This window comes from Pyrgilauda ruficollis, unplaced genomic scaffold, assembly GCF_017590135.1.
Source record: "Pyrgilauda ruficollis isolate IOZ18807 unplaced genomic scaffold, ASM1759013v1 scaffold3, whole genome shotgun sequence".
NCBI lineage: Eukaryota > Metazoa > Chordata > Aves > Passeriformes > Passeridae > Pyrgilauda > Pyrgilauda ruficollis.
The window spans coordinates 12,466,018-12,609,546 of record NW_024524377.1 but is presented as its reverse complement, the minus strand read 5'-3'; the positions used below and the strand labels follow the sequence as shown (position 1 = coordinate 12,609,546).

General features: G+C 47.0%; 2 protein-coding genes across 3 annotated transcripts; one reads left to right on the top strand and one right to left on the bottom strand.

Annotated features, from left to right (window-relative positions):
* Nucleotides 1–48,481: 48,481 nt before the first annotated feature.
* IGFBP5 (insulin like growth factor binding protein 5) lies at nt 48,482–71,630 on the top strand. The gene is made up of 4 exons (XM_041473280.1): nt 48,482–49,513; nt 66,415–66,641; nt 66,805–66,924; nt 67,313–71,630. Exons 1-4 carry the CDS (start codon nt 49,183–49,185, stop codon nt 67,442–67,444), a joined length of 810 nt encoding a protein of 269 aa, XP_041329214.1. The 5' UTR covers nt 48,482–49,182; the 3' UTR covers nt 67,445–71,630.
* Nucleotides 71,631–74,475: 2,845 nt separating this feature from the next.
* IGFBP2 (insulin like growth factor binding protein 2) lies at nt 74,476–110,259 on the bottom strand. Of its 2 annotated transcripts, none has more exons than XM_041473410.1 (4): nt 110,212–110,259; nt 79,314–79,537; nt 77,791–77,931; nt 74,476–75,977 (listed from the first exon to the last, which is right to left on the bottom strand). In XM_041473410.1, the coding sequence occupies exons 2-4, from the start codon at nt 79,443–79,445 to the stop codon at nt 75,810–75,812; spliced, it is 441 nt and encodes a 146-aa protein (XP_041329344.1). In that variant the 5' UTR covers nt 79,446–79,537; nt 110,212–110,259; the 3' UTR covers nt 74,476–75,809. The 2 variants fall into 2 exon arrangements, with proteins under 2 accessions (XP_041329344.1, XP_041329343.1); XM_041473409.1 differs by lacking the exon at nt 110,212–110,259 and adding an exon at nt 110,125–110,205.
* Between the last annotated feature and the right edge of the window lie 33,270 nt (nt 110,260–143,529).

Sequence of the window (143,529 nt, the reverse complement as noted above, 5' to 3'; positions counted from 1 at the left end):
TAGCTGCAAGGCAGTTGTATCCTCGGAGAGGAAGGGTTTTGGTGCCTTTCATGACAACTGTGCTGGATAAGGTGGTCCCTCTGAGTTCAATGGCTGAAGCAAAGAAGAGAAACATGTTGAACAGTTGTAAGGACATAGATGTAGTAGTCAATGAAAAGTAGTCAAGAAAATTTGGTTTGTGGTGACAATGGCTCCATGAAGGAGTGTCCCAAAAACATAGGGAAATGTCTTTTTTTTTTTCTTTTTTTTTCTTTTTCTTTTTTTTTAGTGTTAATATCACAGTGGCTGGTTAGCATTTTCTAAAGCAACTGTGGTTGTCACATAGGGCAGTTTGCTTCAAACAACACACCTTTTTTGTATCACAAGAGGACATGAACGGACAACCCATGTCAGACTAGATCCTTCTATTCCATAGCATCACTGCTGACAGTGGCTAATAATAGATGCCAAGGGAAAAGATTATGAATAGGGTAAACAGAGAGTGTTTTGTTCTCCCACCAGTCTCAAACTCCAGGACTTCCACAGATGGACATAATGGTTTTCTATTTAAATAGCTATCAGTACTTTTTTTCTGGCTGCCCCTTAAAGTTCCTGACTTAGCACAGTTTGAAAATTCTGCAGTGATGAACTGTCTTATGAATATTACCTCATATTTTAAAAAATTTTAAAAATATTTCAAGGCATCTGGTTGAACCACACAAGGAAAAAACTGACTACACAAATCCCTCCCTTTCACTTATATCTAGAATGTCCATCACTGATGAATTTTGTAATCACCAGCCAGAAAACAATAAAAGACCAAAAACTTAGAGGATACTAAAGGCATAATTGTATATTTATGCTTCCTTATGATTTGGCTGCATTCCCACCCTTTTCCTTAATTTATGCTATCAAGGTCATGTTTTGCTTTCTTCTGACATGCTGGGTGGAAAGTCTTTCAGAATGCCTAACATTTTCCTTCCACCTTCTCTTTTGTCAGTCACGAGACTAAGTCCCTTGAGAACAACCCTTCAGGAAACACTTAGAACATTTATTTTAGGGGGAAGAGTTAAAGAACACTTTATCGCTTGTATCAGTCTCAGAATAACTCCTAAGTCTTAGAATCAGGCCTGAGCACATCACAACTTTTGACAAAGTTTTGTTTCAGGTGATGGGCTGTTGTAGGGACCCTTTCGTCTTGACACTAAAACTCAACACAATCTGACCTACTTTGATTTCTTTTCTCAATATAGAAATACAGAAAGAGAGAAAGAAGTGTTTTCATTCAGCATCACAAGTAATGACCCAAAGGAAGGTGACTACTCACCAGTGCTGAGGGAAAATGCACCCCAATACGGACCCAGCCCAAAGAGACTGAAATTATACAGTGCATGTGTAATTGCAAAGGGCTATAGAACACATAATCTCTTGTGAAGATTTCCCAGGGCACTGCCTTAATTTGTCAGTTCCCAAGTTTACCTGGAAAACAAGTAAAAAATCCAAGGAAGCATCCCTTACTAGTAAAGGCTTCCTGAACATTTCCCCTCCCTCCCTCCCATGGCCAGCTCATTTTCATTTAACGTTTTCTGACTTAGTCAATTTGTCTCTATTGTCTGTCTGTTGTTTGGCTAATTCACCTATGGAAAATGGAAGGTATCAGATGCTGTTCAACAGAAACTTGAAACTGAGCATAAGTGAAAGGTGAGTATTGTATCTCTGCAATTTGCAGACACAAATCCCTCTCCCTTCCTTTCTCTCTTGATCACTCCTGTCTTGTTGAGGACTTGCAATGTTAACTGTTGGTGCTCAAGACCTCCTCACCTCTTGAAATAGGTAATTTACCAAGTTTTTTCTGGGGCAAGAGAAGGGAGAAAGTCAGAGACAACAGGAGCAAAGAGAAACAAACTCATTATGAGTTGTTCTAATATTGAAGACTGTCACTATCTCATTCTTCTTGCTGGCTTTTGCCAGTCCCCTGATTGGTCCCAAACAATGTGTGGTTCCCACTCTTAATTTTTTAAGGTCCCTGAAAAAATTCTCTTAATCGAAACTCAGTCCTTGAGATTTCTCAAACCCTGACTGGATAAATCTGGGCTGAAAAATTGTTCTTTTTTGTTATTATTAATATTATTGTGTTTTTGTTTTCTTTTCCCATGGAAAATATTGAGATTTCACCAAACAATGAACATCTTTGGCCAAGAGCCCTCCATTTCAGTGCAGAAATGCTCCCCCGTGGGATTTGTAGCTGGTATGCTTTGTGTCCCTGTTGTTCCCTGTGAGCTGACATTCCTGGCTGGCCCACATCTCTCGTGGTGCAGCATGGTCCCCTCTCTTGCTGAGACAATGCCATGCACCACGGAAGTCGTGTCACCATGGTGAGAAATGCACTTCACACGGCAAGCCCAGCACTGGAGCAGAATGGGCTCACAAAGCTCAGCGGTGACAGCCTCTAGGAGACACTGTCCAAAGATTTTGCAGCTGAATCTCCAGGCCTCCTGCCACACTCTGAAGCCTTGTTGAGAGATTGGTCATAACTTAACATAAAACAACTTTGCTGTATTTTGAAAGGCAATTTTCCACTGAAAAATATTCTGATGGAAAATTTCAAGCAGCCCCAGAGGATGTTCTTTCCAAAACCCTTTGCATTGTAATTTACCAACTTAATCTCACTTTTGCTGGATTTCTTTCCTGTTGTCTCTGCTTAATCTCTGATAACAGAGGGAGAGCTCCCTTTCACACAAGTGGGAGATGAGAGGAAGCTGAAGACATACATTACTAATGACATATGGAAGAGTTTGTACCTTTCTGAATGGACAGATTTACAAGGTGAGCTCTCATAAGTCCCTAAAGAGAGGAAGATATTTCTCTGTCTTTTCTATGTATTAAAAAGGAAACAAAAATCCTTTCAGATCTAAATCCAGCAAATAAAGGACCTCTCTTTTTTAAATCTTTTTTTCCAAAGAGTTTTGAACCTCAGTATCCCATTCAACTTGTTTTTCTGTTTCTCTCTTTTTAACTCATTTCAGGCTGGTGAAAGGTGCCAAACTGTCTGAGCTACAGATCTCCCTAGATATATTTTTGGGGTTTTTTTTTGGTTGGGTTTTTTTTTCTTTTTTTCTTTTCTTTTTTTTTTTTTTTAAGGTAGAAACAAAAGAAAAGTCCCATGCTGTAGCTAAAGACTCCCAACTGACTGGACTTCTCACATGCTTTCAAAAAGTCTACTTTTGCAACTACCTTACTATCTCAGTGAGGTAGTTTGCTTGTTCATCTACGCTAATAAGACATTCCTCTTTCCTAGACTATAAAGGAGCAGCTTACATTCACTCTCCAATGTTTCTAAGCAGAGTGGGGCTGAAAAGGATGACCCAGAGGTTAAAAACGGGGCTTTTAGCAGGGCACTGAGCTACATGGCATCCCACAGGTTTTTTTTTTCCTTTCTGTTCTTTTTTTCTCTTGTTCTTCCCCAAGTCCCCAGCTTGCATATATTGTATATTCTTTTGTCTGAAGTGACACTGCAGCAACTGCTAATTGCCCAGTGGCTTCTTTTTTTCTTTTTTTTTTTTTTTTTTTTTTGTGGATATGCTCTAGATCAGCTGCATTTCAGCCTGGAAAGGGGGGTAGGGGGCATGTTTATATACTTGCGGGTGGGAAAATGCAGTAGACAGCATATTCTGTTCCAGGATAGCTGTATAGCTCATCTCCAGATCCCAGGTTCCCCCATTAAAATCTACCCCCTGCCCCAGGGAACAGCCTGGCAAGCTCTTCTGACCCGACAGCACTGGCAGCTGTTTGGCAGCTTCTGAAGTGGATCCAATCTGGTATGAGTTTGCTACACTTTCATTTTGTCTACATCTTCCAAACAAATAACCGAGTCCAGAATCCCAAGCTGTGTTTTGCAATGGAAATGCTTCAACGTCTGGGAATTGCTTCTGCTGCAGGGAAGATATAGAGTGCTGTTAACTGTTTAAAGGTTCAGTGAAGAAGGGAAGACAGTCACACATTTATGGGCCAAACACTTGCTTTTGGGGCTTCCTAATGAATGCCATGTGGTAAGGGGACCTGGTGAACCCAAGGGAGCCTGCAGTTAACTGTCTCCCTGAGTCAGTGCCCTCAAAATTCTTGGGCCAGCATTTTTCTGTTAATCTACCATCTTTTCCATAAATCTTCTTTTACTATCAGACCTCTTAATTGGAAACACTATGCCTTTACTGTTCAGTTCAGAGCCATTGAATAACTGTGAGTCCCATTCTCCAGCACCGTGGATGATCAACACAAGTTGAGAATTATCTTGGCTTTCAGACAGACATAACTTCTCGCATTTAACACCACTGGACTTGATGTAAGGAGCAGCAGAAAGGAGAACTCAGCAGCGCTCAAGACCACATTGCTTAGTGATGTACACAGATGTCTTTCTGTTCTTGAAATTCCTGTTTAATCCAAGGAAAGAGAGTGAATTAAAAAACAGCTGATGTAAACCTTCACCTGAAGCTAGAAAACAGTGGGAGAAATTTAGTTGTCGGAAGGCCAGGTTTTCATTTTTGTTTGTGCAATGCTTGAGAGAAGAAAAGTTAGAAGAGAGGAAATTCTTATCCTTCATTCAGAGATCTCTAGAGCTTTTGATTCCCTTTGCAATAACCTGAGAGCATCCATATGATTTGACTTCATGGATTAGTTGGATTATAGTGCAACGTATATGTGAATGGACAGTCTCAAAACTTTTCCACGCAAATATGGTTGCCTTATTTTACAGCTGGAGCATGGGAAGGAGAAGAGACTGGGCATCTTGCCCCAGTCTATGTAAGAAATCAGCAATAGCACCAGGCATGGAATCCCTACACTTGATTTATCTCCACTACTGCTTCTGCAGACCCATCCTTTCTCAACAGAACACTTCTTTCTAAAATTCAATTAAAAGAAAGAAAATAAAATTATTTTTTGCAACTTCTCTTTAGAATTTCTTCCACCTCCCCATGAGAAATCCCAACTGGATCGTTAAACAGCAAGTCCATCAAGATTTGTGATTTACTGAATTCCATATATCTTGATAACAGAGCCAATCACAGTTCATTTAATCTCACATTCCTTCCTCATATTACTTCAGAGTAGCAACACAACTGCTTGTATTACAACAGAGCAGCAGAGGGGATCATCCAAAGTCATATAAATCCCTGAGGAAGGCATGGCAGTTCAGGCTATTTCTATCTTTGAATAAAAATTTGCCCAAATACAGAAGGCTGACAGCTCAGCTCAATCCAGCATCTTTACTTTTCCTTTCAGACTAAGTTTTATTCAACTTTCCAGCTGCTCTGACTCAGGTCAATGATTTGCCAAAGGTCAAAAGCTGAGTCAGGATCTTGGAAAACCCACAATACTGCTGGCTCCCAGCTCAGCTTAGACCATACAAGCCCTCTAGGTCAAACCCCTCCTCAATCTCTCCTGTCCCAGAAAAAAAAAAAAAAACAAACCTGCTTTCTTCTTGGAAGAGGCAATAACTCTTCCAAGCCCCTAAATGAACAGGATAGACACAGCTGCACTGGAACACACCTGTACTTTTTCTAGCCAAGTACCTTGCAAGTATCTTGAGAGTGGCTGATGTCAGGTAAATTCAGAAGAAAAAATTATCTTAACCAGCTCATTTGCAAGGCACCTAATCCCTAAGGCATTAGCAGCTTGATTCCCCTTTCATTCACAGCTCACTCCAGAGCACTGCCCTACCCCAAGCTACATGCAACCCCCAGAAATTCCTTCTGATTTAGAATTGCAGCTCTTCTCTGACAAAAGCCCTGGCAGGCAGGGACCTGAGTCACATTTACCTCCTTTTTTGGGCACCCCTCTCCCTCCATCCTTGCTGCAGCTCTGCCCTGGTCACAGTGCAGAGCATCCTGCAGCTCCATCACAGTTCTGGCCCAAATTCATCCCAGCTGGTGGTAGGATGGCACTGGCTCACAGCCCAAGGACTGACAGAATTTGGATGCAACACATCTGACATGGTACTGACAACCCCATTTCAATTAATCATGTTAAGTGTTCTCTGCAGCCCATTGTAGAGGTTGTACATTACACTGCAGATGTAATCAGTGGAGTCAGCAGAGACCTGGGTATGAATCACCACATCCAAAAGTAACTGTCTACATTCATGCAGATGAATTGTGTCAGAAAGTGTGCATTTCTCCTCCCTAAATATGGCATTCTCCGTATCACAGACAGGCAGCATAAAGTAGAGAAAGTCCTCTATTGCATCCACCAAACTAAGGAATTGACAAATTCTTTTTCCCATGCAAAACTGTCTTTTTCCTCTACTTTCATTGCACTAATGTCATCATGCACCAGAGCAAGATTTTCTCTATCTCACGCTGTCTGGGAGACCTCAGTCAAGACTTACCCATTTCTAACTCTCACCTCACAGCTACTGCCCTACTTGTTAACAGAACAATGACCATGTTATCTTAAGTTTATGTTATCTTTTTGTGATCTTCACCTAGAAGACAATTCCAGAACCTGTGTAAGCCATCCCAAATGCAGAGGTGGGACCATCCCTCTCAGCAGCAGACTTCCCATCAGACTGCACTTTCCTAGACACAAACCCTACCTAAGTAACCCAGAGCTCACTCACAGTTTCTTTGAAACCCTTGGTAGAAGAAGAAGAAGAATTTAAAGGATCCCCAGCCAAGCTGAAGGGGTATGTTATGCTCATGCTTCAGCAAGAGACACCAGGAGTCCCTGCTATCATTTGAGCTTGAAACATTTTGATAGTAAACCATGACATAAAACAGAGGAAAAAAGGGGGAAGTGAGTAACTCACTCCATATAATTTGTTGGTTGCTTTTGTGTCAAGTCATTTGAGAATGATTTAGCTTGGACTTGACTTGAGGAGATTTTGCATTTTTACACAAATTCATGCAGCCATCACTCCTTTCTGGGCACACTTGTACCCCTGACTGACTGTCTGGGAGCTTCGTGTAGTCTTTGGGATGATCATAACAGAGGGTGCTTCCCTTCACACACGGAATTTCATAAAGAAGACCAGAACACTAGTTAACTATTTTAGTGTGTTCAAAATTATATCCTTCCTACTTTTACATTTACTTTCCCTGCAGAGATCCCAGAATGTGTGACAAAGTTATCAGGATCTTATTGTCAGGGGAGAATCTGGGTGGGGAAACTGAGGCATGGGCTTAGCAGGGTATGCTCTAATTCACAGGCTGGTGTCAGAGCTGGGAAGACTCCAGCTCCTCACACCCTTGTGGGTAGCAATAGTCAATATTTCCTGAGAGTTTTCTCCATGGCATGTCTCCAAATGGAATCCTCACAGCAAAACTTGGACTCATACCCCAAAATAAGTGCCGATACCCTCAACGGAGTCTGTAATTATTCTCTTTGCTGCCTGGCTGCCCTCTCTCCTGCCTTCCCTCCGGGCCTGGACACCTGTGTTGAACTGTGATTGCCTCCTCATTTATGGCAAACAAGTCTGGATTATCCCACTGTATATTTTTAAGGCATTTTGAAAAAATCTGTTTTCTTTTTTCTCTCATTTTTGCCTTGCCGTGTGTTTTTAATTGGATCCACTGCCCTTCCTCCCCTGCTTGTTAATGCTTTTCTTTGGGGAAGCACAAGTTTTTAACAGCCCTGCAAATACTCACTCCTCTTGGCTAAGCCAAGTCCATTTCTTGGGGATAACCTGTCTCTGACCTACTTTTAAGTTATACAACAAATGTTCTGCTTTCAGCTCAGCCTACTACTGTTCAAATCCATACCATTCAGCCACCATTTGTACACTTGCAGGAGAGCAGAGCAAAGTCACACCTGGCAGCTGGTTTCTTCAGGAAGGCAAGGTGCTTTCCTGGAGGGAGATCACCCACCCATGCACCCCTACAGTACCTCTCGTGGGGCTCAGCTCTCCTTTCTTGCCTCCATGCAAAAAGCCTTTTCTGCAGCACCTCCAGCCAGGAGACAGGCACTGGTGTCAAGGCTTTCATCCTTTTCAGTTTCTCTGGTACCCTGTTTGCTTCGAGGAACATTCCTGCAGTTCCTGCCAGGCTCCTTTCCAGGGGGAAAAGATTCAGGTGGCTTTGTTCCCTTTGTCTTTGCCAAAGGCTTACATCCCTGCTGACACCAGGGTGTCACAGCACGGAGCACTGGCAGGAGGCCATGGCCTCTGCACCCTGGCTATAGTTACAGGGCACTGGGCACAGAGCAGCCAAGGAAGGGCAAATTCTCATGGCTTCCACTGGGAGACCCAGCAAACACATTTTCTACTGATGACTGTGTGCTAATTAGCAACACTGCCCAGCCCAAAGGTAGAGGATGCTTTGACTCATTAACAATGATAGTGATTAAATAAATTTCCCATTTATCTTCCATCTGGAGCTTCAGGATCTTCCCTTCACCACCATTCCAGTGGTGGAGGATATATTTAGTGGCTCTGTCCATGCTGCTCCAGGACAGGGTTGCTGCAGAAACACATGCAACACCTTCCACCTCACACCCCTCCTCAGGATAAAGGACAGACATGCTCAGCAAGTCCCCCTTAGGCAGCTTCATGTTCTTACAATGGGAACAGGAGGGCAAATTCCTGACCCATTCACCCTGGTACCACCATGGTCCTGGTTTGTGGACTTATCATGTCTTTGCCTTTTGCAGCTGGGCAACAGAGGTCCAAGCTGGACATCTTTGAAGTTTCAAGAATAGGTTTCATGGTCTCATTCAAACTTCTGAACTAACCCACCGTCACAAGTACAGTGATTTAAGGCACAGTGGGAGATAGCAAACAAGGGAAGGAAAAAACCACCACAGGTTATACATGTGATCAGTAACCTCAGGAGCTTTCTATCCATTGCAACCACATCTGCAAGGAGCATTTCCAGGCCTCCATAACGTTGCCTTGCCTGTCAGATCAAGAAAAAGTGGTTGCTATGACACCACAAACCATATTTCTCAGGCTGAGATGTGCCAGAATTTCAAACAGATGTGGCAGTGCAAACAAGAAGCCCCCTTGGGAGCCTGCCAGGAGGCTCAGACAATGCAACAGCATCCGCACATGGCTAGAAGGCACGCCGAGCCAGCCCAGCAATAATGGCCTGTGCATGTACTTTCTGGCCTGCCTTGCAGCTGAGCCCAGAGCAACTCAGCAAACAGTGGGACTGGAAAGCTTTGAAAGAAAACTGCTGAGCAGGGAACTCTGCTGAAATAGCACCTGCCTTTTTTTTTTTTTTTTTTTCTTTCTCTTTTCTTTTTTTCTTTCAGGGCCACGTTTATAGCCTTTTTTTTTTGCTGCTTGGAAAGGCTAACCCCAGGCCTGTTTGGCATTTGCTCTTGGCCTGAGCCTTCACATGAAGATCCTCTGTAAATAGGCTAATGTTGGTTTCATTTCCACTCTGAAAGCAAGAAGGGATCCTTCTGTTTCACTAATGCTTTCTTCTCTGGCTGTAACAGAGAGGGCTGGAGTGGGGCAGGAGGGGGATTTGGCTGGAAACACCACTGGCCAGATTGGAGAGGTTCTGCAGGAACAGGTTGACTTTGTCAAATGCTTTGCCTGAAAGCAAGGTTTCCCAGGGAAATGTGCCAGCTCATCTTTCACGTCAAAAGGTCAGAAACCCACTTCCAGTGAATTTGGACATTTTGAGGTTTCACTCAGAAGTGGAATGAATTATTTTTATTAGAAGTGGGTTTTTCAAAGAGAGGGAATATCTCTCCTTAGACTAGCTAGGAGACTAAGAAAAACAAATCCACTTTGGGGCTCAGCGGCCTTTCTTAGGGTCTGAAATGAGAGTGCACCATTTTCAACTGCACACAGGTGGGAAACACTTGTTCTCCACTTACTGTCTCCTTGTCAGCTGTTTAGGCAATTTGAGGAAAGAGAAATCAGCCTCTGGGGGACAAGGGAAAGAGAGATTAGTGAAGAGAGAGGGGCCAAAGAAATAGTGTGAGACAAAGAGAGGTACAGGTAGATGAAGATGTGTGTCTCTGTCAAACCCATAGTTTTTCTCTCCAGTTTTAGTATACATTTTTTTTTTTTTTGTATTTTTAATTATTCTTTTGATCTGCTACAGTTCTAGAACATTACTGGGTGTGGAAATCCTGGTCTGCAACTCCTAATCTACACTGGGATTAGAAAGCAACAAGTCTGCTGCTCTGGGAGAAGGCAGGAAAATGTTGGCATAAGAACAGACAGTAGAGAATATTTTTTCTTCTTTTTCTAACAGCTAGGGAAGCCAGTATGGACCCCACAAGAGGTGCTAAAGCAACTAGAACTACCCTCCTAGCTGTAGTTTGCTATTGGTCATTGTGTTAAACTGAATTAGATGGTACATGGAAATATCTTGACCCCAAATCTTCTCCCAGCCCTTTTATTACCTTCTGTGGGAGTTTGGTGTCAGGGCAAAGATGAATTTAGCTCTGTTGTGACGTCACTTCAACAAATTCTGTGGTAAAGTGAAAAACAACTGTTCACTTGGATGTTTAGCTCTGCTGCTGATGGTGCACAGAGGAAAAGGGCATTTGTATTTCAACAGAGTGGGAGCTGAATATCTGGCAAGAGCAGGAAGAGAAAAACTCTCTTTTCTGTCATGTGTTTTGGTCCCTAGGCAATTGTGGACACTGAGTTCACTCCTGAATTCCAAGGAGTAGATGGGCCAATGTAGTCACTGGATCTCTGATTATTTTATTGAGAGAACTCATGAGAACAATCCATGGATCACAGACCTGTTCTTGGCATTGTTGCAGGTGTGTGGGCAGCTGAGGATAAGACAAAGGAGAAAGGAATAGTGCATGGTTGTGGAAGACCAGATCTCAAATAGGAGGGTCAATCTGGGGAAGCTCAAAGGAGCTGCTTGAAATTTTTTACATTATATACAATTCCCATGAGATGTTCTTTTGACACCAAATGCTGAGGATGCCAGAAGCAGGGAAGAGGATGATTCACTGAGGCTGGTGCCTATTAAACACCAAGGTCTACAGGGCAGCCTTCTCAGCTAGTACTTTAAGGAACTCATTAATAGGAACTGGGAGCTCCCAACTACAGGATGGTCAGCACCGTAACTTTCTTATATTATTTCCCCAGGCAATTTTCCAGTGACCACGGAAGAAGAGCCTGCTCAGCTGGGTGGACATTTGACAAAATGCTTGGGAATTCACTGGCTTGCCACTGACACAGGCAAATGGGGAAGGAAAATGACTGTCAGGGGGTTATACTCAGCCAAGGGGACATTTTCTGCAGTGTTCTTTCAGAAACAAATCCATCAAAATGAGAACTAAAACACTAGGGAAATTCAAGCTGGACTCCTCCACTGCAGTCTGACCCTGATGAGCTCACAGTAGAGAGATTTCACTACTGAGAACAGGAGACAGTGAGTGACAGGTCTCACAAAGAGCAGTTTGAAATTCTCTCTGAGGGAGTAAATATCATGTTTACCAGAGCTGTCAGCACCCACTGCCCAGCTTTGCACACCTGCAGATGACTTCCTCCTGAATTTGATTCCCATCCCTCTCTCTTTCTCTAGATGAGCAAGGTAGGAAGGGTGTAATTTATTGTATCTATTTATGTATTTATCTATTTATTTGGCATACTGCACGTAAATCAATTCCTCCTTTGCCGTCCTGGCAGGGTTTCAGGGAGGGAGCAGGAGGATGCGTGGGAGCGGAGGCTCCTGAATGGTTGCACACAACTCCCTGACTCTTTCCTGGCACAGAAAAACGGTTTCCCAGCACTGGGTTTCCATATTGCTCTGCTGGAAGAAACAGAGCCGGGCATGCTCTCTCTAGGCCTGATCTTATCTAAAATCGCTCCCATCGCTGCATTGCGTAGATACGGGATGGCTGCGGAGAGCCCGGCTTTGGCAGCCTTCAGCAAGACGCATGGGAGCCCTGATTTTCACATACCCTGCAGCACCTTTTGTCTCCTTCACATCTTTTTTCCTCCCTTTGATCCAAGAGAGACAGAGCTTCTTCATTTATTCCCTTGCTAGGTTTCAGGCCCTGAAGGATTTATGATCATTGAGTCATGATCATACAGAATTTGATTCAAAGTCAGAGACCTCTTCTTCTGTCTGCCCTCTTCAAGAAATAAGTTTCCAACCTGAACCTGACCCAGGAGAGGAAAAATGATACAACCAGTATCAGAGCAGAATCTGAAATTGCCTGGCAGGGAAAAAGATAATTCGTGTGAGAATAACATATTGGCATCTAAGCCCAACAGGCAATTACCCACCAGTGGTACTCATGGTGGACCAGAGCCAGAGTGTGGACTCAGAGCTGGATCAGAACTCACCTCTTCCTTCACTAAAGTGAAATCACTGATTATTCTAAATCTGGGCCCCCACTAGCAGCAGGCCTGTGTCAGTTTTGCAGTAGTGTTCAACCTGGGAAACCTTTATCTAGAGCCATAAACTTTTTTTTTTTTTTTTTTTTTTTTGAGATCAAGTAATTAGGATGTGTCAGTTAAGAATGGATTTACCTTGCTGTCTTTTGTCTCTGCATGTCAAGAGGCAGGTGCCAGCAGCACTACTCAGGAAAGCCACTGGTCTGGGAGAGACAGAAGAGTGGAGAAAAGCTGCCTGGGATACATGTTCTTTGTATGTGTGCTCCTTTTGTGGTTCCCTTAATCCAGATTTTTTCAGTTCCTTCAGCAGCTTTCCTGCTGCCTCTGCCTGCCATCCTCACACTCAAGCTCCATCACTGAGCCATTGGCTTGGAGGCCCAGAGAAGAATCCACAGGGCACACATCAGCAGGGCTTTCTGATCTTTTCTGCAGGGAGCAGGGCAGGGTTTTCCTCACATCCTTTCACACAGTGCTTTAGAGCAGCCAAGCAGCAGAGCAGAGCTGCAGCATCCAGCAAGGCAGTGCTGGCTCAGCCAGGCAATCTCTGGTCTTTTCTGAATAAGGGTCTTGTGGCTTAGCTGAGGCAATGACAGGTTTCAGCCACGATCCTGCCCCTTCCTAGCAAACCTACCTTCTGAACAGCAAATTGGCAGATCTGCCAGGTTGGCTGGACCCCAGGCCTTCCTGGATCCCTTCCCTGACTTCTCATCATGCGTGTTTTAAATTACTGTTTAAATCAAAGATGTCAGTGATTCAGGCCAAAGGGCTTTGCTGAGAGGTAATCTCATACTTTTTTTCTGGCATCCTTCCTTGTGCTGATCCCAGCACTGAAGGCTTGGGGATCATGAAGGGGCTGGAGGGGCTGCCTTTCCATACTGCACAGAGCACACAGCCCACTTCTTTGGAGGACCAAAACATTTTTCTAACATTTCTTGCTATAGGAAGGACATGAGACAAACATTACATGCCAGATATTTCCTGGATTTTGACACGTTGCAAGTTGTAGTTTTTAGGCTTATTTGGGTTTTTGTTTGTTCTTTTCCAAAAGAGTTCCAGGGACTTGGGTTCAGGGTGGGTGTATGCAAATGTGTGGATGCTGCAATGGACTATGAAAGCAAATTTAGTTTTGCAGTATCTGGCTTCAGTGACCCAGCTGCTCTGTTGTTCCTCTCCCTGGGAATGAGGTCACCTCCTGGTGCCGTGGCTGCACTCATGCCCCACCAGGAGTCTCAGGGTGAGCTGAACAACACTTTCAAACTCACTGCAGACTAGAAGGAGCCTTTTAGAGCACTGCCCAGCTCCTCTAAACTTGGACTGTAGGACCTCAAAATGAGGGAGAAGGAATCTAATATGTGCTGCCAAACTCTGCAGGAGAGGGAAACTCCCTTCTAAGCATAGTGGATATTAATGTTTACTCCTTCCCCTATGACAGCATATCCCTCTTAGGGACACTACCTATACCACTGGTTATATCTGAATGGCCTCTCCTGTTATAGCCTCTCCTGCTCTGGAAGGTATTTCAGTAATTATCTGCAGTACTGAATTCCCTAGGCTGGACAGAAAGGGAAACGTATTTCCTTCTCTGTCACCTTTAATTGCCTTGCACCTCCCCTTCATTTCTCATCCCCAGCAATGCTAACGGGATGCCTCTGGTGGGATGCTTGGCATAGTGGATTGGTATTGCATTCTGCTCCAGGTTCAAGCAGGGGCTAGCTGAGTATCATTTGGGGGAGGGGAGTGCAGAGTGTTAATCAAGCTCTACATTTGTCTTTAGTTTATGGATTAATTTAAAGTGTATAAATCAATACTTGCTCTGGCACAGCTCTGCCCCGTCTTCAGCTTTACCCAAGAAGTTTTCTATCAGGGCTTATTTCTGCCTTATCCTCCTCTCAAGTTCCTCCTCTTGTCTCCGTCTTATTGCATATCTCTCTATCTCAGCCTCTTCATTTCTGCTGGAATTTTGTTAGACTTAAGAGTCTTTTTTACAAAAGCCCAATAAAATATGATCATGGCTTTATAAAGTGCACAGACGTGAAAAAGTCAAAGCTGTAAATGCCATGTCCATCTGAAAAAACTCAGCCCACAGACCAGTATTCTCAGGCATGTGTGAAGATCCTGGACTTAGTCTGAGGGGCACAAACAACTTTTATTTCCACTCCTGGCAAAATCTTCAATCTCAGCATCTCAGTAGCAATCTCTGTATCCCTTCTGCAGGGAATGTTTCTCCCAACCCCCAGCTTGGCTATAACACAGCACTCTTACTCTCCAGATTTCTATCCTCACCAGTCCCTGCCAGGGATTTGTGTCCAGATCAATCTTTTCTTGCACTTTTTTTTTTTTTTTTTTTTTTTTTTTTTTTTCTGTCCTAAGGCCTGAACAGCTGCATCTCATTCTGAGAAGCAGAAAAGTCCCCAGTGGGTGGGAAGGATGTCTCTTCATTGTGATCTAACCTACTGTTGTCTTTTGACACCTGATTGCTTCTCTTCCACTTTCTAAATGCTGAATCCCAGTGGATCTAGCCCTGTACTGTCAGTCATGTCCTGTTCTTGCACTGTTTCACAGACTGTACAACACTGACTTAAAATTTATAATCCAGCATTTAAAAAAAAAAAAATTAAATATAGATATGTCAGTATGGGTCTCAGTTGGTTCCTTAATACTTTTTCTACTAAAAAAAATAATATAAATGTTGTCAAGCACTTGTCTCATATCTGTTTTCAGTGGTCAGCCTATGCTCTTTCTGTGGCCTCCTAGGAACTTCCATGGTAATATTCTGGTTAATATCAACACCTCACTGGTTCTATAAGATGTCTGTGGATAGATACTGTCCAAGGTTTCTTGCAAGTCTGATTTTTAATGACATCTACTCAGACATACATCTGGGACATCAGCAATATTAAAAAACAATCTAGGATTCTCTCTTTCAGCTAGAAGTGCAATGGGAGGGGATGTTTATGTCACAGGGATATCTGTGTTTCCTGAACTTCTAAATCAGTTACTCCCAACAAAAATTAAATCACAGCCACCCCCAGTCTCCAACAAAGATTTAGTAACAAAGAACTGTTAGACAGATGTAGTAATAGGACAAATCCTATTACTAAGGATTTATCTGTGTACCAAAACAGGCATTACCCATTATTCTCTGGAATCTATTAAAATTAAACATTAGATCCAACTTGACATAACTTGTGCAGATTTCAAGTTTGGAGCCAGAGAGCTAAGAAAAACTAGAGCACAAAGCCCAAACACCTTCCAACTTGAGAGAAGGCTGAAAAGAGGTAGGAACCCACAGTCACACATGATTTTTAATCAGTTTTTCCCAGGTAAGGACATATTCTCGTTTGTGAAGTAGACTCTGAGTGACTTGGGAGACCAGTTCAAGTTTATCCACCATATTTCTTATTTACTCTATAATGTTTCTGAGATTAGGTTGTTGGGACTTTCTTCTTTCAAGAGCTAGGTATCCACACACACACACCTAACTCTTACATGTAGAAGTGAAGAGCCTGGTTTCAGTTTTATGCTCAGAAGAAAGGCAGAGTACCAAACAAATTCAAAGATGGTGAGAAAATGTTGCTTTTTACATCTGACACCTGACTGAAGCACACCAGGGAGATTTTATTCTTTTACCTGGTCTTTTGTCCTATCAGTGTTTCTCCGTTTCTTGGAATGGGCAATTCCAGTATTTGAGAGCAGTACATGCTCCCCATTTAATTCTTTTCATCTCTACTGGGTTGGCCATTTAGCACCAATGGGCAAAGGGATATGCTCCATTTCTGTTCCCCTGGGATATCCATTCACCAAGAGAAGTGACCTGGCCAAGAGAAAACCGTGGACACTCTGAGCAGGCTAGAGCTTTATTTCTGGGGTTCACAGCAATTCAGTCAGCTGCACTGTGAACTCTGTCTGGGAGGAGATCCCTGGAGAAATGTCTTTGTACATAAGAGAGTGTCTACAGTGTCTACAGTTTCTGCCTGACACCTGTTTTCCTGGCTGACCAGGCACCTCCAGCTCCTCATGCCATCAGTCTTTGGACCCTTTTCATATCTCTTCCCTTAGTGAAAGAAGTGAACCAATGATATTATAATTAAAGAAACCAGAAGTGATAATTAATGAAAGAGCAGAGATTGAATCTCTGTGAGGCAGGGCCAACTTCATTTAATGCGGGTCTAAGGGATGATCAGCTCCACAGTCCAGAGGTGACCCCAGAGCTTCTGCAACAACTTTTTTCCAAAACAAAAGACTTGAAAACTACACTATATTAGCAGGGGTTAGTCCTTATTTTAAGGTGCTTCCTCTCCCTTCGAAAACACAAACAACCCACACCTTCATAACTTGAAGAGTTGAGTTTGTGGAGGAGAAGTTCAGGTTTTATTTTGTCCCACCTCTATTTGAAGGGTTCAGCCATGGGTTAACCTCCATGCCCTGTAACATTTCAGAGCAATCAGGGAAGACAGACAGATGGAAACACCGGGGGATGGAGGGAAGCTGATTTATATGCAGCTGAAACACAGCCATGGGGCTGCTGCCAAGCCATATAGATGTGGTGGCAACACAAACAGAGACACGCAGAACAGCCTGTGCAAATATAAACACTGCCACACGTGATGAGGGTTCACCAAGTTCATGCAAACACCAGGGAAGGAAAAGAAAAAAGATACTTAACTGGGGAGGCAAGTGTAAAGATTATGTCAGGCACAGGAGCTCTGTTAAACAAGAAAACAAAAAGAAAGTGCCTCTTTTCTTGTTCTAAAGAAAATCACGCTTAGTTAATAGGAATTTGCAACAGATTTAAAGGACACAGGCTGTCTCCTTGTGTCATCAGGAGATATTCTTAACACTCCTGTCAATAACAGTTGTTATCAGTGATCAGTTTTCCCCTCCTGTCTAGATCTGGTGGCCTGGTAGTTCTTTAAATCATGTGTCTCAGATCGATCATTATGTTTGTTACTCTGTCACTTCAGGGTTGTTTCCAAATGTTGGAGGCTCATTACCCAAAGCTGGCCTGTCACTTTCAGTGTCACTCCTGTGAACTGGCATTTCTTCTCCAGCTTTCCCACGTGAATCTACACCAAGCTCAGCAGAGAGTAGAAGTCGTCATCCTGCTACAAGGGGCCTGCATGGAAGAAATTTGTGGAGCTGAGTATAGTGCCTAGAGGTTATGAATTGCAGGGTAGAAACCACTAAAGTAATTATTGCTGACTGCTATCCTAGGACAGAAGGGACATGGAAACTAAATACTCAGCCATAGCTGAGGACATCTCCTCCACCACCACGAAGTCCTCCTGGCCACACATGTAATAACAAACCATATTCTTGCTTTGGGCTATCGTGTTGCAGAATGCCAGTGCAGCATTTTTTATCAGCACCAAACTGCAGAAAATATTGTATTCCAGATAATTTGTTTTCCAAGATAGTATGCCTTTCTTTCACAGAAAAAGCAAATCCAGCATTTCTTCTTCTGCACATACCCCCTCTTTTCATATCCCAATGTCCCTCTAACGCCTGCCTCTTTGCTGCCATCCTTTGGCAGCCTCCAGGTAGAAAAAGGGCAGAGAATCACAGACTGCCATCTGCGAAACCTTCAAATATCCCCATCAAAAGCTAAGCACTCAACAAACAAAGCTGTGGTGTCTTACCAAGGGCCCAAAGGGACACCGCAATTTCCTCTGGGCTGAGAGATTAGATGGTTAGAGTGCAGGACTGCAAGCCAGAAGGCTTCCATCCAAGCCCAGCCACTGACTCAAAGTCCATAACCACCTACAGGCCTTTGCCAAATACAGCTGTAAGCAGAAAGTTATATCCATGAGACTGATGAGACACAGTGTCCCCTTGTTTATTGCTGTCCATAATATTGACCTGAACAGACCACACTGGTTAGATGAAACTGGTTGAGATACCCTTGAACAAGGGGCCCTCCCATCAAACCCAGAGATACAGAGACAGTCTTGACTGTTGGCACCCTCTGTTCACCCACAGTCGTCAGCTCCAAATATGCTGAGAATATTCCAGCCTTTTAGTGTGTGAGCCTTGCCCTTTCCATGGAGTGAATCTCTCCTGAAAAAAAAAAAAAAAAAAGGGTGATGAGATTATGATGCTGAAATTCCACCTATTTTGTATCCTATAGTTTCGTGTTTCAATTGAATGTTTATATCCATATGGGGTTAGTTGGATACTCACCATTTGCATTCCCTTTTCCAGATGGATGAGGCTGTGCTGGAATCTCTCATGTGCTAATCAACCCACCTGCAATAATATATAAACACACATTATTTCAATATCTTGATCTATCATGATGCTTTCCTTCAGACTCTTACTTTCTTGATAGTTCTTTCCCTTTTCTTTGGTGTCTTAACCTCTCCAAGACTTTCCCAACAGTTGTTAGACACTGTTGTTAACTCATCTACAAGATGACTGTGCCTTTTGCTCTCCAGACAGATTGAGAAATGGAAATGAAGTGACTATTGCTTTTTGCATCATATTTTTGATAAGGAGATGGAGTGAACTCTAAAATATAGCAGCATGAAAGTAATTTGTCTTTTCAAAAATGCATCAAAATGTCTCCACATCTGTTTACATTCTCCAGTTCTACATCTCATCTCCATAGGGACTGAACAACTCTGTTTGGTCTCACATTGAAGTCTGGATATTTGTTCTGACTCCTTGTGAAGGCTGTACAACCCAAAGCACAGTCCTTTTGGATGCCTCCCCATTCCAGCAAGATCACATTTCACTTTTTTTTTTTTTTTTGCATTTATTAAGTGCTCTTCATAGTGTGAAGAAGGTTCAGTTGACAGCCCTGGAAATGGAGGTTCTCTGCTTAGACGTAGTAGATGCAATATATGTATCACCACTCCACCCACTGGAAATGAGACTTCATCTTGAAAACTCAGCAAAAAAAAGCAAATTAAGTTCACTCTCCATGACCAAAAGTTAGCTCTTCTGCTGTTGTAATACATAAAAGTGGCAGTTTTGAAGAAAAGGCAGATCTGGGCAAGTCTTGTTTACCCTCTTTGGATTAGATCACAGAATCATAGAATTATTTCAGTGAGAAAAGACTTTTAGATCCCTACTAACTCCTGTGCAAAGATCCTTCTACTCCTTTGAGACAGGTGTTGCCAGCAGGCCTGATGTCATGTAAACTGACCCATTATCAAAAGAAACCAAAATTCTGCTGGTGATACCCGGCTCAGAGACATGTATTGATCTGCTGGAGTCTTCCAGTTTCTGTCCTCATCATTCCCTCCAACTGGAAGGATAAAGAACACTAGTTGTGCTCCTGATCTCTTAACCAGTCATCCCAACATCCTGAAGTATCTCTTAAAATCATCTATTCTACCTCTTCCATTAACAATCAGCCAAAAAACTCACATTTCACCAACCTTCCTTGGTTACAGACAGAAACCCTGCCAGCAGTGAATCAGATTTGCTTCCAAACTAATCACCAGCATCAACCTCAGCCCATGCAGTACTTTGAAGACCTGGAAGACCAATAAGAATCCACGTTTCTCCTGGTTGCCTTATGCATACTGTTCAGTTCTTGCAATTCTCCAGCTCAGCTGGAATTCACAGCCAAGCCAAGACTGCAAGGATGCACTGGGCACATGGGAGGGCCAGCAGTGAGCCTGGCAGCAATGATGGCCTCAAATAATTAAACTTCTTTTACAAAATTAAAATTAATTTTGAAAGAGGATCAACTGCTGTATAAAGCTGTAAGCTGCTGTAAGCTTATTCACATTTTCAGCCATCTCCTTTCATATTTTGCTCCACATGCATTTGAGGAGTATACTATGAATATACAAATTGGTGATGTTATCCTCCTTGAAATCTATCTGTAAAGCTTCCCTTCTTTATAACATGGAAGGCAGTCTCAGCACTTGTTAGAGCTCTGAAATCCTGAGGCACCTGATAGTTAGATTTTACAGTTCTCACTGCTCAGTATCTTTATGCATTTTTTCTGTCCCTTCTCTTTACAAGGGTTATCATTTTGCTTATGAAATTTATTGAATAATCTAATTTTGACTTAAAACAACTTCATGAACACCAATTAGTACATATACCCATTCATTTTAAACGTGATGCACTTGTTCTCTGTCTCACTTTCAAAGACAGAAGATCCATCCTGTGAAAAAGGTAAGGCTGGGAAATGTCTTTTGAGGAATAAGATGGGCAGATCAGGCTGGGAAACAGCTGCAAGTGATTCCCTCTTTCCTGGAAATGGCCTCTAAAGGGTACTAGTGATAGCCCTGATGCTACAGCTCAATAAAATGAGGTCTTTGATTGCCCACATCACTTCTCTTTTTTTTAAGAATTGTGTCTCACACATAAACTATAGAAGAAAATAAAAGCTGAAGGAGGACTCTGAGCTGTCCTCCTCCTGCTGTATAACTTCTGAAATCCATTGGATCTACTTCTCTCTCCCTCCCAGAATCATTGTTTCAGTAACCAGAAAAGAGTGAGGATGGTTGTGTGGTATTTACAGCTGTCAGTAATTTCACGAGCTGTTGTAAACATCCCTGCCACTTAAAGCATGTTGAGAAGCGTGTTGAGAATATATACATTATATATGTGTATATATATATACACACACACACACACACACATTATATATTATCTCTGTATATATATATATATATATATATATATGTATAACAACAAATACTAATCCCCCTTATCCCACTCGTGTGACCCCAATTATTTGAACAAATACATATGACTTCCATGTTATCATATGACTTCTTCAGTATTGGATGGAAAGATTTTTTGGAATATAGTTTATAGCTCAGATGGTATTTGTTTTACTCCTCCCTGAGGAATTATAAGTCTGTGAAAACAGAAGTTGTACTAAACAGTTCTGAAGGAAACCAAGCAGAAAACATCACTCAAAATGAAAAGAACGGTGAAATTTGTGCAAATTGAAAAGAAAAGGGAGGGGGGGAACAGATATACAAAATAGTTTTTAAAACAGCAATAAGTCAATAATTTCCTTTATTATTATCAAAGTGGCAAGTGTGTTGAGAATATATTGACCATATACTGTCACGGTCAGTGCCATTTTAGTAGAAATTAAATTGTATTTAAGACCCCACGGCTGACTGTGAGAGATTGGTTTCCATCATAAAAACTGAAATGCTTTATTGATAACATGTTTTATGAGCCTAGCTGTTAGCCTTGGGGGTGTCATCACACTGTAACCTTCCAGATCTTTCCCTCTGGAATGAATTGAAGGTGGCTGGAGCACTAATTTATTACACAGACAGGTGCTGGAGGAACAGGAAAGAAGGCAAGACAGCAAGAAAGCAAGGAAGAAAGGAAGGAAGAAAGCACAAGCAAGATGCAGAGACTGACAAACTTAACTACAAGACAGCATTTTCCTGGGCTGTAATTTGTTTGCATGCCAGATGTCCATACGGTTCAGGCTGACAGCATTGCAGAGGGTGGGAAGTCCAACACTGCCCAAAGCCAAAAAGAAGAAAGTTTCAAAACATAAAAACAAAAATTACTTTGCTGTTTATTTCCTTCACCAGTGAAAACTGTGTCCCTCCAGATCATAGCTGACCATCCCATGCACTAACACTTTCCCCTGCAAACATGTCATTGGAGTCCTCCTCTTCAGCCAGACCAGCTGAAAAAATGGATTTTAATGTAGTAGGGTGAGGGAATTGTAAAATACACGTCTCTAATTAGTTTATGAGTTTGAGAGTGAAGGACTTGGGTGAAGAAATGTTATGATGTCACTTCTATGATATTTGAACAGGCTTATTTATATTCCTCACCTTAGATCTTTTCCTCTTGCACCCATCTTCCTTTCCTCACCTCTCACTCCCCCCCCACCACCACTGTTTCTTTCTTACTTCTTGCCAAGTCCATCACATACCCGGGGTCAAACAGACAGTTCTGCAGATGGGTTGATGATACTGAAAAACACTGAGGATGAGATGTTTCTGTCTGGCCTACAGATGGGAGACTCATAAACACTTGATACACCCAGTCCCCCATTACTGGTTTAACAGCTTTTCTACTGGAAAGCCAAGAGCTTCCCCAGGCAATGCAGGGAGTTGCCATATGTTCAGAACACTAATAATTCCTCTAAAAGCTCATGTGTTTTCAGGCTAACAGAAGAACTGAAATTCTTTTCTTCTTAGTATGTTTGCAGTTGTTGCAAAAGGATCCATCTGGATGGGCTCTTGTGTGGGTATTGGCAGGCCCTGTCAATTGGATGTGTGTGAGTGTGAATAATGCTTTTTGTCTTAAGTCATTGAGATTGATTGCATTTAAAATATTCTTCATCAGGATCTTCTGTCCCTGATGATACCATGCCACAGCTCACCAGAGACACCACCACTTCATCTGCCTGATTCTGAACACAGTGTTCCTGAGAGGTGCATATATCCCTGCAAACACCAAGTGGGGGAAAGAGGCTGTTCCATACCTCCAGAGTGCTACTCCATCCTGCACAGAGCAATGGACCTCTTTGAAATCAGAATGTCCTGGAGCACGACATAATTAGGAGCTTCCTTTTTTACTGTGAGATTTCTAGTTTGATCTTAAGACATCCACATCTGTTGGAAAGTCACAGGAGATTCTTCCTGTGTGAGGCCTAAAAGTGTCTGAGTATCCTACTGGAAGAATCAAGAATCAGTCTTCTTGAATTCCTTTGGCTACCCTGAAAATGAGACAGTCAAACAGTGATCAGGTGCCATGCGGAGCAGTGAACATGACAAAATACTTCTTTATCTACCCTACTTTTTCATGAAGTGCTAGGAAGAGAACACCCTGCCTCTGTCTGATGGCACCCCAAGGACTAAGGGCTTAAGTGAAGACCACATCAGTCTGCGACAGTGAAGGATTCCAGTCTGCATTTAGTAGGAAAAACCTCATTAGCCTTGTTTGTCTGGCTGAGTTACTGAGAAGAGAAATTTCGTTCTTCTTCCTGAATCCCTTTTGTGGTTTGAGATTGACAGAGCATCCTTCTTTCCACACCAGAAATACTTAAATAGTGCTGTTCTGTACCACCTTCTGTCCTAGCTATAGTAATTTTTTTTGTATATTATATATGTAAATCCCTAAGGAAACTGTAAAAAGTTCAGCAGACCTCGGTGAAAGCAAACTGGCTTCTCAATGAGACAGAAATGAGGTGTGCTGAGAAAAGAACACCTCAAAGGGGAAATTCAGAGAGTTGTTCCCTGAGTCTTGTGCCAAATTCCTTTGTAGCCTCAAGGTCTTGGTGTCCAACAGAGACTACATCACTGTTAGGAAGAGGCTAGAAAACATAACTGAAAGTGCTAAAATGCCATTGTGTAGACAGCCTCCCTCTCTGACCTCAAACTTAGTTTGAATCACCAGCTCTCAAAGACGTATAACACAAACAAGAAAGATCTAGAGCAGAAACATGGATTTCCTAATAGAAAAGGCTTAGAAAGAAACCCTCTGATTTAGATCACTGTCAAATAAAATACAAGAAAGGAATATAAAACTATGACTGAAATGTACCTAATACCCTCATCACACTCCTAGAATGAGGGATTTTCACCTCTTTGTGAAGCACATGTCTAGCTTGAAATATGCAAGCTGCTCTTGTCACATCTTCATGCGAACACCTTGGATTACTCATAAGGTTTAAATTTTGGCACCCTGCCTCAGTATGTTCCTGAGTCAATTCCCCGGTGTGAAGAGCTGCAAGAGGACAGGACTGCCCCGTTCAAGGCAGCGAGGCTCTGTGGAGAGCAAAGCAGCTGTTGTGAAACCCAGTCTCATCAACCCACTCATCCTACCTTCATTCTTAGAGCCATAGTTAGTTCAGACCAGAGACTGTTATTCCTTCAGATTAATTCAATCCTCATGACACTGGATCCAGCCCATGTATCCTGGGGATGCCTCTCTGTCCTTCCCTCAAGAGCATTTTAGACAAAGAATAAAGTTCTCTCTAGCTGTGCTACATTAAGCAAACTAACAGCCCTCCCAGACCCCACAGTGGTCCCCATCACTGACATGAACATTTCCAGAGAAAATTAGGGTTTTATTCAGAAGAAGCTGATATTTGCTGTAGAACTTACACAAAAGCCATTTGTGGTGAGATATTTGTATATTGAAGCTGCCTTTAAAAATCTTAGTTTCATAAAAGGCTTTGTCATCTCCAAAAAAAATACTGACACATTTACATTAAAACCAGAATTCTTGGAAAACTGTTTCGTCTTCTGTTAGCTGCAAATGAAAGAAGAAAAAGTCCACATTGGTAATTCTTTTGTCAACAATACAGCACAAAGGCCTTGGTGTCTTCTGAAGTCTTGTCAAGTACTTACTGTTATTCACATGGTGGAAAACAGTTTTTTTATCTTCTTTAATGGAGTACAGAGGAATATTTATGTAATGAATCAGATGGAGAAGGCTGGAAGGGCTCGTTCTTATCTACATTGATGTTCATCCCACCAACTTTAGCCATTTCTAAATTAGATGCTTAAATTAAATAGCTGTCTAGATTATTGTGTTCATGAAGGAAGGTAGACATTTTCAAGCAGGAATAGCCTCCATCTTTGGGACAGGCTGGGATATTCCTTAGAGACACTCATCTATCCCCACTGCCTAAACTGGGATCTATACAGAGTGCTATAGCAAATACCTAAACACTAGACTAGAGAGGTAAACCACATCTTGAGACTGCCCTCCAATATAACATTAACCAGACCAGTCACTGGATGACCTCCTTCATTCTGTCCTGTTTTTTAACCTTCTGGGTCCTTCTCTCTCTGGTAGAGCTGTACCAGACACTTATGGGACAGCAGAGGAATTTCACCAGCCTATCACTGTGTTGACAGATCTTGTTGTTTCATGTCACCACAGCAGCAGTCTTCTCCCCTTTCTACATCTGTCCCTTTTGCACTCTGGTTGAGTTCTGGGGACTTTCCCGTCCTGTGTCATTTCATCTGGTCACAAAGCCACAACCCTGCCACAGCCTTGTTTGCCAAATATGTTGCATAAGGTTCAAGCTTGTGGGTTTCCTCCAGAACAAGAATACAAAGATCTTCTGTGGCAGCAGAAACAATTTTGTCTCTCAGGGTGCACTAGACATGGGCTTTGGCCTCTTTATTTCCAAGTGAAAACAGAGTTTAAACTTGAGCAGGATTCTGGAACAGGAGAAAGGTGCTCAGAAATACCTGAAAGTACTAAAAGGATATTATTTTAGTACTAAGTTCTGAGCTAAAAGCCAGGGTATGCCTGGAGATACTGCCAGCAGTCTCTTCTAGCTGCCACTCCAATAATATCCCAGATGAAGTGCTCCTGACCCTTTCTTGGTGCAGGTCACATTTCCCATCACCCAACACCTAAAATCCCTGCTGTGTCCCCCGACTGTTCTCCCTGTACCTTTGGCCATCCCAGCAGTGCCTCTGCATGGCAGTGACAGGTCCAATAAATGAGCCAGGGTAAGCTTATTCATTTGTGTCTTGCTCCACACCTTCTGTGAAGTAGGAGGCTCTGGATTAGACACAGCTGACTGGACAAAGGGCACGTCTAGTCTGATGGGAGCGAACTACCAAAAAGGTACTGAGGCTGTGCAGTCACAGAGTGCCATGAAGTCTGCAGCTGTACACACTTTGCACATGAAGAACCAAGGGAGAGCATTTAGCTCTCATGGTTACTTGTGTTTCCCCAGTGTGTTTAAGAAACAATGTATTGTGGACAACATCTTGGCTTATCACTGAGCAACATTTCTGTCCCTCATTTTGTTAATGGCTACCAAGAGAGAAATATTTGGTATTCTCCATGAGTACTCATAGCAGTTCCAAGAAGGGCATACTAAAGGTCTGTGGCCTACCCCAGGCACTGTTCAGCTTAAGGCAGCTGCCAATGAGCTAGAAGATTGTATGAGAACATTTGGCAGCTGGGCTGGGCCTGAACACATCTGGCCCTGCAACCTGGTGAAAGTAAGAACAGGATAAGCAAATATGCTGTTTCCCCAGTGTTATCTAAACGTCTTACCCTCTGCAAATAATTATTAATCCCTAGGGAATTTCTTCTTCATTTCTTCTTCATTAACTCATCCAGAGTTCCCTAGATGCTCATCTCTATCCATGTCCATCTGACAGATCAACTACATGCAACAGGAGGAACTGCTTACTTTGTCTGATTCTGACATGGCCCTCCCAGATCCATTTGGTGTGCACCTCACAAGTGTCTTCCTCTGTTCTCCTGCATCCTCATGGATGGCTCTGCATCCCCCTGAACCTCACATACGGTAGCTGTGACCAGTGAGCAGGGACCTGTGCAGTGAAAGAGTTAAAGTTCAGCTCCTTGTCCATCCTGCTCCAGTGCTCCAGCCCCTCTTTTGCAGAGTTAATACTCCACACATGGTCTGTACCAGACAGGTATTTGAGACAAGATAGCGATCAGCTGACGCATTTGGAAGTCGCAAGCTGGCTGGGAGTGCTGTTCCCTGAGCTCCCCTCGAGTGCTCCAGGAGAAAAGGCACCGAGCGTGAAGGAAGGAGACGGCTCAGCATGTCGGAGCATGACGTCTGGTCCTGCTTCTGCTCGGCACCAGTCAGGAGGAAGTAAGAAAGCTTTCTTCAGGCTTTCCTAAATCAAAAGTGTGTGAAGAGCTGAGGCTGGGGAAGAACTTGTCCCCTGCCAACAAATATTTACACACACGATCGTTTCTTCCATCCATATCTCCTCAGGGCAACTGAGTTTCTGGTTGAGCCCAGTGCTGAGTCACTGAGGTATAAATTCAATGAATATAAAAACCTTCCTCTGTGACAGCAATCCAAGAAAGCACAAATGAGCAGAAGAGATGGAAAGAAATAAGAAAACTAAGAATGTATCAGGGCTGACAGCCCCAGAGAAAGTCCTACAGAAGGTATCTCAGCACCCTCTCTCTGCAAAAGCTTGCCCCAGCAGCTCAGAGCCATCCCTTTCCTGAAATCCCCACACAAACAAATCCAAATGGTGCCAAGGACCCCTCCTACTTATATCAGGAGACTGCAGAGAGCTTTGCACCTGGCAGGATGAGGTCTTTCGGGTCTTGGAGGGGAGATCCCACTTTATGGCTGGAGGTGAAGCACAGCCATCTGAGCCCTCATCCCATGCTGTGAAGGGTGGCAGGGCTGCTGTCTGAGCTGCTCTGGCCAATTTTTACAATGGTACCATTATCCATCAGCCATCTGGCAGGCGTAGCCTTTATTTTTTCTGCATCCAGCCCTGTGTTGGCAGATGTTAGGTGGAAAGGAAGGTTGGCAGGGGGAAATTTGACATCTTGTCCCTTCTCCCCTTTGCTAACATTCCTTTGGCTTGTAAGTCTGATAAACCAGTGATGGGAGAAGATTGTTATCAGATAAGTTCTTTGCAAGGACACAGTTTTTCTTTTATTTTAAGACTTCAATGGCAACATACAAGCAAAATTCCCAAGAATCAGCAAGGAAAAGCCTGACTGGAAAAGCAACTAGGGAAAACCCTGGGTTCAGGGTTTTTGTTCATTAGTAGGTAGGAATTTCACATCCTCCAAAATATCCTTGAGGGTCACTGATGTTCTTGGTTATTAAAAAACCTCTCACATGAGTCAAGGGCAATGCAGGGGGTGCAGTGCAGAGGGAGGATGAAGGTGTTCAACAAATTACTGTCACACAGGTTTCATGACCAGTGTGCTGCCAGGGGCTAACCTGCTCCACAGACTCATTTCCTGGAAGAAAAGAGTGCATCCTTCCCAAATATGGCTTGACTGCCTCAGCTGAAGATGCTGTTATTCATTACTTCAAGACCCAAAGCAGGGACTGAGGTCCCATTGTTCTCGGCGCTGTATTAACAGAACGAGGACGAGACGGGCTCTGGTAACCAAACCCAGCAGGAGAGGGGCTCCATCACACCCAGCCCCACCACTGGGTGGTCTCAGCAGAGCTTGTGCTCTTCTGGGGAGACTGGACTTGAGTGGCCAACATTTCTCGAAGTGGCTCAGTACTAAAAGTGAAGACAGAAGTAAAACCAGCAGGCAGAGCTGCCCAAGGCACTTGCCTGCACCACAGAGCAGTGCTCCTCTCCAAACAGGCTCAGTGGCTTCTGCCAAGGGCAGACTCATCGAGAAACTTGTCCAAAGACAGCGTGTCTCACTCTCTGAGTTTAACGTGATGCCTTTTGGTCTCTGCAATTCCCCTAGCACCTCTCAAAGGCGAATGGATTTGATTTTGGCAGCTGTTCAGTGGGCCACATGTTCAGCTGATCTGGATGATGTGATTGTTTTTGGGAGGACTTTCCAGGAACATTAAAATTGCCTGGAGGATGTGTGTAGCTGGCCGGAGCAGGCTGGTCTGAAAGCAGGAACCCATCCAAGTGTGACGAGTTAGGTCCCAGGTGCAGTTGGTTGGTCCTATCGTGTCTTCAGCAGGGTGTGCCTCCACATCCAGCCAGGACAGACACCCTGGACACACACAGCCCCTGGAAATGGCAGCTGAAAGGAGACACTATGGCCCTGCATGAGCTGTGTGGGTCCTGAATTTGCTCCATATTAATGAGTGAAAGAGAAGGAGCAGGGCTCGGCTTTCAGATTTGGGAAGGAAAGGCAGGCTGTGTCCCTGCTGGAGCAGTTTCAGAGAGGTGGCACAGAGCTGCACACCCTGCACTCAAAAGAGCCCAGAGGAACAAAACACGAGGATTTTTTTTGAGTTAGCTGATGGTGAGGAAAATAAAGTGTTGCTCTTTGGAGTCATATGCAGGGCACTTTTCCAGCAGAAGGATTTTGAGCCTGAACCTCAGCCCAAGGATCTGTCATGAGTAATGGTTGGGTGTCACACTGGCTACCAGCAACCAGAAGCACTGAGACCCCTGGTCTGGCAGGAGCACGTTCAGATCAGACTCTGCTCCTTACAGCAGAGACTAAAGTAGATAATGCAACATAGAGATTTCCACTGTCATATTTATCTGATAACACACCAAAAAATAGGTCTCCCTACCTTTTTGTCCACAGAAAAAATAAAAAGCAGACAGTACTACACCAGGTTCCCTAGACAGTATGGAAAAACTAATTTTAAAACCTTCACATTTGACTTGTGAGATTTAAAATGACCAGCAAGTGGAGAATTTCTAAGTAAGGACATCTGAGTAAAATGAGCACAGTCCCAACTGCCTGATCCTTCTTCTCACAGTCAAGTCCTTCCTTCAGGAGTCATTTTCTCAGAAACCACCCTCCTGTCCATCTCTCAGCACCCACCTACAGAACTGTTCAAGTGGCCACCTCACAGGAGAGGCACAGACAGACCTTTCAGGGAGGGACACTGAGCTCACATGAGGATACCTTTTACGGGAGTCTTTAGTAATGCAAACCTTCTCGCACAAACACTCAACACTTCACTGGAGCCTCATCACATTTCTTCCTTATTTGTAATGGGCTTCAGTAAAACTCATTGTCCATCAAATCCATGTGTCCAAGATCATGTAGTAGGAATCCTGGAGCGTGTGTGTGTGTGAAAGCAATTGCATTTTGCTGCTGGATGTCTTAGCTAAAATGCAAATTAGCTGTCACTCTTCAGTAAATTATGTGGTACTAGGCTTTACTCTGCTTCCCTCTTTTCCCTTGTGTTACAAATAAACATGAGGGAAGGATGGCCTCTCCTACACATCCAGAGATGCTGATAGCTCTGTCAGGCAGCAAGATTTGGCTGGGCCTTTCTGTTTATAATAGCTTACAAATCTTGCAGCTTAAAAACTACAAACTACATGAACATGCAGCTTAATCACTCAGTTCCACATGACTGAGGGAACCCACCAAAGCTGAGCACAGCAGAGGAACCCAACAGGAAATGGATGTCAGGTGGGTTACAAAAAGAGGACTGACAGTCTGGGAGGAGCTGACCCCTCTACAGCTAGAAATCTATTCAAAACTGCCTCAGGTAGGAGCCAAAGCCCATGTCCTTAAAAGTCTTTGCTAGAGAGATGTCAACTGTCATCTTCCTTTGTTATCATGTGCTGGTTTTAGCACCCTCAAATCCAGGGGCACTTGAATCTCAAACACTATGTTCTTCTCTGATGGGTTGCCACAACTGCTACAAAGACTGCTTGCGTCTTGCCCTGTGACCTGCTGATGAGTGGAAATAATGTTTTACTACCAGCAATTACAGCAAGAGAAAACGAATTACTCGTCACAAGTTTGAGCTACAATAAAGCAGTTGATGCTGGGTCTCTCGAGACAATTAACACAGCTCAGCTTGGAGAACAACACGACTGTGAGAGCTCAAAGCCAGCTGGAAGACTGCAAACAGACTAGCAAAATGGCAAAGTCAGCACTTACTACCTTTTCCTGGCTAGTTGTGTATCTCATGCCAAAGAGAGGTGACAACCTGCGGTCACTTTACGGGCTTTAATCACAAACAGTGCTCTCAGCAAGAGAACCCAACATCCCACAGCTTCCCTGCTGCAGTCCCATAAAGCACCAACCCAACACGGACAGCCTGCCAGCACCCCGGCTGCACTAAGTGGGTGTATCAAAAATCAGCTCAACACTGTTTCTGTGCACAACAGGACATTTGTTCCTAGGTTCAGTCACCTCTATAGTTTGATCCAGCCTTTGAAAAACATGTGAATGTGGTATTATCACTTGGGCTTGAGCATGACCTCAGGCATGAGAGAATCTGACTGCTGGAAGGAAGACCTAGAGCCAGCACCAAAATCAGTGAATGCAAATGGCTGCAACAGGCCAGAACTCCAGAGAGACACTGGAAACAAAAAGCATCAAAATCTCAGGCTGTTTCATGCAATCAGCCAGCAACTGGTGGGCAAAGCACCATTTTCCAAGGCTGCTGCTCCCTCTCTTTGTCCCTCAGTCTTATGTGTGACTAAGTGCTTGCTGAGGAGCTCTGCTCCTGGGGTCAAAACCTGAGATATAATGCAATGCAGAAACATAACACACTGCACAACTGTCTACCAGGCACATCTGGATGCAGTGTAAACCTCACCTCTTTGTCATTTATTGCTCCCTCTGGGAAGTTCAGATCTGTGCAACAACAACAAAAACCAAAACAAAATTGTGATTAGTGATGTGGAAGTGTTGCTGCAGGTTGAGACTCTGCAAAATATGGACTGGTTTAGATAATGCAGGTGAAATGCCCAACTCTCTCCAAAACAAAAAGCCCCTTCAAGCATGTTTTCCTTCCTCCAGGGGAAGGAAAAGAGACGCAATGAACTGTGAGACTTTTCTCAATGGAGATTACCCCACCTGCTCCCTCCTGGATAAAACCCTGGAAGTTACTGTCTTCTATGGTTTCAATGGACTTCCCATTCTCCTCTCTCCCATCCTTGTCACCTATGATGTCACAGCTGTGACAGCTTCTCCAGGTCTCAGCTTAGCAAATATTCCATATTCCCACCACTACATCTTCTAAATTTCCCCACTGTGTCCTTTCCCAGCTGTTTTCCTGGATATGATGTCACTCATGACACTGTCCACTCTCATCCTGCCATAAGCATCCCAAAAGTTTATCCTGCTGTCCTGCCATCACAGCAGGTTTCACAAGAAGCTGACACCAGGCTCTCCTCTCCTCACGTGGCCCATATCTAGCAGATTATGTATAAGCACAGATGGCTCTGCACCAGCTGCTAATTAGGGATTGTTCCTTTTCATCTGGTCACTGGGGCTTGTCATGGGCTGGGGCTGCCTGACTCCTTCCTCTTTGATTTCAGAGGGTTTTGTAAGAAGTTACCAGGCAGCAGTGGATGAGGTTTTCCTGAATGCCTCAATTCACATGGCCTGCCTAGAGGGTGATCTGTAGCTGTGCAAGCACACACATCTCTCTTCAAGGATCTTGTTCTATTTACACCAGGCAGCAGGGCTAAGCAGCATGTACAGAAATGTGACCCAAGTCTCCAACCCCCAGGACAAGGATGGAAGTGGATTTAGAATAGGGATGGCTATGATTCTCCTACCAGCTCACTGGCTTTGTCAAGTCCCTGAGTACCGCAGGTGAATCAGCTCAGCATGTGACACCAGCCAGTGCATAATGAGGCATTTTTATCACCCCCTTCTCAGAGGTACATAATATCCAGGCACCACTCTGCCCTGCTGGGGATGGTGCACAGGAAAAGTTCAGCACAGGGCAGTTTATGCCTCCATATAAGCACTTTCTCCATCACTGCCTGCCTGTGGCTATAGAGCATGAGCCAGAATGGTGCTCACAAATCCCTTCTGGGTGCCTTTGAACAGCCTTTCCAAGCCACTACAACTTCTGTCTCACTGCTCTGCTGCCCTCCCTCCTACACTTAGCCTCTGTGGTTGAGGTAGCCTAGGCCACAGAGATGGGGCAAACAGTGGGCAGCAGGAAATATCTATAGGACACCATCTAGATGGACAGAAAGACAAGAGTGGACATTGCACTAGAAAAGCTGTTTTGGAAGTGTGGGGAGGGCAAAGAGAGTGCCCCAAAAGCCATCAATGTCACAGTGATGGAGCAGTGCCTCCCACAGCAACGGAGACGGGAGGAGGAGATGATTTCAAAGAAACGTCAAGCTCCAGCTCCACAGGAGGACCAGCTACAGGATGAGCAGTCTCCTCATGCACGTTAACCCCGTAGCAAAGAACAGGCTTCACTAACTCCTCAGCACATCTGGTCACACTCTGTAATCTAGCAAGGCTCATCCCACTGCCTCCACTCCCCTTGGGAACATGGTCTGCCGGCAGTTCATGGGAGGGCTGAGCTGATGGTGTGATTCTTTCCTACGTTAGCTTTTAAGAGGGAAAATAACCCTCAACTAGGACATCCAACACCTAATAAAAATTACCTTAAAGAGACTTCTGACAATATTCTTTAGACCTTACATTTTAGTTACAAGTTTATTTATTTCTGGTGGCAGGGGCAATTCCTGTGCAAGTGAGGCATTTTCCAGTGTGGAAACACCTCTGTGGGCAGAGGAATGAACTGTCTGGTTGCAATATCTCACGCACATATTCCTTAGATGGCCATGACCAAACCCCTGCCAACTTGGAATAAATGAGACAAGCAAACAGACCTTCAACTCTGCTGTGGAGTAGCATCTCAGCAGGCGAATGCTCCTTCACCCTTCCCATGAGCATCCTGGCATCATCAGCATCCCTGGTGTGCAGAAATTCTTCCTCATCAAGAACATGACCTCATTGTTTCAGTGGCTGCACAAATGCAGCAAGGAGATGGCCTCTGCCCCCAGAGAGTCTATTATCACGTGTAAAATGCTGGACAGGGAACACAGTTTGATTGAAAGAGAGTGTGAAGGAATAACAAGATAATACTGTAATATGTCCTTGGCCTGACTCCCTTTCCTCAGTGTGTTACTCTCTCAACCCTGATTATGTGGTGTCTCATTTACAATTCTGGAAATGCAGGCCATACATATCCTTGTAACTAAAAGATCAAGGACCATATTCTGGAGTCTGCCTGGCACAAGTCAGTCCAACTTGGCTTATAACTAAATTCCCTTCCCTCCTCCATGCTGTGGTTGTCACCTCCAGATTCCTTACTGGGAATGAGACATGCTATTCCCCAGGCCAAGCTTCAGAAACAGAGGTATGAGCTGGCCAAGTAAAAGGACATGTTTATCATGCCTAGTGTCTAAGACTAAGAAGTAGAAGCTAACACTTGCCTATGACTCTGAGGAAACTCAGTGTCAGAGACTAGGCTTTCCTATCCAGGGACCATGCCAGGAGATAAAAAGAAGTGGTTTTTTTCAGGTTAGGATTAGTCCTTATTGTATACCTGTTACATTTTTTAACACATCATTCAGAATTAGTTGTCACCTAAGGCTCAGCTTTGTGAGAGTGTGCAGGCACATACATAATAATGTCCTGTGCTGTGTGCACTTGTGAGTCTTGACGAGGTGTGAGGCGTGTTGGCTGCACATGCAAACAGCCACCGTCACGCACAGGGGAAGCCTTTCCAACAAACATAAATGTTCTTTTTCAACCAGTGCACGGCTGGTGCTGCACACAGTGCCCTGGCAAAAATGACCAGTAGAAAATCACTGCAGTGTTCAGCAGAGGGCTTCTGGCACTGTGTGCTTGAGGAGGATCAAGCTGGCTCCCACTGAGCTGCAGACATTCAGCCACAGCTTCTGATCCTACACTCACCATCAAGCTGGAGAGAAGTCAATACCAAATCTTCACCAGTGGTGTCTTTGACCACTTTTGAGTTACAGCTTGAAGTTAATCCACTGGAGGCCTTTATCTTTAGTGCCATGGCTTGTAGTCTGAGGAACTTGGATCTGGGAGGCCCGGATAGCCCAGGGTTCCTGTGAGTCACTTCTCCTCTGAATTAGGAGGTAGCAATTATAATTAGCAACTTCCAGTTACATGATCACATTGCCCAGACATGTCTTTACTGTGTGTGGCTGCAATGGCAGAAATGTCACGTTTGTTTGCTTGCTTCTGTCCTTCCCCTCTGCTGCCGTGGGGTAACTGCAGTGAGAGACGGGAAGGGGGTTTATTTTTTTTGGGTGATATAAAGTGAGTGGGGAACAATGAGACCAGAACTGCAGATTTGACCTTCAGTGCTGGGAGAAAACATAACACACAGTCTGTATAAAGTTTCCTCTTGAAGAAAAATAATAATAATAATAAAAATCTTTTTGTTCCTCCACCAGAGAAGACTGTAAAAATTTGCTCCTGCAAAGCTGAAGTGGATTTCACAGCCAGAGCAAGGTCATTCAGAAACTGTTGCCAGGTCAAGTTTTCACTTTGAACATTTTCACAGTTAAAGGAGGATCCAGAACGTGTGAGAAAACATAGCCCCAGATTTTCAACTTTAAACTGCTTGTTGCTTTAACTATAAGATGCAAAGAAGAGAGGGGACTGGGGACACTGGAGTGGCAGGGCTTGGGTGATTTGTTTATCTAGAAAATTTGTGCATCTGCTCTTTTGAGTGAAGTTCTCATTGGCTTTTTTTTTTTCTTTACTCAATTTTCCAGCTGTGTAGCACAAAGCACGAGCAGGTCAACAGCTTTGCCGAAGATCACAGAGTGAGTCAGTGGCTCTGGAGAGATCAGAGCCAGGACCCCACTGTGTGCCAGCTCTTTGTGCTTCCCTCTGCTTTTAAAATTCATTTCATCTCCAGGTGCTAAAACAAGGTGAAACAGGACAAATTCCAGACTCTGACTTTGGCAGAAGCTTATGAAGGACACAGTGAAAATGCCACCACAATGCTGTGACACCAGACAATACAGACTGAATGGAGCACAGTTATATTTATACTTAAGAGTACGGGCATTTCCATGTCCCCATGACTTTACAGTAGCTTTTCAATCCACTGGCCCATTTCAACTCAATCTGACAGCACTGCAGGGTGCTCCAAGGTACAACATTTCTACAGTTTTCCTGAAAACTGGCAACCAGATAAAGAAGAGAGCTGGATATTAACTACCACTATAGGAAAAAGTGACTCATTCACAGCACTGGCCACCAGCAAACCATCCCAGAAAGAGCAGGGAGGATGCAGGGGGCACAGATCAGAGGTTTGTTGCAATTGGAAGTGAAAGAGGGCTGGGACTTAAGCATGGGATGCAACTGTGCTATGGAACTGCGAGCACACTCCCCAGCACAGCTGTCACAGCATCTCCTAAGCCTTTGGATAGGGGCCTCAGGCAAGAGACAGGCCCAGGTACAAGACGGGCTACATCCTCCTCTTCTGGGGTGGGGACACACACTCTGCAGTTCCATAGATGTGATCTGTGACTTGGATCCTCCAGACTGACATTGAGTGTTCCTTCTTTTTCCTGACTGGACAATTAACCTATTAAAAGTGATCTCTGCCTTTTCCTCCAAATTACTATTTCTTTGTGCTCCAGTTAAACCTTTTAATTTCTGAAATGGATAGGGGAAAAATTATTTAGAGAGCTGTTTTGAGGTATTTGGGGGGGGAAAAAAAAAGCCAACCTTGACTATTTTGCCAGCAGTGGATCTCGATTTGTTATTGTAGGGTCACTCGAAAGTAATGGCTGGCAAGGGTGAAAGTAATTTGCAAGCCCAGAGCTACGCTGATTAATTGTGGCCAAGCTGCGCAGCAATAGTAGGGTCTTTTATTGGGAGGTCACCAAAGGGTACAGGGCTGAACAGAACGGATCATTACTGGAGGGCTGCTGGTTAATAGGAACTATAGAGCTGTTTATGAACAGGGGGCTCGGCTGGTCTGAACAGGATATTCATGAAGACTGTGCTACAAAATGGCTCGTTGTTGTGGTCATGCGCTCTGGGCTGCTCATATTCGTGGGTGCACTTGTGTGGGCATGTTCGGTTTATTTAGAAAATAAGGGCATTGAAGCACTTGTTTTCTGAGGAGAAAAAAAAAGTACAGAGTAAGAATTACTCCAACTGTGCAAATATTGAAGAGAAAGAAAGGAGAATGCCTCATTGTCCTTTTTACAAATCTTTAAATGACAAAGCAAAGATGTGAAACACTGGGCAGAGCTGTGCTTGCCATCGCCTGGGGTCCCCAGAACAGCAGAAGGCTGCTAAACCAATAATCTTGCTTTCCTGACCTTGCAGCCTTCTAACAAATCTTTTCTACTTTAGAAGAATTGGTTTCAGAGAACTAGGCTGGGTCATCTGGTACTCTGGTAATGTCCCCATTTACCAGATGCAAGGCCAAATCCCGCTCATGCCTTCACTGGCAGAGTCCCATCACTTTTGGTGAGATTGCTCTGGCTGAGAACAGACCATGACACCTTTCCCATTAATTTCATTCCCCCTTCCTACTGTGTTTGATTTTACAGTGCCCTGGAAACTGAGAAACCTGTATGTCCTCAGCCATTTGATGTACAGGAAATGTAGTCTCTTAACTAACCTTTTCCCTCAACACAGAGGTGGTTTTTTGGGTGGTTTGTTTTGTTGAGGTTTTTTGTAGATCATAAGCCTTTCAGTGCTTATGGAAACTGGTAATGGCAGAGAGGAAAAAGACTAGTGATTGTAATGCAGCAGCTACACATCATGCTTGTTTAAAACTGTAGCCAGGCATCTTCAGGAACACAATTCCCAAGTCCAAACTTTATTTAAGGCCACTCTCCAGCAACCTCTTCAGCCAGAAGTGGTTCTTCTGGCTCATCCACCAGCTGGAACAGACACAGGCATGACTGAGCCTAAGACATCCTGTGCAGGCTGCAGCTGCACCAGGGTGACTGCAGCCTGGGCCCTGGAAGCTGAGCAGCCATCAGCCAAAGCTGATGGAAAAGCTGTGGACTTCAAGGCACAAAAGCCAGGTTGTTTTAGAGGAACACTGTGAACACTGAAGCAGTCACCACTTGGTTAACTGGCCCTGGAAAGGACAGGATTTCTCAATATCCACCAAAACTCTCTCAGATCTGGAAACATCTCAGATCTTCCACACCTGACTTTAACCATGAAATAGCTCCACAACTACTTTCAACCAGACAACCAACTTTTAAAGATATAAGGACAGACGAGATGGAGTCTCCAAGGATAGGCTATTGCATTCAGAAGAGCTGTTTTCATTTCTTCACAAGGAGGTGGTAAGGCACTGGAACAGGTTGCCCAGAAAAGTGGTGGCTACCTCACCTCTGGAAGTGTTCAAGGCCAGGACAGGGTTTGAACAACCTGGTCTAGTGGAAGATATCCCTGCCCATGGAAGGAGTTTGGAATGAGATAACCTTTAATGCCTCTTTCAACCCCAACAATTTTTCTGTGCTATGACTCTATGAGCATCAGTAAAGTTGAGGATGAGGTGAACGACTCTAACTGTGATCTCCTCCAAAATCTTCCACCATTAGACTTGGAATACGTTTGGATTTTGGAAGGTTTCAACAGAGAGTGTGACATACAAGATCTGAAAACTCTGGCCATGCTTTGGAAAGATGAGATTTTAAGAGGCAGACAAGACGGACATCAAGGAAGACATGGGAAATCAGGCAATGTGCTATTCACAGACTTGGAGACCTCAGAAAAGCATCAAGGATCTGGCAACAAGCAGTGACTTCAGGCAGAGCTAGAGCACAGAGAATAGCTACAGGAGCCAGTCACCTGGGAAAGCTGCTACAGTAAAGTTTATGTTGGATCAGACTGTCCTCAGGGATTTCTGCAGGAAGATTGAAGAGGCTGCTGAAAACTCCGGAAAAAGAGTGTAAATGGGCCATAAAAATGAAGGCACGTGGGAGGAATTATTTTTTTCCTTTGGCCGAAACTTACGCAGAGACTTTTGTTCACAGATGAAGTTCTTGTCCTGAGGAACAATCCATCACTCTGGTATATGAATGCTGGCAGAGATGGCATCATTGCTAGAATGCTTGTTAATTGTGGTCCTTCCAAATGTGACCAAGAAAGGGTTCTCCAGCTTCCTTATGTGACAGGAGAGGGAGATCCCTGCTCCTCTTCCTAACTGCTGTAAATTGCCTGCTCTTCATGGCACTGCCCACTGAGTCTATCCTGTCAAGCTGGTCTACATTTGACTTGAGCCCTCAACCACCTGTTGCCCATTTTGCACTCACTTGTTCAACCTCACGTTCCCATCTGAAATGTAAAAATTAACTGCTCTAGAGGAAGCCAAATATTTTAAGGCATTATTTATACCAGACTTGTTTCAGACAGAGGGATGGTGACCAAAGGTCCATGGATCCCAGTGGAATGTGCAGCCCACAGCTACGGAGCAGCTCTCCTGGAATTTTCTTTTGTAGGAGGGCTGTGCTTTCTTGTCCTGTTGCCATTACTGTCCTCTTGCCAAACAGCACAGAGCTGGCCGGCATTTTCCTGGGACCATTGCAAGACGTGCCCTCAAAGATGCGATGTCACGTGTGCCGGAGCATGCCTTCGGTCTGAGCGAGTTCCTGTCAGCCTGATATGCAGGGGGAATTCTGAATCAATTCCTGATACCGACACATGCATCCCAACACAAAGATGTCACCCACTGGCACAAGTGTGTTGAGTCATTGCATTTCCCCAGGCTGCAAAAGCACAAGACATGCTCATATGCTGTTTCCCAGCAAAGATCCATGAGGGTGCTGGCTCCTGCTGTGAGACCCATGTGCTTCACTCAACCTCCCAGTGACTCTTCTGAGGAGTTAGGACCAATTCAAGGCATTAGTGGCTCTGACTTTCCCTCTCCCTCTCTCTTAGCCTACCACAGCACAGCTGTGAAAGGAAAATAGGAAGACTGCAGAGAAAGACACATGCCCCAGGTTGTGAAACTTGGTTCACAGGAGGCTGTGGAGATTCCCTCCTCAAGAAAAGAAAAAGGGAGGAGTGCAGGGGGGAAAGAATAGAAATGATGGCTTGGACCAAGTTCAGGCCTTTGATGTGTGCTCAGAGTCTGGGAGCCCAAGAGACACTTGTATGTTGAAGGCCTCACTATTTCTGTGCTGGGCACAGACTCTGCTTTCCCTCAACTCCTTCCTGGATTGTTGCGTCTACTCTAATTTCAACTGCCTTTTTTAGGCATGTGCTCTAATACCACTTTTTATGCATCTAGTTTAATACCACTTATTATTTCCTTTAATATTGAGTGAAACAATCCTTAGGGCCAGTCTCAACCCTATGGACCAGTGTGTCCCATGGCTGTACATCAGATGGTGGCAAGGATTCTTGCTGGGGTATGCACGAGCAATGCCAGGCAGCAAGCAGGGCAGAAAAGGGAGTCAGGATGCTGTCTAGGTAAAGCAAGGGGAAAGGATGTGTTGTTCAAAATGCCTCCCCTCACCAAGGAGGTAAGGTGAGGCAGTGAGGCCCTTCAGCGCTTGCTCTGTGTACTTTTGCAGTTACTGCACAAGTGAGAGAACAAGGGGACCACCGCTGCAAGCCATCTGTCAGGAGTGCCAGGGAGATCTGTGCCTGGCTCACAAACACCACCTGTGTGTCTTTGCTGTGATGGCCATGCCTGTCTATCTTAAGGGAGCCAGCAACTGGAAAGCAGAGGAGGAAGAGGGAAAAGGGAAGGTAAAAAAGCTGTTGGTCCTGGATGGCCAGACGGACAGAAAATTATTGCCTTTAGAATCCTGTGGGATAGGTAAATTGCAGGGAAAGCTATAATATGCCATAAAATTAATATCTCTAGTTGAGGCTGTGATTTGACACAAGCAGGAGAGTTATGAATTTTAGTTCAAGAGTCAGTATTATTTTAGTTGACCCTTGAGGATCAGGATTCACAGGCAGGAGGCTAAGTGAATGTTGTATAAAAATGTTTCCCTGCTAGTAAGAGGGTGTTTCTGTTCTCCACCGAGGGGTCTGTGTAATACACAGTTTTAGGAAGGGCATTTGGTAGAAGACATAAAATGTATCACATTACAGGTGAGAATATGTGGGATCCAAAGTTTTGATGTGTCTGAAGTAAAACAGCTCTGAAAATGGAGATAACTGGGTCAATGACAAAATGTGTTTAATGCCTTTGAGGTTTTGCTTCTGATGAGTATTTGGGTCCTCACCCCTCTGACTTTGGATAGGAGAGGGTGTGCCAAGCAGGAAATGTCAAGCAAAGGCAATGAGAGCAGAGAATAACCTCGGCTGCAGTGCAAGGGAGACACTTGTCAGGGATTTCAGCGCTGCAGGAGACTGGGGAGGACAGTGGCCTCAGAAAGCGGCACCAGAAGGAGCTGGTTGGAGAAAAGCCAAGTGCCTTTTGACATCTCTGTTCTCTTCCCTGATTGCTACACCCCTTTAAATAAATAAATAAATATCCTCTGACACGTGAGGAACAGTCTGACTTGTGAGAGCTACTCCCAATTGCTCTGTTTATCCACTAGATCCACCCGTGCAAGAGCATGCTCCCAGGAGATCAGAAGGAGGCACAGCTCAGTCCAGAGCCATGAGAGGGCACCCCTTAATACTTCTTTGCCTTGAGCAACAGCTTTAGACAATTACCCCCAGTCCTGTGTCCTGCACCCCACCTCTGCTGTGCTCCAGACCATCAGGATTAACAAAACAAGGCACTGAATTTCAGCCTCAGAGGGGTGGCAAATTGGCAAGCCAAGCTGCGACCTGTTTGTTGTGGGAGCAAGCTCTGTCATCGAGGGAGTGAAGCCATCCACCCTCCCTGCACATGCATGTTGTCCTCTGCATCACTCTGGGGACAAAGGTGTCCCAGCAGCAGCTGCAAGTCACAAAGGATTTGTTGCAGAGGAAAAGCAAAGGCCAAAATACACACACAGGTTGCCCTGCAAGAGCTGATCCTCCTACTTTGTCAGTAGTGTAACTGTCTGGAAAAGTATAATTATTATAAATGTAATTAATAGTGATCTGGGAAGATTATAACTTTCTCTCCCTATTCTTCTTTCTCCCTCCTCCCACCCCTTCCAAACTTTCTGGTTGTGCTTATTTTGGCAACCCTAAAATAGTAATTTGATGCAAACTCTGGCCACAAATCCAATGGAGCTTGATAGGCTTTAAACGAGGGGAGGGGGGATAAGCAGGGGTGATGGCTTTAATAACTGTTCTTGGAGAAAGGCCATTGATGTGTTTTCATTACTCGGAAGAAAAAGAAAGCCAGAAAGAAAACAAGTGGTAGGACAGGCATTAGAAAATAGCTATGAATAATTATAGAGTGGGGGTAAGGAGAAGTCCAGGGAATTACTTCAGGGATATAATCATGAGCCCACATCCAGGCCAGTTACTGGTGGCTGAGAAGAGGATATATCCAAGCACACCCAGAGGTTTGAGGGCCTCTCTGGTTTGGGACCATCTCCATCCAGTCTTGCATGAGCCCGCACACCCATCACAGAACCTGCTGTCCCCAGAGTCTCAGCAGGACCCTGAAACGCTTCATGCATTTCTGATCTTACAGCACTCTGCAGACCTTCAGGGATGGGCTCCATGCATGTGTCTGGGATGGGACAGAGACAGGATATTTTCCTTTCCCATTAGGGAAGATGAGGCTCTAAGCTGCAGCCTGGATTAATTTGGTAAGGACCTTAATTGTCCTTTGAACAATAAAACTGCTCACTGTGGGTATTTAATGAAGGCAGCTGCACACAGGTATCCCACCAGCAGAAAGCTCTGCAAGAAATCAAGGTGTGACAGTCACAGGCAGGAGAGTTCTCCCTATTTCAAAGGACTATAAATGGTAACAGCCAGCACTTGTTATCCACAGATCCCAGAGTAGTTTGGATGTCCCTGGAAACTTCTGCAGCACCTCAGCAGAAGAGACAGGATGGTTTCTGAGAACTCTTCAGAATCAGGCTACAGGGATTATGTTTCCTCATCCCTAGAAAGCCTCCTAACCATCCATACCCACTCCTGTCAATGGTGCAGCCAGCCACCCATCCATGGGACTCTCCATGACAATTACACCTCCCTGCCCTTTGGACAGGGGTTTTGGTGTGTTCCTGGTGGTAACACTGATTCAGGTAAGAACATTTTCAAGCACATGGCATCACAAAAAGAGATGAAAAGCCTATATCCATCTTGGCTCATGCACAGAGCAGAAGGGAATCCAGAGTGGTTGAAAGATGAAAAAAGAAAAAATGAAATCAGCAGGGCTCCAAGAGGGTATTTTCATGCCAGCTCCTCAGGCACTATGCAAAGGTTCAGGAATGAACGTGCACAGAGCAGGCTTGGAGGGAGGTCACAGTCAGGAGTCATCTCCTTGAGGTAAAGTACTCCTCACTGCTGTTCATGGGGCCAGCAGCAGCTACATGACCACCGAGGCAAAGCACAGCCCACCTCCACCCAACACACCCCGTAAGGGACTTCAGGATTCTCAGTCAACTCCCAACACATTTTCTACCTTGAATCATTATCCAAGTACTCAGAACATGTAAAACCTTACACAGGCAGAAAGGAGTATCCTTCTTAGGTTAACTCCTTCTTCTAGAAGATGCCCCTCCCCTGCCACAGCAACAATCTATTGTATTTCTGTGTCACCCATCACCATGGCACCCACATGCACAGCAAGGTTTCTAGAGCACCTGAATCCATGCTACAGAGACAAGGCAAGCCCCTGTATTTTATTTCACTACAAGGTAAATAATTAGCCAATACCTACAGAAGACAGCAGGCTAGGGCATCTGTTCAAGTTTCCCAGAGACCATCTGAATTTATACTCTTTCTTTATTTACACTACTTTTTCTCCTAGTTATTGATGATGTTTCTCATTTGTTTTTATTAGATGCAGGTGTTTTCTGCACTTCAGCTGGGAGCACTTTCCCTTTTCAGCCAATTTCAGATCTACTTTGTGTCTCAGTCACCTTTTGACTGTGATACTGGAGAGGCAGAAAAAGAGAGAAGGAGATACCGAGTTTTGCTGCCTCAGCAGATGTGTGTTAAAGTGTTTTAGTGATTCAGCCAGTGTGTCTGCCTGAGGCCAAAGGAGAGGCATTGTCTGAATCTAAAACAATTAATAACAAAAAAACAATGTGGGCAGCATGAAGCGGGGGAAGGTGGAGGTGGAAAGCAAGTGAATCACATGGATATTTCCAGCTTGCAGAGCACCTTGACAAGATCTCCAGCCACTTACAAAGACAGCCCTTTAAGTTCATCCTGTCGCCTCTGAGACACAAAAGCCTCAGCAGCCCTGTTGCAGAGATAAGGGAAATAGAAGCTTCTTTTGCAACTCATCCCCAGTCATCGAGCACCTCTCCCCAGAGCCAGACTGCACTTTTCCAATGCCCCAGGGAAGCAGGTACATTTGTGGTGCCATGGCCATGGCATGCATGGCCAGTGGGGCAGGAGACTCACAGCCCTACTGGTGCTGGGCCATGCACGGTGCTGCGAGGGGCACTGAACTGCTCACCCCACACTCAGGTCCTTGAGAGCCACCAGCAACACAATGACCTCTGCGCCGGCCAGGAAGGTGCAAAGGGGAACCTCTGTTGTCTGCTCATGATGAAACATCTGTCTTTTCCCTGTTAGCAGAAGAAATTAATTTTGTCTGTGCTCAGGCAAGAGGAATTTGTCCCCTGAGCTATTTCTGCCTCTATCATTTAAACACCCAGCATAGCCTTTTTGCTTCACTCCTCGTGAAAGTCTCTGAGGAAGGACCTCCCGATGCCCAGGATCTGGTGTCCCTCGCTTACTGAATCCCCCCACTTTGCACCCCAAGCTGACCCGTGTGGGCCACTGGGAGGTGGAGGCACCCCAGTCACCCGTCACCACTGGAAATCTTGGCAGCTGAGCCCTGGTAATGTGAAACAGAGCCAACACGGCCCCGCAGAACACCCAAGCGCTGATCTGGTGGGGGGAGACTCCATTTCTACATGCGGTTTAAAATTGATACCCCCATGAGGCATGTTAGAAAGCAAAACATTGATGCTGTCTTCACTGGAAGCATCGGTTGCTTTGTTTTTTTAATGACACAGAAAGCTGCTTGCAAAGAGATAATTTCATTCAGCCTAGCCTTTGCTGGATGTGGAAGGAAGTCCTTAGAGGTGACTCTCCAACGTATCCAGTATGCCACCTAGCCCTCGCTAGCTCTACTACATCCACTGCTGCGGGATGGGCTGCGGGATCCTGCTGGAAAGGGGCTCCCAGCACAAAGCTGTGAACACTTGTTGGGGTTATCATCACAAGCAATAAGGCACTGTCCAAGGGAAGAACAAATATCTTGGGAAGAAATCACATTTTACTTTTGACACTCAACGCAGTCTCCATGCAAAGTGAAATACTGTGTCAATATCTGCACCTCCTGCTGGTGTTCATCTCTCCTTTCCACACTTCTGTCTCAGACTTGTCCCATCAGTTCTACTTCTGTTGCTTGTTGTTTTTCCCTCCAAGCTTTATAGAAGTACTGGCTTTTTCTTTTTTTCAGAACGATGCTTCAGGCACCTGATTTCACAACTATTCAGTCCTTTTTAACGCTTGTTCATGAAAAAAAAATATATACATTCTCCTGTATAAGCATTATTTTGCTAATGAGTTTCAGATCTACAAAAATCGGACAGTGGTTTTGGAGGGAGAAGAAAAGAGTATCTTACTTTTGTATCTGTCACTCAGCTCCTAATCTTTCTAGATTGCCTGAACATTTTTTTATATTCTAAGTGCTTCCAAAACTCACAGATTAGACCAAACTGATTAAAGTATGTGTTCCATCCTCTTTATCATACCCAGGAAAGTCAGTGCTTTTGCATATTACTGAGATTATCATAATGAAGTGTAACATATCTGATATGTTAAGAACACTAACTGCTTTCCAAATAATTATTTCTCTTTTTGCAGCAGAGCTATATGTAACACATAGAGCCTATAGCAATGAAATACACTAGAAGACACTAACAGAAACGTTGGTTTCCTCTGAATGCTCTCTGTTCAATCCCTCGAAATAAGAGAGCATGTCTTATAAACATAAAACATGATTGTGATCTCCCCTGGAAGAGCACAAGCCAGGAGAAATGTGATCTTTGTTAGCTGCAGGCTCTCCTACAGCTCGTGGCCAGCCATACACTGCACACTGTCCTGTGGCTGCCTTATGTTGCCAGGGTGGTGGGCGTTTTTTGGTGTCAGCAGAAGATGCCATAAAGACAGACCTTGAGAAGAGCATGGAGAGAGCACAGACCAGGGGTCATCTGCAACTCCATCCCAACTGCTGGCCTCAGTGATCCAGTACAGGTGGCAGCCCTAAGATTCCCATAGCTGAGACTACTTTCATAAAATGGGGGAAAACCTGCCAAGAGGGTACCTCTCATGTCTAAAATATTGTCCTTTTCTGGCTGAGGCTTCAACTCAGTTTCCAGGCAAGCTTTTGTGGATGAGTGTCCTCGCAGCACAGGAGTGAAATGAGGGTGGCTGCAAGACAACTTCACGTGACCCGGGTTTTGGCCCTAGAGAAATTTCCCGGACAGCCCCAAGTTAGAGCAGCTTCCCCTGGGATCCCTCACAGGATCTCTGCCCCGTGGCAATCCAGCCGTGCCCAAGCCTCCCATGCCAGGGCTTGCAGCTGGGCTTGATGGAGGCAGTTCTCTACATGCCTCACCATTTTGTGTCTCGCAGGTAGGAGTGGGAGTGAAACCTCTCCTCCACCCCTCAGATACTCTCACTGTCTCTGTACCAGCTATTAATACGGGGCACTCTGTTTCTTACAGGGCAGATGAGAGAACGAGGAAAGCCATTTTTCTCCTGCCCTAAGCCCTCTCACAAAGTGTTTCCAGATCTCCAGGTGAACAGTGCTCACTCTCTGCCTGGTGGTATTTTCTGCAAAGCACCCATTCAGACCAGTGGCAGATTCTCATAAAAAACAGGGGCAGGATGCAATTAATATGCTGTAAAAGCCTTAAGTGTCAACTGGAGAAACCATTTTAAAGCACTTCAAGATAAAACCCCTGGGGAGTGCTTTTCTTACCTTAAAGGTGCCTTTCTTTTTCTTCTTTTTTTTTTTTTTCATTTAACTGTGATCTAAGCAGAGATTCAGGTAGTAATAAATAAAACCTCTGGAAAAAAACTCTTGGTAGAAAGAAAAGCAAAAAACCACCCAACCAAGCTTAGAAATGTTTTCTTTTTTGAAGGGCAAGAGGTAAGAACAGGAGGAATTTGATCTTTACTACTGAGTCCACATGGAGTAGAAAGGCAGTAAAACAAGGAACACCTGAGAGGTGCAAAGAAAGCCTTAAGCTGGAAATTTTGGAGAAGAAGGAGTTAATGTTTTTAAGCAACCATCCGTCCTCTTACCATAGATAAGGGTGCATTCTAGTGGCAAAATCCATGCAATGCAGCTGCACAGATGACTGATCTAAAAAGAAACCTGGGGAATATGAAGCTTTGGAGGAGTGTGTGCTTGTGTGGAAGGGGGGTTGACTTGAATCGCACATAAACCTCACCCAGAATTAGCTGATCCCTTTGAATTTCCCACTGCCCCGGTAGATGCCCCCGTGCTTGAGCTTCTGAGCAGACTCCCACCCCAGGTTCTGCTCACCCCCCTGCTCCAGGTGTAACCCCTGAGCACAGCTGCGGGGGCTGCACACCCCGCTTTTGGAGATTCCCTCCCCTACGCTTCCAGCTTCCTCGCTCCAAGAGATGAATGAGAACTGAGGGAGGCAAGTGAGAAGGACCAGGGCCGGGAGAACTGTAACCCTGAGGAATGCAGCGGTGGAACAAAAGACAACAAACCCCAAGCTGCCCAGGACAGGGGATGAGCACTGCAAAGCGCTTTTTTTTTTTTTTTTTTTTTCCCCTTTCTTCTCCCTCCCCATTTTGTGCAGGGCAAGAGGCAGAAGAATGAGCTAAAACGTGCAAATTGGACTTCATATGGCAAAATTCCCCTTCTTTTTTGGCATGCCCTAAGCAACAGCGAACTTTTCCAAAGAGGAATCTAACACAGTGCTTACAAGCAGCCCAGCCCTCCCTCTGCTCACTGTCCGGCCGTGTTAACCCTTGATGTTTAGAGGTGTCAGGGGCGCACCCCGACACAGGGCAAAGCCTCACTGCGGTTTTAAACCTCGCCCAGGGGCAGAGGGAAGAGGAGAGGAGGGCTGGGCACCCTGCACACACAAAGGCTCCTTCCTGGGCCCGGGCGGGCGACAGTAGCTCGCTGGCAGGCACCCAGCCATCTCCTCCTGCGCTCACCTTCGGAGCGCACGGGCGCTGCGCGGGTCCCAGCGCGCCGCTCCCCGGCACCACGCGGGGGTCCGCACCCCACAGCACACAGCACCTAACATCAGGCCCTGCTAACTCCATCTCCCACTTCCTCCCTAAACTCAGAGCCCTGACCTCTCCCATCCAGACTCCAGGCTGCCCTGCAACCCAACGGCAACCACTTTGCTTTTTTTTTAGTCCTCGGCTTCCCCTTCCCCCTCCTCCTCCTCCCCTTGTCTCTCCTCATAATATTATCCTTGATCACTGCCCGGGGTTTGAAGCCCAGAAGTCAGGAGCTGCGCACCCCACCCCCACGGCCCGAGCGCGCACTGATAGGGCCCTCGCTGCTGGCACCTAGTCAAGCTGAGGTGTCACTGGGATCTCAAATTGCAGCGAGGGGCTGGCAGGCAGCCAGAGGCAGTCTATTTAAAAGACAGCCTGTTCTGCAGTATTCAGTCTCTTTAGAAACTTCTCCAGGGGAAAAGTGTTGGGAGATCTACAAAGTGGATTTTTTTTCCTCTTTTTTTTCCTTTCCCCCTGATTTTTTACCGCTCCTCTGCCGACTTTGCAACAAAACACTCCAACTTTGCAGAAAACTTTTTTTTTTCTTTTTTTTTTGTTTTTACTCTTTTGGTCTTTTTTTTTTTTTCTTTGCAAATCTTGGAAGAGGAAAGCGGGAGAGTTGAACAGAGGCGATCGAAACACAACTTTGCTTCATACCAAGCTTCCCAGCAGCTCGCTGCGTCGGGAGAGGCTTTTCCTCCTGCAGAAGAAGAGGGAGGGGAGGGGAGCTTTGCATCCCCTCTTCCTTCTCCTGCGTTTTCTTTTCTTTTCTTTTTTTTTTTTCTTCTCCTCTTGACTGCTTTGATGCATTATTAGCAGGACACTGGTTTTCAAGGAACTTTGCTCCCTTCCCAACCTGCCTCCTCCCAGCCCTTTGGGAAGAGAGTGTGTGTGTGTGCGCGTGAGTGAGCGAGTGTGTGAAATCGCCGTCCCACCTCCCCAAACACCCCTGCTCCCCCACGCCTCCCCCTGCAACCTGTAGGCTGTGCAACCCCTGCAGGCTTCGCTCCCTTTCCCCCCTCCTTCCCTCCCTCTTTTTTGCGCTCCCGCGGATCGCGGTGCGAATTCCCCCTTTCGAGGCGAGAAAAAGCTGAAAGGAGAAACGGGGAGGGGGGAAAAAAGGACAAAAAAAGGAAATCTAGACGTCCCCCCTCTCCCAACGCCAAAAGAAAAGCAGGAGGGTCTCGCACCCCGAAAATAACCCCCAGAGTGGGGCGCCTGCAAGCAGGGGCTGCTGTTTCCTTTTTTGAATCTTATTTTTTTAAATTCTTTCATTTTTTCTTTTAATTTTTTTCCTCTTTTTTTTTTTTTGGCCCCCGAAGGGGCAAACGGAAAGCCAGCGCCGCCCGCTCCCGGCAGCCCCCCGCGCCCCGTCCCGCAGCATCCCCGCCGCGATGCTGCTGCGGCTCCTGGTGCTGCTGGGCGCCTGCCCGGGGCTGTCGCGGTGCCTGGGCTCCTTCGTGCAGTGCGAGCCCTGCGATGCCAAGGCGCTGTCGCTCTGCCCGCCGTCGCCGCTGGGCTGCGAGCTGGTGAAGGAGCCGGGCTGCGGCTGCTGCCTCACCTGCGCCCTGCCCGCCGGGCAGCCCTGCGGCGTCTACACCGAGCGCTGCGCCCGCGGGCTGCGCTGCCTGCCGCGCCAGGGCGAGGAGAAGCCGCTGCACGCCCTGCTCCACGGCACCGCCGTCTGCCTCAGCGAGAAGAGCTACCGCGAGCAAGCCAAGGCCGGTGAGTGATCCCCGATCCTCCATCCGCAGCTCTCCCGGATGCTCATCCGCCTTGCCGTCTCCTTTTCCATCTTTCCGCCTGCTTTTTCCACCCCACCGCCAGCTCCCGGCTGCGTTTTCCCTCGTTCCGGGTGCTCTTCCATGACCCTCCGCTTGCTTTTCCGTCTTTCCGGCTCCCTTTCCATCTTTCCGCTTGCTTTTCTGCTCCCTCCCACTGGCTGCTCTTCCCTGCCCCCGCCGCTGCCTTCCCATCCCGCCGGCTGCTTTTCCATCTTCCCAGGTGCTGTTCCATGCCCCCACTTACTTTGCCGCCTTCCCGGCTACTTTTCCATCTTTCCGCCCGGTTTTCCATCCCCCCCTCCCCCCCTCCCCCGCCGTGTGCTTTTTCGCCTTCCCGGCTCCTCCATTCCCCTGCACCACCACCAGCTGCTTTTCCATCTTTGTGGCTACTTTTCTGCCTTTCTGTCTGACTTTTCTCTTTCTCACACACAATTACACCCTGCCTGCTGTTCCATCTTTCTAGCTGTTTCCCCACTCTCTCTCATCCCCACCCCCTCCACGAGCAACTTTTCCAAGCACCCGGTTGCTTTTCCATCTTTTCTGTCTGCTTCTTCACCACCAGCACTTCTCCCGCTGCTCTTTCACCCCCCCTATTGCTTTTCCACTTTTCCAGCTACTTTCACGTCTTTCTAGATGTTCTTCCACCCACACCCACAGTTGCTTTTCCATCTTTGTGGGTACTTTTCCATCCCCCTAGCTGTTCTTCCATGCCCCCTGCCACTTTTCCCATCCTTCTTTCCATCTGTGCTCTGATCAAACCTCCTGTTGCATCATCTCACAGCCCCCACCCTGCCTTCCATCGTCTCCTCTTGATTGTCCCATCTCCAGTGGAAGGGTTTTCTTTCCTCACTTTCCAGATGCACCCTTTTAGTCACAGCTACATCCCAGTTGCATCCTTTACATCTTTCCTGCATCCCTGTCTTCAGCCCTCTCCCTGACAACTTTCTATCTCCATATCCTCCACCTTGCTCTGGGGCCCGAGCTGATCTCTGCAGATTGAAGTACAGAGGAGAGCAGGGCATCTCCTTTCAACCAGCAGCCTGTTCCCTAGGTCCTCAGCCACCCCCAGGTTTGTTGCTCTGGCTCACACTTCCTCCTTGGAATCACTACAGCCCGCTCTTTCTGTCTGCCAGCTGCTGGACATCTTTGTTGGGCGATGGGCTTTAGCTCAGGGAGATGAAGAGAGCAGGTGCATTAGGGACAGGACATGCATTTGCACAAAATAATGGTGGTGTGGCTATTAACAGGCAAGAACAGGTTAAAAGCAAGCATGAAGGCGAGCATGGCAGCACCAGTGCAAGGCCAGGCTTCTGAAATGTTTGTGCCTTGCACGTGATGAAAGCATGAAAGAAAGCTCTCCTTCATTTTGACACTCATTTGACTCCCATTTCTGGATCCTGTAACTCATGTGAGGACAGATTCCCTGTATTCCTCCAAATACATCCGTGTTTCTGCCACGGTGTGAAGGGGAGGTAGGGAGGGTTGTCTGTATGTCTGGGGAACCACTTGGCAAAAAAAAAAAAAAAAAAAAAAAAAACCAAAAAAAAAAAAAAAAAAACCAGAAACTCTCACTTTTTTTGGTCCATGAAACAGTCACTTCTACTTGTTAGCAAGCGTCTGCTTATACCCATGCAACGGGAATCAGTTTCTCCTTTCTAGCACCTAATAAATTGTGATGCTTTTATTATTTTTCCCCTTTGCTGCTTGCAGGCAGTGGTTGTGTTGCTATGCACCATCCTTCAGAGCAAAACCAAATTCTGTGTGTAATAACTTCCCCCCTCCCTCGAATGACATCAGATGTCCAAACTCCCTTTAATCAGCTAGAAACAGCAAAGCTGAGCTTGGTTTTTGGAAGGGCAGCTGTAAGATATGAGGGTTGGGAGCCGACCTGCACAGGGAGCAGAGGGTGAGGCCAGGAGCCACGTTCCTGCTGAGGAGCCCAGGATGCTGGGCAGTAACCGCTGTCAGCAGAGATAGGCCAAGTATCCCGGAGTGCGTCATCCTGGTGTTTATTTACTCTGCACGTGTGTGTGCGTGGCCAGGGGCAGGCAGTGTGGTCGGGAAGGCAAAGCCATGCAGCTGAATCCCAGCAGGAGAGCGGGGCCCATCCCTGTGCCTGTGCTGAGGGTGCCTCATACAGGCACCTGAAAAAGCTTTGGCGCTTGGCTCCCAGCATGAATATCGTTCCGTTTCACCTGCCTCTCGCACTTCCCAAGGAAACTGGTCCTTTAGCAGGTGCTTTGTGTGAAAACTTTAGCCAGGGCCCTTGTAATTCCACTGCTTTTGATTTTCTTGGGATTCAACACCCATTGAATGAACAAGGAGAGGGACAGGAGAGCGGTGGCAGGTGTGTCGTGCAAACCAACACCATGGCACTACCTGTGCTTCCAGTTTGGACTCCCCAAGTGCCGCAGGGGCCTCTTTTCGACAGGTTTTGTTTGCAGACAGCAGATGAGCCTGGATTGGAAAGGCTGCTGCAAGAAGCCACAGGAGACCAGCAGGCTTCTCTTGAGATTTATGCAATTGCAAATAGAAATAAAAAATAAATCAGGAATTCCTGAGGATGGGATAGGGGAAAAAAAAGTCACTTGGCATTCGACTGGTAGTGTGTGAGAACAAAGTATATTTTCATAGGCATGTTTCTAAGCAACAGGGCAAGAAAAGAAATTAAGTTTGACTTGAACTTTCTGGCCTCTGCCAGTTTGGCGAGCAGCACAGGGACCGTGCACTGGGGAAGCTGGCCTGGCCCTCCCATCTATCAATGACCAAAATTGGCCCTGAGCTGCGAACCGCTGAGAAAAAATCAGCACTCTGCAAAATAAACTATGTGACAGTGGTGAGGACTAGATCAAACTGCATTTCTATCTATTTCTGCTCTCGTGCTGGCCAAGTTTAAAATTGCAGATGCTTTCCTCCTTATGGACAAGGTAGAAATGCATTGAGCAGCACTGCAAGAGCCAGAGCCTGGGAGGCCAGGCTTAGCTCTCCTGTAGAGCAGATGTCTTGCCTGGAGACAAGATGCTTGCAGGTAGCATGCCTCGGTTTCTTCACATGTATGCTGGGCAGCGGTACTGAGGAATGCTAGAGGTAATGAGCAGAATGTCCTCCTGGTTTGTTCAGAGGTCTGAAATGAAAGCAAGTGTGGGATTAAAGAGCCTTAGTAGGACTTGTTTTAAGTAGATGGGTATGTAGGTACTGACAGGATGGTCCCTGTAGTCCTTCCTCCCACAACAGTCAGACACTGTCCTTTACTGAAAGCCAAACATCACATCTGCAATTGACTGTTCCTGGTTAAAAAAACATGAATGAGCTTCATTTATGGCACAGGCTGCAGGATTCTGGGTTTTCTCTGTTTTGTTTAGGTTTCCTTTGAAATATACCATGTCTTTCCATTTTTCTCCCCTGTGCTCCTGCCAGACTTCCTCCTGCTGAGACAGCAAGGTCAGGCTGAGCATCAGGGAGCGGAGGGCACAGATTGGAGCCTGCTGCCCTAAAAACGTTCATGGAAAAACAAAGGTTGTCAAATATTTCCTTCTCTCTCATTCCTGCTCTCTTTCTAGAAAGCGAGCAAGACTTGGCAAGTTTCCTTATGAAACCGTGAGCCAACGATAACCAGGAGGGGAAAGGGGAGGGTTTACAGAATTAGCCCTAAGAAAATCATCTTTGCAGCGTCAGCTGAAAGGTGGAGGAGGAGGAGTGCTGCCCAGCCGAGGCCAGACTTCCTGCAGCTTGTATTTGGTGCTGTCCTTTGTTGCTCCCCAACATATTTTCCCCCACCCCATTCCCCCTTCCCGTAGTCGCCTGCTCTGCATTTGCGGATGCTGGTTTCAGGGGTGAGCAGAGGGGATGTGGCAAGGCAGGTGGGCAGCTCCATGCCGAGCTCTGGGATGAGGGTGAGGGGCAGGGGACAAGGGAGCAGGGTGCTTGGGATGTGCTGGCTTCTTGTGCACATGTCACTCTGGGAGGGACCCGGCTGGTGCGAGCGGCAGGTCCATTGTGCGAAGCAGCTCCGAGCTGTCAAGGTGAAAGCTAGTATCAACAGGCCTGCAAAACCTCAGACACAAAACAGGAAAATCTCCATTTTTCTTTTGATCTGGAGTTTCAATAACAATATATTAAAAAAAAAAAAATAGAGAGAGAGTGAAATCCATCAGGTGCCAGCAAGAGAGCTGGGTTTCTGCGGTGTGTGTGTACGGGGGAGGAAGGGATGGGGTGGTTCAAACAGGAAAGGAGGGGCCTTGGCTGGAAGGATTTTTCAGCAGCCTGGTTTCTAAGGAAGGAGAGAGAATATTAAGTAGTTGATCCAAATGAAATTCCTGCCGAGTGCCAGCAGAGTTCACCGGAGAAAAGACGTGGCTCTGTGCGTGCGTGTGTGCATGAGTGATAGAGCTGGCCCCGAGCTTCCACACAGCCCTGGACCCACTCCAGGTCAGTGCAGGGAGAGCTTGCACCACCACAGCGGAGAGCAGGGGCTGGTCTCAAACGGGAGCCTCTGCAAACTTGAGGGATGCTGGAGGAAGCCATTGTGCCTCCTTGTGTCATACTTAAGCAGCAGCAGCAGCGTCCTGAGCCCAGATGATCGTCGCGGCTTTGGCACGTCAGTGACTTGAGCACAGTCATGTGCGACTGGAAGCGTTCGCTTCACTGCGGGGTGTCCCCTCAGGCTTGACAAAAGGGAGCAGGAAAGAGTGGGTACCTTCTGTGCCAGCTTCAAGGCATCCCCCAGTGTCTCCTGTCGCTTAGTTCGTCACACGTGTCAGGGCAGAGGAGGAGGAAGAGGAGGAGAGGCGGCGCCCGGCGCTGCCGCACGCGCTGCGCGGTGCTCTGCTTCCTCCTAACGACGGCTGGAAGCGCTGCTCGCCCCGGGCCCGGGGAGCCGCAGATGCAGGAGCAGTTTCGGGAGCTGCTACAGCAGCAGCGTTTCCCTAAACTCTTCATGCATGAAAATCCTGGGAGCAGCCTGGGAAGGGTGGCGGGAACCTCATCCTCTCCGGGCTTGCCGTCCTCCTCTCAGCTGGGTGAGCCGCTAAGAACAGTTGTAGCTCGTTTCCCTGTGCGAACTCACAGGGCAGATAAAAGCGCCCATGGCACAGCAAATCCTCACACCCCCCCCACCACCTTTTTTTTTTTCTTTTTTTTCTTTTTTTTTTTTAACCCAAGCACTAGTAGTGCAAATTCGAGGCCAGACGTAAGTGGAGAATTTGGCTGCAACACACCTGCCCCTCTGTGGGCTGCAGAGCAGCAGGATTAATATGCACAGGGGAGATATGCGTGTGAGCATATGCACACACATACTCGTGTTCACACGCCCACACACGCCTGCATAAACATTTAATGTGTGCAAGCACACACACGGAGCATTCTTGTCTCTGGAGGCAGAATGGTTTCCAGGCAGCACACACAAACTTCTCTTAGATGCAGGGGTTCTGGTTATGACTGGCACATCATATTTTGCCATGAAGATCAGATAGTGGGTACAGATCAGCCTACCCTGTCCTCCCACTGAGGGCTTGGAAATGAGATGCACCAGGTGAGCATATCAAACAACGGGAGGTGAGGAAGGAGATAGATGCAAGATCTGTCCTCCTCTCAGCCAGCTGTGTGGATCCAAACTCACCCCCTCTGTTTGGAGGTGGCTTGTGTTTTCTGGCTAGACTAAGATAATACTCTGAGAGATTTCTTGAAGGCAAGTTTTCCCATGTCAAACAAGCAAATTCTTCCCAGCGAAGGTGTGAAGTTGTGCCTTGAAAAGGACAGCCAGTCCATCTGCCAGAGCAGTGGTCCCTGGTGTCATAGGTGGAAGGAGATGGTGCCAGGGGCACTGAGGAGGTCTCTGGGATCCTGCAAACTTCTCCATGCCCAGGCAGCAACAACTGGCCTTCAGGAAGGTGTGAAAGAAGAACTGAATTGGGAAAAGATGGCACATTTGCTGAAATGCAGCTGTTGAGGGCAGGAGAAACAGCCTCCAGCACTGAGCAGAGGAAGCTACAGGACCCAAAGACATGATGCATGCAGAGGTCAGAGACGATCCAAAGATCATCTTTAGCCTGCGTGAATTCACTGGCAGCCAGCCTGATAACCACCTAGTTGTTTATAAGGAGGTTTTTTATGGGGAAAAAGTAGATATTGTCTGTTTATCATCAGCTCAGGAATAGCCAAAAGTATGAGGAAGCTCTGCTGGTGAGAAGGAGAGGGATACCTGACCCCCCCCATGCTGGAATCCTCTAAGACCTGGCCCACTTGGTCCAAGTGAGCATGAGCCTCCGCACTGGGTCTCCCCAGGGTGATACACAGGGCAAGGACACAGCATGGAGGAACAGTTGTGCCAGCACTCCTGGATCCTGGGGCTGCTCATTTAAGAACACTGGGCACAGTTCATGATTCATGCCTCAGGTCATCCTGGAAGGGTCTTGTCATATCTGGTGGCATCCCCCACCCCTTACCACTCAACCCCCACAAGACACTGTGTTCCTTCAGCTGTGTAGCCAAGGCAACTCTCAGCAAGATGTTGTTTTTGAGGTAGCTCTTTGATGCTAGTGATCTGAGAGGACCCCTTAGTGTTCATGTCAATCCATTGCTTGAAGTTAATCTCAGCAGGAGCCAGCATAATGTGTTTGCAGAAATGCGGGACTCTTGGTGATTTGCTGTGAGCAAATTTGCTCTCAAGGAATCCATTTCTCAGCATGTTTTGGTAAGTCTTCTTGACTTGATGTTTCCAGGACAAGTGTGAGAGAGACACTCTGGTCAACAGATTAAACTTTGAGAAGGCATGTTAAATTTATCCTTGTGAAGTTAGTGGGCATTTCTTGTGTGCACCTGCACAAGGCCTTGCTTTCGCTATTGCCCTCATTCTCCAGACCCCTCTGATATTCCCATCATTTTTCATTGTAACTCCACCCCGGTGGTACTGTCTCTTCCATGCAGAATGTGGGAATGGGGGGTCAAACAAACTGGCACAGTGTTCCCTGTTAGCCTGGCAGACCTTGATCCTGCAGGATGCTGAGCACCTTTCCTCTAGGGCCAAAGAATCAAAGGCTTTTGGGCACCTCTCCCCTCAGTGGGAGCCAGCTGCCTCAGTCCTCGAAGGACTGTGGGGCCAAAGCAAAGGCTGTGGGCTCTGCTAGAGCTGGAGAGCTCTTTGCAGCTTTGAGCCTGGAGGGCTGTTGTTGCAGTTTGGTTTGTTTGCTTGTTGGATGGACACAGCTGGCTTGATGATGGAGATAATTGTTATGTTGATGGCGATGACTTGTCTGGTTGCTATTTAAGGGCAAGAAAGTAATCCTCACAGATACTTAGGGAAATGATTGCCTAGCTAAACAGAAGAAGGAATGTTTCTTAAAGGTAACTTTGGGGGCAAAGTTGGCTAATATTCATAACTCTTTTTTGTAGAAAAACAGTAGAAATATTTTATTTTTCCAAATACAGATGGGATTCATCAGAGGACAATTAAATCAACAGAGCCATTTATTATTCATGCTTAAGAAATCAGATGTTATGTGTTAGACTAATGATGAAAATCTGTAATTAAATAAGCCACTGAAAACTATGGAACCTGGCTTTCACTTCCTAATTTAAAGAACATGCTGAAAAAGAAGAAAAGTTTTACTAGGGAAGAATTGCAGAAAAATTATCTTATACCTGTTGTATACCTGTCCAGCAGTCAATTATGCTGCTGCCACAGCTACATGTCTTAAGATATTATTACATGTCTTAAGATATTTTATCTAAATACAAAGTAACATACAGTCATTGCTCTTACTTGTGTGCCCTTCTTTCCTGATAAAATTTGGTGAAATTTTACTGCATCATTTCATAACCATTTCAGTGGCCAGTTATTTGGTTTTTTAAAAGCAGCAGTGGCCTGAGGTTGCAGGAGAAACAACAAAGTGCAACAAGGATTTTATCATTCCAGAAAGGCAGATCTGTGGCAAGGGGTGATCAGTTGTCTTTCATGGAATTTCAGACCCCAAAATGGAGATCTATACCCTTCTGTCCATCAAGAGACCCATGGTGATTTTTTAACATTCAAAAGCATCTTTTCATTGTGTTGTACCAAAAGAAATTGCTAATGAAAAATTAGCAATGAGAAATTGCACTGAATATGCAGTGGTACAGGGTGGAAAATGGCTAAGAGAGGCAAGAGTCATTCATTAGGATCAAGCTTGGGCAAATTTCTCCTTATCAATATTGTCTGAGTGTGAATGTCAAACTTCTGGTACTTTCTTGTAGTCCTACTTAGGTGGACTGAGAGATTAAATAACATCCAGGCCTACTGCAGGCAAAGGCTTTCTGAGAGGAGGAGCCATTAAGAAAGGAGTCCTGAGGGCAGAGGTTGGAAATTTCATCCCTCAGAGGTGGTAATAGTCAGGATGGACAGTACATGTGATGATGTGTCATCTGGTGCTGACACAGAGATGAGCAATGGGTGATCTCACACAGCTTTTCCATCTGGTTTAAGGCAAAACTGTGAAAGTGAGGCTGAAGACCTGGAAGTTAACACAGGCTAGGCTGGAACTTGCAGTCACAGCTGCACACCTGAAATACTTTTGGTGTTGAAATACTTTTGGTGTTGTAATAGTTCTTGTCCAACACGTCACGCAGGTGCATCTCCACGCTCCACCTTGATGGGCCTTTTCCTGTCTCTTTGTGGTGAGCAAGGGGCAAGCATCCTGGCAGCACCTGCTTTTAAATCCAGATTTCTTGATGTCTCATGTATATTGATACCACTTTTCACCTGAGTTTTGAAGATAAGCCCCACAGAGTCCAGGAGGGCAAATTACTTATTCCTTCTCCCTAGTTATACTTCCTCTACTGCTGACGTTGAGCTACCTGCATCCAAAAAGTCCCCGTGCCTGCTTCTTTTTCATGCAATAATGACAGTTGATGGACACATCACACCTCCTTCATTACTGTGGGCACAGGAAGATTTTTTCCAAGTCATCGCGGATGGTCAGATGATCAAACAACCTTTTGTTTTCATTCAGAAAAGCTTAAAGCATGTGTATTCTCATATTTTTGTCACAAATAAGCCCCATGCAGAAACTGCTGGTAAACAATTCAATGATGCCTTGCAGGAGCTAAACCAGATTTTTCTCACCCTTAGTTAGGCAGAGACTGTCATGCAGTCTCCTCTGAGTTTTTATTTTTTAATCTTTCCTGCTCTTAGTTTCTTGGCAGCTTGGTATGGGTTTTGCCTCCTTTATTGCAACCAATGAAATCTGCTGCTCGGGTGGATTTATTGGAGAAGATGTGAGACTAAGAAAGGCTGAACTACTTCATCCTTTCCAGGAAGGAAGAATATGTCTTGGTCACTCTGATATTGAAAGATGATTTATTTACTTTTCTGTGGGTCATAATTCAGCTCTCAGCTTCTTCTGCAGTTTCAACATATGGAATGGTGAACATCTGCAGTCTCCAGATGATGTGAACGAAATACATTTTATCTTCCTATCATCAGTGCATCAGCAACAGGAGCTTCTTGATATAAATCTAGTCCTGCAATACTTCCTTCCTCTCCACTTGCCAGTTCAGTTTTCTGGAAGATAACTTTGTTCAGGAAATGTCAGGCTGATATAAGCAGCTATCTAGCAACAGAGTGTCTGCAGTTTTGCAAAATGGTGCACATCAGCATCATTTAATTGAAATTGATGGACGTTTGCTCATCATCTTACTGGAGAGTGAAACTCTGGAAATTTTCCCAATTCTTTTTTGGTTAGACATTTTTGGCTCTCTCTTGGACAGAAATCATTGTCATGAGAACCCAAAGTCTCTGGCTATGCTGCCTGTTGACTCAGACTGTCACTGGGTCTTGGCGTGTCTTGTTATGTGCATTGCAAACTCCCACACCTGCATGGAGATCTGACTGTAAACAGATTTGCGAAGTCCTTGGAAAGAGACAAAGACAACACCTGTTCAGCCACAGTCTTTATTGTTACATCTCAAGGCAGCTGGTGCCCAAGCTTGGCTCTTCCAGCACAGCATGGGTGCTTGGAGACTGCTGAACTAACAGCTAGCAATGTGTAGAGAAGGAGCTTCCATCATGAAGCTCCCCATATCCAAACCTGCTTTTCTCCTTGCTCTACAGAGTTACTCAGAGAGTTTTGTTTTGTGACTGCAGTAAAGAAGGCAACTCAGGAAAGTTGCTATGTGCTCATAGCAACACAGATCCTTTCTTAAGCTTCCAGTTCCCATAGCTGTACCTCTCCCACCTCCGTGGCATTTGCTGGCACTGCAAAGTCATGCTGACCCAGAGATCCACTCCTACAGATAGGTCCTGCACTTCCAAAGCAGACCAAAACATGAGCTGGTTCCCTTGAGAGCTCCTTTCCCACATGCTGAGCTGCATTTCTCCCCCATCCAGCTCTCTATGAGGACACAGAGGTCATCAGGATTATGATCTCCCTTTCCCATGAATCCTATGTGAACCTGGGGGCAGCCCAAGCACCTGATATTCACGCTCTGCAGGTGAGCCCTGGCTGATACAGCAGAATCTGCATCCACAGGTTTCTGCTGAGGAGACATAATCACCTGAGAAAGAGCTGGTCTTCCAGGCTAGTTCAGCAAAGCCCAAACAATTACTTTTAAAAAAAAATTTAAAAAGCAACGGAATAGCACACCCCTCAACAAGTCATCAGTGCTTGTTCTCTGAGGCTCTTCAGGTATTCTTGAGCTGTTCCCAAGCATCCTCCTGGCTCTTGGCTTAATGAAATGGAGATCAGTCCTAACCTTCCAAGCCAACTCTCTGAATGCTTTTCCATCTCTTCTCTGAGCTTGGCCTTACTGATCCATATCCTTCCCTTAAAAGGTGTCTCAGTGGAACAAGGGAGTGAGGTCTCATCAACTTCCACCCTGTTGTCACAGGGGTATAAGATACTGGAATACCCTGGAGCCCCTCTTCCAAAAGCTTGTGTGGCTTTTGAGCCATGGACTAATTGGATTCTCATCATCTGTCTTTGGTAGGTGACTGGGTATGGTGGGGCAGAGTGGGTGTTGCTGGGAGCACTTCACAGTGCTTTGACTGCTAAGGACTTCACACTCTGCAAATCACAAAAGTGTTCTGCTGCCTTTGGCAGCTATTGAAGTTCCTAATTCCCAGGGAATGAAATAGGGTCTGTGTTTTCTTACTACTGCTCCTGTGTCTGTAAAACAGCTTGGCCCATGGGAACATCACAGGCTTCAAGGGGACCAAGACTGAAGAGGTGGTGGGAATTACCTTTCTTAACTTCAGACCTTTGGAGGTCTAAGTGTGATCACTGGAGTCACAGGAGACTGGACTTTCATTCCACCCTAAAATCATAACCCAAGCCAGATGATGGGGCTGGTCACAGTTTGGAGGGTGCAGCATCTCTGCAGTGACTTACACATGGAGTTTGGCCACCCAGAACACCTCAGTGCTAGCATTTGGGTGTTATGTGACATAGATTTAAGCGTCTGTTGCACGTTGCTGAGACTTGTGAGAGGTGGGGTGGCAGTCCCAGCAGGGCTGTTGTTATTCTGTCCTTCTTGGTGTGTGGTGTCGCCTTTGAGCCTCTCATCACCTGCAAACATTACCAGCATGCTCCCTCGCCAGTCCCTGCCAGATGGACTGCACTGGCTTGATGCCAAGACCCCACCAAAGCACAAAAGTTCGTTCAAAGTCCAAGGCACATTGCAGCTGGGTCTCCAGCAGACAACACCCTGGGCTAGTGGAGGAACTGGCTGGAGCCTCCATCCTCAGCCCTGGCTGCTCCGCCTCCAGTGGGTGCCAGATGGCCTGGGGCTGGGCGGCTGCCTGAGCTCACTGCCTGACCTCACCAGGGCGGTGGTCTCAGCAGTGACCCCAGCACAGGCACAGCGCCTGGGCCGCTCCACTGACCACCCCAGCAGGGCTGGGGGTCAGTCACCACCACGCTGGGGGCTGTGCCTGGGACAGGAATGTAAGCGAGCTGTTCTTCATTAGGAGGGTGAAAGCTCCTGGGCTTCTGCCTGGGCTGAGTCTAGTGGCCTCTGGGGAGCTCAGGAATGCTTTGCTCAGTTGTACTCTCCAGCTGCCAAAGGGTGCAAGATGAGATGACTCTACTCTCTTTGCATCTCTTCCCTGCCTGCATTATCCCTTCCCTGCCTGCATCTTGAGAATGCAAACACAGTGGCTGTCTCTGTGTGCTGACCAGGAAGGAGGAATTTTTGTTTTCCCATCATGGCCACAGGTGCAAGTCCAGGTCAGGGATGAATTTGCCTGCCAGTAACAGGAAGTTTTGATGTAGGTCGAGCATGTCCCCTCCTCCAGAGTGGGCAACAAATGGGAAAGGCAGCTGGGGAAAATACTCAGGGTTTTTTCTAGCCAGGTACCTAAGAACGGAATTCCTGTATAAGCCCCATATGCAATGATCATCTCTGAACAGAGATGGCTGAGTTTGGGGCAGAGGAACTGGACAAATTCTCAAAGTCTCCACGAGTGACATTTGTATTGTTCCTGTGCTAGAGGTTTAACTGAGATCCCCATGAAGTCTTTCTCCAACACCTTCCTGCTTGAGTGGTGTATTATGTTAGTACCTATGCTATAAATAATAATGATCATGATAATAATCAAGAGGGCTGTTTAGCAGGGTTGTGCTGTGGTTGTGCATGTACTTCTTCGGTGCATGTGGCTTTTGGGGGTGGTGTTGAACAGGACAGCAAGTCCTCTAGCAGTGGGCTGTGGCTGTAACAAGCACGGTTCATTAGGAGCAGCGGTCAATAGATCCTTTCTGCCAGAAACCAATGAAAATGTGTTACAAAAATTTGAGCCTCCCAGCCATGTGGAAAAAGTTTAGTGTTCCAGTCTGTAATGTCAGCAGGCAGGGATGCAGTGTTCCCAGACACTCTGCTCCCCCATGTGAGTGCATCCACCACCTTACTGGGACCTCACATGGGTCCAAAGCATCTGAAGCCCAGGAGCACCAGACTGGGTTTTGATGCAGGGCAGAATGATGTGTAGTTTGCTCTGGGTGGTATCTCAAGGACAGCAGCCAGCCAGACAGGAGCAATTTGTGGCTTCCCAGAAACAGTGCCTGGTATTTTGCCACTCCCCTTCCCTTCTGCAGGGAACAGTTGGAAATGGTTCCTTTTAGGGAGCTTCCTCTGGCTAGCCTGGAGAGGGGAGAAGACACTGTGCCTCAGTCCAGGGCATAGGACAGCCCGTGCTCTGGTGTGGGTATTTTCTGCATCCCAGGGCCCATCAACAGCAGAGTCTTTTCGGCCTGGCCTGGGTCAAGAGCCTTTCCAGATGCTTGCCCCTCCTTCCCTGGGCAGCAGTGGATCAGACTAGACATGAAGCCATGGAGTGGCTCTGAGTTGAGTTCAGTCTCCTGCCTTGGCTGTAGGGTCAACATCCCTTTGAGGTGACTACAGCCCATGTGTCACTTCCAAGCTAGCCAGGCATCCTCAGCTTGGCTAGCAATGTCATTCTTTTGTGTAATATTTCTGTGCCAGTAAGCTTGGGACCTCTAGTGGGAGGTGATCCCCTCCTGAGTTGTGGGGAGAAGGAATAAAGCTGTGTAAGCCACCCACCTTCTGATTCCCACTGTCCCTCATTTGGGAACACTGTGAGTAGGGCCTTCCTGCCCGTACCCTAAGCCCACAGGGATGCAGCGTGCTTTGCCCATGCCTTGTGTCCCCAGACAGGCAGCTCTGCCTCTGCAGGTGGCCACCAGGCTGGCAGGCAGATGGGAGTAGGCGGGAAGGGGCTGTGTGGCAGGCCAGAACCTGACAGTGAGGGAGGAGGAACTCCAGCCTGAACTCCTTCCCGAGTCTTCGACACAAGTAGGGCTCCTTTGGGGAAACAGGGTGTTGCTCCTGCCAGCATCTCCTCAGGCATGGAGGCACAGCAGTGCCAAATCCTGCCTGCCATGAGCTGGCCTGGGGGCACATGGAGGGTAATGAATGAGCTGGTGGGTGAGGGTGGGCAGGTAGGTGCAAGAGCTCTGGGGATGCTGATGTGAGTGTCTGGTCTGGCAGCAGTGGGCAGCTGCAGGCTAAAGTGGATGGGCCAGCCAGGAAGAGAAGGGAGGGGCTGCATGCCCCCGCTCTGCCTTTACCTCTCCTCTTGGCACTGGGAAGGCCCCTTTGCAGCTGCCCAGAGCTTGTCAGGAGCTTCTGTCAGAGACCTTTGCCCTTCAGTTTGCCAAAATTGGCTTGTTAGAAGAAGGGGTTGCATCAGCCTTGTTGTTGAAGGAAATTAGGCTATAAAAAACAGGATGGAGGAAAGGGATCCCTTCAAGGCATCCCTGGAGTTATCACTGGGATATAAAGACCCAAACTAGACACCACTGCTGAGTCACAGATGGAGTCCCATCACTTCTAACCCTTGTTGTATGACATCCCAGGCATATGTTCCCACTTGAGGAGGAATACATGCATTCCGCAGAGAGTGAAGGGGGTCAGTTCCAGGTGCTTTTTCAACCCTGCAGAAAGAATCAGACATGGGTTTGGATCTGGACAGCTTTTAGTGCACATCTGCAAGAGCACAGGGCTCCTGTGGCTCCCATCTGTGCTTGCTGAAAGGGCTCCACGTTAGTCCCCATCTCACTCTGGCTTGCTGGCAGCTTGCAGGGAGAGGAGGGATAAGGTGCTAGCAAGAGAGTAAAGCTACTGACCATGTGAGCAGTCTGGGCTGCTGCAGACACCCATTACATGCTGAGTTCTGGGGACTGGACACCCTGTACTGTTTTTCTGACTGAATCCTCACTGTCTTGTATCCTTTATTTGTTACTTGTTTTTATTTGTTTGGATTGCCCTAAGAAGCTGTGCCTCACTTATTTGTTATTGAGGAGGTAATGAGTTGTGGCCCTCCTGTGTTACTGGGGGGTTGCCAGCACCAGTGTGAAACTTCCCTTTATTACTGTGGGGCAGCCCAGGGAGGTACTCTGGCAGCACCTTCTCCAGTCCTGGACTTGGGTGCCAGAGGGGATTCCTGGGACAGAACACTGAGTGTTTTCACTGCTATAAGAAGGGCTCAGTCACTGCAGATGCCTCCTTTTTTTCAGACCTTGAGTTGCCAGAATATCTTTTGAGGCAAAGGATGTACTTCAGCTGCACCTTGTATTGTTTCATTCTCTGGGGAGTAATTCCCAGTTTACTCAGTTTCTTCTCTGTCCCATGTCTGTTATCCTCTTAGAGCAGATGAGCCCTGATCTGTGCAGGCAGTTGAGTCCTGCAGCAAGGAATAAAACCTCAAGCATATAAGCATCATGGGGCAAAATGGCAAAATTATCCCATCCTGGGGAGCCACATGAGTCCTGGGGATGGTGCAGGGGATTTTTTATGTTGCTCTTGGCAGTTAGGAGGGTGTAGAGTTGGGAATGCTCATCCAGTGCTGTTCTTGTGGAAACAGAAAAAACAAAGGGCCACTTTAATAAATAGGTGGCCATGAGAAACTTCCAAATTTTTGCTGGGAGAATGCGAGGTCCCCTTGGCAAGGAGGAATAGGAGATTTGTACCTGTGGTTGGCTTGGGCACCTAGTGACCCAGTGACACTCAGTCACCTCCAAACCCCCCAGCTGAGGTGTGTGTGACAGTCTGGTACTGTCATCTGCCACTAAACATCTTGTCTGTCCCCGCCACTGGGCATCCTCAGGCATCCCTGGGCAGCAGTGGCATCCTCTTCACCTTTCTCCCTCCTGGTGCTGCATCTGGGCTCCATGAAGCAGTTGGTCTGCAGAAAGAATCCCGCTTCCCTTGTTTGGGGTGTATATCTGCTTTTATTTTAATCCTGAGCATTTTTCCCTCCTGTAGGAGGGGATGATCTGGGTTCACTGGCATAGAAATTGCAAGAAAGGCTATTCAGGGACAGATTTCAGCTACTCTGATGCTTTCCTTCTGCTGCAGTTAGTTTCCTCATAGTCACTTGCTAGACCAGCAAGTGACTTGTCATCAACACCAGACAGCTGGGTACCCAGGGGTCAGGAGACCAGGAACCTCAGGACCTTTAAACTGTATTCAAATTTAGTTGAGAAATAACCCTTTTTCACTCTGGTGGTTGTACTAAATGTCACAAGTCATCTAAGTTTAGACTGTCACTAGCTTGCTCCTATATATAACTGCTCAGGGCTCCTGACTGCATCCTGCCAGCAGAGGTTGTGCTGGGAGGTGTCTGCAGGGAGATGGGTGCTATGGACAGAACCTAAACATGGTCCCCTTTTGTTGTCAGTACCATCAGTGGCAGTCAGGCAGCATTACTTGGCAGTGTTACCCTTGGCTTTGCTGGCTGCTTGGTGTGTGTCAGCTGGTTTGATCCCGAGTGGGGCTGCAAGCTGAGGACCCTGGAGATCCTAGCACTTGTCAGCCACATCTTTGGTATCACTGCTGAAATGTCTGCCCAGCCACATGGTGACTGTGCTGTGTGATTGACCTTGGCTTTGGAATTGTATCATCTTCAAGCATTCCTGGATTGTGCTCTTGCCTTCTTAAGGCAGTGTGAAGCATGAACTCGTCACTTAATTCTCTCAGCATGGATAAACAGGGGCTTCTCTGCCTCATTTATGTGTCACCTGGCCCTGGAGGTAGGATGACCCTCATATTGGTCTTCTCCCACAAAAACAGTGATGACCCTTGTATGTAGAAATGCATCCTAGACCTCTGACTCCTCCATGCTCTCTAGACACCTTCCTGTCCCAAGCTCAGAGGTCACACAAAAACCTTGTGAAGTCCCACTCAGTGGTGTAAAGCCAGGGCTGTAGGCAGCAGCTGGGAAAGGGGTTCCTTTGGTTATTCTTATCCTGCCTGGTCCAAAGATCTCCTCTGGGATTGGGCATGAGGGTCTCTGTGCAAAAGCAAGCCCCACTCATCTCACAGAGACATGACAGTTTGGTACCCCATCCCTTGCAGAACGGGAGTCCCGGGAGCATGAGGAGCCAACCACATCGGAGATGACGGAGGAGACCTACCCGCCCAAGGCCTACCGGCCCAAGCACGGGCGCCTCTCTGAGCTCAAGGCCGAAGCCCTGAAGAAGGACCGCCGGAAGAAGCTGACCCTGGCAAAGTTCGTGGGCATGGCTGAGAACACGGCTCACCCTCGTGTTGTCATCCCCGAGCTCCGGCAGGAGTTTGAGCTGGTGGGTGCCTTCACCTTCCCTCCATGAGGCTCCCATGGGAAGGTGACTGTGGAGGGCTTTTACCCCTGGGAAATGGGTACTAGTGGGGGGGACCTAGGGGCTTTTGCAGCTGGAAGGTTCTGTGAGGTGCTTCCCTTCTCACATTTGATCTCCCTGCATGCAGGGCCCGTGCCGCAGGCACATGGAGGCATCCCTGCAGGAGCTGAAGAGTAGCCAGCGGATGGTCCCCCGTGCTGTCCACCTCCCCAACTGTGACCGCAAGGGCTTCTACAAGAGGAAGCAGGTAAGATGTTCCCCACCCAGGAAGGCTTTTCTCTACCAATGCCCTGCGTGGGAAGGATGGAGGTTTTTCCTTTGCTGGGTTAGTCTGGGTGTTGCTGCAAGCATCTCCAGACACATTTGGTGGTGGGTGGCCTTGCCAATGGCTCCAAGTGCCATCTGGCCTGAAGCAAGCATCCTGAAGGAGCTGGTGAGGGAGGGAGAAAAATCAGAGAACCCTGGGCTGGGGTAGCAGCAGGGACAGGGATGTGCTGAAAGCAGAGAGCAGGAGCCAGATCCTACCATGGGGATTGCATCGCTGGTATGAAGGGGCCAAGGCCAGATCCCCAGGGAGGGAGCCACACAGCCTCCGGTGGCTAGCTTCTGATCTCTGCCCTTGGGTGTCTCCCCAGTGCAAGCCCTCCCGGGGCCGGAAGCGTGGGTTGTGTTGGTGTGTGGACAAGTATGGCATGAAGCTGCCGGGGACTGACTTCCTGAGCGGAGACCTGCAGTGCCACGCGTTCGACAGCAGCAATGTGGAGTGAAGCCACCTCCCCTCCCTCCGCCCCATCACTATCTATCCAGACTCCCTTCCACCCTCCCCTCCACACCTCCCCACGCCCCGGGACTCCGATTCCTTTCATCTCATGTAAGACGAAAAAAGAAAGGAAAAGAAAAAAAGAGAAAGGAAGAAAAATGAAAAAAAAAACGGAAAGGGAAAGAAAGAAAGAAAGAAAGAAAGAAAGAAAGAAAGGAGAGAAGTAAGGAAAGGAAAAGTAAAAAGAGAGAAAAGAAAGAAAAAAGAGAAAAGAAAAAAGAAAATTAAAAAAGAGAAGAAAAAAGAAAGAAGAGAAAAGGAAAAAAAGAGAAGAGAGAAAAATAAACCCTGAAGAAACTGAGGACTCGGAATCTACAACAGCCTTTTGACAACAAGGACTCAGCAAGGAAAGGATAGAGCCAGAGACAAACCAGCCATGGGCACTCTGCCATCCTGCACCTCTCCCCAATGCTGCCTGCACCCCTCTGCCACAAGCAGAGGTCACCCTGATGTAGGAAGCTCTCCAAGTTGCTGATTCTCCAGTACGAGTTTTGGGCAGGTTCATTTTTATTTTTATTTTTTTTTCATGTTAGCTAGTTGATTTTTGAAGGGTCTTGAGAGAAAATCTTGTGGCCACCAGTGTTCCCCTTGCAGTCCTCCAGGGTGTCCTCCCCATGTTGCTGGGACTCACTTGAGTTGATTTCCATCTCAAATGACTGCCCCCAATCCAGGCAGATTTCAGCAAGGGAGGAGATGTGGGACTGTTCACTTTGTGTCTGGAGACAAGCTGGGGAGGGAAACACAGATCCTGCAACAGCACAAATACCCCCAGAAAGTATCTGTGGTCTTCAAAAAAAATTATCACAAAAGGAAATACAGTCTCCCCTGTCCAGTTCATCTTGATTGGAAGGTCAGAAATTTTATTGGACAAGCAGGACTGACCATTGTCCATCCAGGTGTGAAAGTGTTCATCACCTGCATGCACTTGTGTGTGCATTGATGTGGCTTTCCCTCCTTGCAACGCTTCACCTTGAAATTCGGAGGTTTCAATGTAATATGAAATTGGAGGATATGCTGCCCCTCCAAAAACAAATAATAACCTGCTGGATTAAACACAGAAGCAGTTATGGAGGAGCATCGGTGCCTGTGGAATCAGGGCCTCATCAACACTGAGGACTGCATCACTGTTCAGACTGAAGTATCCCTACATGGGGACAGGGGAATCAGGGCCAAAACTCTTCACCACCCTTTGCCACCACGAAGACGACCAACTATGGAGACTTTTATTTTTTTTTACACAGTCAAAAATGTGGTTTGCTTCAGGGGCAAAAAACCCCCAAACCTCCTCTTTGTTTCATCTTGGTTTTTTGTTAAGGCTGGTTTATAGCTTTCCCCGTGGGTAGGACAACGCCATCCTTTTGCATTGAGGATACTGCTCATGTTGCCACGGCTGATTCCCACGACCCTGCAGTAAGATCCTGTGATGGGCCCTTGCCTTTAACCTGGGGCCCAGCTCCTTGTTCAGTGACAGCAGCCACTGCTCCGTGGAGACCCACTGCCTTGGGCATGCTGGGACAGCCCTTGGCTGCCTTCCTAACTCATTTGTTGTTTTTAACATTTGCATTTGATTTTGGGACTCTCGCCTCTTGCTTATCCCTGACAAGGGTCTCCACAATGTCGGTGCTGGGAGGAGATCCTGCAGCGAATGGAAGGAAAGAAAGGGAGCTGTGGGGTCTGGGTGCTGTGGTGGGGAAACACACCCACTGGGAACCACATCCTACTGCCACAGCTGGAGGTGGCAGCCAGCACTGGCCAAAGGACACAGCTGATCTCAGGTGGAAGGTTCCTGAACCCCCATACCCCTTTCAGCTTCCTGGACCTGGGCAGAGAAGAATGGAGGTCCATAGCACTACTGGGGCCCCACCAGTGGGGATGGGACGAAGGGGTTCTGGTGAAGGCTTCTTGCCATCACAGACTGAGAGCCCTCACAGCCTCTCATGAGATGACATTACTCCCCTAAGCATCCCGTGGGCTCCCCACCAGGACGTTACCCTAATGGAGGGCAGGACTGGACACCTGTGGTTATTTCCCTCCAAATGACAGTGGGGGTGAGTTTTGCCTATGGACTTCCACGGAGACCCAGCAGAGCACATTTCGTCCTGGGGACAAAGCACCTTCCCATGTTGAAAAGAAGGAAGTGTGCTACCAGTGTAGATGTGCCCCCAAAAAAGCTTGTTGCAGTGGGGTAATTCCATGTTATTGGAGGGGAGCATGGTGGGGGCTGAGAGACAGACCCCTCCAGGCTCTGCAGGGCTGATGGAGCAGGGTTGGTTTAACCAGAGAGGTGGATTAATGCTGGGGTGCAAGTGGAGTGAAGAATGGGGTGAAGACAGCAGGAGGAGGAGCTTGTGCTAACCCCAAGGGCCACCGGACACCATTTTTGACACTGTTCACTTGCTGATCCCTGTGCAAAACCTCCTGACTGTCATAGGCCAGTACCACCTTTCCCAGGACCCTTCCTTCCTTCTCTCTTCCTCTTTCTTGCTTTTTTGGTTGTTTTTTTTTTTGTTGTTGTTGTTGTTTTTGTTTTTGTTTTTTGTTTAATTTCCCAAAACTTGAAAGCCTTTGGCTGCAGAGAAAGGAGACGTGCCCCCGGGGTGGGACGGGAAGGGCATCAGGCCCCCATGGACCTTGCCTTTTGGCGAGGATGCTTTTGCAGGGTAAGAGCTCACAGGGCCCCACGGTGGTGTCACAATGAGGCCACCACAGATACTGGGACACAGGGCAATGCTCTGTCCTCTCCCTACCAAGCAAGTCTACGTGGCCCTGGGAGCCCAGAGTACCAAAATCCATCCCACACAGCCTCCCTCACCCCTGCACACCCCATGCTGGGATGGCATTGCCTATCCTGTCCCCACAAACCTGGGGGAAAGGATGATGGACATTTGGGGTGCACCAGCCTCACCCCCCAGATCACCTCAGCTCCCAGGATGGGGCACCAAGTGACCCCCCCCAGCTGCCCACTCCCTTAAGGATCCCCAGCAGGACGAGGCTGTTTACAGGCTGCAGTAATATTTAGGACCGGGGTTGGAGCCTGGGTTGGGCTGGGATTGAGAGTGACTTCAGGAGGGCTTGGTCACCCTCTGAGGTGGCAGTGATGAGGTGCTCCCATTCTCAGCACCCAGCAGCACCCCTGTGCATTTAGGATGAGAAAACCAGAAGGGGCAGATTTGGAAGCTGGGGAGGGTTGAGGCACACCAGGAGATGCCAGCAATTTGTGCATTGGGGGGTTGTGAGGCTCAGGGGTCTCTGGTTGCGGTATTTGTGCTGAGCCCACGTTGGTATCTAGGATGTGAGCTGGGAAGGAGAGGACAAGGATGGCTCAGGACAGCCCTTCCACCACATCTGCCAGGGAGCGGCGCTCAGTGGCTGGGCTGCCCCTTGTCTGTACTGCAGTGGACTTTGAAAACCACTAGTACAAGAGCATTTTGCACTATTTCTCCGCTCTCTCCCCCCTTCCCCTTTTCTCCACCTTCCCCATGAAAACTCTTGCTGTTGGTTTAGTTTTCTTTTTTTTTTTTTGTTTTGTTTTGTTTTGTTGTCATTGTTGATTTTTTTCCCCCCAAATGGAGCATTGTATATTTAAAGAACTGTCAGTTCACCTCGCTTCCAGACAGCTGTCCTGGCCCTGGCTAGGAGCCCTGCCTGCTGTGGCCCCCTCCCCAGCCCCACCAGCCACCGCCACTGCCACCGGGACAGACGTCACCACGCACGTTACCCACCGTTGTAACACAGTTGTTAAAACACACCAGATTCCGAGTTTCCTGCCTGGTTTTTATCTTTAAGCAATACTCACTACACATTTTACGGTAGCTTTTTATAGCTTTACATACATACGGTAGCTCTGTTGTTTCGTTTTGGTTTTGTTGTTTTGTTTTTTTTTTTTCCAGTAAACAAGAAATACTCATAATCTTACTGGTGGGAAAAAAAAAAGCAGTTTGTGAAAAACTGACAATGGAAGAAGAGCTTAATGCTCTGTTTAGCATTTTGTACTTAAAAAAAAAAATCTCACATTTTATTAAAAAGTGAAGATTGCTGTATACTATTTATTCAACTTATAATTTATGTTACTCTTTGATCTTTGTCTTTTCTCATGACAAAGCATTTATTTAATAAAGTTATGCATTCAGTTAGCTCGTGCCTGACCCTCGTGGAGCATCTGTGTGCCAGGGCCTGCCAGTGAGCTGCTCCAGCCCCGAGCATCCCACGGCTGCCTGTGTTGGGTCCCTTGGGGGGCTTAGCCAGATCCACAAGGGTGCTCGGGGAGTACAGGGCATGGAGTGGCAATGCTTTAGTGGAGATTTTCATACTAGAACAACCTGCTAGGTGACTGGTAAAAGTTTGCAAGCTTAACTTTACAGCTTCCTACAAGCAGAGCTACAATTTTTTATCTTTTTTTTTTTTTTTTAGAATTTTCTTTGCATGGATGTGGCAGTGCACATTCAACCAGTTTACCAGGGCAAAGTACCTGGCAACCAGTGACGTTAAGTCCCTAAATGCTATCTCAAACTGAGCTCCACAGCTTGGGAGCAGACGTGTGCTGTTTGAGTCTCAGACCTCTTGGGGCCTCTGGAAGATTTGCCCCAATGTCCCCGCAGCAGGAACATCCCTGGAGCTGCTCAGCCCAGCCAGGCCGTGGTCCTCAAACACTCTGTGGTAGCTCTTGGTGGCTCATCCCTCCCCGGTGCTGGATCTGACCCTGCCCTACCGCCCAGACAAACATCACCCTTCATTCTCCCACTGCCCCCGATCTCCCTTCTCCTGTAGCCCTCTTCCCCTCCATTCACCTGCCAGCATCACCAGAGCTGGGTGCCCAGAGCGGGGCAGGAGGTGAAATCATCCCCTTTGCCCCTGCACTGAGGACCGCGGGTTGCCAGGGCTACGCCTAACAATGCATCCCGCAGCCATCTTGCAGCACATGGAGCTGGCACAGCCACCCTGTCCCGATGGATACCGTGTCCCCGAGCCCCCGGACACCGCACACGGCCGAGCCCGGCCCCCTCCGGCAGCACAGGGGGCAGGAGCCGCGCGGCGCCGCAGCCGCCACCAGGCGGCGCCACGGCCCGCCCGCCTTACCCTCAGGGCCCGGCCGACGGGGCCCGGGCGCGGTGCTGCCGCTTCCAGCCGCAGAGGCCCTGAAATCTGGCTTTCCATGCAAAAAGTTAGCGCTGCCTTCAGCCACGCGCTGATAAATCACATCCCTAAGGACAGCTGGAGCTGTATACATGTGTATAAGTAGCTACAGCTATACACAGATACATACATTTTTACACTAAGGATGTTCTTTATATTAAATATCCTTGTTTATATTGTGCTATTGTACAGGTTTTTATAGTAAAAATTTCAGGAAGAAATTCTTCGCTATGAGGATGACGAGGCATTGGAACAGGTTGGGCAGAGAAGCTGTGGGAGTGTTCAAGGCCAGGTTGGATGGGGCCTGGAGCAGCCTGGTCTAGTGGAAGGTGTCACACACAGCTCGTGTTTGTTCCCCTTGTTTCAAGGGTTTGTTCCAGCCCTTGAACAGGACGGTGGCCCCAGACACTGCTGGGCTCTGGGCACGTCTGCCACCTCCAGCCCTCTCTGGGCAGCAGCTGGCTTGGAGCACCCTTGTGGCCCACCCTGCTACTCAGCATCCCCCCCATGGCATCACCTGAGCCACCTCCAGTTCACCCCAGATAGACTGAACAGGACAGTAATTTTGCTGCTTTTCCCCTGTTCTTCAGCCTACATCCCACCCCCCCATCACGCCTGTCCTCTTTCCCCTCCCCTGCAATCACTGCCTCCTGCTCCCATACAGTTTCCAGGCGCTCCTCAGCACTGGCAAGCCCCTCAACGTGTGTCAGTCTGAAATTTGTGGCAGGAGATAGAAGAAAACAGAAGGGGAACAAGTCCAATGGTGCTGCCTCCCTTTGGGGAGTCCAAAGGAAAAACACAGCCAGCTGGATGCAGGATGTTAGAGCCAGCAAAGAGCCTCTCCTTCAATGCTGCAATTTTAATTGAATGTAGTGTGGGGTTTTTTTTTTAATTTTTATTATTATTTGCCTCTCTGTGATGCCCAAACACCAAGCTCTGCTGTTACACTCCCTTTGGCAGCACTTGTCACCTTGGGAGAAGGTGCAGGACCTCTCTCCACAGCTACATGAGTGGAGCAGCTGTGGTCACACACAGAGGCCTGTAGCTCCCTGCACTTCCCAACAGATTCACAAGGACCCATGTGTACAGCAGGAATATAGCCAGGCAAAGGAGGAGTAACACCAGTTCCTCCCTGCCCACATAACCAGGGCCAGTAACAATGAAAAGCTCAGCTCCCATTACTGCCTGTCAGTCATGGACAAAGGATGAACAGGGACAAATCTGTGTGTGATGCATCAGGAAAAGAAACGTCCTGTGAGTACTGTCGAGGGGAAAGACAACAGTTTTCTGGAATCCTAGTTAATTTATTCCAACCTTATGTATCTTGGCTTTCTTAAAAAGGAAGGCAAACAAATAACAAAACTTCCCTATTCCTAAACAAAACAAAGTACAAACTGCAGATGAGAGCCAGCATGTGCAAGTTTTATATGAAAAAGCAGAACACCCTCAGATGTTAACAGAAAACAGGTAGCATCATTTTTACAGTTACTTGGTTTTGCATGGAGGTGTGTTTTCTTCTTTCATTTGCTCCCGTTCATACACATCCACATATGCCCATCCCCAAAGGGGATGCCCCCTTTCCAAAGGGGGTTCTTCCCCAGTCTCCTCCACTGCCATGTCCAAACCCTTGCAAAGGCACGAGGGCCCTAATTTAACAAAGCCCACCTGTGCCCTTCACACTTTGGATCTGAAATGTGGGTCCAAGAAGGGGGATAAGAAACAACAAACCATTTAAGAAAAGCCCGAGACGTTTACTCCAAGGAGGTTTTTGCAATTGCTCTAATAAGGACATCCATTTTTAAAAAAAAAAAAAAAAAAAAAAAAAAAGTAATAAAACCTCCTTGCTTAGGCGATGGGGAAGTTATTTATTCTCAGCATCAGTGTGTTCTGTACAGAAAGAAATCAACAGGTGAATTAACAGCAGAGACACATCTCTCCTCAGCATGTCCAGCACAAAACCTCTCAGAGCACCTGGAATCACTTGGATTTCATCTATACATATGTGTATGTGGGCAGAAAAGTGTGAGAGTGTGTGCATGTGTGTGTCTGTGTGTGTGTGTTTGCATGTGTGTGTGTGAGTGAGGGCCTTTACAAAGCAAGATATATACTGTAATTTACTTACAAAAAGAAAAAGTTATGTGCTGAATAACAGATGCTCACTTGAGTCCCAGGCAAAAATGGAGGGACAAGGGCAGCTGCTTGGGAACGTAGGTTTTAGATGTTTTGTTTTTTCCTATCTAGAAATAAAGAAAAAATGAATGAGAGAAAGAGAGACATTCCCTGGCTTGTTATCCTAAATCTACACACGCATCCTTCCACCCAGCCTCGGCAAGTTCATTTTAGCTCCCTCGGCATAAGCTGATCCTAAGAAATACTGTGCAAAAGCCCTTCAAATCCCTTGGAAAAACAAGCATTTAGCTTTGCTATCACCCAAAGACCCCATGCTCCCACACCAGTGACTGAAGCTGGGCCCCTCTGGAGTTGGCTGTGCCCCAGCACAAGCAAAGGAAGCACCCAAGAGTGTTAGTTAGGGGGCAAGGTGGCAGCTGTCTCATCTTTAGCCCTTTCCCTCATTGCTGCTTCCTTGAGGAACTGCAACATCCCAACTGTGGTGATATGTTCAAGCTGGGAATCCAGGGTTTTTCTTCCTTTCCTCCCTCCCACACTACATCCCATGCCAGGACTGATGGCTGGGCTGGGGCACAAGAGACTGACTGGCAGGACACAAGAGGCAGGTGACAGTATTTACAGTCTTTGGTCTTGGGGAAGAGAGAAAAAGAGGGGAAAAGGCTGGGCTCTTTCAGTTTTTTTACCCTCTCCCACTCATAGCAAGGGGTTTCGTCCCCTGGGAGGGGTCAGGGAGCACATGGCACTCTGTGCTGGAGGGTGCAGAAAGATGCCGCAAAGCAGCAGGGAGGGCAGGGCTGCAGGGCGAGGAGCAAAAAAGACCAGTTCTCTGGTTTATGTTGGGTGAAAGACTAAGAAAGCAGTCCCTTCTCCTTGCAAACCCCCCACCAGCTTCCCCTCCCCTTATCCCTCCCCTCCCCAGGAACCAGGCAGCTGAGGAAGGAGGGCAGCACCCAGTCTCTTCCAGAGCCTAAAGAGACATGCTGAAACCCATGTAAAATCCAGCACTGGGGCCACAGTGAGCCACCTCCAGCCAGCAAGATCACATCTGTCTACTGGCTCCGCAGGGTGTGTGCTCCCCGGTCCTCCTGCTCATGGGCTGTATAGAAGAGGTGGCACTCGGGGTCCCCCCGGATGGTGGGTGCACCCTGGATCACCTTCCCATGGATGGGGTCCACGCACCAGCACTCGCCACGCTGCCCATTCACCGACATCTTGCACTGCATGGAGAGGGACAGGACACGCGTCAGAGTCAAGAGGACAAAACAAACCACTTCCCAGGTCACCCAGCCCAAAGCCCCAGCACTGGCAGAGCTGGGGTTTCTCTGATGAACTGGCACTAGAGTTTAGATTCAGGCAAAATCCATGGGATGCTGTACTCAAACCCCCCAGGGCCTGTGCTGCACCAGCCATGTTACTCCAGCAGTCCAGGGTGAGGGCTGAACCTCTTTCCCCAGGGGCTGTGCCAGGGACCAAGAAGCCAATTCTAATGAACCAGAAGGACAAGTGTCCCTGAAATGCATCACCCTTTGCCAACTGTGGATGAAAAGCATCCAAAGAGACAAAGATCCCTTAGGAAAGAGGGATGAGAACAGATTGACAGAGGAGCGGCAAAATAGTCTTCTCACCTGCAGATTAGGCTAAACAAACATCAGATCAAGGCCCCCACAGCCAGACCAAACAGAGATTCACTTATCCCAGAAGAGAGGCAGGGACCATGGTGCATCTGGACCTGGCCTCTGTCCTCCTAGTCTCATTAGAGAAAAGTTTCTTGGTCTAATAGTTACTGTCCTCCTCCTGCCCTGCAGTGCTGCACTTTGAACCTGATGTTCATCCCTCCAGCCCCAGCAGATACATTTCTGAACAGGCTGTAGTGCAAGATGCGAAGTTACTCCAAGCAGGCCAGTGCAGGCTGACTTGTTCCTCAGGCACAAGGAGCAGCAGAGACTGTTTTTTCTTCCGTAGCACACAAAGTATCACCGCAGTGTCCAGGCTCATTCCCCAGACATGGCTCATCTTACAGGCAATTTGCCAGCTCTGCTCCATCCAGCCCTTCCAAGTGTGGTCATGCTGGGGGATCCAGCCAGCCCATGGGGCTCTTCAGGGGTAGATGGGTGAGGGCCCAAGTAGTACAAAGACAGGAGAACATACAGAGGGAGATACTCTCAAAGAATTTTTTTTTTTAATTTAATGCTTCTGATGAAGGGGTAGAAGTAGCCCTGTGTAAAAGGCCTAGCCATGAAAACAGCATGGGTCCCCTCTAAAGGCTCAGCTATAAGGAATCCTCATATCCAAGTACTATTCACAGATTACTCCAGTCAACCCTACACCAGCTGTTCCTGCTGTTTTTCCTGGCAGTTTTTTCCCATTCCTCAGCCACTGACACCTGGTGGTTTTACATGAATGAAGCCAGGAAGTCAGAATTCAGATACACAAGTTTTCTGAGTTCTTCTGGGTCCCATAAATACCTTCAGAAGCATGCTGCACCCCAACCCCCACCTGCCTGGAAGGAATCCCTCCTGGAGCTGTGGGACCAGCCTCAACTTGTGGAGGAAAACCAGTAAAGCACAGTAGAAACCTTCCTGACTCCCAGAAGCACCTTCTGCTTTGTCTGCAAGACTGGTCAGTATTCAGTCCCTCTTCCCCCTGCTTTTCTCCTGTAGCAGAGCCCAGACAGGACAAGATCTGGCTCAAAGTTCATTAAAATATACCTGGACAGATGAGCAGCTCTTGTGGGGAAGAAGAACTAAACTGATTCTCCATCTCTGGACTGTCCACAGCCATGTGTGGATGTGGATTTCATCTCCACTTGCAAACTAGTAGCTGCAGATGCACAGGGGTGTAACTAAACCTGTCCATGCCATGTGCAGCATTTTCTATTTACCCCACACCTGACGTCATGCATAGGGTATCAGCCCAGCCCTGAACTATGCATGTTCGGTGTCTGCACATGGTGGGGACAGACAGTGAAGTGAGCCAAGGGCTGCTGCTGGAAGCACAGACAGCCCCAGAGCCCCCACTCTCCCCACTTACCTGTTTGAGATTGTACAAGCCATGCTTGTCACAATTGGGGATGTGAAGGGAGTAGAGGTGCTCCAGGGGCCCTCGCTCATCTGGCAGCCGCATGGTGGAGATGCGTTCCAGGACCTGATCCAGCTCCTGCTGACAAGGGGTCTGAAAACAGCCCAGAAAGCAGAAAAAAACCCCATATTATCAGGAAAATGGTACCAACAGTATCAACACTGTGGACAATGGGAACACCAGTAGGGATGAACACATGTGCACCCCTAAAGACACAGGTTTGCCGTTGGGTCCTGCTCCAGAGTTCACTTCCAGGCACCCAAAATCAGAGTTGTGCATAGACATGCACATCCCCCATGTACCTGACATGGCCAAGAGCCAACACAATACCAGGTCCCAAGTCCTGGATACAGAGGAGAAACCTCAGAGAGGCTAGCATGGCTCCCACTGGTGGTGACAAGTGACATGAAGCAGTCCAGACAGATGAGGAGGGCTTCCATAAGCATAGCCCAGAGTACACACCTGTGATGCCCAGAAGTACAACTCAAAAGCATGTGAGACTCCATAGGAGTGGAGGGGATGGGAATGGGAGTACCCCAAGCCAGCCTCTGGAGGCATCCTTCTTGCTCCACAGCAGCTCCCAGACAGGGATTCCAGCCAAGGCAGTGTGGTTGAAATATGCCTGATGTGAGCCAAACTGAGTCCACACCTCTCTGCTTTTGCAGTGGGTGAGGAGTTTTTTTTTGCAAGGGAGCAGCAGCAGTGTGTGAACTCTCAAAGCTGACGGTGCCTGCATTTTATTTTGAACTTCTGTTTTGCCTAGTCTTTGGAAGGCATGCAGACTCTTTTAAAGCTCCTTTCTGTCCCTGTGCTCCCCAGATATTAATACTCTGTATGTTTACAGGGATGTATATTGTGGACCCTTTGGGGTGGGTTTCAATCTCCATCCCCATTCCCATCCCATCTAGTTGCCTTGACCAAACTTCCCACTAGAGGGAAGCCACGGCCAAGAACTGAGTAACAGACAGGCGAGTAGACTGGGAGGTCTTAGAGCACTCTCCCTACTACAGGACAGCCACACAGGTCATCCTCGGGGCTTGTGGCCTCCTTTAACCCGGACTGGGGCTGCCCTGCAGCAGGCAGACAGCCCTGCTTCTGGCCCCTCAAATCCCCTTGGGCTACTCCTGCTTAGGGAAAAAGGGTGTGAGAAAGCCAATCCATGGGCAAAGAGCATGCTTGCACCCCTGCAGAGGTGGGTGTTCAGCCAGCAGAAACCCCCCTTCCAGAGGTGAAGCTGCAATGAAAATAATGCCACCTGACCAGCATATCAAAGTTCATCAGATGGTGTGTTCAGCCCCAGCATCGGGCCAAAAATGTTTGCTTCTCCTCTTTTGCTTCTCCCCACTTTTTTCTTTCAATTTATTTTTTCTGTTTTTAAAACAGTTTATTGCAGATGCCACTTAGGCTTTGCAGTCAGCATTTCCCAGTGAGCCCACAGCTGCCCCCCTTAGCTCCCCACAGCCCTGCCCTCTCACCCTGCCTGTCGACAGCCGTGACTTTTTGGAGTCCTCATGGTTGTGATGGGCCTTGCTGACTTTGCCCATCTGCCGCTGCTGCTCGTTCACCTTCTCCCTCATCACTGCCAGCTCCTTCATGCCCGTCTTCATGGGCTTCCTCCCTCCAGCTCCACTCAGGATCCCCACGGTGCCATCCACGTGGTTCTCAGCAAGAATGCTCTCAGACCGGTCATCACCATTATCTGCAGGAGACAGGGCAGACAAGGAAAGTGTCCAGCTCAGTCAGGCGCTGCCTCACATGTTCATCCTGCCCTGAATCATTTTCAGACGTGGCTGGTTACCAAGCCATAAAATCTTTGCATGCAAAAATTTTAAATTGCGTTAGCCCTTTCATCTGGAAGGTGAGAATAGATTCTTTCATTCTGGAGTTATTACCACTCTAAAAGACAGTTTAGGGAGCAGGCGAAATCGCTGCTGGAGAAGTTCTTTCTGGCTTTTTTGTGACCTTCTAAATTACTTCCCAAGAATGCAATTTTCCCATTACAAGTCCAGTTGCATTAGAGATGCCAAATGTACTTCAGCTCCAACACTTAAAACCACAGTGATTAGTAACAATACCTTGAGTCCATCTGTCATCTCCCAGAGTATCTCCAGGAATACTTACTCAACATTCATGTGCTAAAATAAATTCTCAGCTCTGCTTTCAAAAATACCTCACCTCTGTACTGTGGCCATGTGGCCACCCTAACATCCTTTGGAGATCTTGCCATTTCAGTGATCATCATCTTTGCCATACCATCCTTCCCATTGTTTCTCATACACTGTGTTACTCATTTAGCTTCTACCTACTTCTGCATGTGGCCACTTCTGCTAACCGTGGAACAGTCACAACTCTGCCACTGCTAAACACCACAAGATCCCAGCTAGTTCAGCCATTTCAAAATCAGTTAGAAGAAATCTGGGGATTTCTGGTATTTTTCCATCTCCTCTGCTGTGCTTTATGCATTTTCCCAATTCACCAGGAATTTGTGGGAGTAAACCTTGCCACAGCAGGACACGATGGTCACAATGCTGCAGCCACCAGTCTCTTTGGACTTGGCAGTGGCAATGAGGACAGATCTCAATTCATTCTGTTTGCTCCAAACACCTAGGAGGTGATAGCTGATCACTCCCTGTTGCCTGCTCTGATTTGGCTGAGCAAGCACATATAGTACTATAGCTAAATATAATATTGAAGCTGACCCTGAATTAAGCTGGGACTTAAGCAAGACCTCCAGAGGTCCGTTCCAGCCCAAATTAGGATTGAACCCACACATGAACATCACCTCCCAGTGCAATAACCCAGGCCAGGCTTTGTACGTCTCTGTATGTATTTCTCTACACAAAACCTCTTCAGCAGCTCCACAGGTACCATACCAGGGGACAGACCAGGCTGTTCTGGTGATGGTGACAAACAGGAAGTGTCTTTCAGTATTGCCAAGGAAGAACTGTAGCACCGAACTTCCCAGCATCAGAACTCTTTGGAACTCTTTGGCACCTCCAATTTCAGCTTCCCAGCATTATGGAACTCAGGCACTTATCTAGAGGTAAAGAAATCACATCGAACTGTGCATGAGGCAAGGCAAGCAATGCTTTAGCTCACGTAACAGTGCTTAATTTATGGATCTCTCCTGCTTCTCCGAGGACCAAGCATACAGAGCATTTACAGATGTTAACAGTTCCTTTTTTCAGAATCTGCATGATGATGTTTATCCTTACTGTCAGCATAGCCCTACTGTCATGACAGAGTGAAAAATCTCAATAGAAAGTGTTTTATTTCTGCCACAGCTTTCTAAGCTCTTGTTAGGTATTTCAACCCCAAACTGGGGTTGAAAAGCTCGGGGAAAAGGAGAAACGGCAAGAAAAGTTTTGTCTGAATTTACCCAGCAAACATGCAGCTACCTGATGCAAAGATGGCTCAGGTGGGCTCGATCAAGGAGCCATCCAGCCCAGCCTGCCATTCATGAGAGACCATCAGCAGCTGCTTGGGTGCAGAAGGACCATTCCCAGTCTGTGCTGCAGACCAGCAGTAAGGGCACTTTCATGGCCGAAGACTGCATCTGACCCACAGGACTGAAAAGCCACCAAAAGACCCATCCCTCAGTAGATTTGTCCAGTATCTTTTGGAACTTCTTCAGAAGTTTCCAGAAATACTAAAAGCATTTGGTCTGCAGGTTTTTAGCTGCTTAGGTAGCAACTGAAAAGCAAACATGGGGCAAAACCAATCTGGCAAAGTCCATTACTTTCCTCAGTTCTGGTTCCAGATGAGAATTGAGACCAGGTTTGATAGCCAGATGGGCGAGCTCAAAGTCTAGGCTGCTGTCTGGTGATTGCCATCTGGCCATCATCCTAGGAGTCAGACAAGCAATATTTTGAGCAGGAATATTCTGTTTATACACCAGTCTCCCCATTAATTAAAAACACATAGTGAAGAGAGAGAAGGCCATGAGGCTGCCTTTAGAGAGAAATCAACTGAAAAAGCACCATGAAGAGATGGGCAAGGGTGGAGAGGCAAGGCTGGCTTAGGAGAGTTTTAGCCTTCTGACCTCTTTTGTGCTCCTCTTCTTGTTGCCCCACACACTGTCAACAACAGCAGAACAAGGGCAGCAGCAGGGCAGGTTCTCAGACACACTGCAGTCCTCTGCTTCATTCAGAAAAAGATGGTACAAACTGACAGAAAAGCAGCAAACTGGAAGTGATGTCTTCCCCCATCCATTCTCACTCCTTCCTGCCTCCAACTAAAATACATCGACATCTGCCCAAATAAGCACTATGCTAGTAAATGCAGGCGAGCTGGTAAGCCTCTTGTCGGCTGATTCATTCACAAAACCTGCTTCTGATAATATTTTTGTTCATTTTTCTCACTTTCCAATGCTAACAAGTATCAGCCCAAAGAAAACCACTGATGGGAGTGGAGTGTGCAGGCCAATGTGGGTGAACACACCCAGGGACAAGGAGAGATTGGTCTTGGCTCCCCAGGCACCATCACAGGAGCAAGACTGAATCAGCAGCCAGGAAGGTCTAGCTGCTATTGACTGTAAGCTCTCCTCTCTAAAGCCAAGTCAGCCATGGTGAGCCATGCCTTTGACCCTGCTGCCAAGCTGGACTGGTCCACCTGGGGCTGATGGCAGAGCCCCATTGCCACTTTTCCCTCTCACAAATCTGGTGGTGCTCTTAAGAGAAGCTATCCCGACTTGGAGCTTCCAGGGGTGGCTTCATCACAAGGGAAGGGAGATGAGACAAAAGAGTTTGGCCCCATGTGCAGAGCACCAATGTTTCTTTCACGACAAGGTGCACGCATAGGAGAAGGCTGAGAAACAGGTGTGATGGACCACATTTGAAAGAGCAAAAGGGCCAGGGAGCAACAAGAAGAGTGGAGAGATAAAGACTCAAGGTCGGGACAGCACAGAGCATGACACAAGGCAAATAACCCCTCTTACAGCCAGACAGTGCTTTCTGATGCTGCCCAAAAGCTGCAAGTCATGCTTGTTTATTACAATCCATGAACTAATGAAGCCACCTACCAACCCTACTAGCATGGGATGGGCAGGTATGTAATAGCCTCAAGACACAGAGCCCTAATCTATCTGTCATCCTGACCAACGCCTTTTTGCTGACCAATTTCAATTCACACTAAATATATCTGTAAGGGAGTGGTGTCAAACTCCAAAACAATTGTTTTATAGTTCTTTCTTACAGCATGTGGAAAACATCCCCTGTGTTATTTTGGATCAAAAGGTAGAGAGCTTTGTGCAGGGTGGGACAAGTGTGGCAGGAACCTAAGCAGATAGCTGAAGTTCTCCTGAACGCTGATGTGGAGTCCATGAAACACCTCTCTACTTGCCAAGAAAACGATTTCTTTATGGCCTTTTTCAAGGAAAATTCCCATTTGCTTCAACGGGGCGAGGACTTGGCTGAGGAAAAAGCCTGTTCAAATGGCCATCAGTTAACGTCTGTAGGGAGCTGCACCGTCTCGCCAACATTTTCAAAAAGCAACTACCAATTTCCAGTGCTAAAATTTTTGAGAATCTGGTTTGAGACCTCTAGGCACCTCTGCCGAGACAGCTGAGAAACAGAGGGGCTGAAAAACAACCTGTCACTTCCAGAGCTACGAGAAAAAAATGTACCACACAAAAAAGGCAGCTGCCTCAGGTTAAAAATATATTTTTATCCCTTTGAAGAGCTCTGAAGCGTATCTGGGCAGCAGAACAGGATGGAGCCAGTAGCACTCACTTAGCACAGGAGAGCCAGGCTCTATCACGGGGAGCTTACACCATGCCAAGGACTGCAGCCGCCCTCGCCAGTGCCACTCCTGCTCTCTCTGCACTTGCTTTCCTTCATCAACAGCTTGCCCAGAGGGTTTCACATGCATTTGCTTATCTGCCCAGGGTGTTTGTACAGTGTTTAAATGCTGATTAAGGTCCCAGACCCAGAGAAAGTTTCACCCAAGTGGCCTTCAACACTCTGCCTGAAACCCCACTATCTGGGGGTCCCAGCTGTGTCCTGGGCTGGACAGGGCTTACATCTCCCTCCTGCAGCAATCACAGCCTCCATTGGCCAGTACTCTCCTTCTGAAGACATCTAAGGGCTTTGCAGTTCATTAATTACCCTGAAGACAGAAAGGTGTTCATCCTGAATTGCACATGGCTAAAGAAAAACAAAAAAAAAAGGCACAGAAATATATGATAGCTGCCTAAAGCCATGCATGAAATACATGGGCAAATCCAGAAGCTCAAGTCCTGGCCTGGCACTGCACCATGTACAGGAGTGAGCAGCACACTTGGGGTTGCAGGAATGCAGCATCCATGAAGAGATTTTTCACCCTAAGCAGTGACATCTGTCTTATCTAGGTTTGGGGGTTTTTTACATCTTTTAGCTTTTTGTGTCTGCAAGTTCTATCATTTCAGGATAATTTAAATGCCTTATTGCTTGCCACTTTTTATTTTAAGGAGCAGAGCTGCCTGTCCCAGGCTGCCAAGAAGCCAGTGCTTGTCCTGTACAGCCTGAGAGGAGACAGAGCCTTTAAGCCTGACCTTTCATATGCACAACAGCCCCACTGGAAGAATTGCTTGTAGGAAGGTAGGTAAGGAGCAGACAAACCCCAAGCACAGCCCCAGTGACCTCTGCCTCATCAATCTGCAAAGTACTTCAACAACAGCCTTGGGCAAAGGTGCAACAGCTCTGGTGTTTTATGACTTGGAACTCAGAAACCTCAGAACAACTTTGCCAACAAGGATTACACTGGCATTGCAATTTCCTCACAGCAGGAGCAGCCAAGAACAAAGCCCACCCAACGCCCAGGACCTCTGGCCCACATCCTTCCCCCAAAAAGAACCCAGGGTTTGCTGATTAGCACTGCCAACCTGTAAAGCACCGAGCCGTGGCACAGCATCCTTCCACACTCAGCTGGCAGCAGAGGGAAAATGTGGGAGCACCGGTACATGGTCTGGCCCCATCATCATCAAGCTAGTCTGGATGCAGCTGTCCAGAGGCAGATGAAACCAAAGCACCCACTCAAGTTTCACTCTTCACTTTGCACAGAAGTGCATGTGGAAATGCCACAGAGAGAGCATAAGCAATGGGCTGTGTAGGAGAGGGAGCAATGGGAGAAAAGCACACATCCCAAAGGGAGAAGAAGCATCACCTGCCCTGGAACAGCATCTCTCACAGAGGGCAACCATGGATGCTCAGGCGAGGGGCAGAAGACAATTACAGAGCAATTCTTCCTTTGTTCCCCGGCCATCAGCAGTTCAGAAACCAAAGCTATTTCACCTAGACTAGGTTTAACAGCCATTGACAGACTAAAGAGGAAAAAGCTGTGCATGATCCCTTCTGGATTCAGGTACATGGACACCCCCATATTGCTTTCTGTCCCGTCTCCTCAGCCAGCAGCCTGTTCTGCTTAGCCTCATCCAGTTCTGCACAGGGAACGTGTCATGTTTAAGCTGTTGATTTGGTTTCAAAGGACTTACAAGTCGAGAGATGTCTGTGCCACCCAGCTTCTGCGAGGACTACCCTGAAGACCAATCATCCCAATCACTCAGAAACACAGGCTACCATCATGGCACACAGATCACTTCAGAGTATCTCTCCATCTGCTGAAGAGCTCCCCAGGACCCTCTGCCTGCCTGCACTCCCAGGGTTATTTCATCACACCAGCATGCTCTGTAACAGTGAGGAATTGCACACCACAGCCAGAAAATTCCCACATTAGTCTCCAAGAGCATGCTTTAGCTCTGTGATAAGCTGTCCACAAAGCACTCTCAGATCTCCTGGGGCCAAAAGCCCTAAGGGCTCTGCAAACACCCTTGGGGTTTTTTTTGGTTTTGGTTTTTTGTTTGTTTTTTTTTTTTCCTTGCCATGAGATCTTTTCAGCCCATCTCTACTAGCAGGGAAGGCAGGACTGGGGAGGGAACAGGGAACGGCATGTTCTGGCCAGGGGTTGCTTAGCAAGCTCCTCTCCCTACCCTGAGCAGCTGGCACTGAGGGGTGATCCAAGGGGCACCCAGTGCTTTCCTTTGACTCCGGCATCCTACAGGAAATGCTTTATGCTCCTCTGAAGTGCCAGGGACACTGACTCCGCGCAGCAAAGCTTTCAGCAGCTTGCTTTGCTCTCTTTTCTCTGCCTATTTCTGGTGGCTGGAGAGCTCAACTTTCTCTCCTCCATGCACCTAGGTCCAGAGCCAGAGGAAAACCTCTTACCACTGCACAGTGCCCCGCACCACACCTGCGCATCTCTGCACACAAAGTCCTCCAGAACCAAGGGAGAAGCAATGCTGACATGAAGATGATGTCAGATGAGGATACAAGAGGGACCGAGATGTCCCTTCCCCGGGGCTTTACTTCTGTCTTTTTTGTTTTGTTTTGGTTTGGTTTTTTTTTTGTTTTTGTTTTTTAACCATGTTTGTAGCCTGGTTTCCCAAGGATACAGGACTTGTGCAATTACACAGCCTACCTCTGTGTTTCTGCATGTGTGTATGTTTGTATGACTGCCTGTGTCCCTATTAGTTCTCCTCCCCCTCCACCTCTCAATATATCTACAAACACGTCAGCAAATGCCAACTGCATCTCAAACAGGAACACAATTCACAAAAATAGTAAGTTTCCACCATTTCATGGAAATGTGCAACCAGGCTGAAGAGAGACAAAATAGCAAGGTTTGTTTTGTTCGTTTTCTTTCCAAATTATTTGACTGAAGGGCTGTGTAGCACATTATCAGTCCACTCTGTGCAGACCCAGCAAAGCACAAACCACTGATGGGGAAGGTCTGCTCCAGCCCTCCTCCTGCCAGCTGTGAGCCTGCACATATTATTTGCAACATTCTGCTCTCTCCCGCACCAGCTGTTCACTGTGTGCCAAGAATTGTGAGAATGCTGTTCAGGACCCTCAAAAATGCAGGAGGAGAATGCTTCAAGTCCCTTCATTTACCAAGCTTCCACTTACAATCCTGCTTTTCTTTGACGACTTCTCCCGAGCATGGAGCTACTGTGCATCCCAGTGCACACCTACAGCAGAGACACTCTGGACTTAGCTAAAAGCTGAGGCTCTGGAGCCAGAGGGTCTCACCTCATGGCTGATGACAGTATTTTTGTGCGTGTACTTAACCTCAACATGTGTAAAGGCAGCATGCTCAGGGAAAAGACCTTTAACGCGTTTGGAAGGTTTTGCTGACTGAGGCTCTCCAAGCTCCCTGCCACCATAAAAGCATTCCCCCTTGTTACTGAACCGTATCTCAGCCTTTTCAACACAGTTCTACAATTAGCCCTCTGCAAAGCTCCAACCTTCCCAGCAGAACCAAATGAATTAACTGAAAACACTTCCCAGCTTAAATTAATTGCACTGCAGCTTCCCAATTTGACATTGACCCTGTCTGTAAAATCCCCAGAGTAGTTACTATTTAGTCATTAGGGGCTTCTGCCTGAGTGAGAGAAGCCATTAATCCTACCAGACCAAGTCTCTGCTCTCCTTCCCCGCTCACTCACATGCATCTGTGTGGTCTTCAGGCACCCCAAAAAGCCTGAACCAATTTCTAGTAAAAGATCAATGCCTAAATCCTTGGTTCCTATGAATTTCCAGATTAAAAGTGAACCACCTTATTAATTTCCTATAGGTCTAACTGCTGTGTTTGAATTACCTGTATTTCCACAATGGAAACACGGGCTCATCTCTAACCCCGAGTCCAGATCTGTCAGGGGTTTTGCATCACACAGTCCAGAGTAGGCAAGCACAGAAGAATTTTCCTTATCACAGCCTCCATGAGGGTGCCTGCATGTTCATTACTATCTAGATGATCTCTGTTTGGCATTGGGCTGCTGCACCTCTCTTTCCTGCAGGAGAGTTAGATGCTGCCAGAATTACAGGAGCTATGAATCTCAACAAGGCTGATTCCCAGGTATACACTCTGCAGCCTGCCAGGAAGGACTGATGAAGGACTTATGATCTGATGGACACAATCACAAACAACGAACTCTTCAAATGAAATCACACTAAATGTTTCTGCTTCCATCACATATTTTGGGAAAAACTATAGTATACAGGACCTTTTCAGACTATTCTCCTATTTTCAAATTATTATTACCTTTATAGGTCCAGGCAGCAACAAGCAAACACCATGCTAGCTGGAGACAGACTGCCAAAGATCAGTTTGAACCTGCACAGAGATGGACTACTAGAGGAAGTACTCACATCTGTCCATGCCTCTTGGATAGGGTGCTTTAGCCAAATACAAGACATCTTGCTTCAAGGACAGGTGGCTGAAGGGAATTTTGTGGGCTCTTTCATATAAGAAGCTAAGGGAGACAGTCTCTGAAAATGCCCTCTGCCTGTTCTGGCTCCTCAAGGATAGACAAAAGCTCACCAAAAAGATGTCCTCTGGCTCTGGAAGCCCAACTGCAATTCACTGATTTGTGAGTAACCATTTGTTGCCTATTCACAACTCCTATCAGGATCAGTGGCTGGTGGGGAAGTGACTCTGGACACAGCATGAGCAGAGGAGCCTGCGGCAGAGTACTGCACCATCTGGGAAGGCTGTGTGCAGCACAGCCAGAAGTCTGACCTTGGACCCTCAAGAAAGGTGGAAAATTCCTCAAAGCTAGGAATAAAAAACCCCAATCAAACAAAAAACAACCCACAAACAAAGCAAAAAAATGCAAAAAGGTACTTCATCCTGCCTGTGAGAGCCATCTCTCACCTGTCTCTGGTATTGCTCTGCTCCCTTCTCAGCCACACTGGCTTCTCCAGTTATTATGCATACAAATGGAATGAACTTCAGTCATTTGTATTACCAGTTTTTAAATAACATCTCACTTTTCCAAAGTCAATTTTCCAGACAGCAGCTCAAGCCAGGGCTCCCCTCACCACCCACCCAAATCTCATTGCACATTTCCTAAAAGTCTGCCTTTTTCAAAACACACTATTATTACAGTAATTTCTTCCTAACTTCTTAGAAACTTTGCCAGAGCACAACAGCCAATACCATGAGTGTCACCTTAAAGTCTGCTGGACCCACTGTCCTCATGCAGCCCCTGAGCTGTGCACCAGCCCTTAAAGCCAACCCTGTGTGCTTTTTCCCCAGAAAGCTGCATTCCCCAGGCACAAAGCACAGGTGCCTCCGAATAAAACCAGAGCACTGAACCGTAGGTAGAAGAGGGAGTATCTGCTGCAATTTAGTTGAGCCTTTTTTGCCCACAAGCATCTCCCAGCTGCCTCCAGCACTCAGAGTCATTATCTTCCCTCCTCATGAGGGCTGTTACTTAGTTGCTATATCCCACATTTAAGCCACAAATTGAGCTGCTCCCAGATTATGTTTTTTTCTCATTTGACATCCAAGCTAAGCAACACCACAATTGTTTCAGGTTATGTCAAAACACTTTGGCCATCTGCTCTTCGGGCAGTATTTCACTCAGTTTTGCAGTCACTTTGCTCAAATTTATTTAACCCTTGTGTTACCCTTCTCCCAGCTAGAGGCAGAGCTGAATTTGAACCCTCGTGTTCAAGTGCTCCATGAGCAGGGACTTGCATGTGTATTTGTTATGCAGATTTAGTATTTTTCTTAGTATGTGCATTTACTGAAACAAGGCAACTGCCACTCTCTAAGGATAAAGTCTTCACTGATACAGCACTGCTACTGAAATAATCAGGAGCTCTGACAAAATTAAGACTTTGTAGATTCATCCCACTGCTGACCAGTACACGTGAACATGCAGGAACACAATGAAACATTCAAACTCGAACTTGAACGCTCTACCAGAAGGCAACAGTTTGATCTGTTAATAACTGTTTGTGGCACACAAGGGCCATGCACATGCACGTAATGCAAGGCACCTTTACGGTCCCTCAGTGACTTCCAACCTCCAGAGCCTACAGCATGGCCACATCCATGCCACTTGGCCTTCAGAAGGGGAAGTTCCTCCCCACAGGTGTGAAGGAAGCAGTGCCAGACACCCTGCTCCTTCACTCTGATGATGTTGCTTTAGTCTTTTGCCTTTTTTCTATAAAGGGCTGGACCTCATTTTGTTTGAAAAAGACTCTATTTTGGGCCACCCATGAATCTGCCCAAATTTAAACCTCAGGAGTTTGTAGACTCCTGCTGAGCAAAAGGCAGGAAGAGAGAATCATAAAACTGTGGTAGAGGAAGGAAGAAAAGACAGGGGAGCATCAATAGCTGCATTCCCAAGGAGGATGGAGGCATTGCAAAGCTTAAGACACAGACCACCACAGAACACAGTGATGGAGACAAACGTGATAACCCAGCTGAACCACTGTAATGGAAGCTGGGATGCACATCAGTCAGCTTTCTATTTAAACAGCTCCAGAAAGCATTTTGTGTATAGCCTGCCAGCACGCCCAGCACCAAGCTCCCTGGTGTGTTTGCTTTACACCTGATACAGCACCCCTTTCTTGGCCAGACGATTTGGATACTACTTAAAGCCTTGGAAGAGATCCAGGCATGTGGCAAAGAGCACTTGAAAAGTGGGATCTGATGATGTACATGGTGGGATGGCCCTCAAATTAGAGAAAACCACCCCTGCCTTTGTAAACAATCCAAACAGTGAAACACAGACCTTCTGCAAGGAAGTGCAGGGAATCCCCCAGCTTCAAGAAGGACTGTTGTTCCCACAGAAATCACCCCAAAATGCCAAACACCATAAGCTGGCTTGTGGCACATGGATGTTTACATACCAGCTCCAAACCAGCCCGGAACATGATGTACACCTGACGTGGGTCAGCCTCCCCAGCCACAGCCCAGACAGCTGCTCTACAGCAAGTACTGCTCACACTGTACTCTGCTCATCTTGTATAGCATGCAACAGGTTTTACCTGGCCTTAATCTACGCTATTTTGGAACCCCCAAATTTTCTAAGCAAAATGCAGCAGTCATTTAAGGGCATGTAAGTCCCCAAGCACAGGCTCTGGGGAAGGAGCTCACCAAGGGGGGCACTAAACCATCCCGGGAGCCCTAAGGTGGGAGGCTGTCAGTAGGTAGATTGCCCCGGAGTGCTGTAACACACACTGCTCTCAGACCACCACAACTGGAAAGCACTGTAACCACAGCCATTCCAGAGGCAAGGAGGCAGGAGCCAAGGAGACAGTGGGGAACAGTCCTCACCTGCTACACACCCCCTTTATCAGTCCCCAAAATAAAAGCACTGCTGAACTATTCACCATTAGGAAGCAACGGGCACCCACGCCAACCTCCACCACACTTAGTCCATAAAACTCTATTTCATTGGAGCCACCGTTGCCACATCTGTTAGTGTTTTAAAGCACATACATCTGGCTTAATTGAGCACTTGACTTTATTGCTGCTTTATCTCTATTTTCTGAACAGGCCTTGGGGAGAGGGCTTTGCGTGGCTGATGTTTGCTTCTTTCTTCATTCTTCCTTTTAAATTTTTTTTTCCACTAAATTCCCACCTGAAGCAGGAACAAAAGCCACTGTGACAGCTGCTCACAATCTCTGGGGCTGCTTTTAGGGAAGTCTCCTCTCTAGACAATAAACCCCATGCTAAATAAATATTCTGGTTTATGTGCTTCAAAGCTGCAGACTTAAACCCCACCAATCCTCCCTTTCCACTCTGTTTTCCCAGCAAAAAAATCAGAATTACTGGCAGAAGGTGGTGTAGTACATGTCAGGAAGAAAGAAAAAGGATCTTGCTGCCCCTGCTGTCTCTGAAACTTTGCCTCTGCCAAGTTACAACAAACAGGAAAAGGAGAATCAAAACACAGCCCCCATGTACCCCTGCAACCACCCAGTGCAGGCTGTGCTGGTGCCAGCTACCGCTCACAATCAATCACACTGCGAGACTCCTCTGGCACATCCTTCCAGGTGGCCTGAACAACAGAAAAGCCCAGCTCAGGAAGCCTGTATTTGATGCATGCAGTGCTTGAATCCCTTCCACAAAGTACAAGGGTCCTTCATGCCCCCAGACTGAGGAGAGGTTACCTGAAATGCCCTTTGCCAGCTCCTATATGCCTGTTTCCCTGTGAAACCAGAAGCCAGGCACACAGTAGCTGGGAGCACAGAGGAGCACTGGCTGTGAAGTCAGCTGTTTTCCCACTAAGCCACCCCAAGTACTCTGCAGTTACTGGGAAAAGAGGATTGGTGCCTCCTGGGGCAAGGAGTTTGGGCACCTTCACTGGCCTGTGGCATCCTCATAGGGGCCCATGCCCAGCATCCTTCCACAGCTTTCAGGCCATGATCTGGGAGGGGTACCATCCCAGACAGTATTTCTCTCCCTGCAGACTGAGGCTAAGACTGCTTAGCTGGCATGGAGCGCCAAATGCACACAAATACATGATGCTGCTTAATACTAACACAGAATGCAACCCACACAAGCAGCCTAGGACCTCTATACCTGCTAAAAGCAGAATGACCTGCTGAAATCAAGACTTCAGGGTAAGTGGCTGAAGTGATGCTTCATCACACCACCACACGTCATGGCTGTGATGCAGCAATCCCCACAATCTGTTTCAGGCACCCAGAAGGAAGCTCCTCAGTTACACCACCACTTGCTTTTTGTGCCCAGCAGATATGCTCCCCACCCCCACCAGCCATCTCCCAAGTGTCCTGCCCTGACCTCAGCTCCTTGTTCTGCTGCCTGCCACATACAAGAGAATCCTCTTCAGCCAGCGTCACAACTTGTGAACTCTGTGGCTTCCAACCCTTCCAAGGGAAGCAGGCATCAATGTCCTGCCCAACCCCTTCCTATGAGAATAAGATATTCAAAGCACTGTCAGCTCTCCCAGTGCTGTGTTCCAGTTTGATTTCATGCTGCAGTGCCGAGTCCAGCCATCCTTTATCCCTGCTGCCTGGTATCTTTTCTCCGATGTCTAAACACAAAAGCCACCCTTGAAGCGAGCAAAAAGCAAGGCGTACTAGCAGCAGCTGAATGAGCTCCCCTGGTCCTTCCTGTCCCAGTCCAACAAGACTTCAAACCCAGGAAAAGAAATATCTGAATAGTGAAGTGAAAGAGAGTCAAAATGTAATTAAACTCTGCACTTCCTATCCTAAACTGGCAATGGATGTTCCTGTGTGTTTGATAATTACTCAGGCACTCTTGTTTCATTAGAGAGGAAAACAGACCTGTCTTTAACAAGACAAACTTCTGGATTCCTTGGGAGAGAGGCAGAGCAAATTACAGTCTCCAAACCTCTCCCTGCCCTCCTCTCTTCCTCCAGCACAGCTCGTACTCACAAAGCAGAGACATCTTTCCAATGAAAAAATCCCTCTTTAGGCTTTACAGTTGAACCCAGCTGGACTCTACCTGTAAGAACACCAGTTCAAGTTAGCCTCAAAAGGACACTCCATCTTCTATAGTTAGGGAAGGCAGAGAATTTAGGTACTGCTGTACAACCCACACTGACACCCCCTTCAACCACGACAGAGAGAGGGGACAGCAGATCAGCAGATGGCTTCTGCAGCATTACTTCCCAGAGAAACGCAGCAGGGAATGAGCTGCTCCTCTGTGACCAGCAGCTGGCATCAGGACTGTAATGACTGATCATCTCCTCTGCTTCTGGAAACCAATGACATAGGGACTTTCCAAGCCAGAGGCTGCGCATGGCTGATCACATTTCTTAGCCAGCCATCATCTGTGAATTTCTCTACTTCCTTTTAGATGCCATTTATATATCAAGGCCATTTCCAACTTCTTACAGGAGCGACCTTCATAGTTCAGCTCTGTGCCCTGCTTGGTCTTTTCATGGAATGCCAAATGAAACTGAAAAATAGTGATCTTCTTGTTCCTGCTTTGTAGCTTTCCCTCAGCCCACAGGAATAAGTCAGCCGAAAGACCTAAACACCACAGTGCCGGCCTTTATACTCTGTTGAGACAGGCTTTGAAGACCCCTGAGCCAAGGGGTGACCTTCAGAATGCTAAGTGCACCTGCTGTGTGCCATGCATGCCTCCAAAATCAACCACAGCCCTGGTGAGGGGCTGGAAGCCAGAACACCTCTTCTTTAAAAAGAAAGAAAAATGCCCAGCCTTTTTGCAACTACAGAAGGCCTTGGCATGAGCTAAGGGCACAGGAACAAAGCCAAAGCACATGGAAAACAGCAGCAGCAGTTCTTAGTGCTGCCTAAGTGGAGAGCTGGGACACCACCCTAGAGCAAGGAACTCACTGCAAGCTTCTGATGAGCTGCACAGAGTGCCCTGACACAAAGACCCCTCCAGTGCCACCCCCAGTGCTGCCCCGATGGCTCCAGCCTATCTCCAGCCCATCAGCACTTGCTCTTGTCACACAGTGAAACATGTTGACTGAGGACCAATGAAAGCACCTTCTAATGGGATTTTTCAGGGTTCAAGGATATCAGTGTCTGGCACAGGCTAAAGTAATTAAGACAACTTCCAAGAGACAATCTGGTATTGATTAACCAGCTATTTACCACTGAACATTACAAGTTCCCACCCAAACTCTGCACCAGAACACTTGCTATTTCCTAATAGTTTTCTCCCTTGCCCCATTCCTGTGTCTCAACAAAGCCCAGCTGTGGCCTCTCACACCCCTCCCTCAGCCTCACCATGCTTTGCCTTGCTAAATAAACCATCATGGTGTCAGCCAGACTAAAGCTGAAAGGCTTCCTGAGGGTTAAAGGGAAAAGCAAGTTGTTCTTGGCAAACAGATAAATCCATTTTTCACTGAACAGGTCTCAAGATGGACAGCCACAGCCACATGTGCTTGCAATCATCATATTTACATTTGAGTCTTCCTACTGAATACCAGTAGGAAGAATACCAGAGTAAGAAATCTCATTGGGTTGATCTCATTTCTACCACCTTCATTTGGCCGATGCCTACACAGCCACAGATCTCTTCATCATCAAGTTCCTCCAGACCAAAGACATCCCTAATGCCACAAGAGCTGGGTTAACACCTCACTTCACTACTCCCTCCTACATCACACAGAAAGCGTAGCTGGAGGAGCAGCACACAAGTAATGCTGGAAGGAAGGGTTTGTAATGAGCAGGGAAGAGTTACTGGTGGCATTTAACACCTCACAGGAGGGGTAAAGCAAATTTTGCATTCAAAGACAGGATTTGTTACAGGACCAGAGAAGGTAGAATGGGCATGTCCAATTTCAGGGCACTTTCACACTCTCTCCATGTGTAATACCACCAGCTGCTATATCATCCCCTCTTTGAAAGGGAATTAGGAAGGCCTTCTACTCCCAGTGAGCTCCAGAGGAACAAAATACACCCAGCCTTTGCAGTATGTGAGTCCTTCCCTGCAAAGCTGTATAATCTCTGCTTCTAGTGCCTGCACAGCAGCATGGAAGATGTATGGAAAGACAAGAAATCAGTGGGACAGGACTTTGCCTCTTTAGAGGTCTGCAGAATACTATATAAACTGATGGGGCAACATAAATATTTATTATTAAGGAGGTGTAAGAGGAGAGGAGAATGGAAACTTATCAATAATGAAAAGCAAAAGTGAATAAAACCTGTGGAGATAACTCCACACAAGCGTCTTTCTTGTTCCTAAAATATATAATGGAGCACCACAGAAGAAAGTAGGACAGATTGGTCAGATAATATACTAGAAAGGAAAAGGGCAACCAGGGAAAATCTGATGACACCTATAGTTAAGTCTAAGGACCAAAAGAACTCATAGATATGCAGCTTTTACTGAGATGAAAATTACTGGATTAGACAAACATGGACAATCCAAATAATTAGTCACTGGTATAGTTTACAAAAGGGTTGTGATAGTATATCATGTTATGAGTAATTTTAAGGTCGAGACCAAAGGTTTTTTGCAGTGTTCTAATCAAAACAGCAGTTCACATAACAAAAATCTGTGGTCTGAACTGGACCAGGAAGCAGACTTGAGAATGGGACACTGTCCTTTGGCTGTAAAGCTGTGAAAAATTAACCCTGGAGCATCAGAGATGGATGCCCTAAGAGATGACCTGACACTGTGTGGAATGATCCCTAAACCAAGAACCTCCACCAAAGAAAAGGGCAGTGCTCAGATCACACCTACTGCAGTGGAGCTGGGATGGAGGTCTCCAGATGATGATTCCTTATGGAAGTGGCCTCCATTGACAAAATTGAGAAGGTCAGCCTGAATCCTTAAATTGGACAGAAAATGGAGAAACAACCATACAATGACACATCCCCAGAGACAAAGGAACAAACTCTTAATACAGCATCAGCTGGTGGAAAATGTGAGAAGTCATCAGAGAAGTAATCCAGACAAATTAACTTGGAAAATGGCAGAAGGCTGATGAATATTTTGCATCAGAACAGCCATCAGCCTCCCTGCAATGTTCCCAGAATGAAACTGTACAATGAGCCATAAATAGTCTGGAGTGCATCTTGCTCCTTTGCCCCAAAGGCAGCATGGCCATGCTGGGGAGAGCTTGGAAGTGGAGAGAAGCAAATGCTTAAAATCTAACCCTCACTGAGTCACAGGAATAAATCAGTCTAGAAAGGCCCACTGTAAGCTGGGAAAGAGCCTTTTGGAGGCCTTAAAGGCATGTGACACTTCTCAGTTTCTCCCCTACCAGCTTTTGTTTCATTTGCAATTAAAGTATCAGAGCTGCCAGCTATCCTTTTCCCTGTTTCTGTCAGGGCTGTTGGCCTCAGACAACATACCTGATACCTCCCCTTGAGCAACCAATTCTCTATCTCTGTTCCCAACTTTACCACATTATCTAGTCATTGGCATTGAATAAGGGCTTTCTTTTAAAGCCTTCCCCCGCTTACCCGTTTCAAATACTCACTTTCTGATCACTTGCTCCATTTCCCAAATGCCCTTTCATTTAAAGTGCATGGTCACAAAGTACAGATTTCCTCATTTCAGCTCCCCCCAAAGCTGGAGTAGTTTGGCTTGGCTGCAGAGTAAACTCTAGAGCCTAAAGAAAACAAACACATAGGACACTTCTGCTACTCTGAAATGCTGAGCAATAAAATCTCAGTAAATAAATAAATAGATGGAAACCCGCTTCAGGTCAGAGAATGTCATGCCATTTGCTTTGCTACAATTTAAAATAAAACAAATTTAAAAACCAGGCAGACCAGGGGCCCTCACCTAAAAAACAGTATTAAGAACAACAGCAAAATGATCTCTCAATTCCCTTTGAATATTCAGTATAGTAAAACTTTTTGTGAAACAGGAATACTGCTTCAGCCTCAATCCAACTGTACTGTGAATGAAGCCCCAAACTCTTCTGAGCACAATTTTATTTTTAATTTGGTCTTGATCATCACTTGGTCACACTGATCTTTAACAATCACTCTCCCATGACAAAACCTGCCTTCTGCCAAGCTGAAGGAGCATTAGCATGGCAGAGTCAGCACTATTCCCTGTGTGTTGACAAAACCTGCTGGGCTCATGAAGAGAACTAAAACACTTTAGAAAATTCTTCTTTTAAGGAAAAAAGTCCTCCCTGAGATTAGTGCAAGGGCCTCCTGAACCACTGGACATGGGACTTGCCATGAGCCACATCACAGCAACCTCCTTGGGAGCACAAAAGTATCTGCCCTACCCTTGAGGTATCACCTGGAGATATCATCCTAGAATGGCAGTGCTCCAGCCAGCAGAAGATGCCATATTTTCTAGACAGGATATTATTAGGGCTGAGTTATGATATTACAACTTCATGCCAACACTATTTTCTTGCTCACAGTGCTCTTTCCCCTCCCTGTCTTTGTTTTCCTCCTGTAACCCATCAGAGCAGCCAAGTCCTCCCCATGGCACAAGCTCCCACTCCCCTGGAGCTCTTCCCTGCACCTGTACCTACCTACATCCATTATTCAGGCTCATGACTGCTGCTGAGGGCTTGCCAGCTCTTTCCAGGGGGCTAACGCTTCCCTCCCCGTGGGACACTTTCTGTGGATATAGGGTGAGCCTGGGTGGTTTCTTCAAAGCAGGATGGAAGCCCCCCCTCCCCCTAGTATCAATTAACACATGCAGGTTTTAGCTGTCCACTGGCAGGTTTCACTAACAGAAGCCCCAGACATCAAAGTGTTCTGTCTGGTCTTTCACTGCCCATCCCAGCACTCCGTTCTGTTCAGCTTCATCCTACTCCTGACCCTCTCAACCATCCACATCATGTATCCTAAAGTTTTTCTGGGCTTTCTCTCTTCATAGCAATGAGCCTAACAGTGCAACCACAAGTATTCAACATCTTCACACCTACACTTTCCACCAGGAGTGGTGCTCCTACCCTCTGACTAATTTAAATCAATTTGATTTTTTGACTTTCAGTTCTTACCCTCAGTTTCCAAGATTTCCATGTTCTCATCCCCTCTAACTGTATTTAACAACAAAGCAAAATTTGGTATAATACTGGATCCATACTTATATAATCTTTGATCTTCCAGTTGGTCCTCACAGCACAGCAGCTTCAAGTCTGATTTTATTTATGTAGCTGAGAAACCTGTTGCTATTTGTTTTAATTTCTTTTGCCAGACCTAACGCAGCATGACTTCTGGCAATTCTCATTTTATCCCTACCCTTCCTGACCTCTAAGACATTGCTTTTTTTGCCAATTAGTCTTTTTTTCCATTCCTTACAGACTCTGCTTAATCCCAACTATCCTTTTTAAGGTGGCTATTCACCAGCTTTCAGCAAGGAGCCCTTTCCTGCCCTGTTTTCCTCCTCTGCCTAGGACCCCTGGTCCAGATAGTTTCTGCATGTTTGAATTAGAGGTTCTGTATCCTCTGCATTCACGATTCCCTGCCCAGATGACTTCACCCACCAGGTTTTTTCATTTTTCAAAGTTTGCCCTTTCAAAGACAAGTATCCTAGTTCCAGATCTACTTTTGTTTAGGTTTCTATTTAATAGGAATCCATTTTATGAGCACTAGGTCCGAGATTCCTCTGTACAATCAGGCCCTCTTAACATCAACACTAGTTACCAAAACAAAACCTAAAATAGCACCTCCATTTGCTGGTGCTCTATTTAATGAAAAAATCTGGGCTACCACATCCAGGCATATCTATGTTTTACCTTATTAATAAAACATGTTTGTTAATGTGTATTCCTAGATATTAAGATATATTCCTAAGTTCCCACAGAAATATTATTTTGGAAACTTTTATCTTTCCAATAACATTATAGACATTTATCCACATGATCACTGCCACCCCATAGAATTTCCTTCATTTTCTTAATTTTCCTAATTTTCATTTTTAATTCCACCTTCCCCACAAAGGTTGCCTTTGTCATCTTTACACTGCTATAGCTAGGACAGCATCTCTACCAGTCCATATAGGCTACATGCCAGTGCTTCTGGTACCACCAATTCTGGGTCCTTGACTTCTGATCACAGCCACCCAGACCTTCCTCCTTTCTGAGGATACCATAAAAGAAAACAAAACACACCATCACAGAAAAACACCACCACAAAACCCTGTCACTGCAGAACATTTAAGTCTGCTAATTGTGGCCTCATCTTTGGTCTGTTTGAGATGGGAGTCAGTAGTGTTGGCTCAACATGAGGGACTGTGAATGGACTTGTCATGGATGTCACAGGGCCTGGCACGTTTCTTCATCAAAACCAATGTTAGCCAAAAAAGGGGAAATGCAAATGAAAGAGGATGAATTAGACTAAGACAAAAATGGATTCTGGTAGACTAAGAAAGTCTCAGTGCCCATTCTGTTAACTGACTGTGGGACCAAAGAGTTTTGTTTTCAGTACTTTCTTTGTTTCTGATCCCACTCCAATTTTTGTGTGCTCTGTTTCACAGTGAGGTCCTTGAAAGCAACTAATGTGGCCCTGGCCATAATCTGCTTAAGGTAATTTATGGTGGTACAATACAGCTGACTTCAGGGAAGTCAATCCTGACACCAGGAAGGTCCCATAAACAGTCTCAAAGCCAAGTTTGTGAACTACGATTCAAGAGAATTGGATTTGAGTCCTCCTACCCTGCTTCTTGATCCTTAAGAGACCTTGAGGAATTAATTGTACCACTCTATCCAGCAGTACACATCTATAAAGAAGGGACCATAAAAATCCCATCCTTGACAGAATGACTGTTAGTGTCAAGCTAGCAGACAGAAAAAGTCCTTGTAACTATGGCAAGGACAGCCACATAGCTAAAATTAATAGATATTTAGGTGCAAGTCCCTTACTCTGACACTGACTGTGCTTTTAGTGCCACATAAGTAATTTCCTTTTATTTTGTCATGCTATTAACACTGAACATACAGTTTAAAGTAAAAAGGGGTAGGGGACTGGGGAAAACACTGATTCCTTTCTCTCTTTAGCCCTGCAAAGGCTGGAGGCATTCAGCAAAATCCAAAAAAAAAGGATTGTGGTAATTACCTCACCTGCCTTGCTTCAAAAATTGCCTCTTCACAAAAAACCTCATGCACTGCAGCTGCCCAAACTAAGACAACCCCAGATAATAATCCTGAGCTGTGCATTTGACTTGATTTTTTTCCTCACACTATGCAGATTAAGCAAAACTGACCGTATGCAGAAACCCAGGATATACAGACAACTGCCTCTGAATACTTACCCTAACACAGCCCCCCCTGTGGATCACACAGCAGGGTGGGTGGGGGAAACACAGATGTTCCCCCACAGAACCAAACACAACTGACCTGTTACCTTCTTACCTGCTGAAAAATTCCTATTCTTGCTTGGCATCAGGCACAGGTGATTACCAAGCCTGGCAGAGGCTGGACACTGCTCAAACCTGGAAATTTCAGTAAAGATTTGGGTGCATCTTTTTTTTTTCCTTCCTCCCTCACAGAAAAAGAATCAGCAATTTTGGAGAAGTGATTTGCATTTTCTCAACCCAATCATTATTCATATCAAAGAGGTGTACGTGCCAAAACACATGTGAGCCTAGGCATGTAAGAAAGAGGCAACAGCAGTCTGCAACTTGCCCTTGAGAAACATCAGGCAGTAATAAGCTATTCATTCATAGTGCTGCTCCCAGGCAGTGAACAGTTTCAGAAGGGCCAAGATTTGGTCCTGAAGGAAGTGTAAGACCCTGGGAGCAAAGGTCAGTCTCCTAGAAGTGATAAATCTAGCTCTTCACCTGAGCCACTTGATCAAATGCTATTGTTACAACTTCAAATCAGTGTGTTGACCTGAGGTCCCTCCAGGACAACAGAGCCCCAGTATGCAATTTTCTCTATAGGCTGATTTAGAGATAATCTTGTCTCCTAAAGACTTTTTCATCAAAGAACAACACTCAGGCTCCAGGGGAAAGGATGAGCATCCCTAATCTCACTGCTTCATGACTGGATTAGGCAATCTAGATCTTCAGGTCCAGAAGCTGAAGCTGAACTCCCTCAAATCCACCTGCTCCTGCTGAACATCCTGAGGCCTGGCTGATTTAAAGACTGAAATAAGCAGCCACACGATGAAGTCCTCCAGCCCTGAGCCTTTGCTCTCCATAAATTCATCACAGTTTATAAATTCTCTGAAATCAACACTGCACCATCACAATGCTTAGCCCTTGTTTGTTCCACAGTGAATAACATAACTCCAGTGTTGGGCAACTTGACTTGCAAAAATCCAGACTGTCTGCTCCTCCCACCCTAAGGAATGCTCTTGCCTTCTCTCCATTGTATGGTCTGGATGGCCATGGGTTTGGAAGGAGGACAAAGCAAAACAAAGGGACACTACAGCAGTTTAAGACAGCAGCCTGGTCTCTCACACTGCCATATCACCTCAGCTGGTTATAATCTCCTCCACAAAATGAAATAACAAGAGAATGACTAATGACTGGAAGATGAGTGTGCCTTGCTGAGGCAACACAGCAGGGCAAAGGACCATTGCCAAGAGCAGTGAGAATCTTATTTCAGTGCTTCCATGAATACAGCTGCCATTTCCCTATCTCCCCAGCTCCCAGCATGTCTTCGGAATGCTGCTGTGATGAAAAGGAAAAATCCTGTCCTGCTCTTCCACCAATTAATGCCTCCAGATCACCTTAGTTGCTCTGAACCCATTTTCTCTTAATGAGCTAGGCCAGCCTGATCTTTGTCCCCCACAGCTGTTCACAAGCACCTATAAGAGATCTCTCAAGCACCCAGAGAAAGCAGCATGAACAGGATCAGCCAGGAAATCCCCAGATGGCCCAAGGGGAGGGAAAAAAGGCTGCATGATGCAACCTTGTACCCAAGTAAACCTGCCCTAACCAGTTCCCATCCAGGGTAGTTTCTTCCCAGGGCAAATTAATTTCTTCCCGAGACAGCTGTTTGTTCATGTGCAGATGTCCAGAGGCAACTGCCTCCTTGCCTCGTCTCCACCACTTATGCCACATCATCAATTATATTTCATGTTATTTCACTCCTTGCTTTGAGCAACACAGCTCTTGTTGCAGGTAAGGACACACTTCCCCCTCTTTGTTTCCCCATCTCAGACCTTCATTTTGTCTTCTGAGAGCAATATTAACTTCTGACAGACCCTGTTCTTCCTTACATTCTGATGGGAAAAATAAAGCAGTAGTTCAAACCCATTCCACCATCAGAATTCCCACATGGAACCTCTGGGGACTACACTTGCTGCAGCAGCTTAGTCTGAACTTCAGGGTTGTGTTGTGCTTCATTTTCAAGAAACACTTGGAGAAAGGGAACTGGGCTCAGGGAGCTGGGGAAGGAATCAGGAAAGTCTGACAGACATCAACCTGCCATCAGCAGGGGCGTAAGCAACATCTTTCAGAGGTTGCAAACAATAGGAAAGAAAAGGCTTGACAAACCAGAAAGAAACAATTGCATTAAAATGTCAAGATTTTGACCAAAATAATCTTGAATTGGGGGAGGATGAGGCCAGCTTAAAATGTCAAGATTTTGATCAAAATGCTCTTGAATTGGGGGGAGGATGAGGCCAGCTTTAACTTCTCTTCTGCCCAAAATGACAATGGACTGGAGGATTCTCCAGGGAGCAGAACAAGAACACTCCCCTTCTGTTCAGGGGTCTGGCATGGAGGAATTCTTTCCATTTGGCTTTCCAACATCAAATTTGTAGTATTTTAAGTACAAAAATTAAAAGCATCTCTGCCAATTTTCATTAAATGAGTAACAAATAGTTTGAATGGCTCCGAAGATTATTATACCAGGCATGAGATGACTGAAACATGGGAAATGTCACCACTTATGTTTAAAAAAAACACACTGAAAAAAATCATCCATAGGACCTGACTCCCACAGTCAGTCTAGAGACTGACAAGTGACTACACATTTGCTCACCACCAAATCTTGTCCAGCCTAGCATGGAAATACCCAGAGACACAGGCTAGAAAATCTGCGGGTGCCAGACAGCATCTGTGTGCCACTGCAGCTGGACAAGGCAGAGGAAGAAAAAGCACTTGGCACATCCTAATGATGGTGCAAGACAAGCCAGTAAGTCTTCAGTGATTGTCTCCCTTCTAAAAGACCTAAAGCCCACAGGAAACACCAAACACAAGGTTCCCCTTCCAGTGTCCCCTGCTTTATCTCCTCACAGTCACTGTAGAGTGTGTGACCTTCACGAGGGCAGCACAGACAATGCTCATCCCAGAATAAGATCCAGGGAGGGACAGAATACAGACATCTCTGCAACAGAGCCTCAGTAACTCTCATCTCCCAGATCCTGAAACAGTGACTAATTAGAAACATCTTTAAATCCCCAGCTGGGAAGGTGACTGAAAAGAGACAAAACATAAGGATGATGATGATATGTGCAAGTGCTGTTACTTGTTATCGACTCAAAATGTTGACAGCAGCTCTTAGCGAGCACGCACCAGTGAATAGTTTACATGCATTAATTCTCTCTTAAAAACCATGTGTTTAACCCTCATCAGAGACAGCACTTCTCCATTCCACATGAAACCTCAGGAATTGCCAAAATTATTTAATGCCCTAGCAAACAAGAGCTCTTGGAAGTGATAATCATACCCCTCTTGCCCACACGTGACTCTCAAGGTCTGCTTCTCATGCTCTACAGTTTCCAGATGGGACCCATCAGCAAGCTATCAATTGCCCCTTACATGCAGATGAACAGGTAATTAGTTAAATGACCTAATTAATATTAATACACTTGAGTGATATAACTAAGAAAGCTTGATTTTTAAGGAGTTTTATGTATCTTTCCTGAGAGTGTGCTTGTGAGTACATTGCTGCTTCTCTGATGTCTAATACTGGCTAAGTTTCTGCTTCAACCCCTTAGGTGACATGAACAAGGTAACAGTCCTACCACCCAGCAACTATTTCCATAAAAGCCATAGGAAACCGGTATCTTAGAGCTCAATCCCTCAACTGAATTTTCCGGTTCAAAAGTTTTCAGGGTAGCCATAGAGACAAAGATAATCCACACGTGCCCACACACAGGCTCATTTGGAAGAAAGCCAGGCTCAAAATGGGACAGGCAGTGCATTGCTTTAAAGCAAGAAAAAGAAGTCTTTCCTGAGTGCAAGAGCCAAACAAGGACCATGTTTGCACTTTACTGCCCAGATGTCCTCTCAACAGAGTAATATGGCATGGCACACTGTAGAGGCAAAAGGAGAAAGACCTGCACTTTGACTGGCATCAGATGCTCTGGAAGCATGAAGTATGCATTCATATGATAGGGATTAAAAAAAAAAAAAAAAAAAAAAAAAAAAAGAAGAAGGTAAGATTTCGAAGTTTTAAAGGGTAGGGGAGAGACAAAGAACGGGCACAGTGAACTCAGCCTCATAAAACACATGCATGCACTCGCCTGCACCAAGCGGGGACGTGGAGCGCTCCGCTGCCAGGTCCTGGAGCAGCACAGGGGATCCTGCCCTCCCCATCCCCGGGGCTCAGGCGGTGGCACAAACAAGCAGGGACAGACACGTTACGGAGCAGCCCCAGGGAAGCACAGAGCCAGTTGCTCACTCTCAAAGCCTGCGGGCAAGGCTTGCTCAGCGCCTGCCTGCAGCTGCTGCACAAGGGGAGCCAGGGATGCGGCCCCTGCGCGCTCAGCATCCCACAGCACCCCACACACAGGAATGGGATGTTCTGCCCCAGCCACCGTCCAGGCCACGAGGTGTTCCTGTATCGCCGTGACTCCAGCACATCACACATGGAGGAAACCCAGGGAGAGGGCTGGATCAAGCAGGAGAAATGAAGCTTGAATTCACTTAAAGTAATTTTAGGACCCATACGAAATACAGCAGGCCCAGGGGACCTTTCTGGCTGGCTGGGCCGGCCTCACCACAGCTGAGGAATTCAGGGGTACCTTCTGCAGCAAAGAACTCCTTCCAACTCCAGTGTCTGCCAGTAGCAACGTTTGCCCCTGTGCCACATTACCCAGGAGACCATTGAACCAGTTACTAATTCAAATATTCCACAAGTTTTCTGCTCTGCTCAGGTTGGGCCAGCTTTCAAGGAATATTGTCAAGGCAGATATATCCCTTAAAAATCCCCACCACACACATCACACCTCCAACCTGAACCCTTCAAAAAGTGAGAGAAAGAGAGGAAAGGAAAAAGCTGTGTCAGGATGGAGGACACAGCATGAAGGGTGCAAGCACAGGCACATCAGCAGCTCCTGGGAAAGAGGAGGGGGCTGAAACACAGCCCAGACCTGCTGCTTAGCAGCTGGGATTTAACACTTATTGCAGCAAGAGAAATTAGTAACAGAAATCAGCACAGAGAAGGATGGGGGGGCCAGGTTCAATGCAGGCCTGCACCAAAGGAGAGCAACAAAAGTGGTCTTCAGGGAAGTGTTGGTTGGGTTTGTTATATTTTGTTTTATATTTTTTTGGGAATAGATCTTCATACTCCTGATCACAGTCCCAGGAGTGTTTACCCTCCCTTAGATCTTCTTATTCCATCTTGGTGCATCTCCAAGGCATGAACACCCTGGAAACATGAACAGCAAGTGAATTTTTATTATTTTCTCTGCTGGGGCTCCTAGGGATTTGAAAGAAAATGGCTTTGTTAATGGCAACAGCTAGCTTTATCAGCTGTAATTCCTATCGCTGATCCAAACAGAATATTATGAATGGGAGGAGTAAAATGAAAATCCACATCCCACAAACACTTGCCTCACTAAACATGCTGGTGCTGTTCAGGCATCTCCCACTGCATGGCTCCTTCAGCACAAGACCACCCCATTGACCCATTCTCCCCTGGGGAGAGGGGAGGGGGCAACATGTGACAGTGACTGTGAGACCTCAGGAGCCATACTCACCATTTTTGCAGGACAACCCCATCCCCATGCTCCTGTTGCAGATCCTCTGCAAACACCAGGTTCTGCAGGGAGAGTGAGTGGACCGGAGGAGCCTTCCCTGCCATCCCACCTAGGTGCACATTCATGAACTCCCTGAGAGCAGCAGTGGTGCAAGACTGCTCTCTACTCTTATCTCGAACCACAAGCCTTTATTTCTATTTTCTCTCCCCCGTCCAGCTGAGGAGGGGAGCCATGGAGCAGCTTTAGTAGGCACCTGGCATCCAGCCAGGACCAACCCACCACAGATGTGCAGCACACGCAGGCTCCTCTCTAAAATTTAACTGGTGCCAACAGTAGCTCATGTTCCTGTTGAAGGTGGCAGAGCTCCCTACATCAGGATGAGCAGTGAACACCTCCATCCCACATCTGAAATTGTTTGAGAAAAATGAAACATTAGCTCAGCTACCACCCATCTGAGCAGATACGCATGAAGTGAAGGCTCCTGAGATTTTCCCCAGTACCTGTGCACTTCAGTCACACTTCAGGTTGTGACTGCAGAGGATCACACAGTCCTCCGCTTCCAAGATTTCTTCCTGCAAGGAATGTGAACCACTTTGTGGCTTTCCCACACAGATGAAGGGAGGAAAGCCAAGACACCAAGCAACCACAGGCTCTCAGAAAAGAATTCATGATGAAAAATGATGGTGGCTTTTCCTCTCAGAAGGTGTGACCTTAAACTGGGAAGAATCTAGAACTTCATTGTGCACTGCAACACCTCACTCCATGAAGGGCTGCTGGATCAGGACTACACCTACACATTAGAACTCTTGCTAAAGCATGTCAGTCAATGAAGAGACTCAGCAGGAGCCTAGTTAGGCTGGTGGACAAAAGGGAGGAGGCAGGGAAAAACTGTGACAAATTGAAAATTCATCGTGAATTGCGTAACTGCATGAATAATTCCTTTCACGCCAAAAGAGATTCCTGCAAAAGAGGTAGCTTGAAGTAGGTCCCTCAGCTCCATTTAATGAAAGAGCTCCCAGACAGATGGCTGGTTTGGGTATTTGGTTTTTTTTGTGGAGTTTTTTGGTTTTAACAAAAAAATAAAATAAAACAGAACCAAAACCAAACTCAACTGCAAGATGCAGCTGATCTTCTATCAGCAGAGAAGAGCTGGTGGAACCAACCAAACAGTTGATACTGATAGGTTTCCCCACCCTGGCAGGACAAGAATTTGCTCAAAATGCAAAGATTCTCATTCACTTTTGCTAGAGACAATTTTTCACTTGTGAAAACAATAGAAGAGATGCTCATCAGGGGGAGGAAGGAAGATATGAAAAGTATTTTCTCTAAGTCACTGATGATGCCTCATGTTTTAGTTTTTATGTTTTTCAGATGCTGTACTGCTTTAGTGTGTAGTTCTGAGCTTCATATTAGGGGATCATAAGCTCTCTTCACAGAGTAGGGAGACAAAACAATTCCTTCTCTAGCTGGGGACCAAGGACAAATGATCCAAATCTCAGGTCCAAGAGCATTAACGACAGCAGAATGAAGTGAGAAAAACAAGAAGGGTGGGACTTCATAACCTAAAGCTATAATTGGACAATGAACTGCAATATGCAAATGGACCAGAACTTATAAAAGTGTGAGACCTCGTGACTGTTCATCCATTTTTCTGACCATTTTGGGTTCATCTTGGGTGTAGCCCTGGCTGGGCTCTTGTGCTGCCCAAGGTGTATCCATTAAGGCCTTTTAATAAATACCTACTTTATTCTATAACTCTGTCTAGCCTCTGTTCTACGTCAGCCTTCACAAGGCATCACTGAGACTTATGAAAGCATCAGGAAAGAGGAATTGGTGAAAAAAAGAAAGGGACTGGAAAAAAAGTCCCAGCAGTAAGATATACTTAACTTACTGAGTGTCATGCCCAGAAGGAGGGAAACCCCACATCTAAAACTGCGGGATTCAAATCTGGAATCCAGCTCAGGAAGAGTCCCATCCCCTGCATCTCCCAACTGCCATGAAAGGGTTAGGCTTTTTCCATTTGCCAAATAGAATTCTGAAATAATCTCTTCTGGCCCTTCTTGCAACAAGCAATAGGACAAGGAAATACCCTTAAGCTGTAGCAGGGGAGGTTTAGATTGGATATCAGGGAAACTTTCTTCATAGAAAGGATTACCAAACATTGGAATGGACTGCCCAGGGAAGTGGCGGTGTCACCACTAAAGGTATTTAAAAGATATGGCACTTAGGGACATGGTTTAGTGGAGGACTTGGCAGTTCTGGGTTTATAGTTGAACTCAATGGCCTTTTCCAACCTAAACGATTCCATGATTTTGATGCATAAAGTGCATCATTTCCCAAAGACAGGCATCTCAAGAGCAGTATTGCCAAAGAGCGCATCTTGGCCCTTAAGCACCCACACAGATGCCCTGATGTCTCATGTTCCAGTTGAACCCATGCTGCAGCCTTCCTCTCCAAGTGGACACTAACAGGGCTTTTCTTCCTCTATCTGGTCATTTATTTTTACCAAACTTTGAAGATGAAAATCATTGGTCAGACCTCTGCACCACCCCACCAGCAGGGAGCTGGTCAATGGATCCAAAAACTAGTGGGAAAGAGAAAACCTTTACAGAAAGCCGACTAAAATCCATTCGGTCCTGTGGGATCTTTAGGAGCCAAGCCCACTGGCTTTGGAGCTCCCTCCTTGAATTCCACATATTTTACACTATTTGCCTAAAACCAGATCCCCAACTCTCTGCCAAGCCCTCTTAATCCATCAGCTTTGAGGCCAGGACTGCAGCCCACTCCACAAGTTCCTCCTTTCTTCTTCACAGCCCCAGCTTCTCCTCCTCTTCCCTGAACACCACTCCCACAACTGCTTATTACCCATTTTTTCTCCTTCACCTCAGTTCCCCTTTTCCCTCATGAACATCATGAGCTCTAACTCCCTACCCAGCCAATCTCAGGTCCCATTTTTTTCAGGAGAGCCTATGTATCCACCATGGGCTCCAGGACTAGGCAAGAAGACCAGAGAAAATGACAGGGTGGCAGGCTGGGTAGTTTGTAGGCTGCTGCTTATTGAGAGGGTGGGAGAGCACTGATTCCTTTTTCCCTGTTTGGAGATAGGGATGTGTGAAAGGGGTTCAGGATTGCCTCCTTCTCCTGCCCCTTCATTGGCATAAGCACTTTGGCAGCTCAGTGCTTCACACCCACTCAGGATGGCCCTGAGCACCCACATTCCTAACCAGGAGATGTTGCTCCACATGCTCTCACCCCAGCCCACTCCAGAAAGTGCTCATGTGGCAGAGCCAAGCCTTTGCATCCTCCTGTCCAGCTGGGCTGGGGCGTGAGCAGTGAATCCCACGGCTGGCCCCCAGCTGGGGAGCAGCTGTGCTGTACAAGTGCTGACTCAGGCGTGAGCAACACCAGCACAAGGGCATCGCCTGCCCTTGGCATCCAGGGCTAGACAGCCGGCAGTCTCAGCCCAGAACACGCTCTGCCCTGGTGAATCACACACCAACCCCGGCAAGTCCTTTCAAGACCCATCAGTCACCAGAGGGGAAAAAAATTACATGCACACAAAGTAATTAGAGGTGTAACCCTCTCCCCTCCCTCTGTGCAGGCTTAATGCTTCCTTTGTCCAGGCATGTTTGCCTTGCTAAGTCATGCTTCAGGACAACTTTCTTGACAGAAAACAAAGGTTAATTAATATTAAAAAAAAAAAAAAGGAAGAAAGAAACAAAAAACCACACAGAAGCCCCTCATTAAAATGGCCACCCTCTCAGCACAGCTCTCTACTCACTCTGGTCCTTCTTGGAAACAGAGCACTGACCCATGGCAATGACCCCTGCAAAAAAGCCAAACTGCACACAATCAATTCAGGACCCTGTCCAGTGAAGGAGGGGTGGGAAACCAGCCAGCAGAGCAGATCAGACACACAGCAATGTTCAAACCTGATGGCTGTAATCCACCTCACTCACAGAAATCCCAGACTCACTGACCATTTGCCTCCAGCTAATTCAAAACCTTCTTCTGGCAGCTCGGTGGCAACACATCCTGTGACCTGCTGTAGCTCTGCTATCCCCTGCACCAGCAGCTCTGAGGAGTACATTACAGAAGAAGGGATAACAACTCCACAGATACAGATATTCTGCTCCCATCCCTCCTCACCTAAGCAGCTGAAACCACATCAAAGTCACTTCCAATTTATCACCTGCATTATCAAATGCTTCACCTCCACGGTGGAAGTCCCTCATTACAGCACACACATGAGAAAAGCAGGTACAAGTCTGCTTCAAACCTGCACTCTCCAAGTATAAAAATATCTCTTCCACGTACTCCTCCAGTTCACCTCGGACACACATAAGCACTTCTGATCCAGTTGGCTCAAGAGAGGTGGTGAAAGCACACATGCACACGCATGCTCACCAGCCAGCTCATTAAATCTAATTAGACAGTCTTCCACAGGGAATTTTGAAATTCATATCCAGCAATTACTGTGTCCTGTTCTTTCCTCAACCCTCTGGATGTGTGAGCATGATTATTCACCACATGAAAAATAAAAATTAATATGAAACTTCAGAGAGTTGCCATATGTGCACATTATCAGAGGTGCACTGTAATTTAATCAGTATTCCCGCTTAGAGACGAATATGGTGGCAGCACCACAGGGAAACAACACTCAAGCCTCAGCTTTGGATCCAAATGTCTCCAAGGAACTGACAATATGGAATCATAAGTTTTCCTCAGTAACTTTATAAAAAATTTGTCCTGCTGACATTCTGGTGTGTAAGGTGTGAAGCCACACGTGCACAAGACCACCAGCAATGATGAAGATAACTAAGCCAAAGTGCAAAGGGACTGATCATTGTTGGACTCAAGGAAAATGTAACAGTCATTTCTGTGTGTGTCCAGAATAGGAAAACTGTAGTTTAGGAATAGGCAAATTTGTAGTCCTTCTCTCCAAAACCCTGCACAGGATCTACCTCACCAGCAGCAACAGTTGCAGCCTGACCATGCTCAAGGAGCAGCTTTACTTGATGCCACAGAGCCATCAGCCTAGGGAGCCCAGGGAGCCAGCACAGCCCTTCTGCCATGGTGCAACAGGATCATCCCATGCAGCCACATCAATGCACACAGACATTTCAGTGCACACACGGGGTACAAGTGGCCGTGTGTCTGTCTGAGCATGCAAACTGCAAATTTCATGTCAGCCACTGAAGACAGAACACAGAAGTGACAGCACAAAAGCCACCAAAACTCTGTTCAGCAAAGAAACTGCCATGATCTTTTTCAGATATACTTTGGATCAAATCCAGCTGCAGGCAAGGATTATGGAAAGGCTCCCCCTGGCCTTCTGGGAGCTGCATATGACCTTCATGTAGATGCACTTGCACAGGGCACAGCTAATTCAGTGCAAGGTTGGCACTACTCAGTGAGTTTGCAAGCTCAGCTAGTGAACCCAAAGGGTTTGCAATTTCCATAAAGCAAGTTTTTTCACCCTTGCTCTTTCATGTCTTAAAGACACACAGAAAGGGAAAAAAAAAAAAGCCAACAAACAAAAATCCAACCATAACACTAACAAAAAAAAAAAAAAAAAACAAACCCTCCAACCTTAAAGCAGAAAAAATTATGGAATACAATATTATGGATACAACCATAATTTATATGGATGAATGATGACTATTCATAGCATCTGCCTTTGTTTTTCTTGCTGATTGAGCATCTAACTTAGATTCCTACTGTTGACAGAATTGCAAATCCTAAAACCTACAGGATGACAAGTATCCATCTAGGGTTAGTGCACAAAGCTACCCTGACCAAGCTGCTTAGATTTAATGATTATTCTAATAGTAGAATTTTGTCAGAGAAACTACAGTTTCAATTTTAAAAAAACATGAGAAATTAACTGTGAACTGCAGCACACAAAGTTAGCGAATAGCTGTCAAAACAAGAATAAAAACCACAAAAAAAACCACACCCAAAACATTTTCACCAGTAAGATCCTTCAGAAGATCAAGATTCCAGCAAATTCATCCAGCCAGTAAGTGACAGAAGGAAACTGTACTAAAAAAAGAAAAAAAAAAAAACCCAACCAGTTTTCCATAAGTTTTGTGACTTTACATTAGATGACTTTTTGTTGCTCACAATCAGAAACAGCAGTGATATACTTCCAACGTTTTTCTATTTTGGTCTGAAAATTGGGAATTATAGTAAAGATTTTTAATAAAAGGAGAACCTGTAAAAATTGAGACACAATGCAACTAAATGCTTAGCTGTATTACAAAACTGGTTTTGCTCCATAAAAGTGTTGTTTCAACAAGAAAAATAAAAGATAATAAGACATTTATTCTGGCTACTGAAAAATACAGATGTTAGTCCTAGATCATATCCTGTTCCAAACAAAAGCTAAGGGAGGGGAAAAAACTTTTCAAAACTATTGGAGTCACAACAGCTTTTTCACAGAGACAGAGAGAAGCAACTTGAATATAAATAAGTGTCCAAAATAGGTCAGCACTCTTTTCTTGGCCACTGAAGTCTGATACTTTTCACTTGAGGTTATCCTGGCCGGTGGTGGCACACACTGCAGGGACAGAGGCCAGACACAGCCCCGAGCTCGCAGTGCCCAGCACAGCCCCGCAGCGAGCACTGCCCGAGCCCTGCCAGGCACCACCAGTGCCCACACACTCTGTGGCAGTGCCTGCGTTCTCCCAAGCGGAGTTGTTTCCAACCAGCCCTCACTCCCCTCCAGGAGTGAGAAAATGCTCTGTGTGCACAGTTTTGACCCCATCAAGCAAGAGGTGTAGTAGGTAAGAGACAGGGTGTTTTCCACGGCCCCTATGGAGACCCACCAGCTCCATGCATTCAGCCCTGAGCATCCCAGGCGCTGCCTGGCAGGAAGCTGCTCTCTGGGATTGGGACCTGCACCACCCAGCTACGGTGTGTGGGCAAAGCCACTGGCTTCCCACCAAAGGGTACAGTCCCTTCAACCAATGCAGAAAGCAGTTTTAGACACAAAAATCAGACCATGAGGTGCAGAGCAGCTGTTCATGGGGAAGCTGGTAGGAGCATCAGGCTGCAGAAAAGCCACAGGTTCTCTCTCCCTCTTTAAGGAAAAAAACCGAACAAGTTATTTCTACAGTACTGAGAGGCAAGCCTGCCAGTCCAGCCTCGGCAGCATTCCTGTCTAGCTCGGCTTGTTTACCACCAATAAAAAGCCCATTAGTTGCACAATGCGCCTGTTTAAAATAACTCAAAAAAAAAATCATCACTGGCAAATTAGTAAGACATTAGGACATGCAGACACCTCAGCATGCTGTTATGGAAACCACAGAGGAGTCAGACTTCCCTCAGGAGCTTTTCCCAAGGAAGACAATTCCTAAGATTTCTCTCCCTTTGAGTGGGCCCATCTAACTCTGAAGGGCTTAGGACCCAAATGCAGCAGTCACCCACTCAACTGAACCAGGGTTTCCAATCGAGTGACTTCCAGAGAAAGTAAATTTACCAGGCTCAAATGCTGCTGGTTTGCACTAATGAGAGCACAAGGTCCTCCCTCACACAGGGGCAGCCAGCAGAGAAGGCTGCAATGGCCTGCAGCATCCCCATAACTTCACACCCCCAACCAGGGTCTAAACCAGCAGCAGCAACAGCTGCTGACTCAGCACACTCCCCTCCCCAGCCATCAAGAACCCTGTTTGAAAAGCATTGCTCATGTAAAGGCAAAAGGATGCACAGGGTGAATCATAAGCTGCCCTCCTTTAAGGACTGGTCACATAACTGCTAAATAAAAAATAACCAGCTCCCAGCCCAGTCCCTGACCATTCTGCGACACAAACACAAAATCTGTCCTTACTGCCTGCCACACACACCACTGCTCTCCAGCTAAACTAAGCTAAACTAAGCTAAGCTAAGCTAAGCCCACAGCAGCACAGCTCAGACCTTGCAGGCAGGGCACTCAGTGCCTCTTCCCAGCATGGCCTCCAAATTAGTGCAATTCAGGGGTCACTCCAAAGCTCAGCCCAGGGCTCAGGCAGTGGAGAGAGTGGAGGTCTGCCTGGCTTCTCACATGCCTCCTCAAGCACCCAAAACCCAGGACACAAGGGTAAAGGTAGAGAAAGTTCAGGAAGGTACTGCCCTGTGGATTTTAGGCTGAGCTAGAAGAGCTGAGGATTTTTACAGTCGTGTCCGTCTCAGCAAACTCCTCTACATGCTGAGCAACCCCAGGAACTGCTTTAAACTCAAGAGTAATACTGCTTTTCCTCTCGAGTCCAGCCAATTTGCAAGGAGGCTGCCTCAGGGGAATAGCCCAAATTCACAGCATCACCACCAAGATCACCATCAACTAGCCAAGGGAAATTTGAAGACTCCACTTTGCAAGGATGTAACCTGATTTCCTGTCTCTCCACAAAACAGTGGGGTGTCTGTGACTCCTCTGCAACTTCTGCCTTTCCTCCATGTGAGCACATGTGTGAGCCCAGCCATCCCTCTTCTCCGCCCTCAAGAAGAAGCTCCTTTGGGAGCATGCCAAGCAGAGATACTTATCGGGGACACTGCATTTGTGAAACAGGATAAGGATTCCCTTCTGCTGACAAGGGATAAGAGGGGATTTCAAGAACAGCTGCAAATATCCAAAGTGATGATTTAACTTTTCACAATAGAAAACTTTCTCTTCCCGTGCCCACAAAAAGAGAGAATGTATTTTTCAGATAATGCATTCAATCGTCCAGATTTGTATGAATGAAAATGGGATCACACAAACAGGTGAATAAGCACTCAGCTGAAGCCTGGGTGAAAGTATAATCTCTGCATATAAGCAACAAGGACATCCATCACCACAGAGGTTCCTCACTATCTCCATTACCTATGTGACAAACAATTCTGCTACAGAGCCCCCACTCCCCATCTCCAGACTAGAGGACAACAGCTCACACTGACTTACATCCAGGAGAAGAGCTCCTCTCAGCTCAGGAAGGAGAAACAACCAAATCCCACCTAACATATAAATTCAATTGGACTTGATGAACACAACAGAGGAGTTAAGAACTAAAACTAAATTAGTACCCAGTGATTTGGCTGAGTTCATAAGGATGCTCAGTGATTAACTGTGATCACCTCCATCTGGAAATGGATGGGAACCACTCCCCTCCCAGAGTCTCTATTTCTGAAACCTGCATTATGATTTTAAAGCTGCACTCAGGAACAGTTTTCCTACTGCTAACAAGCCCCTTCCACAATGGCTAAACCAGTAATGCCAGCAAGGTTACAGTAAGAAAGAGCTTAACTTATTGAGGTTCCTACCAGATACGTTTTTTAACAAATAACCAAGGAGGATGCTTAAAATCTGACACCACAATGGCCAGTGACCTACTCTGCTCTTCCCTACTGCATCTAATGCATCCAGAACAGTTTTGGGGCAGAGAGCAGGAGAGGTGACTCCACTCCAGCAGATCTCACACCAGCTAAGAGTACCACAATTGTCTGTGCCCTGGTGCTGCCAGGCAGCATGCCAGCACAAACAGCGTGCAGGTGCTCTCGCTGCTTGGACAGCGTCACAAGCACATCCTTGGGGTGGATCCGGGCCATGCCCTGCCAGCCAAGCCACACTCAGCCATCTCTGGTGCTCATGGCCATGGAAACTGAGCGTCAGTTTGCCCTTGTTAGGCTGGTTCGGGGTGCAGGGCCAGCACAGGGGACGTGGGTGAGGGTGCAATCCCCAAGAGTTTGCAATAAAGGAGATCTGTGTGGCAGTCGAGTGTGAGGTCTCCTGGGAACAGCCCTTTTACTGGGCTCCAGATGCTGTGGAGTGATTGCTTATATGAAGGCGGGGGAGGCCTCTTTACTGTTTCTCATTTCCTCTTTTTTTTTTGCTTCCCCCCCCCATTTCCTGGTTTTGTTCAGAAGCACAAGAGAGTCATTCATCATTTTTCTTCCAGCACAAGGAGCGCTCTCACCTCCCCCTCACCCCTAAATCCCTCCCCACCAGGAAAGGGCACGCGTTCTCCAGCCAAAAAGGCTCGCAGCAGGGAAGGCAAAGCTCCCCAGCTCCTGCAAGCAGCTCCAGCACAAAGGGCCACATTCTCAGCTGGGTTTGGTGGGTGCCAGCCCCCAGAGGGGGAAGGCCAGAACTCAGCAGCAGCAGAAATGCTAAGTCAGAGAATGGATATCAGCTGAGGAAGAGAGCGATTTGCACTGGCTGGAATTATGAGGCAAAGCAGAGAGGAATTACATGCTGAGACAACAGACAGCACCTCAGGTAATTGGAGAAAAAGAGCCAAGACATAAAGGTCCACTTATGTCTCAGCCCACATGCCATAATGGTCACTCGACTCACTGAAACCTGGGAAAACCCTCCTTGTGGACTTGGCTCCCCCACTCTCTGGAAAGTGGATGGGCACTGGTCCAAGTGCAGTCCAGGCACTGGATTGGCACCACTTCACAAGCCACCAGCTTCAGGTTTGAGATGGGCTTCCAGCAAAGCCCTGTTCAGTTTGCAGGAGCGGAGAAAGGGGATGGCTATAGATGCAGACATTTAACCCATCCAGAGGGTTGACACCACCGCCAGGAAAACTTCATTGGAGGGCTCTGCTCCTAAGTTCACTTTGGTTCTCAGTCATACTGCTCTTTCCACAGCTTCCTGATGGCTTCTCCTTGCCCTGCCTTGGAGAGAGACAGTGCCAGGATAAAAACATCTCAATACAGCTATCACTAAGAGCATCTCTCCGAATGCCCTCAAGGAAGAGAGCGACTAGGAAAATCCCAAATTCTTGCACACATTTTTATAAAGGAACCATGCATTTTCATGAAAAGCAGGACAGTGCAAACACCTGGGGTCTGTTTGGGGCTGTTTAGTTTGGCTGATGACCTGGAAAAAAAAGGAACTAAAACTGGACATACAGAAAACATTCCAGGTTTTGGTTTTGCTTGGGTTTAATCGCAGCAGTAACAGCAATCAAGTCAAAAAGGCTGGCTTATAGTCAAACCCAAGACTTCTTTTTGATCCTTTTAGAAGGAAAAGAAATAGAAGATTGTGGTCAGTTCTGGGGCCAGTTGGGTGGAGGGAGCCTGTGTGCCAGCAGCTCCACCAAGGAGGTACATTTATGGCCCACTTTCAGCAAGAACTGGAAGAGCAATGACAACACAAGCCACCAAGAGTCTGGCCATTTGCGACTAAAATCTTCCACACCCACTGAACCAGAGATCCTGCTGGCTCCTGCAGTCGCTGCTCAGGAGGTTCATCAGGCCCAGAGGGATCTCTGTGCTCCTCCAGGCTCTCCCCTAAACACCACCAGCTGCTTTTGCCAGATGAAATGTCAGAGTTTTGCAAAACCCATGTGTTACAGTGTGGGAGCCCAGACAGCCTGGGTTCACCTCTCAGGCATAGGAAGAGTTTGGGATGACTTTTCACACATCCTTGGGTCACTGGTGGCATGTTCTTAGGCACTGCTTTTCAGATAGTGTATGTTCATTCCCTTTTCTTTCTTTAAAGATACTCAAGTGGTGAATGTCTTTAGCTGTTGGTCTCCCTAAATATCTCTGCAAGCTTGTTTTGAGGTTCCTTTGTGCTCCCAAGGAGCAATGTCAATATTGCAAAGTTACCAGAATAAAACCTTAGTTTTACCTTTTGTTTTCTTTCAAATGGTTTGGCAGCCAAACCAAAAGGATCAGTCCCAAGCAGGAACCAACACGTGGCTTCCATCATACTCCAAACCCAGAGAGTGTCACCTCCACAGCTCCCAGACATGCTTGTGCAGAGCTCTGCCCGACCCTCCCAACCTGGCAGGAAAGAGGAGTGCTCCTTGACAGCTCTTCTCGCTGGATCAATGAATGGCAGGTTTCAGCAGGTCTTCACTGAGCCAGACAGGTCACAATAATCCTGCTAGCACCCTGCTGAAAATATGCGAACTAAATATGAGACCAAGCATGGGGAGAGAAGATGAGGCTGGCAGAAATGCAGCAAGAAGACAAGAGGAAGAAAGAAAGCACAGCACTTCATAGAAGGAAAATAATAAACTTGTTGACCCAAAAAAAAAAAAAATCAGTGGGGAAAAAACTACAGGTTTCTAGAGAAAAAAAATAAGCAGCAAAGGAAAAAAGGCAAGAGACTGGGATGAGCATGCTGGCCTGAATGCACATGGTCAGCATGGGTATAATGATGCATATTTTTTCTTGGCTCTAAGGGGATCCCAGAGGGCCCACAAAAGACTTTTGCAAGTCAAAGGACCAAGCTCTTGACTATTCCCAGGTGGAGCAGCTGCTGAGTCATTCCTCACCCATCAGGCCCTCATCCCACAGAAGTCCAGATTTCTGCTATTGCAAAGAGTATTAAAAGACATTTTTAAAACTCCCAGGGAATTTTGCACTGAAGCCTTTTCCGTGTTTTCCCCTCCCTGGCATCTTCGAACTAGGCAACACCTGGCACCATCATAATTTTTGTAGTGTTCATCACTGGAGCAACTAGCAAGCTGTTCAGTCTAAGGAATTAGTCTCCTAAGGTAAAGTCCCATTACTGAATATTCCAGGACCAAAGGATAAGCACGCCGAGACAACACACCCAGCTGTACCTGCCTCAGTTTCCTTGACTCCCAGGTGGAGCTCTTACTGTGCAGCAGAGGCTAAACAGCCAGTCTATGCCTGGGGGCTGCAGAACCACAGTCGGAGAGGAATGAGATTAATTACATGAATAACAAAAAGCCGGATGCCAGCCACCAGCCCCCACCCCACACAGCTCAGCGGGATGCAGAAGGGAAGCAAGCAGCTCAAAACCCAGAAGAGCTCCCAAATGAGGCCAGTCTTATCCTATTCCAGCTACAGACCTGCATCTTGGCCTTCACAAGGGCCAAGAAAAGCCCTGCACATTTTCTTTAGAAAGGAGCACAACAGTGAAAAGCCCCCAGTAGGAGAGTTTTCCTTTCAGTCTGACCTGGACCGTCCTGTGCATCCGCCACGAGGGCACAGCCACCGGGAGCCAGCTCGCCCGCTCGGAGAGGAGAAAAGGGAAGTTAATTTTTGCAGCCAAAAGAAAATAAGGAATTCTTTTCAGATGGCAGGAATGTAACCGTGACATTTAGTCACTTGCTATTTCTGCTTCCCGGCTATGTCTCTCCACAGGAAAGCCCCTGGACAGAAGCACCCCCCAGGCAGCATTGCAACATATGTGTCCTCAAACTCTGGTGTCTAATCCCACTCCTGTGGCCCTTGTTTCAGGTCCTTGGGAAACAGGGGCAGTTTTGGGGAGATCCAGTCTTGCTCGCCCTGTGCCTTGGCTGGCTTAAACAGATGCATGTGTCTGTCTGGGAAAAGGGGCAAACCTGCAATTCTGGCCCAGGGTCTGACCCCAGCTGAGAACAGCACAGCTCCACTCTCTCCAGGACATGTCAGCCAGGACAGCATGGCAGCACTGCCCTGCATCGGCCCCTGTGCTGGGCTCAGATCAGAGGGGAACCAACACCACCTCTCCAGCTCTGAAATGCAGCCACTGACCTCTGTCACAGTGGGGAAATCACTTTTGCTCCGGGCTGAGCTGTGATGATGGGTGACCTTTCTGATGTCTCTGCAGCACCCCCAGCCTAACTCCACCACAGGAGCAGTCTGCACTGTCCTAGTCCCTGCCAGGCTGTGGCTTCGTGTCCTCCAGGCACAGTGCATGCTTCCACAGCTGGACAAAGGAGAGCATCCCAGCTGGGGTTACTCCAGTACACGGCAGGCTGCACACCTTGCACAAGGTACTGGTGTTAGGCAGTTAGCCCAGCTCAGGTCACGATTTCAGGGATTTCCAAAGCTCAGCCCAGTGTGCTGGCTGCTCACAGATACCTTTGTCACTGTCTGGCTGCACTAACTGCAACCTTGCATTGCAGATTCTTTCTGCCACACAACCTGAAGTCCAATGCATCCACAGCTATTTCTTGGGCAAAACTTTGGTAACTTCCCTCATCTGATGGGAGTCCACTGCTTCAGCAGCAGAGTTGCAAAATCTTAATGCAGGCTGCACACAGGTTGTCAGGATGTGGTTTGCATGGCAGTGAGCAGCCTGTAGTGGGGTGTAAACATTCCCACAGGAGCATTCACGCACTCAACACTGAGCTTGATATCCATCTTAAACATGATGATGATGGAAGACAAGCAAGCTGCATAATTTAACTGCCAAAAATGCCATTTCATCACAGGATGCCATGGAGGGGATGTGCATTCAGTTGACTATCCACACACAGGCAGGGAAAAGCAAAAGAGAAGAACTGGAAAAAAAAATGCACAGCAAAACACAGACTCAGTTAAATATTTATGGGGGCCACTGCATTTCAATTACAAGCAGTTTTTTAGGTCAGCTGAGACATTTTAGTTCTGCTTGGGCAGATCAGCTCCAGGGGACAGGATACTGCTGACAACGACAAGCCCTCCTAGCATACCCCATAGCTAAGGATAAAAACAGATCTGGGCAGGGCTGTGCTTCCACTGGGTACAGCCCAAGTGATGGGACCTCCCTTCTCGCCACAGCTGAAGCCTCAAGACACAGGACTGATGTACACAGACATCACCGTGGATTTGTCTGCCTCCCCCAGCACTTGAAGTGTCACTGCTGGAAGTCAGGGCAGCTCACCAAATAATGAAGACACCTCTGTGAGCAGCCAGCAGACCAGGCTGTGCTATGGAAATCCCTGAAATCGTGGGCTGAGTGGTATCAGCAGCATGAGGGGTTTCCATAGCACTGTTCCCACCTCTCAAGGCTCGCTCCGTACTCATGTTTCATAAGTTCCCAATTTGTGCATGGCTGGCTGTCACCTAAGGCCAGATTATGAATGTGACAGACATTTGGCCAGGTTCACCTACTGCCCCGTCACATCAGCACTGCCCAAGCACCTTCAGTGCGGTCTGAATTGGCAAAGGTCAGTTTCAGCATGTGCAGGACCAGCCCAATGGCCAGGAGTAAGGTAACAAATCCTTGAAACCAGCGTGATAAAAAGAATAAACACAAAAATGGAGGAAAGCAGTGAGTGAAATCCACAACAAACATTACTAGAACAACAAAAGCTTTCCAATCATCTGAGATTAGAAGAAACTATGTCTGCATTTGCCTTTTTTACTCTTTGTACAGGGCACATTTTGTTAAAGCTGGAAATTCTGTGTTTCGGTCCTTGTTAGCTCACTTAGCCATAGTCCAGGATGAGGGTCACAATTCTCAAGGGGGCTGAGCAGAAACCATACCACTCTGTGCCGTGGGACCTGCAGGAACTTTACCACCGCACTGGTCAGCTTTCTCATGTTGAACTCACTTCATCTAAGAAAAACAAGTCAAGCCTGGGTCACAAAGGTGGGGCTGAGCAGAAAGGAGGGGTCAGACTCAAAATGAGCCTGTCCAACCACAGTATCTGAAGCAATGTTCATAAAGCAAACACCGGAATGATCAGCAAGCAGTACACCTGCCCTTACCAGCAGGGCAAATCTCAAGACAACATCAGCATTTCTGAAAAGGGATTAAAATAAAAGCACACTGAGTCCACGCACAACATTTGTTTAAAAGCCACGTGAGAGGCGGTAAATTTCTGCAGGCTGACCCCCCACAAACGTAAGCAAGGGAAAATTATTGGCTCTGAGCTCCCAAAATATTTACTCAGTCTAACATTACTCTGACTACAATCAAACATTTCCAAAGTCCCATGCCACCACAACTCAAGTGCAGAGTACCCTTTCACAAGGGTATTTCCAAGCACTTCACTACCATAAAAGCCAACAGTGTCCTCGCAAGGCAGGAAACCCATTCTAATGGGGAGAGGAGGCTGAAGTGCACAGCCTTCCCTGTGCAACATCCAGGGGTCAGATCTGAACACTGCATTAAACTGAAATTGTGGGAGTAATTACGAAGCCTAGATGAACAGCCTAAACTGAGCAGGGAATAAGAGGCTGAGAGAAGACTGCGTCGTGGAGCAGGCGGGGATGTTTAAGTGGCTGCAATTGATCTGAAACTCGGGTTTAGATCTCATCTGGCCAAAAGCCACAGCTTGGGAAGCACATCTGGTGGAGGATGTCAGTATACTCTGTGTGTTTCCTCACGAAGGCTTGGAATACCAGTTCTTATTTTTAGTACTATTTCCATTTCTTCATGTAATGAGTTCAGTGTTTCAGGCAGCCCTGGAGGAGCAGGAAGGACAAGTCCTGTAATAAAACTAATTAATTCATGTGGAATTTCTAGCCACTATTGTGAAAGTGGACGAATTCCTCACTTCTGAAAAGCTGCCCAAGTGGCCATTAATCTGGCTGTGGTCACAAGCAGGATTCCTGTGGCCTCCTGCAACACCCAACCAGCCCCCGGGACAGAGCCTGCAGAAACCAAAGTGGATGTTGTGATTTCCTCACACCGACTCCCACAGCCCGAGTTTTACTAGACAAGACAGTTGCTTCAGAGGGCTCCATGCCAAATTCCTCCCCCTGCCCACAGACCAACCATGCCTCAGTTATGTACAGAGAGATCTAGACCTTCCCAGACCTCCAAAGTCAGCCCAAAACAGGCATTTTGGCTTTATCCAAGGCTCAGCAGACCAGTTGCTTTCCACCTGGCCAGTCTTGGCCATGCTCTCAGCAACAGGTGCCGCGAAAGGAACAGGGCACCAAGTTTGTCCTGAAGATGTGCAAAGCTGTGTTCCCACCACCCAGCTGGGTGTGCGAGGAAGCTGAGCTTTACAGGTCCCATCTGCAGGCAGTGGGAAGCTGGGCTCCTCTGCAGAGAAGGAATCTAATCAATCAAAATCCCTGGATAATGCACAAAAATTAATGGAATCTGAAAGCTTGGGGTGACAGAGTCTGTGGGGTCTGGCAAGGAAAAAAATGAGAGAATACACTTATTTTAGTTACTAAAATCAACAACAACAAAATGACTCAGAATTCCCACAGTGAGCTGACCTGTAAGAAGGCACCATTTTGCTCTAGTCTCACTTTTCTCTCCCGGTTCCAGAGAGCTCTTTAAATTCAGTGATGGATTGGTGGGTTAGCCTCTAATTAGTACCTGTACTGCTGACCCAGCATCCTGTTCCAGGAATGGCAATATTCCCTAAACACCACTAGAAAACCAGATCTTCTGCTCCAAATGATCTCTGTAATAATATGTAACAACCTGGATTTCTGCCTAAACAAAATCCTACCCAAACCACCCCTGCAGAAGCCATAGAAACAGTCCTGTTCATTACGGCCAAAAGAAGAGGAACCCTACCAGTCAACAACAACTCACCAGTCGCCTCAGACTGAGCAGCAAGCACTCTTGAAGAAATGGATGTCAGATGCTCACCCTTTTCTAGTTAGAAAACAGCAAGGAGAAAACAAGGGAAGGAAGGCTTCAATCTCCTCACCAAGCCAAGAGAAATTAATCAGCTTGGACTAAGCCTTCTACAACTAGCCAGGAGAGCTGAGACCAGACTTCTGGCTGAAGTCTGACCAGCAACATCATACCACAAAATCTTGCTGTAGTCTGGAGCAAAAATTCTGGGCAAAGCTTTATGAATTTTCATTATATTACAGGACATGTAATCCCACACATGTTGTTATGCAAGTAAGTACAGTGTACTGTGTGTCAGTGTTGTAGACATCCTGCATCACAAGCACAAGCTGGAAGGAGGCACAAAGACACCTCTCTAAAATTGCCTCCAGCCAGTAAGGTGTTGAAAATTTTATAAATTTCAAGGGCAGAGCATTAGAAATACCCTCATCCCACCTGAGCTGGTTTATCTGCAGAAAACAGAAAAAGCAGGGATTTCAACACAGTCCAATTCCCACCAGTGCTTTGTGTCACTCTCAATTACAGTCCAGAATGAAATACCAAGAAATCATTCCTTGCAGCCGGCAGAATTAATGGGATCTTTGACTACAGAGAGCACCAGGCAGTAAACTTGTTCCTTCACCAGCCAAGAGGCACAGTGCAGCTTTCTTCAGAATAAAAGCTGCAATGTCAGAGGACAGTTCAAGGCTTATAAAAGTGACCTGATGTCTCCCAGTATTTCAGTCTGTAACAAAGGCAAGTAATTCCTGATCCTTTCCTTTCTTAAACAATTTATTTCTACCATAAGCTGATGCAACCAGAGACTTCATCTTCCCACTGGTATCTCACTAAATGACATGTCTGGCAAAACACTGAGCAGAAATCAATCAATAATGCAATTACAAAGAGCAGTCAAATGCAGGGCTGCAGCAAAGCTCCGATAGCTGCGCACTAACCCTCTTCTCCTCAGCCTTTGCCTAGGATAGCCATCACATCACGTGTTCTTGTAATTAGGTGTCAACTCAACGTCTAATGAGGTCACGCTTGGCCAGTTTCTGAATGAGAAACACCTTCCGGCTTGCTGGCAGTGACTGCTGAAAGTAGGCAGAGATATTTCAGTCAGACTTGGTCTACTGAATGTAATTTGTCTTTGTAGAAAGAATAATAAGCGTAGATTTGAAATCTGATAAATTGGCAGAAAACTCATCCTTCCAGAAAAGTGAAGATTCAGTTGAGTAAATTTTCTTATCATGGATCTGTGGATCCAAACAAAGACCAAGACCTGTACGACAGAACATGAAAATGTGCATGGGGAATAAAGTGGCACATGGCTACCATGACATCAGCTCAGCAGAATAAACTGCACAGTATGTTCGAACCACTAGCAAGGATTTTTCCTTCTCTCACAAGTCCACAGCAGGACCGTGCAGCATGGTCAGCCTCCCAGTCCCACAGCACACTCAGCAGCCATGAGGCACCGCGTTGTTGCACACATGTACTACAGCTCCCTCCCCCGGGAAGACACTAATGCAGGCCTCAGGACAAACCTGCTCCTTCTGGCAGATGCAAACAGTCAGAGAGGACAAGTTGGAAAGCCAAGCACAATGTGTTCAGTATGTGCTGCTAAAGGACACAGGGGCACTGATTCCGGCAGCACCTCCCCAGGGGAGAGCCAGAATGAAGATGGGTGGAAGCAATAGTGGAAGTGCAAGCAATTGCAATGGATTTGCATCTCTCTAATACAGAAAGGGTCTGCTAAGCAGACACTTGATCAGAGTTACATATCTCACCTCAATTCAAAGAAAGAAAACAGGAATTCTTATGCCTGAAAACCAGTACACCACCAAGCTCAGCCTTCCTTCTGTAACAGAAATGCTTCATACAGCATCTTTACGTTCTACCTTGGCCTTCCTCTTACTCTCTCTGATTAGAGCAAAAGATCCTCCCTGAAGGATTCCTAGCAGGAAAGGCAGATGTCACCATGTTCAGAAAGCTTAGAATTGTCCAATCCAAATAGAAATGCAAAAAATCCACCAAGGAAACTACTGTTTCTCCTAGCTCCATAGCTCAGAACACATGACAAGGAAAAGCAGGTACAGGAATGCTGCTGGCTGCTGGGATGAAACCCTGCCTTCACAAATCCAGCTGTGTTTGTGGATAACAGCGACAGCTGCCCATCGGGCAGATAAATTAGACCCAGATGATACTGCAGCCAGGTCTAGTACAGAGCCATACACAAAGACACCTCTCACATTCCAGTTTTCACTGTTTTGCCTCCTGAATTGTTTATCTCAGCTCAATTCCTGGATGTGGATAAAACAAACGACATGGACTTTCTCACAGACGGGGCTTCTTGCTGTTCCCTTGACAAATACCATACTCAGTGAGTATAAGCCTGAAATCCAGAGGAAAGGAAACAACTGCAAAGGGCAAGAAGGAAACAGATCATTTGCCAAGGGACAGCATGAAAACACATTTCTGCTTTGGGTCAGAGCCTTGAAATCTTCCCAGGCTTCCCTCTCCCTCCAAACCACCATTTTCACACCAGCAGCACTCTCACCATAGCAAACTCCGGTGGGACTGTGGAAGGGGGTAGCATTATTTTCAAGAAGCTGCTTCACAAAGGTGTTATTTATTGTCTTAATACTTAAAAGTTGACCAGGTTAGCTCTTGACCAGACACAGCTGCCACAGGCGAGCGTGAAGACCTGGTCCACCTACTGGCAAAGCCCCAGAGGCAATGAGGACAGATGAACTGTGTTTTCTCATTCACCTATCATCCCTACAGCTGTTACTAATTGCATTTGACTTTTAATAACTTCTTCTAAGACAAGGAGCTGTGCAGACATTTGGCTTATCCTGGGCAGAGCCATTGTAGTGGCTATGGACATATTAACACACTCCTGTGGATTTGGGTCTGGTAGTCAGCTTCCCTGGCGTGTGGTAATGTCCAAGCTTGCATAAGCCAGGCTGAAAGCCTGATTGCTGCACTCGTAACTAACCTCCCTCTTGCTCATGTGCTTCCAGTACAGGATGAGGGGGACACTCGCAGCCTGGCTCTCCTCTGCTCCTCACCCATGTTTTAGCAACACAGTACTTACAGGACCTCCACTGCTGCACTGGACGCGCCAACTTGACTGACAGGGTCAGAAGCTGTGGGGGCGGAAGGACAGATACACACATGCACATGCAGATCATGATTGATGCTTCATTTCCTTATAAAAGCAGGAGAAAAGCAGAAGTCTTCCTGGCAATTCAGTAGAAATGAAAAATGCATTCATAGCATTACTGGCATGGTTTTCAAGTTGCTGTTAAAATTCCAGTTACATTATGCTACCTCCATCCTCAGAGTCTTCTGTGTTTTCAAGCAATACATTAAACTGTCTTTTAGCAGCTGCCTGCCAAGGGGAAATTAAGGTTTTGACATCTGACCTGTAAGGAAGGATGTGTGGCATTTGGAGCTACCCAAATAAGGATTTTAGTTGGATGCTAAAACAAGCTGTGTTTTTAACAGTTAACTATTTTGACGCTGTTTTCGTGTCATGGGAGTTCAAAGAGGAGACTCTGGTCAGGTGAGTAAGGCAACCCCAGCCCATCAAGTTCAAGTTTGCTTGGAGCCACATTCTTTTCACAGCTCTCCTTCCCTTAGGAAAGGTCACTTTGTACTAGCATGGACTGAAAAAACACATTAGTTTTAATAAATAAGTGAGATTCCAAAGCAGGACTCATTAGCTAGCAGTGGGTTCTGAGACATATCCCACTAAATTAGTACAGGTATCCCAACAACGAAGTAATACTACAAACACAATTGAACTCATTGGCCAAGGGGAAAAAAAATTCTCTTAACTGGTCAGCTTTGAACAGTGGCTCAAGAAACGTTTTTTCAGAGTGGAGCAAGTTTTATTCCTAGGATCTTGTCTCCATTAGGAGAAAATATGTTCTTCAACTATTCTCATAGCTTGGGCAAGACAGTCTAGGGCATTTGCTGACATAATTGAGATCTGCCCTGCTGCACCTTTTAGCATAAGTTCCCACCTGGAAGCAGCACTTGGCATCCTGCTGGGCACCCTGCTGCACCTTGAGCCAGTTCAGGTCATTGATCTGACACTTGTTTTCTAGGGCTAGCTTGCAGCAGGACTATCTCCTGAACCAGCCTGCTCTGACATAAGGTGAGAGCTGAACCAGCAGAAGAAAGGGCAAAGGACACGGGAGCTGAGAGTTGGACAATACCACACAAGCCCCTGATTCCAGGTCATCATGGCTAGAACAGAAGGCAGGATCCCCACCCTCTGGCTGAGACTGGAGGGTTTGAAAGACCCCAGTGCTACCTAAAATGCCACCTAAAATGCCTCTCAAATCACACTACAAGACCTTATATGGCCACTTATGTCTACAAGACCCGTATGGCCACCTTAGACCTGTTCTGAATAGAAGGTGGCTGCAGGGACAGACATTTTCTGCCAGGACACAGACTAACACAATGAAAAGACAGTCCTCACTCTGCTCCCTGTGTCCTGGAGGATCTTGGACACATAATTTACTGCATCTGCAAAAGACTGTGATAATCTTGCTGAGGTGCTGAGAGAATAAACACACTCAAGACCAGCAGGAGCTCTCCGAGCTCTGCACACCCAGTAACAACGCTGTCCCCAGGTCAGGTGGTTCCAGTCAGAAGTATGGGAATTTGTTACACCATGACCTGAAACAAACTGCAATGGAACATGGTCCAGAGGCACCAAAACTACCTAAAAGGCCCTGATCCCTGTAGATGCTGAATCTTCACCTCACTCCCACCACTGAGGGGAGTTGATGCACTCGCCTCCCCGGGGAGGGCAGAAGTTCTCAGACTGATTTCCACAGACTGCTGCTATTTTGTTCCAACATTCCCAACATCTCCAAAATACCCAAAGCCTCTTGTGCAATGAGCAACATCCCTTGCTTCTTAGCTACATGGTGGTTTATGTTACTTTCCGCCTACAACCATTTCAGGATTGGCTTTACAGACCTTAGTGGAAGACTAAACAATGCTGGAGCCATAGCAGGAGAATTTGCAGAGTTTTATTCCTTGTTTCATTTCGGCAATCCTTCTGCCTCTCATCAGGGACAAAAAAACTTGCCAACCTCTTAATTTAGGAATAGCACGAGCTCTGCATTCCAGTCCTGAATCAGCCAAAGGAGCCTTTTCAAGCTGGAAAGGGGAAAAAGGGTAAATACCTTTAAGCACATTTAAAAAGGAAAAAAAAAAAAAAGGCACCACAAAACCAACCACACCAAAAAACCCTCAACACCTGCTTTTTGCAGGCAAAAACTTGCTCTTGGGGCACTCTTGAAACTGGCTTAACATCAGCATTTGAAAGCAAATTCCAGTCCCTGCTCTTTTGGGTGCCAGAGTGCTTTCCTTGTCACTGTTTAAAATGAAAAGCAAACTCAGCTCCCTCATATATGTTTAGCAAGCAAGTGCAGATGGGATCAAAGATGACAGTCTGAAGGGAAGAGCATCAAGTGAAGCTGGCAGATTCGGATTTTGTTTTTGTTGTGGCTTTGGTTGGGATTTTTTTTTTCCTAATGGCTACAATAACCTGTTAAAAGTTTTGTAATCTGAAGAGCGCAAACCCTTTTCTGGATGTCCAAGCTGCTCTGCCAAGACATGCTCAACTGTGAATATTCCAGCTGCATGTTTCACATCACGCTGGTTAAAGATGTGCCAGTATTTTTATTATTCACCCCCTATGGATATTACAGAGCACCACATACATTATAGGGTTTTTAAAGTGTGCTATTTATGTGTGTATTATCCACAGAGATACAACCAAATAAATCACAAGCATTGTAAAGGAATAAAGATAATCCAATCAAGCAAAATGCTGAGTGAAGTTAACATAATTCTGAATTAAAATCTGTAAAAGAAAAAAAAAAAGCACTAACTCAGAAAATCACCTCTCAGCCCATCACTGCAATGCCCTCCACCCACCCCAGCTTAAGCCTGGAAGTCAGTGGCAAATTCTTTAAATCTAAATGCCCTTGGCTTCTTCTGGAGAGTCTAAAATTTATTCCCTTGTCACTCATATTCTGTAGTCAAGGAAGATTTTGTATCAACGTTGTTCTCCAGAGTCCTGGCTCTGCACAGTCCTTCACAGCTAGGCAAGGGAGCAAGGACAGGAGAGGGGACAGGAGTGGGGACAACAGCAGTTGCAGCCTGGCTGTGTGAAGCAGCAGCTTGAAACGTGCCAAGTTCTCCGTGCCGCTTTTTTTCCTTTACTCCGCTCTCTCCATCTCTCCTCCTCGAGCGGAGGTACCCCGAGGAGCATGCACAGGTACCTGGCTGCATTCCCATCCTCACAGAGAGGGAAGCCAAGAGGTACAGCCCGGTTCAGAGCGCTTTTAAATCAAGCCTCAAGAGGGAAAGGAGGGAATTCAAAGCCGTGCTGCTGAACTAGTTATGCAAACAGGGTCAAGAGCCCAAGTCACAGCCAGGGGAGCAAAACCAGCAAGGCAGCAGAAGTCAAGGAGGAGTGATTACAAAGGAGAAAGTGCCGGTGTCTATTTCCAGAGCTGATTTGTCAATTCTCAACATCCCACGGAAAAGGAAAGAGTTTGCAGTCGATCACACGGGAGAGGAGGCATTAATAAAACCCAGCACTGCTGTACCGGCAACCCGAAGAGCGCTCCCTCCCACGGCAATCACAGCAACAGGTCAGGAGCCTGTTGGTGTCCCTGTCCCCGGGCTGTGCCCCGGGAGGCACTCCTCCTGTGCCTGCACCCAGTTCCCAGAGCAGGGGGGCCTGAGGGGGCTGGCAGAGGTCACCTCATCTCCAAGGTGGACTCTGCTGAAAGGGTGGCCATAGGGAACAGGTTCCTCACATAGCAGGGCCCCCGCAGTCCCTCAGCTGTGGGGGTACTGTGTGGGTTCCCACCAGGCAGTACATGGTCCTCCCGCACCACCTCTCTCTTTATCTTTGGGGCATCCATCACCCTTCAGGGTGGTTTTACTCCTACACCAAACACAAATCTGAATATTCGCTTCTCTCTGCTCCCCATCCCTCAGCTGTATCTCCCCAAAGTTCATGCTTATCTGTTCCCATGGTGGATTTTCTCCCCTAAAAGACCCCAACCTCCAGCCTGCCCCCTGGAGCAGTCCCTTCATTCCCTCCTACTCGCTACATTCCACCCCTGGTGTTCTTGCCCCTTACAAAGGAAACCTCTCTAACCCCCGAAGTAACTGCACCCCCAAATACCCCATTTTGCCCATCTCAGGGATGCTCTCATGCTTTGTCCCCCCCTCCAGCGCCCCTTTCATTCCCTCCCTCTGTGCTTCCCTGGACTTACTCTGGTTCCTCTCCCGCAGGGATCCCTCATGTCTGCCCTCCCGCGGGGTTGCTCTGCCCCGGGAGGACCCCCTTGAGGTCACCCTTTAGGGCTCCTTTGTCCCCTGGACGTTCCGGCACCCCGGCGCTGCCCCGGCACACGTTCCCGAGTGCGCGGTGTCCAGCGCCCACCTGTCCCCAGTGCCCGGTACCCGGTGAGCGATGCACGGTGCGCTGTCCCCAGTGCCCGAAGCCCGGACGGCGTTCCCCAGTCCCAGGTCCCCGGCGCGCAGTGCCCGGTCCCTGGCGCGCCGCGCAGAGCGCTCGGTGCCCCATCCCCGGTGCGCGGCTCTCGGCGCGCCGTGCCGGACCCGCGGAGGCCGGGGCCGGGCGCTGCTCACCTGCGGGGCGCTCGGCGCTGGCGCCGTACTCGGCCGTGTCGCGGCGGCGGGCGCAGGTGCCCTGTCCCTGCACCAGGGCTTGCAGGGGCAGCTCGGCGCCGGGGTCTGGGTAGCAGCGTAAGCCGGCGGCGCAGCGCGGCGTGTAGACACCGCACGCCTCGGCCTCCAGGCGGGCGCACACCGGGCAGCAGCCGCAGCCCGGCTCCCGCACCGCGGAACCAGGCGGCGTGGCACGGCACGGCCCGGAGAGGCACAGCACGGCCCGGCGAGGCACAGCACGGTACGGCACAGCACGGCACGGCTCGGCTCGGCGCGGTGTCGGGCTGAGCGGAGCTGAGCGGGGCCGGGCGCGCCGCGCCGCCGCTGGGTCCTAGAGCCGCCCCCGCGCCCGCCCCCGTTCCCCTGCGGGGCTTGGGGCTGTCCCTCCCGGTGGTGAGCGGCGATCAGATCCAGAGTGGGCTGGGGCCAGCCGCACCCAGGACTGGGGATGACCCAGAGAGGAACTGGGGAGTCTCGACCCCAGTACTCGACACGGGTCGAGGCCCTGCTGTAGTGGGAGACACGGTCTCCCTCTGGGGATGGGGGTCTGCCCCGCTGAATACGGCGGAGCTAAACTCGAAGGGAGTCAAGACCCGCCTCACAGAGACACCTTGTACAGGGAGGATGGAGATCCCACTCCACCGGAGGGTCGTGCCTCACAGCAACACCCAGTGCTCGGAGAGGGGGAACACTGTTTTTTGTGTGATCTCCACACCCCAAAAACGAGGGGAGCTGGTGGTTAAACAAGGGCCCACTCTCACCCTGCTGCCACAAAAGTGCCAGGCCTGGCACAAGCAGCTTCATTGCAGTCCAGGTGCCACCATGGGCACGGGGGCCAACACCTGGACTCTGGGACAGCCCCAACACTCAGCTGCTCACCAAATCCTGGGAGCCACCATGCCTCCATAGGAACAGGACCCTGCAGTTGGGAGAGACCTCTTGAAGACCCAGGGCTCCATGCCCATAGGGATGCCCCATGTCTTCAGCCTGGCTGCCCACAGGGTATTTTGCCTCCTGATCAAATTGCCGCTGACTCGGCACCTCCCGTGTGGCACTGCCTCACGAGGCTGAACAAAATTGGGGTACAACCAGAAGCACACAGACAGAGGTCTCTGAGCTTTGGGGTTTTGGTATGAAATGCCCATTTTAAACCCTATCACACTCCTTTTCCTGCTGCTCGACTGCCACAGGCTACACAGAGGATTTTAATTACAAGGGGTTTTACATAGAGGTGACTTTTTCTGTAATAAAAAAATAGTAACAGCAAAGTCAAGGGAATGCAACTGAGCTAAAGAAGCTGGAAAACTCAGTTAATATCTTTGGGGTGTATGGTTAGAGTCAGGCACTGAGGCAGCCTGTGTTCCCTCAGCCACGGGAAAAATGACAGCTTTGGAGCATTTAAAATTTGCTGGTGTAATTTTTTGTTGTTCTGGTTTTTTTGGGTTTTTTTTTCAAATTAAGAAAAATGAAGAATGCTGCTGTTGACAACTCGCACGACACAACTTTTGGCACAGGATTACTCACGGCTCTGGAGTTATACAACAACATGTTTGTTTGTGAGATTGACGACTGCAGGGTTGGTTGATGGACTGCAGTGTTCAGCGTGCTCTGTGAAATCTGTGATACATCCTGGGACTGAGTATGCAGTCCCATTCCAGTCCCTGGGTCTTCCCAAACAATAACTCAGATTTTACAAGAGTTTAATCAAGCATGGTCAATTTCTCTGTCTGCCCATCATGCTGCAGATACCTTGCCATAGTGGAGGTACCCTAACTTGCTTTAGTTTTTAAAACACACCATTGCTTGTTTGCACCTTGCTTAAGCTGGACACTGATGTTAACCAGCCCCATTTCGCTTTGGAAAGTATCCACTTGGTTTTGGGGTCCCTGTGGCAGCAGCACTCATTGCTTCGAGTGCAGGAGACTGAAATTCCAAGCCAACTAACATGTTCCTCTGAAATTACAAACAAATAATGGAGAGATTTTTATTCTACTTCGTGTTACAAAATACCTTTTTATATTACAGAACCCAAATTTTAGCCTGGGCAGCTTGAGAAAGTCGCTTCCAGAAGACAAAAAGAAAAATAAATACAGTAAAAAAGCCCAGCACAGGATTTGCAATTGTTACTCCCACAAATCTCCAAGTGGGAAAATGGGATGCACAGCCCTGCATACCAGCAGCCCCTCAACAGCCTCCCTTTTAAACAGATTTCCCAGCAGATGTTCAATAGAAAATGGAGCAAATTATTTTCACTGCACACTTACAACTTCTCGGGGATAGCGGGAAGGAGGCTCTCGGTACCTTTTTTATGATCTGCTGTTGACTTCACTAATGACTCACATTTGGTTCCAATGAGATATTTTCATATGACTAATGAATCTATATTTGGAGGCGTAAGAGGGTTTGGCTAATTATCTGTTGCAGTCAGTTAAATATTCCAAGTATTCAAAGTAGGTTTTCTTCCAGTGGTAAATGTTATGCCCTCACAGTCTGTCTTCTGGTGCTTTAAAAGAGCCCAGAACTTTGACTCGCACCAAGCTGACATCTGGGTTTCTGCATGTGTAAGCACAAGAGATGGCCTGAACTTAATTATACAGCAAACCAATCCTGTGTTTTTTAGGTGGCCAATAGGTCATTGCCCAAGGGACGATTTAAACCCGATTTTTCAACACGCACTTGATGCTTGCAGTGGCCCATTTTGCTGGGGGCATTTACTGGGGTGCCATTAATAACTCCTGGCAGGGGCAAATTCCTTCTAAGCGCCGTTGTGTAGGCTGCCTATGCACAAATCATTTTTCCACAGGGAGGGCTCGAAATCTGATGAGAGAAGGGAAGGTAGAGAGGAGGGGGAGGGAAGGGGCTCCGCTGGCTCAGCTGCCTGAATTGCAGAAGGACATTAAACATAATGATCCTGTAGGGAAAGAAACCGTACTTAGCTCAGATGTGGGAACGAGCCAGGATTTCCTGTTCATATGCCTCTTTAGTAGGTGCTCGGGCTGTTCTCCTTTTATCACCGTCATTTTCTTTGTCTGCCACTAAAGCAATAACACCGGTGCAGATACAATGGATCAGATGTTCCCCCTGCCCCTGCTGCTGCAGCCCTGGGCTGGGAGACCTCTCTGTGCTGCTCTGCAACTCCAGCAGAACAATAAAGAAGATTTTACAGCTGTTATGGGGATGGGGGAGGCGGGGAGGCAGAGGGAAACAGCTTGAGTGCCCGTGGCCAGCTATAATTTCTCCAGTGGGTCTTTGCTGACAGTTTTAGGATTAACAAGTGAGCTCTGTTCCCAAGCATTTACCCCTCTGGATAAGCTGGCCTGTTTGTTCTCAAGGGTTTATTTTACCCTACAAAATATGGCATTGCCAAACAGATGTAGGCTTGTTCCTAGAAAGGCAAGTTACAGCTGAAGCTGCATCTCACACAGGCTTTAGCCCTTGGAATTGTTTGGAAATGCTACAGTATTCTCTGACCCTTTTCAGGGCAGTTTTTTCCCACAGACGTGCTGGTTGATTCTTTTATAGCTCTGTCCTTTGTCAGGGATGAATTAGGAAAAATAAACTCACAAACAAAAAGTGGAGGCCCAGCACGGAGATCCTCTTGCTACCAATGATTAAGAAGTATTTTACAGCTCTGAGTGTGTGGGGGGAGAAAACAAAGTGCCCTTCTGCCTTTTTCTTTCCCTCTTTTTTTCTTCATGGGTAATGGGGCACGGGGGAGGGGGGAAAGAAAGGAAAAAAAAAAAAGTCGAGAAGATTAAAACAGTGTTGTAATTATTTTTAAAGTCCTTCTTTTCAGTAGACTGACACAAAGTGCTTTATGGTGGGTGCTAGAGAAAGTCTCCCGAGTCCCAGAGGAGCAGGTGATGACAAAGGGGAGGCTGTGAGGAGGAAGGCTGGGATTGATGTATTTGCACCTCCATTTTCTGTTTGTGAGTTTATTTTTCCTAGTTTATTCTTGACAAGGGACAGAGCTATAAAAGAATGTTGCCTTCTCCCTGGAGATTCAGTGAAGCTCGGCCATGAGTAAAAGGTTTTGGGAGGTAGGAATTGCCTCTGGCTCACAGTGAAGCACATCAGAGTAGGATGACAGGGAGTCTTCCCTCCTTCATCCCCCATTCCTTCCCAGGGGGTGCCAGGGGAGCCTGACCAAGGCCAGAGTTAGTAGCAGGGGCAGAAGGAGCTCTGCCCTGCCCTCTGCCCCTGGAGAGGGGGCCTTTACTCCCCCTCAAAAGGAACACTAAGCCTGAAAATCCAGGCTGTTGGATCCAACCATGGAATTTGCTCTCTGTCCCTCCTTCCACACTCCCCAGGAGTCCCAGTGCTCCAGCCCCATGCTGCCTTGACCTGCCTTCAGGCACCCCACTTCAGTAGCTTTGCTCATTGAATTGGGGTGGTGCAAGTGAGCTCAGCAGAGCCCTGCAGGGAGGAGGGAGGCACTGGCAAGACCCTCTTGTTCCATCCTGCCCACAGCTGCCGCCCAAGGCAATCACACAGTAAACAGCAAGCTTTCGAGGAAAATAACGAATGGCCCAGAACTGAGTTCCCAGCATCACATCTTTTCCCCAAAACTCATCAGCGTGTTTCACACTCCCATCAGCACGTTTCACACTTCCATCAGCACTTGTTCTCTGGAGCCTGGTTGGCTCCCGTGCAAGGGTTTCAGGTACCCCACAAGCTCCTGCAGCTCTGATCCACACCCATAGCTCTGCTGCTCCGCAGGTCACACTCAGAGGTAGGTCTGGGCCTGCCTGATGCCCCAGGCACCCCCCTCCATCCTCATATTATTTTCCCCAGGTGCATCAGCAGAGCCAGGGTTCAGATGTCAGCAGAAGGGTCAATTATAGGCCACTTTATTTACATTCACCCTATCTGAAATGTTTTTAGAGCAGCCCTAAATGCATTATCTTTGAGCCTGATCCAGTAATTATGAATGCTTAGGAATGGTCCAGGCTAGTTTGTTTAGGTTTCTCCAGCACTGATTAGAGATTAGCAGAGCTGAAACCACCCATTAGCTGGAAGGCATAAAGCAATGGTGATTCTCATGCTAAGGGGCCAGGTGCTCATTACTTACCCATCTCCCAGGCACCACTGCTCTCCTGCAGGGGTGCAGGGCAGAGAGGCAGGGTGTCACAAGTTTGTCTGGTCTGCAGTTGTCATACAGAGCAGAGGCCACCCCAGTAATCACTCCTCACTCATCCCTAAGCTTCCCTTAAAGATATCGTCATTAGTTGCAGGTGTTTAAAACACTTTGAAACCAAGCAGCAGACCAGGAGGAGGTAAGGAAAAAAAGGTTCAATATTGACCTAGGTAGATCAGGCACAGTGACTTGGCTTCTAGGGATGATCAGACAAAAGCAGAGAGGATTTTTGTGGAGACTGTCCTTGATTTCTGCAGGTACTAGGGCTAGTTGCTCTTGGAAGAGGACCTGGCAAGGAGACGTAGCTGAGGGAGAGGAAGGAAGAGCCAAGGTAGCAGTGCATCTTTGCAGAGATATTCCTACTTTAAACAAATCTGTTTGAAGTAGGCCTTGGGTGGCTAAAGGACCTAGTACTGTACACAGCTTCTTTATTGCAGTGTCCCAGTGGCAGTTCTCAGGATATCAGTAGAAGGTGACTTGTTTACAAAGACCCTAAATTTTCAGTGGTTTTACAGGCATCACAAAATTCCAGCTGTAACTTAGAGGGAATGGGGACAAGTACTGTTTATATTTGGCAACTAACAGCCCTTACCGAGGACCTGTTCTTTTGGCCTCAGAGACCTTCCCTCTCCAGACCACTCAACCATAATTTCCCTTCAGTAGTAGGAATGCTCCTGAAATCTCACATGCCTGGGCGTAAGAGCCACCACAATCCATACACCTACCGAGTCTTCCAATGATCCATGGTTTCCATGGGGGATTTAGATCCCAAGATAAACGTTAGATTAAAAATCCATTTGTTTCAGTGAGTCCAGGTGATAAAGGGTCCAGCTTCTTGGAGAGGGCTGGGACAGCCTCCCAGCCCTTGGAATAGCAAATGGACAGTATCCCCCTGACAGATATGTGAACCCAAAGATCCTTTTGACATTTGCATTGACAGGCTTCCCGTCGGTGCCTGGTACCCCTTGAGCAGGGCAGCAGGAAGAAAGCATTTCAAAGCACACATAGATGCTTAAGAATTTTGTTAGCAGCATCAGCCAACATTTCCACTTGCTTTGTATTTGCTGTTGGAAAAGTAATAACAGCTTTGGAGAACCTACTCAGGAGAGAAAACAGCTCTTTTCTAAGCACCATGCTGGGATACTGCTTTGAGTAACAACATTGCATGCAGGAATGGAGTGGAAAGGGGCTGCAGCCCGAGGGAGAGAGGGATTGCTTACATGAGTCCACAGAAAGTGCTTGGATGGAACAGGATGAAGTAAAGGAAAGTGTAGTGTGACTACATATTAAGAAAGGACTCCAACTGCTGGTCTCTAGCTGCCTATGTCAAAGCCTCCTCGGGGAAGTAACTTTATTTGTCTCATGGGACAAATAAAACAAGTACTGGAAGAAACACAGGGAACAGTCGTGTTTTGGCTGGGGCAAGACAGGCCATTCAGATCTTGACTCAGAGCACAGCGCTCTCCTAGGGCAAGAGAAGTGTTTGAAGGTACACTGACATTTATGTCTAGCACAAGAAACCCCAGCACTAAAAGTCCCCTGGCTGTTGAAGAAAGGAGCTACTCCAGGACTAGGGAACACACAGGACTGCAGTGCCTTTAACCCCCTACTAACCTCTTAAACAAGAATTTCTCCAGTCCCATTTCCCTGGCCCTACACCTCTCTTGACTCATTTCTGGATATGGGGCCAAGGCAGAGGAAGATGGAGCCAAGAGCTGAAGGGACAGAGCATCTTGCAGGAAGAGGTCATAATCCTACAGCTCTCCAGGACCTAGATAAACTTTATCCCACCTTTGACCCTGCTCAGTAGCAGAAACACTTGCAGAGGACCTTGGGGCAACACCAACTCTACCCTTCTGCCTCCAAGACAGAACCCCCTGTCCTCTTCAGCAGCAGCACAGGAGAAAGACTGAGGAACTAGCCCAGTAGAAAAGTGTCCAGGGGCCAGCAGAAAAGCACAGGGCCTCAACTCACCATATTTAATCATGTGCTTTAAAGCACACTACCTGTCAAGACAGGTGTGGGAGGGGATGATCTGGATGATCTCATCTGAGGGTAGCACAATGAGCCCTCCTGCACTGATGCAGCCCTGCTGAGACAGCCAGGCAGCCTGAGACACTCCTACAGCAGTGAGTCTTTCTATTTCTTCAGTATGTTTATATGTACCAGCCTATGAACACAAGCACTGACATGCAGCCCACAAGCAAGACCCCTTTGCAACATTCTCTCCAAGCATCACTGCTGGTTTCTGGCTTGCTTCTCTGGACCCTCGCTGTGACAGAGGAGGAGCTGCACTAACAAACTCTTCACTTTCCTGCTGATGTGGATGCCCTGCCAAAGAAAAGGCATAACTAAAGTAAGAAGGTTGGGCCACCACTGCCCAAGGCTGTGTATTCCTTCCATCCCAAGAAGAAGTCCCCTAGTAACTCCACAAACCAATACCTCCAGGAATCCTCCACCTAAAACAAACAGGGGCTGTGCAGAGCACACTGTTCAGCTACAGACTTACAGAGTTCCCCTTCAGAGCTGCAAAAGGTTGCTCAGCATCTGTTCTGATCCAGTTTTGAGTATCTCCAGCCACTCTGGGCTAAATCACTTTCTCTATGAAATTATTTTCTTTTTATTGAGACAGAACTTCCCTCACAGCAGTTTGACCCTGTTGTTTCTTGTCCATTTGTGGTGCCTGTCTGAGGAAGAGACCTGCTCCATCCTCTCTGAACCCTCCCTTTGGAGAGTCAAACACAGCAATTGGCTCTTACCCTCTCTTCTCCACGTTGAACAAACACAGCCACAGCCTCTCTTCATCACTTGCCATCACATGCTAGTAATTAACCAGACCTTTTATTAAAGATTCTTGTATCTCATTCAGCAGTAGAGCATGATTTTAGGTTTATAGCTCTGTGTCTATTTCCAAGAATATTTTACTGGCCTGATGTACAAAGATGCTTAAACCTTAAAATGAAGAGCAAAAATTTGCTCTGCTGCAGAGCAAAGCTTGCCAATTAACCCTTCACACAAAATCATTACAGCTAAAATCTCAACACATGAGCACCAGTGTAGCTCAATGGAAGGGTAGGGGGCTTTTAGGAAGATAGCAGGAGGGATCCAGATCATGGGTTTGCCTGGACATCAGAGCTGCATGAGCCAAGCTCTATCATGTTGCTTTGAAAGCAAGCAGACATTAAAGCTGAGGATGCTCCCACTCAAATAAACTAAATTTGGATTTTAAACACAGACCCACTCTGCAAAGCAGCTCTATAAAAATGTCATTGTGGGACATCCTGTTTATTGTCTCTCACAGATTCCAGATGAAACCCACCCACCAGAGAGAGCTGTTTTCTAATGAGCTTTCTGCAAGCACAGGTTCTCCTCCCTCACCCACAAACTCTAAAACAGAGGGTCCAAATCCGCCTGCCCCCAAACCCTATGCAATACCCTGGCTTTTGGGATATCCACCCAACCAGGACCTGATCCATTTTCTGCATCCATGCGGGATCCATCCTTCTACAGCATCCAGCTCTCCCTCCTGTCCCAGTGGGCACTGCTGGTGTGGCTGCAGGGAGGAACAGGGAGCAGTCAGGAGCAAACACACCCTTGTCTAAGGCAATAAACCAGTTACTCACTCTTTTACCTACCAGAGCAGCTGTGAGCTGGATTAAAGCCTACTTACCTTCATTACTGGGATTTTCCAGAAGAACCTAAGAGAATAAGGAGCCTGTGCACTAGAAGCATTCAAAGAGAAATGAGTATATGATTTCCTTCAGCATATTTAACTCTCGCAGCAGGTACAGCCCAGTGCTGACCTTTTACAGGAAGCAAATACACAGCAACTGGTGTTGGTTTCCCGCAGTGTCTTTTGAGAGTTGAACCACATTTTAATTCCCTTTGATGATGCACACACGCTAACTTGTGCTGAGAACAAAGAGAGAGCATCCCAAAATAAAGGACAGGAATATCTGCTTCTCTTCAAACTTGCTTTGTTTATTTTTTAATTTGCTGATTAAATCTTAAATCTTATCCTCAGCCAGGTGTAAGGGTGAACAGTGCACATTCCCAGAAAGGAGAGGACTTGATTAGAAAGATTCTGTCCTGCAGCACATGGGACTGTGAAGCTGCCAGCTGGAACAGTAACAGGTAACAATGTGAATGTCTGGATGTACTATAGCTGTATAGGAGCAGGAGGAGCCATTTGAGTAATGTTTGTGCACGCATTGGACAGAACTGCTCCTTGCTTTTAGCAGGCTGGGGAAACAACAGCTTCTCTGGGGAATCAGCTTCCAAGATCCCAGGGCCTGTGATCCAAAACAGACCCAAAAAGAGGAAGATGTCTTCCAAAACTGCAGGAAATAAACACAGGAAACAAAAAACATTAAACAAATACTTCCTGTATCTAGTCAGACTGAAAAATAGCTAAAAGTTTTGAATAGAAGATCATGCCAGTACCAATCTGGACACCAGTATAGAAACAAAATATGGTGTTACTGGCCAGGAGAAATGGAAAGACGCAGGCAGGTGAAGAGGAGAAAAAAGGGGTTGGATACTGTGATTTTGTCTGCTGAGAGCCTAGAACAATCCCAAAAGATCTTCCCTGAGCAGGGAGCATTGCTGGGGGGAGATTGCAGGGACGGGATCGCTGTCTTAGCTCGCTTGCCCTCTGCCGGATACCAGGAGCTCCTGGGTAGAGTCAGCTCATTACAGTCCAGTGCTGCCTTTCTGAAGGGCTGCATGCACTGGGAATGCAACGGGAGTGGGCAGGAAAAAGCTGAAGAGAGGACTAGAAACTGCAATGAATACAGAAAATTATGGAGGGTGAGCTGAGGAAAAAAAAAAAAAAAAATATCACAGAAGGATAACTCTTGCCGCTTGTGTTTCTTTGAATTGCCCATTGTCTCAATGAAACAAGATTTTTCTAACTCAGGTTCTCAAGATTTATGCATCTGTCTCCCTGAAGGACATTACCACTGCTTTCTAGTGCTGCATCAGTATGCCTAGAAGAGGTTGTCAGGAGGATACTGCCATCCTTTTGTCCAAGCAGGACTACCCTGCCCCATGGAGAGGAGATGGGGGCACAGCTGGTATTATAAAAATGCGTCCAGCTTTCAAACTCCTCCAGCAACTGAGCCAATACAGAAACAACCCCAGCCCAATGACTTTTGTGAGCCAGCCTGACCCAGCAGAGCATAAACACAAAAGATCTCCTAGGAAATAGCTTTTGTATCCCTTAATTTCATGGGACAGGTCAGGGCAGGTAGCTGCATGGAAGCCAGCCAGGATTGCTGTATACCCGCACCACCAGCAGCCTGCACATGAGCTCCCACAAGGTTTAAGTCATGGTATGTGGGAAAATGGAACCTCTCTACACAAACTATTTACATCAAAAAAAATCAACACCGGTGATAAGCACATGGAGAGGTTTGAGAGCAAGCTCAGCATAATCCACATGTCACTGAGATATTGCCTGCATCCTCCCAGGCAGGTGGACTCTTTCTTAGGACACCTTGAAGATCCCCCACTTCTGAGAATTCACTGGAAAACCCACTCTGGTGTGGCAGAGATGGGACTCAACCACGTGGTTTCCTGTACTCAACACTGTCACTTGTAAAATTACCAAGTTGCCCTCTATACCCACTTTTCTCCCACAAAAGCAAGTAGATGCTTCCACTCCAGCATGACAGTAACCTCTCACATGAAGACAAGGGGTGTCACTTCATCAGTGTTGACATTGTGCCAATAAACACAGTCATTACTCAAAGAAGGGCAAAAGCACAGTGAACAGTGTGAAGTGTTTGGTAAACCAGTTCACCACATTGGTCTGAACTGGGAAGAACTGTGAGAGATCAGCCTGCCAAACCCTCTGCTGGAGTCCTTCCAAATTACCCGAGCCAGCCAGGAGAGCACTGGCTGGGAAGCTGATGGGATGGGGTGTTTGCAGGCAGCTGGACCTCCCTGTGTCTAGACTAACTTGGGGGCGGGGGAGTTGTGCTCTGTGACTCACCCACACACCTGGCAGCATGGCAGTGGCCTCCACTCTGCCCAGCAGCTGGGCTGGAGGAAGTTGTGTGTGTGATCCCAAGGAGACCCACTCTGGAGCTGGGCCTGGGTGCTGCAGTGCTCTGGCTGGGCACCAGGCAGTCTGGCTGCAGCTCCATGGCTGGAGCACACAGACCTGTTCCATCACCGCTTCAGTCCATGTCCTGTTCCTGCCCATGTGTCTAACCCATGGGATCACAGGGGACATGACTCTTCTACCTGAGCTTGTCCCCAGAATGGGACTCTTCTGCTAGGCACATTACTCATGCACCCACGCATGTCCCACATAAGGTCTGGAGCTCAGCAGCCAAGATCCGAGCTCACATGCTCTGGATTATCAGAGGCACTGCTTCAAGACACCCAGAACCCTTTGGCAGGTCCCTTGAACATGAGCAGGTCAGAGTTTTGGGTGTCTGCTTTCAAACCCACTCTGGAACTGGTAGCATGGATGCCACAGTGAACTTGTGGCTGCCACAGCCAAGTGTGAGCCCAGGAAGACTCACAGGGCTGTAATTCTCACTAGGGCAGTAAAGCCACCATCCTCTGGAATGACAGTGAACTGCCCCCAGAAGAGAACAGTTGTTCTGGTGTAACTGTACTGGGGATTCCAGTAAGCTTAGCTAAAGTCACTCACATGTCACATCATGTCCCACCCTTGACCCACATAGCTCTGTGGGTACAAGTCTGTACCAGTGCTCTGGCCAGAAAAATTAGACATAACAAATATATTTTTAAAGAAAGGAGGAGGAACATTTTTCAGGCCTAGGGGGTAGAGGGTGTTGGCCTGAACTGCAGGAAAAAGTTCAAGGTCAAATCCTCCTGCATGCAAAGCAGCTCCTCCAGCAATGCTTTGCAGCACTTCCAAGTATCAACCCCTATTCTAACATCATCCATACAAGCACCTCTCTGCTTTAGGCACACTCTTATTTCTGAAAAATGTCAGGCTGTAAATCAGTTCTGCTCCTAGCTGGTAAAGTCCTCCAGGTAAGGACAATGTCCAGATAATACCTGAAAACCATGTGACAGAAAGCCAGATGATGCTGCCTGGTGATGCTGCCAGGTTATGCAGATGCATCAGTCTGTGCTTCTCATTCAGGATCTAAATGGAAGGTTTGGCCCTCATAGTTCTTGTTCTCACCTCTCTTCCAACAATGGGACAGACAGGTGGACAAGCAGCTCATAACTTAAAAACCCTTGACCACTCTCAAGGGACACCTGTCCAAAACTCCTTTCCCAACACAGATTGCCCAAAGCCTTAATATAGGTAGTAAATGTCCCAGCCAAACAAAGGGCTACTTTGTGGAGTGACCTTCAGTCACATGAGCTAAAACCGGACTGAAGTCCTGTCTTGGGCCTCTCTGCCAACAGATGAAGTCTTATGAGCTGGTTTTCTTGATTTGTTTTGGGTTTTTTAAAGTATTTCACTATTCTCATTGGAAGAGGCAAGTGGTTGACTGTAGGGAAGGAAG

What these genes read in the sequence shown, in the direction of transcription:
- IGFBP5 (XM_041473280.1), top strand. Translation starts at nt 49,183, where the DNA reads ATGCTGCTGCGGCTCCTGGTGCTGCTGGGCGCCTGCCCGGGGCTGTCG. An exon ending in CCGCGAGCAAGCCAAGGCCG is followed by an intron (nt 49,514 to 66,414) that starts GTGAGTGATCCC and finishes CATCCCTTGCAG; the next exon opens with AACGGGAGTCCCGGGAGCAT. An exon ending in GCTTCTACAAGAGGAAGCAG is followed by an intron (nt 66,925 to 67,312) that starts GTAAGATGTTCC and finishes GTGTCTCCCCAG; the next exon opens with TGCAAGCCCTCCCGGGGCCG.
- IGFBP2 (XM_041473409.1), bottom strand. Translation starts at nt 110,167, where the DNA reads ATGAGGGACTTCCACCGTGGAGGTGAAGCATTTGATAATGCAG. An exon ending in CACGGCTGTCGACAGGCAGG is followed by an intron (nt 77,932 to 79,313) that starts GTGAGAGGGCAG and finishes GGCTGTTTTCAG; the next exon opens with ACCCCTTGTCAGCAGGAGCT. An exon ending in GCTTGTACAATCTCAAACAG is followed by an intron (nt 75,978 to 77,790) that starts GTAAGTGGGGAG and finishes CTCTCCATGCAG; the next exon opens with TGCAAGATGTCGGTGAATGG.